Source organism: Grampus griseus (assembly GCF_964374135.1).
Source record: "Grampus griseus genome assembly, chromosome: 9".
NCBI lineage: Eukaryota > Metazoa > Chordata > Mammalia > Artiodactyla > Delphinidae > Grampus > Grampus griseus.
In genome coordinates, this window is record NC_139003.1 from 96185734 (window position 1) to 96325970 (window position 140237).

The 140237-nt window shown below is 49.1% G+C and overlaps 4 protein-coding genes across 14 annotated transcripts in view; 3 read left to right on the forward strand and 1 right to left on the reverse strand.

Moving 5' to 3' along the window:
- The first annotated feature begins 7053 nt into the window (after positions 1–7053).
- On the forward strand, positions 7054–83987 carry OGDH (oxoglutarate dehydrogenase). 7 transcript variants are annotated; one of them, XM_082662167.1, is made up of 25 exons: positions 7054–7135; positions 8301–8398; positions 20371–20619; positions 35386–35577; positions 37358–37460; positions 43664–43708; positions 51664–51779; positions 54916–55070; positions 55210–55356; positions 55883–55973; positions 56350–56529; positions 60707–60835; positions 69048–69227; positions 69568–69720; positions 70418–70520; positions 70695–70823; positions 71172–71322; positions 71563–71690; positions 71859–72037; positions 72511–72582; positions 73163–73291; positions 73875–73947; positions 82292–82455; positions 82654–82808; positions 82906–83987. In XM_082662167.1, the coding sequence occupies exons 3-25, from the start codon at positions 20398–20400 to the stop codon at positions 83024–83026; spliced, it is 3117 nt and encodes a 1038-aa protein (XP_082518293.1). In that variant the 5' UTR covers positions 7054–7135; positions 8301–8398; positions 20371–20397; the 3' UTR covers positions 83027–83987. The 7 variants fall into 7 exon arrangements, with proteins under 7 accessions (XP_082518293.1, XP_082518294.1, XP_082518288.1 ...); XM_082662163.1 differs by having other exon boundaries at positions 7069–7135; positions 8296–8498; XM_082662165.1 differs by having other exon boundaries at positions 7069–7135; positions 8296–8398.
- Positions 83988–93926: 9939 nt separating this feature from the next.
- Positions 93927–109806, forward strand: ZMIZ2 (zinc finger MIZ-type containing 2). Of its 4 annotated transcripts, XM_082661606.1 has the most exons (19): positions 93927–94088; positions 100151–100285; positions 100446–100560; positions 100879–101081; positions 101321–101513; positions 101780–102043; positions 102199–102375; positions 103046–103123; positions 103292–103460; positions 104079–104223; positions 104300–104510; positions 105153–105258; positions 105452–105609; positions 106266–106333; positions 106582–106650; positions 106922–107166; positions 107660–107829; positions 107914–108153; positions 108845–109806. In XM_082661606.1, the coding sequence occupies exons 2-19, from the start codon at positions 100236–100238 to the stop codon at positions 108950–108952; spliced, it is 2769 nt and encodes a 922-aa protein (XP_082517732.1). In that variant the 5' UTR covers positions 93927–94088; positions 100151–100235; the 3' UTR covers positions 108953–109806. The 4 variants fall into 4 exon arrangements, with proteins under 4 accessions (XP_082517732.1, XP_082517730.1, XP_082517731.1 ...); XM_082661604.1 differs by lacking the exon at positions 103046–103123; XM_082661605.1 differs by lacking the exon at positions 103046–103123 and having other exon boundaries at positions 107914–108070.
- A 14600-nt stretch (positions 109807–124406) lies between these two features.
- Positions 124407–128341, forward strand: PPIA (peptidylprolyl isomerase A). 2 transcript variants are annotated; one of them, XM_082661622.1, is made up of 5 exons: positions 124407–124490; positions 126584–126614; positions 126703–126791; positions 127156–127328; positions 127848–128341. In XM_082661622.1, the coding sequence occupies exons 1-5, from the start codon at positions 124422–124424 to the stop codon at positions 127978–127980; spliced, it is 495 nt and encodes a 164-aa protein (XP_082517748.1). In that variant the 5' UTR covers positions 124407–124421; the 3' UTR covers positions 127981–128341. The 2 variants fall into 2 exon arrangements, with proteins under 2 accessions (XP_082517748.1, XP_082517747.1); XM_082661621.1 differs by lacking the exon at positions 124407–124490 and adding an exon at positions 125329–125346.
- A 10296-nt stretch (positions 128342–138637) lies between these two features.
- H2AZ2 (H2A.Z variant histone 2) overlaps positions 138638–140237 on the reverse strand; it is an 11850-nt gene continuing 10250 nt past the window's right edge. Inside the window, exon 5 of the mRNA XM_082661623.1 lies at positions 138638–139838. Coding sequence (XP_082517749.1) covers positions 139777–139838 — 62 coding nt within the window. The 3' untranslated portion in view covers positions 138638–139776. The remainder of the gene's footprint in view (positions 139839–140237) is intronic.

Consider the following 140237-nt stretch of genomic DNA (forward strand, 5'->3'; position numbering starts at 1 on the left):
TACTTAAACTCTTCTAACAAATTGAAGACAACACTTCCTAACTCATTCTATGAGGCCAGCATTACACTGATACTAAAGCCAAAGATATCACAAGAAAAGAAAATTCAACCAAAATCCCTTATGAATATAGACGCAAAAGTCCTCAACTAAATACTAGCAAACCAAATCCAACGGTATTTTTTTTTTTCTTTTTGCTGCGCTGGGCCTTCATTGCTGAGCGCAGGCTTTTCTCTAGTTGTGGGGAGCAGCAGGGCGGGGCAGGGGAAGCTACTCTTCGTTGCGGTGCATGGGCTTCTCACTGCAGTGGTTTCTCTTGTTGCGGAGCACGGGCTCTTGGCATGCAGGCGTCAGTAGTTGTGGCTCGTGGGCTCTAGAGCGCAGGCTCAGTAGTTGTGGCGCGTGGGCTTAGTTGCTCTGTGGAATGTGGGATCTTCCTGGACCAGGGCTCGAACCTGTGTCCCCTGCATTGGCAGGCGGATTCTCAACCACTGCGCCACCAGGGAGTTCCCCCAACAGTATGTTATGAGGATTATACATCATGACCAAATGGGATTTATCCCATGAATGCAGGGGTGAGTCAACATAAGAAAATCAATCAATGTAATGTATCACATTAATAGAATGAAGGGGGAAAATAAACATGATTATCTCAATTGATGCAGAAAAGGCACTTAACAAAATCCAACACTGTTTCATCACAAAAAACACTCAGAAAACTAGTTAAAGAAAGTAACTTCTTTCACATGATAAAGGACATCTGTGAAAATCCCACAGCAAACATCATACTTAATGATGAAAGACTGAATGCTTTCCCCCTAAGATCAGGAATAAGACAAGGATGTCAATTTTCACCCTTGCAATTCAAGATTGTACCGGATGTTCTAGCCAGGTCCATTAGACAAGAAAAAGAAACAGAAGGCGTCCAAACTGGAAAGGAAGAAACACTATCTCTATTTACAGATGACACAATCCTAGATATGGAAAGAATCCAAAAGAAAGCTACTAGAGCTAATAAATGAATTCAGTGAAGTTGTAGGACACAATATCAATACACAAAAATCAATACACCAGTAATGAACAATCAGAAAAAAGAAATGAAGAGAGCAATTCTACTTACAAATGCATCCCCCCAAAAATCTAAGAAAAATTTAACCAAGGTAAAAGGCTTGTACACTGAAAACTGAAAACATTGCTGAAAGAAAGTAAAGAAGATAAATAAATGGAAAGACATCCCATGTGCTTGGACGGGAAGACTTACTATTGTTAAGATGTTGTTACTGAACCAAACCAGGTTTGTTTGCTGGACAAGCAGCAAGCCATACTCAGAGACTCGGAGGTTTGCAGCTGAGAAAGTGTTTATTCACAGGGCAGCCAAGTGAGGAGATGGGAGAACAAATCTCAAGTCTACCGTTCCAAAGACATAGGGCTTGGGATATTTATGGTATAAAGCTGAAGCATGGGGCGTGTGGGGAAAGGTGAGTAGAAATAAGAAGGTGAGATAATCATCATTCTGCACAGGTGCAACTAAGCTACAGGCTTCATCATGGGACACATTCAGGAAAAGGCGGTGTTAGCATGTTCTGAGGGTAGAATTTTTGGCCCTCTGACGTCAAAACGTCATCAAGTGGACACTTGCTTGGTAGTCTTAACCAGTCTTAATGAGCTCAAACTGGACATAGCTGACTCCAAGTTCCTGAAAAACAAGTTGGGCAAACATTTTATTGTTTAGGCTGCAGGACACTTGGAGGACATTGATTGATTGATTGATTGATTTGATTTAGGCTGCACCAGGTCTTAGTTGTGGCAGGTGGGATCTTCCTTGAGACATGCGGGATCTTTAGTTGTGGCACGCATGCAGATCTAGTTCCCTGACTAGGGATCGAACCCAGGCCCCCTGCATTGGGAGAACAGAGTCTTACCCCACTGGACCACCAAGGAATTCCCAGAATTTTTTATAGGAACAATTAAAGCAAGCTTGATCAGTGAAGGCAGGTTACAAGTTTAATGGATCTAACTGATGATAACCCTTGGTTTCAGTTTCAATACTACCCAAATAGATCTACAGATTCAACACAATCCCTATCAAAATTTTAACAGTCTTTTTTGCAGCAGTGGAAAAGCCAATCCTCAAATTTATATGGACTTGTAAGGGGCTCCAAATAGCCAAAATAATCTTGAAAAAGAAGAACAAAGCTGGAGAAATCACATTTCTGGATTTCAAAACTTACTACAAAGTTACAGTAATCAAAACAGTGTGGTAATGGCATAAAGAGAGCATACAGACCAATGGAATAGAATTGAGGATACAGAAATAAACCCAACATATGTGATCCATTCATTTTCAAAAGGGTGCCCAGTCCATTCCATGGGGCGAGAATCATCTCTTCAACAGATAGTATGGGGATCACTGGAGTTCCACATGGAAAAAGATGAAGCTGGACTCATACCACATATCATATACAAAAATTAACTCAAAATGGATAAACAACCTAAATATAAAAGCTAAAACCATAAAACTCTTAGAAAAAACATAAGGGGAGGGGCTTCCCTGGTGGCGCAGTGGTTGGGAGTCTGCCTGCTGTTGCAGGGGACACGGGTTTGTGCCCCGGTCTGGGAAGATCCCACATGCCGCAGAGCGGCTGGGCCTGTGAGCCATGGCCGCTGAGCCTGCGTGTCCTGAGCCTGTGCTCCGCAACGGGAGAGGCCACAGCAGTGAGAGGCCCACGTACCGCAGAAACAACAAACAAACAAAAAAAAACATAAGGGAAATCTTCATGATCTTGGATTTAGCAATGGATTCTTGGCTATGACACATAACACATTAAGCAACAACAAACATGGATAAAATGGACTTCAAAATTTAAAACTTTTATTCATTAAAGAACATTATAAAGGGGACTTCACTGGTGGTCCAATGGTTAAGACTCTGTGCTCCCAATGCAGGGGGCCCAGGTTTGATCCCTGGTCAGGGAACTAGATCCCACATGCCACAGCTAAAAGATCCACATTCCGCAATGAACATCTCACGTGCCACAACTAAGACCCAGCACAGCCAAATAAATAAATACTTTTTTTTTTAATGAAGAACATTATAAAGAAAGTAAAAGACAACCTACAGAATGGGAGACAGTATCTGCAACTCACATATCTGATAAGGGATTAATATATAAAGAACTCCTCCAACTCAACAATGAGACAAAAAACCCAATTCAGAAAAGGGCAGGGGACTTCCCTGGTGGCACAGTGGTTAAGAATCCACCTGCCAATGCAGGGGACATGGGTTTGATCCCTGGTCTGGGAAGATCCCACACGCCACGGAGCAACTAAGCCCGTGCACCACAACTACTGAGCCTGCGCTCTAGAGCCCGTGAGCCACAACTACTGAGACTGCATGCCACAGCTACTGAAGCCCACTCTCCTAGAGCCCATGCTCCACAACAAGAGAAGCCACCGCAATGAGAAGCCCGTGCACCGCAATGAAGAGTAGCCCCCGCTCGCCACAACCAGAGAAAGCCCAAGCGCAGCAAGGAAGACCCAATGTAGCCAAAAAATAAATAAATGAATGAATAAAAAAAATTAAAAACAAAAACAAAAAAAGAGCAAATGACTCAAATAAACTTTTCTCCAAAGAAGATACACAAATGGCAAATAAGCACATAAAAAAAATGCTTGAGGGCTTCCCTGGTGGCGCAGTGGTTGAGAGTCCACCTGCCGATGCAGGGGACATGGGTTCGTGCCCCGGTCCGGGAAGATCCCACATGCAGCAGAACGGCTGGGCCAGTGGGCTGTGGCCGCTGAGCCTGCGTGTCCGGAGCCTGTGCTCCGCAACGGGAGAGGCCACAACAGTGAGAGGCCCGCATACCACAAAAAAAAAAAAAAAAAAAAAAAGCTTGACATCATTAGTCACTAAGGAAATGCAAAACAAGACAACAATGAGATCGCCTCACACATACTAAGATGGCTATAATACAATTTTTAAAAGAAAATAATAAGAGGATGTGGAGAAATTGGAAATGTCATGCATTGCTGGTGGGAATGTAAAATGGTGTGGCCACTATGGGAAACAGTTTAGCACTTCCTCAGAAAGCTAGACATAGAATTACCATATGACCAACCACTTACACTCCTAGGAAATACACAAAAGAATTGTAAACAAGTACTCGATGGATACTTGTAAGCCAATGATCATTGTAGTGGAACCATGAAGCACCCTGTGGGACCTTCCCAGGGACAGACCCCAGTGTCCCCTGCCTCTTTTTTTTTTCATATTTAATTTTATTTATTTGGTTGCACCGGGTCTTAGTTGCGGCAGGCAGGCTCCTTTAGTTGCGGCACATGAGCTCCTTAGTTGTGGCATGTGAACTCTTAGTTGCAGCATGCATGTGGGATCTAGTTCCCTGACCAGGGATCGAACCCAGGCTCCCTGCATTGGAAGTGCGGAGTCTTAACCACTGTGCCACCAGGGAAGTCCCTCCCCTGCCTCTTGTTCGTAGAAAAGCTTTAGCCTCCTAGGCCCACCTCATGTTCCAAAGAACAAATTTAATCAGAGAAATGCGAAAATGCAGAAACAAAGGAAAACAGTCAAACAAGACCAAATAATAATAGTTTAGCCATAAAACAAAGGCAAGGAAGGACCTTTAGTTCCTCCTCAAGGGCCACAGATAATACTCTGAACAATCTCCCTGTTTTGCAGATACGAAAGCCCCCACTAGGTGGAAGAAGTTAACTGCATGCTGACCACAAGCACATAGACCTCAGACCAGTTGGAACCAGGTTGATGTTGCTGACTCCCGAAATACCACCTAGTTACTCCACCACCAACCAATCAGAAGAATGTCCACGAGCTGACCAGGCACCCTGCAACCCTCTCCCCTACCGTTGCCCCTGAGTTCTGGTCTTTTGAACATGAGCTGCCTTTTCTCCTTGCTTGCCCTTGCAATAAATGCTGTATTTTCTTTCACCACAACCTGGTGTCAACCCAGTTTCGCTGCCAGTCTGGTGAGCGGACCCAAGTTTGGTTCAGTAACAGTAGCAGTATTCACAAAAGCCAAAAGGGGGAAATGACCCACGCGTCCATCAACAGATGAATGGATAGACAAGGTGCAGTATAGCGCTGTAATGGCATATTATTCAGCCATGAAAAGGAAGGAAATTCTGACCCATGCTACAGCATAGATGAACCTTGAAAACATGCTAAGTGAAATAAGCAAGACATAAAAGGACAGATAAATACTGTATGATTTCACTTATATGAGGTAGGTGGAGTCGTCAAATTTATAGGGACAGAAAGGATAGTAGAGGTTACTAAGAAACAAGAGGGGAGGGGAATGGGACTTTATCACTTAATGGTTACAGAGTTTCTCTTTGGAGTGGTAAAATAGTGGTCATGGTTGCACAACATTGTGAATGTGATTAATGCCACTAAATTGTCCTTTAAAATGACAAATATTATTTCTTTTATATAGTTTACCACAATAAAAAGAGAAAGGAAAAAAAATACTGAAGTTTTTTCCTTGGTTCCTTCACTTTCTGTCTCCAGATCCTTATCCCACATATCAGCCCAATTTTGTTCTTACAAGCACTTATACTTCCTACAGAAAAAACAAAAAAGAAAAAAACACCTCCTACTTTGCCTTTCCCTTTTAGAAATTTAGAAATCGCTCTAAGTCTATCACACCTGTGAGCAGGTGGCAAAGTCCTCAGTTTGAATTTCAGCCCAGATTCAGACACTTGTGTCCTCTATGGAGCTTTCATGGTCAGATCCCTATGGTCAGATTGCTGGCCTTTGTCACCCCAGTATCCCTGGCTATGCCACATGACACAGCCCTTGTCTTCAAGTTTTGGGGAATAAACACCGAAGAACAATTCAAGACAGGGTGGAACAGCGTTTCCCTAACGTCAGTCATTTGGATGCCACCTTCCCATACTACTATCTAGTTAATGTAGTCTTAAAATGGAAAATTTTATTACAAGAGAAAACTTTTTTAATTATATTCTTTTTTTAAGATTTTTTTGATGTGGACCATTTTTATAGTCTTTATTGAATTTGTTACAATACTGCTTCTGTTTTATGTTTTGCTTTTTGCCTGAGGCATGTGGGAATCTTAGCTCCCGAACCAGGGATCGAAGCCGCACCCCCTGCATTGCAAGGCGAAGTCTTAACCACTGGACCACCAGGTAAGTCCCCCAAAAGAAAACTTTTTATTACTGTAAATCAGAAAACCAGTATCACTTGCCATAAATGTCAAAGATAAACTGTCACAAATCAGGAAGACAAAGTAACTTAAGTTCTACCTATATTATTATCCACCAAAAGTTTTCAGCCTAATTTCTTATCTCTCTTTGTCAAAAAAGGGAAAGAAGAAAAAGTGGAGCTAAGGATACACTAGCACGAAATGAGGCTTTCTCCTTGCTGTAATGAAGACAGAAGAACTGCAAGGGCTTTCTCAGTATGTGATTGACTACAATTTACCATAGTTCATCAAATCTGACCGTTTTCCCCCCACATTTTGAAATAGAGCATCTTACGATCGAGGTGTCCTAGTAACACTGTTTTTTCTTTTTCAGCAGTAAGTAAAATAAGCTCTGAAAGCAGATGACCATTTGTATTCGATGAAATGGCATGATACACCGTCCATGCACCACGTGAAGGTCCCCGCGATCCCGCTGCCCACTTTGGGAAACCGTTGTGTCGGCGCTGGGGCTTCCTGGTTCTCACTCCCCCGGGCCACTACCTGCTGCGCCTCGAGCGCGCATTTGCCGATCAAGGTTCCTTTCTGTCTGGCAGCACAGACTAGGTCAGCTCTCCATCAGAGGGCTCCTAACAACCCACTGCAGGAGACACTACTTAGCAACGTGCAGACCCCCTTTTCAGACCCGTCACGCGTCCCGGTAGGGACCGGCCGGACGTCTCCCGGCCGCAGCCTGGGCGTCTGCACTGCTCCCCCAAGAACGCGCCAAGAGCAACGAGGCCGCAACTCTGTGACGTCAAGACCCCGCTCACGAGTTAGGGGCGGCCCCTCTCCTCCCAGGGCGGGGCGGCGTGCTGACGCCACACGCCGGGGCGGGGCCGAGAGTTTGGTGCCCCGGAGTGGGGTGTCGGCGCCTCATTCGGGTGGAGCTGAGTCGGAGACAGGTAGGCTCGGGCTGCAGTCGGGCTCGGCCGGATTTGGGAGGCTCCGCGCCGGTCGGGCAGGAGGCGGGGGTCGCGGCAGGGGGCAAGGCCGCCGCGCCCTCGTTGCGGCCGGTACCCCGGTGACAGGGAGTGAAGCTGGCTGGAGCGGGGCTGACGGGGGGAGGTGGGTGGGACGGGGCCTGACAGACGGGCGTGGCAGCCAATGGCGCGGCGGGCGTCTCCTGGCGGGCGGAGATTGGCGGGTGCGGGCGTGCGCAGAGGTCGCGCGGGGCGCGGAGCGGCGCTCCATTGGCTATAGCAGGCAGGGGGTGGGCCGCACGGCGGATGTGAGGGAATGGGCGCCGCGGCGCGGGTGACCCCCAAGGTCGAGGAGGCGTCACGTGGGAGTCGCCCGGCAGTGTCCTCTCCACACCCGGACGGATGGAAGGGTGGCACGCCCTTGAAGAAACGGCTGCGAATTGTGGGCAGTCCTCCCTTTGCAGAGCGCGGAGACGCTGGTCGGCTTCTGTCCGGGCTGATCCTTTGCTCCTGGGGTGAACCCTTGAGGAACGGATTACCCCGCAGTACCCCCACTTCTTCAGTACCCCACCGTACTAATCCTCCCTGTGTTCCTTGGGGTGACTCCCTTGAGGAGCGGATTACCCCTCAGTATCCTCTGTGTTCAGTACCCGCTATATCCATCCTCCCTGCCCTTTCCTGGGGTGAACCCTTGAGTGGATTACCCCGCAGCATTTACCTTAGGTCAGTATCTCTACCGTACTCAGGACGTACCGTACCCATTCTCTCTGTGCTCCTCAGCGTGACGCCCCTGATGAGTGGATTACTTTGCCGCAGCATACCGTACTCAGTACCTATATACTCAGGATCCCTCCATACTCAGCACCCTCGGTACCCATCCTCTCTGTGAGCTCTTTGGGGTGACACCCTTGATGAGTAGAATACCCTGCGGTACCCTACCGTGCACGGTACGCCACCATACTCCTCTTTCTTCCAGGGGTTTGATAGCTCATGTTGAGATGAAGTGCATTTCCTCGAGGAACACACTAGTGTACCTTTTCCCTTTTACCTGATGTCGGTGTAAGTTGGGTACCGAGACCTAGTAGAAAACCGGTGGCGAGAGACGAGTAGATAAGAAACTGCTTTCTCTGCTTTTCGCCCAGAACAGATGACTCAGGCCTGAGGTGTGAACTCTGTCCTGGGGTTTCTCTGCGCCTTGTTCTGCAGTCCTGCGCCTTGAAGCAGGGACTAGAGGCCCACTTCCAGGTACACTGCTCTGAGCACCTTTAGGATGAATCACCTGGGATGAAGCCTTGTTTGCACTGTGTCAGGATGTGCAGCAGTCCAACCGCACAAGACCTGCGCGGTATGAAAGTATATAATACTATTCTAGCTTTGCATATTAGCTGAGGACTAGCTCTTGAAAGTTGGAGAAATATCAGAGTATCCTGATTATATTTTTGAGAGCAGTTTCCAAGTTTCGAGTATTTTTTTTTTCCTTAACAGCTTTATTGAGATACAATTCATGTATCATACAATTCACTCTTTCAAGTATGCAGTTCAGTGGTTTGTAGTATATTTACAGTATGCAACCATCACCAAATTTCAGCACGCGAGATCCGGGATCCAGCCCCGCGCCCCCTGCAGTGGAAGCACAGTCTTAACCACTGGACTGCTGGGGAAGTCCCAAAATTCAGTTACTTTTAAAGACTAACTTTAATTTCAGAAATATGAATTTCTTTTGATTTCATTTAAATTTGAATGCACAGTTTATTAAATGTGAAATATTTACCGTGTTTATTACCTGTATATCTTGCATATACATCTATGTGTTTCACATCTGCTTTTAATCAGTCTTACTCCTCACTGCCCCATTTGACGGAAGTACTGTATCGTCTCCATTAAAATTTTAGGTCGTTTTATTTTGGGATAATTGTACAATTATTGAGAAATTTATTTTAGAATGGTATAATTTTGAGAAATTGTACATGCAAATCTATTATACGCAGTTATAACAGATGGTACAGAGAGGTCTCAGTGTCCCTTTACCCACTTTTCTCAAATGATAACATTTTACAAAAACTACAGTATTATATCACAACCAGGTATTGACATTGATAACAGTCAAAATGGAGAACATTTCTATCACCACAAGCATCCCTCCTGTTACCTTTTTGTGGCCATACCCACTTCCATCCTGCTTCCAATTCCTTAGCTTCTGGCAACCACTAATCTGTTTTCCATTTCTGTAACTTTGGTGTGTCAGGAGTGTTACATAAGGAGACTCATACAGTAAGTAACCTTTTGGGGTTGGCTTTTTTAATTTAAGTGTAATTCTCTGAAAATGCATGCAGGGTGTTGTCTATGTCAGCATTTTGTTCCTTTTTATGCGTCCAGGCTATTGATGTACCACAGTTGGTTTAACTCTCCAACCATTGAAGGACGTCTGGATTGTTTCCGTTCTTCGGCTATTAAGCTGTTATAAACATTTATATACAGGTTTTTATGTACGCATAAGTTTTCCTTTCTCTGAGGTAAATGTCCAGGAGTGTAATCACTAGGTCATATGGTGGTTGCATGTTTAGTTTTTTTTTTTTTTTAGAAATAGACAAACTGTTTTCCAGAGTGACTACCATTTTATATTCCCACCAGTAATGTATTTGTGACCCAGTTTCTCCATATTCTTGCCAGCGTTTGGTGATGTTACCATTTTCTAAAGTTTTAGCCATTCTAATAGATGTGTAGTGATTGTGGTTTTAATTTGCATTTCCCTGATGTCTAGTGATATTGAATGTCTTTTCATGTGTTTATTTGCCATGGGTATATCTTCTTCAGTGAAAAACTTCTTCATATCTTTTGCCCATTTTGTAATTGGATCATTTGCCTTTTTTAATGTTTCATTTTGAGAATTTCTTACACATTTTAGTCCTCTCCTGGATATGTGGTTTGCAGATATTTTCTCTAGTCTGTAGCTTGTCTTTTCATCATCTTAACAGTATCTTTTGCAGAGCAAAAGCTTTTAATTTTGATCAAGTCCTGTTTATGAATTTTGTCTTTTATGTGTTGTGCTTTTAGCGTCAAGTTAAGAACTCTTTGCCTGGCTCTAGTTCCTCTTACATACTTTTCTAAAAGTTTTATAGTTTTGTGTTGTACATTTAAATCTATAATCCATTTTGAGTTGATTTCTATATAAGGTGTGAAGTCTAGTTCGAGTGGTTTCTTTCTTTTCTTTTCCTTTCATTCTTTCTTTTTTTTTTTTTCCCTCCCCATATGTATCCAACCAGCAGCATTTGTTGAAAAGACTGTTCTTTCTCCGTTGAATTGCTTTTGCTCTTTTGTCAAAAATCAGTTGGTTGTGCTTGTATGGGTCTGTTCTAGAGTTCTCTGTTCTGTTCCATTGGTCTTTTTGTCTATTTCACCATCAGTACCACAAGTCTTGATTATTGCAGCTACATAATAACTCTTGAAATTAAGTAGATTGGTTCTTCCCACTTCATTATCCTTTTTCAAAATTGCTTCAGCTGATCTAATTCCTTCGCCTTCCCATATAAATTTTAGCATAATCTTGCCTATATCTATAAAAATTCTTGCTGGGATTTAGATAGGAATTGTGTTAAAGTTGTTTATCAATTTGGAGATAACTTCTTTACTATGTTCAATCTTCCAATCCTTAAACAAGGTATGTCTATTTATTTAGGTTTTTTCTTTCTTCATCAGTGTTTTCTAGTTTCTAGCATACAAGTCCTGCACACGTTTTGTTAGACTTATACTATTTCCTTTAAAAAAATTTTTGTTTTCATGTGTCTGTTGATAGTTTGTAGAAATAGTTTTTTTTTGTATATTTATCTTGTATCCTGTGACCCTGCTGAATTCACTTATTAGTTCTATAAGTGTTTTTGTAGATGCCTTGAGATTTTGTCATAGATAATCATGTCATCTGCAAATAGTAGTAGTTTTATGTTTTACTCTCTGATACATATGCTTTTTAGTTCCTTTTCTTGCCTTATTTCTCTGGCTGCAACTCCCAGTGCTACACTGAGTAGTAGGGATAAGAGTGGACATCCTTACATTGCTCCCAGTTTTAAAAAGATGCGGTCAGTCTTTCACCATTAAGTACGTGTTTGCTGTAGACTTTTGTGGATGCTTTATATTAAGTTAAAGTTCCCCTTTATTCCTACTTTTATGAGAGTTTTTATCATGGGTGTTGAATTTTATCAAGTGCTTATCTGCATCTATTGATATGAGCATGTGATTTTTCTTCTCTAGCCTGTCAGTATGGTAGATTACATTGTTTTTTGAATATTGAACTAGCTTACATCCCTGGAAAAAACCCCGTTAGGTCATGGTGTATAATTGCATTTATATATTGCTTAATTCTATTCGCTATATTTTGTCAAGGTTATTTATATGCATCTGTATTCATGAGGATATGAGTTTAAAGCTTTTTTTTTCCTTTTTCTTTTTTCTATCTTTGTTTGGATTTCATTTCAGGGACATACTAGCTTCATGAAATGAATTGGTAAGTTCTCCTCCTTGTATTTTCTGGAAGAGATTGTGTAGGTTTGGAGTTAATTAATCTTTAAACATTTGATAGGATTCTGTAGTGAAACCATCAGGGCCTGGAAATAACGTTTTCTTTTTTTTTCTTTCTGCACTGCGTGGCTTGCAGGATCTTAGTTTCCCAACCAGGGATCGAACCCGTGCCCCCTGCAGTGGAAGTGCAGAGTCCTAACAACTGGACTGCCAGGGAATTCCCTGGAAATTACTTTTCCAGGAGCTTTTAAATTACATGTGAAATTTCTTTAATAGTTATTTCAAATTGGGTGAGTTGTGGTAGTTTGTACTTTCGTTGAGTTTCTCTGTATCCTTGCTGACCTCGTGTCTAGCTTTTCCATCTCTTGTTGAAAGGGGGGTTGAAGTTTCCAACTATAATTGTAGGTTTGTCTTTTTCTCCTTTCTCTTTTATTGGTTTGATTCACATATTTTGCAATTATGTTGTTTGGTGCGTACACATTTAGAATTGCTATATCCGTTAGCGGATTAACCGTTTGTCATTAATATCTCTGTGTCTGGTAATTTTCTTTGCTCTGATGTCTACTTTATCTGATAATAATATAGTCCTTCTCCTTTCCTTTGATTAATGTTTTCATGGTATATAGTTTTTCATCCTTTCACTTCCAACCTTCCTGTATTGTTACATTTGAAGTTTCTTCTATTATTGGATCCTGTTGTTTTATCCGTTCTGCCAATCTCTGTTTTCTAATTGGTGTATTTAGGTCATTTACATAACATATCAAGTAATTATTGATATGTTAGGACTTAAGTCTGCCATTTTATCCTTTATTTCCTTTTTCGTTTTTTGTTCTTCTGCTTTCTTTATCTTGACTTCTTGTGGGTTACTTGAACATATTTTTAAATTCTGCTTTTATTTATATGTAGTGTTTTTGAGTATATCTTTGTGTAGCTTTTGTAATGGTTGTCTAGGCATTATATATACATAGTTTATCACAGTATACTGGTGTCATCATCTTATCAGTTTGAAGTATAGAAACCATATCTCTGTTTACATCACTTTATCCTACTCCACTTAAAATTGTCTTTTAACACATTTTTGACTGGAGACGTATTATGGCCACAGGCGTTAGTTTCTGCAAAAATCCCCCAGTCAGTAATGTGTTAAATATTTCCTTTACAGACATATCATTAGAACCACATCAGATGTGTTGAAATTTTTGCTTCATCAATCACACATCATTTAGAAGATTTCTAGAGGAAAAGGAAATTATATTTACCCATACATTGTCTTTCTGTTGTTCTTTCTTTTCTTCATGATGTTGCAAGATTCCTTTTATCATTTACTTTCTGTTTACAGGATTTCCTTAAGCCATTCATTTTGGGTAGGTCTTCTGGCAGCAGATTTTTTTAGTTTTTCTTCATCTAAGAAGATCTTTATTCCCCTTTTGTTCCTGAAGGATACTTTTTCTGGATATAAGATTCTGGATTAACAGTTATTTTCCTTCAACACTTGAAAAGTGTTATGCCACTTTCTCCTGGCCTCCATAGTTTCTGGTGAGAAATATGCTATTCAAGTTGTTTGTAGTTTTCAAAAGCTTGTGATGGGTCTTGGAGTGGATTTCTTTGGGTTTATTTTGTTTGGGGTTCTCTCAGCTTCTTGAATCTATGGGTTTATGTCTTTTTGCCAAATTTGGGAAGTTTTCAGCCATTATTTGTTTGAATACGTTTTCAGCCCCTTCCTCTTTCTGCTCCTCCTGAGGTTCTGATGACATTTTATATTCAGCATTAGGTCTTTTGTTATAGTCCCACGTGTTCCTGAGGTCCTGTTCTTTTTTTTTCCCCCAGTCTGTTTTCTCCGTTCAGATTGCGAAATTCCTTTCGTTCATGTTTGTCCATGTTCATGTTCACTGTTTCTTCTTTCTTCAGTTTAACCTATCCATCAAATTTTTTATTCTGGTTATTGTAATTTTCAGTTCTGAAATTTCCATTTGGTTCTTCTTTATATCTTCTTTTTCTTTACTGAGGCTTTCTACTTTCATTTGTTTCAAGTATGTTTCTAGTTGCTTGTGGAAGCATTTTGATGCTGGCTCTTTGAAAATCTTTGCCAGATAATTCTAACATCTGTGTCATCTTGGTGTTGGTGAGCTTCCTCTGACACTGCTGGGGGGGTAGGAGGTGCTGCCTGGTTATGGAGGTAGAGGCTCCTCACCTGGCCTCCTTGGTATCTGTGGGTAGGGACTCCTTGTTACTGCTGTGTGGGTGTAATTTCCCAATTACACCTTTGGGATTCCACCCTGCCTGGGAAGGGAGAGGTGCTGCCCTGTTACTGCTGGGCGAGAGTAGAATCCAGGCTCCCTCCTAGATTGTTGGGGTGGGGAGGGTGGCTCATTGTCACCTGGTGGGGATGGAAGTCCCTGATCTCCTCTGACACTACCAGGTGGAGTGGGAGTGGGCCACAGTGTTTCTGTGGGGTTGGTTGCAGTAGAGTTGTTATTGTCTAAAAGTATTCTGTCCTGCTAGGCTGCCCCATTCCTGGTCCTTTGGCCAGAGGGCAGGCTTTTACTGCAGCTTTTTTTTGGTCTACATTAGTTGGTATTTCTGGGTTGCCAGCTTCTTCAGCATCTAGCCTGGAATATATGAGGCAAAAGGAAAACCGAGAACTCAGTGCTCAGTCTTTTGGGGCCCCGAGGCCCCTTCCCAGTCTGTCTCCTCTCCACCTTTCAGAGTCTTATGTTTTGTTTTGTGTTAAATGAAGCATCTCATGTTTTTAGCTGCATTTAGTGGAAAACAGAAGTCCTGTATGTGCTTTTTAAATTTTTAATAAATATTGACAAGTGTCCTTGCTTTCCATAAAAATTTAATAATTTCTACTTTAACCAACACCTTTAAAAAGTGCCTATTTACCTATACCATACACCACTGCATTCAGGGCACCTTTGGAAACACAGTGCCGGTCTGGGCAGGATGGATCAGTCTTCAGACCCATGCACTGAAGCTTGTTTGGGGTTCCCACTTCAGAGGTGGAAGTCCCCCCCAGCAATCTGGTCAGCTCCCCACTCCAAATTTACTTCTGTTTAGTTTTACCTCGGGAACTTCAGCTTTTTAAGACATACCATTAGTTGTGGGGTGGGGTTTTTTTTTTTTCTTCTGGTAGATTATAGTTCTTTAGTCATAAAAATACCTAAAAAAAATAAATTTATTTATTTTTGGCTGTGTTGGCTCTTCATTGCTGTGCGCGGGCTTTCTCTAGTTGCAGTGAGCGGGGGTTACTCTTCGTTGCGATGCGCGGGCTTCTCATTGCAGTGGCTTCTCTTGTTGCGGAGCACGGGCTCTAGGTGCGCGGGCTTCAGGAGTTGTGGCACGCAGCTTCAGTAGTTGTGGCTCACAGGCTCTAGAGAGCAGGCTCAGTAGTTGTGGCGCATGGGCTTAGTTGCTACGCGGCATGTGGGATCTTCCCAGACGAGGGCTCGAACCCGTGTCCCCTGCATTGGCAGGCAGATTCTTAACCACTGCGCCACCAGGGAAATCCCATAAAAGTACTTTTAAAGTGTGCAAAGTTCTTTCATGTTTGTATCATAATTACAAAAAACATTGAGGGAACAGAAGTGATTGCATCCTTCACTTTATGGCAAAGGAAACGAACACAGATCAAGTGATACATTTAAGGCTCACACAGCAAGGAAGAGTCACTCTGCCTGTTTGCCCTGAAGGCTCAACCACTGTTTCTGTGTAATAACGGCAAAGTACCTTTGTAGTTTAAGAGTACTCTGCACTACCTCTCAATCCCTCAGTTTATGTTTGATGAGGCATCACAAGTGAAAGACGTTGCATTCTCTTGAGATTCTCAGCCAGTAAAAGAAAATTGGTACTTGTGCTCTCCCTGTACATAATGTCTTTGTATCACTGCTAAAACTAGAATAATGGATTAACAGCGATAGGTATGTAGCAAGCATTGTTTTCTTGATTCATCATGAAAATCTTAATGAGTCCAAAACCAAAAGAAAACAAAAAACAAAAAGTCTCTCAAGGTAAGTTTTTTTAAAATGGTTCTTAGGCAACACACAATGGTAACAATCATTTAATGATGCATGTGCTTTTCCCTAAAAGACTCATGTCCTGAGAAATGCCCAGGCTGTTTTTGCCTCTTTAATTACTCCTCTGCTAGCCAGCATGAGGGTGGTAGACGTCAGGAGTCAGTTTATCTCCTCATCCTGTGAATAGGGAGGTGGCCTTGGGTAAGGTGTGTGCTGCCTGACTGGGGAATGTCCAGGCACAGATAAACTGTTTTATTTTCCTAAGGGCAGAGCACTGAACCCTTAAAAACAAATTTTGCTTTGGTTTTTGGGGTTTTTTTAATGTTATTTTTCTCAAATGTATAGATTTATACTTGCATCTTGAAATTAATGGGTTACAGATAGTGTCACTTTGTGTACTTTATTGATAGGGATAGGCTCGTTTATGTTTCTTCTTAGACTTTTTTAAAAACAACTTTATTGAGGGGCTTCCCTGGTGGTCCAGTGGTTGGGACTCCATGCTTCCACTGCAAAGGGGCACGGGTTCGATCCCTGGTTGGGGAACTAGGATCCCGCATGCCGTGTGGTGTGGCAAAAAAAATAAAGTTTAGGTTTGGGCAAATTTGTTCACAAACATTTAAAAACAAAAAACTTTATTGAGGTATAATTCATATACCATACAATTCACCCATTTAAATTGTACAATTTAACATTTTACAGTATATAGTAAGGTTGTGAAACCATCAGCATTATCTATCAATAGTTTTAGAACATTTTCATTCCCCGCCCCCCCCAAACAAAAAATAAAACCCATACCCATTAGTTGTTATGTCTTATCCTTGCTACCCCCAGTCTTGGGCTTTCTGTCTGTATCAATTTGCCTCTTTTGAACATCTTCACATAAATGAAGTCATACAACATGTGTTTTTTGTGTGTGAATGACTGTTTTCACTTAAAAGTTTCAAAGTTCATCTGTGTTGCAAGAGATATCAACATTTCATTCCTTTACATTGCCTAATATTATTACATGGTATGGCTATACCACACTGTATACCCATTGATCAGTTGATGGACATTTGAGTTGTTTCCACTTTTGGGCTCGTATAATGCTGCAGTGAACATCCGTGTGGACGTATGTTTTTGTTTTTCTTGGTTGTATACCTAGGAGTGGAGTTGCTGAGTCATATGGTAATTCTATGTTTAACTTTTTGAGGAACTGCCAAACTGTTTTCCAAAGTGACTGCACCAGCTTACATTCCCACCAGAATTGTATGAGGGTTCTAAATTCTTCACGTTCTCTCCAACACTTGCTTGTGTTGATTGTATCTAATCTAGTGGGCATGAAGTGGTATCTTGTTGTGGTTTTGATTTGCATTTTTTTCCCTAATGACTAATGATGTTGAGTATCTTTTAATGTGCTTATTGGTCATTTGTGTGTCTTCTTTGGAAAAATGTCTGTTCGTATCCTTTGGCAATTTTTAAAAAATTAATCAATTTATTTATTTGGCTGCGTCGGGTCCTAGTTGTGGCACGAGGGCTCCTGGTTGTGCTGCATGCGGGGTCTTCCCTGTGGCATGCAGGATCTTTAGTTGCGGCACGCAAACTCTTAGTTGCGTCATGTGAGGTCTAGTTCCCTGACCAGGGATCGAACCTGGGCCCCCCTGCATTGGGAGCGTGGAGTCTTAACCACTGCGCCACCAGGGAAGTCACTTTTGGCAGTTTTTTGATTGGGTTATTTTTATTTTCATTATTGAGTTGTAAGAGTTCTTATCAGCTCTATGATTTGCAAATATTCCTTTTACTCTTAGGCTGTCTTCTCTTTGTTGATGTTGTCCTTTGAAGCACGAAGGTTTTTATTTTCTTGAAGTCCAGTTTGTCTATTTTTTTTGTTGTTTGTCCTTCTGGTGTCCTAAGACACGTTGTTTGTCTCAAGGCTATGAAGATTTATTCCATTTTAACTTGGAAGTTATAAAACTTCTAAGAGTCTTACAGTTTTAGCTCTTACATTTAGGTCTTTGATCCATTTTCAGTTAATTTTGTATATGGTGTGAGACAGGGTTCCAAACTTCATTTTTTCACATGTGGATCTCCAGTTGCCCCAGCACTGTCTGTTGAAAAGACTATTCTTTCCCCATTGAGAATTTTTGGCCCCCTTGTCAAGTAGAAATATTGTTCTAAACCACAAGTCAGAACACTTGGACTTCTTGGACAACCCGAAGCTTTCATGAAAGTGTTTGAACAATCCAGTGTTTCTACCAAAAATGGTGCACTATTCGTAATGTTGACTCTGGAATTGGAAGGATGGAATCTGACCCTACCAAAATCTGAAATGTATATATACCTGCTGTCTGCTCTGTGGGTCCATAAGATCGTGGATGGAGAACAGCTAGCTGTTCCTGGTCTTCCCAGGGTGGAGGCCGGGGATGTTGAGCCATCTGCTGAAGGGCAGGTTTTCCGATGAGTCATCTTAAGGGAAGTTTGAAAATTGCTAGTAACAGTGCTCGGCAGCACTGAGCTATTTGTCAGATTCCGTGACTGTAGATAGCTAGGTAACGTGGTTTGTTTATAGTATCATATTGGAAGGACTGCATTGGGAAGAACACATGAAACGAGCAGTTTTGTGCTTGTCAGTGTGGTGCCTGTTAATTGGGTATCGCAGCAACTGAATAATGACAGTTAATGGTGGTGATGATACTAATGGAGGTGATGATACTGCTGTGTTCTAGGAGAAAACCCCAGCTCAGGGGCCATCGAGTGTTTCAAGCTGCCTAGATAATAATGACATTGGAGGAAAAAAATGAGTGTTTTCCTTTGGATCTGAATTTTTAAAAAAATTAACGTGGAAAGCAGCAGTAGTAGTATTTTTGCCATCAGTGTCTTTCTTTGTCTGCCTGTGAGAGAAAATGGGAGTATAGTTGGAGGTAGGAAGAACTACTGAAGTTACTTAAGGTTAAAAAGAAAAGGAGTTAAGATTGCATTCTATAGCAAAATATAGGCTTGTTCATCTTTAAATTTTAAGGAGGAAGTTTTTGTTTGTTGTTCAGTTTGTTTTTAAAGTACCTGTTCTGCTTTTCCCTTTTGCTGACCTGTCTTTTCTGAGCAGGAGAACAGGCCAGAGACTCTGTCAGTGTCCTTTATGCGTATTCTGATCATATTTGGCTTAAGAGGAAGGGTTCGTATAAACTGTGTAGAGGATAGTTTATGTAACATTTATTTCTGGGTAATTCTCAGCATGTCTCAGAGCTTGGATTTCCTTCAGGCAGGAGTGGAGGTGGGGTGTAATTCCAACTTGACAGCCCCGGCACTTGCTTTAAGGCAGATTTAAGGGCAAGCATGTGTTAGGCCAGCAGGCACTGTATCTCAGGGCAGAGGGCTGTGGTGAGCCTCGTCCCTGCCCTGGGGCTCCCTTTCCCTCCCACAGCCTCTTTCGCTTTGACTGGAAGGTGCCGGGATCTTTATGGGGAGAGGAACTGCACAGTGTCCTTATCCCTTCCTGACTGGGTCCCTTCCCGGAGGCATCTGGATTCTGACTCGTGCTTGGAAGTGGTTCAAGACCCCTCTGGGGACAGTCTAAACTCTTTCATGATCTGGTGGGTGCATCAGCTGCTTTTGTAAAATGGCTGGCGTATATAGAGTTACATACTAGATTTAGTAAAATTACAATCCTCAAACTCAAGGTCTATTCAACCTTGGGGGAAAGTTAAACTCAGAAAGGTGACCTGTAAAACAGCAGAGCTAGCGCCTGCCTTCTAGGGAGTTGGTGGGGTTCGTGAAGAATCCTAACATGTCAAGTTGATGACCACAGAGCGCCCCAAGGTAGGTAGACACTTGTGTAGTCACTGCTGCCCGTGCTTCCTCCCACAGAGCCCGCTCCCAGTCCCAGGAAACGGGACTCAGGACCCCTGGCTGTCCAGCCAGTCCACCTCTCCTGCCAGACAAGACGATTCTTGCTCTTCCCCTGTGTTCTGCTCGCCTTTCCATCTCTCTGTCTTTCCTCCTCCTGATTCTTATATTTAGAATGCCTGCCGTTCTGCCTCTCCAGAGCAAAATCCTCCCTGTGTTCCGCCCCTTCCCCAAGCTTTCCCAGCCGCCGGAAAGGAACACCTGGAGGAGCGGCTTCTCCCATGGAGTTGTGTTGGCATTTTCTGTGCCTCTCAAGCGCTCAGTGCTGTCGCTGTAATTTTTAATTTAAAAAATTTTTTTTCTGCTGCTCAAAGATAAATTATTTGAGGGTGAGCAAAATATTTTTCCAATGTCTCCGTGTTCTCCAGAATACCGTGAGTCCAGCGGGTACTCGGTAGTCTCCGAATAGATTAGAAAGTATCTTTCTCATTTTACAATTATATTAATCTAATCATTCATTAATCTTTGTTGCCTTTGCCTATAATTGTTTTATACAACGTATAAACTTACAGGGCGTCACATATTTATCATGATATATCGTATCCCTCAAATTAGATTGAAACTTGCAGGGGAAGACCATACCTCTACAGCTGTGTTCTCTCCTCCCCATGTGGAGCACAGGCCCTGTACATAGGAGGTTGGTCAGTTTGACTACCTCATGCTGTGTCGTGCTCTCTGAAGCAGGGCACGCGGCCACAAATGCATTTACAGGGTCTTTCTCCTCCAGCCACAGTCTGCGAGGTTTTCCCCCAGTAGCCTTGGCTGCTACAATGCTCTTTCTAACTTTTCTTTCTTTTTTTGGTGCAGACGGTCGTGAGAGACTTCAGGACAAGAATGTTTCACTTAAGGACTTGTGCTGCTAAGTTGAGGCCGTTGACGGCTTCCCAGACTGTGAAGACATTTTCACAAAACAGACCAGCAGCAGCTAGGACGTTTGGGCAGGTCCGGTGCTATACTGCCCCCGTTGCTGCGGAGCCCTTCCTCAGCGGGACTAGTTCGAACTATGTGGAGGAAATGTACTATGCTTGGTTGGAAAACCCCAAAAGTGTACACAAGGTAAGGCTCAGAGGAGCAGGTGTCTTCGTGTGTTTGGAGTCTTGGCCGATGGTGGCTGGCCATCCAGGTAAGTGCATGTGTTCTGAGGACCGTCAAGAAGGAAGGCAGGCAGGTGGCTGGAAGCCCCACCGACCCGAGTTCTCTGCGTCAGCCCAGCTCGGCCGTCACACCAGGCCCAACTGGAACCGCCTTCTCTGGAAGGGCGTGTCCCTCTCTCCGTGTGCGGCGCGCTCAAGGCCTTGCTCCCTGGAACAGCCAACGTGTTAACCCGGCAAGGATGTAGAGGGCACTTGCACCACTCCCAGGCTCTCACCAAGGCTGCTGCAGGATGGTGATGCTGCAGAAAGGAAGCCCACGGAAGGAGAGGCCCCGCAGGAAGCTCCTCTGTCCCGCTGTCCTCGGAACACCTGAAAACCATTTCATGTGATTTCTGTATAAATGACATTTTAGATCAGTATGTTCACGTTTTTCTCTTGTATTTGAAAGTAAATTCTGTGAAGACTTCCTTCTAATTTCTCTGTGTTAACCAGTGAGGCTCTTCCTTAGAGCCTCTCTCTTCACACGTTTACTTGATACAGAGCGTGCCTAGTGGGAGAACTTCTTCACAGCATTTTGGCCAGTGATATTTATGGGTTTTGATGACTGTTTCTTGGTTTTCAGGTCAGGCAGCTGGCCCAGCAGAAGCTGGAGGGTAGATCCCCAAGTTGCTCAGACTCCTTGTGCCCCATTGCGGGGTGTGTGAAGGAGACAGTATGTGTGAGGTGCTCAGGGTCTGCGCAGAGAAAGTGCCCACCGGAGGCTGGCTGTTGTCACTGTTGATCTGGCTCTTTCCTTGTGAATTTTGGGGACTTGCTATCTAAAGGCAGCCTGCTTCCATTGGGCCCTTGAGTGTAAGCTTTACCCTTTTACCCTGAAGCACTAGTGACATTTAGATTGGGTACGTTTGACTGTGGGAGCCACCAGTCCCGTTTCATCAGGAATGCCACCTCTTGGTCTGAACCTCCTTGCCCAGCAACGTTTCCATGGCAACCTGGAAGCCGCATTGCTCCATGAGCAAGATGAGACCTGGTTTCCTATGGGAGGAGATCTGCGGTATGTTTCCCAAGACTGTAGACAAATGCACTGCCCGGAAAGAAGTGCCTCTGCCTGTGATGTCAGATATTAGCGGTTTCTGAAGACAGTTACTACGAGGTTATCTCTCAAATAAACTTAGCCCAGAGGTTTCAGAATCAGACTTTCATCTTGTGTCCAGGCTGTCCCTTGCCTTCCTTTTCTCAGACGTAACCTCTTTATGGAACCAACCAAGTCTTCTTAAGTTATATTTGGTTTTAGGGAGAATAGCACATGAGTGAGCTATTGCAAGTTAACAGGGATCTAGGTTGGGGAACGTCCGTGTGTGAATGCCTGGTGTCACGGGAATAGGTTGCAGTGGTGAAGCACACTGTGGCTCTGTGGTTCAGAGCTCTGCAAAGTGAGGCTGAAAGCATCACAGTGGCTGCTACCATTATTAGTATTTGTATTAATATCGTTATCGTTATTGCTCTAAAAAAATTGTTTAGGGCTTCCCTGGTGGCGCAGTAGTTGAGAGTCCACCTGCCGATGCAGGGGACACGGGTTCGTGCCCCAGTCTGGGAAGATCCCACATGCCGCAGAGCGGCTAGGCCCGTGAGCCATGGCCGCGGGGCCTGTGCTCCACAACGGGAGAGGCAACAGCAGTGAGAGGCCCGTGTACCACAAAAAAACAACAACAACAACAAAAATTGTTTAAAAGACTTATTCTGTAGAGCAGTTTTAGGTTTATAGCAAAATTGAGGGGAAGGTACAGAGATTTGCCATGTACCCCCTGCCCCCACATGCAGTCTCCCCGCCATCAACATCCCCCACCAGAGTTACAACATTTGTTATAATTGATGAACCTACACTGACGTGTCATCATCACCCAAAGCCCACAGTCTACATTAGGGTTCACTCTTGGTGGTGTGCGTTCTGTGGTTTTGGACAAATACATAATGCCATGTATCACCATTATAGTATCATAGAGAGTATTTTCACTGCCCTAAAAATGCTCTGTGCTCCACCTATTCTTGAAAAGGATTTTTATCGCATGGTGTCGAGGAAGGTAACACTTGGGGGTTCTCAGGCTGCGTGGGAGGGTCACCGTGTCCATCTGTCCCAGGGATGAGGACAGCACAGTGAGAGGACTACTGACAGGCACAGATAGATGCAGCCTGCTGAGGAAGAATGCAGAGTGAGGATTGGGTCCTTGGGCTCCGCAGGTCAGAGCAAGCACCTCTTTAGCACCTCTTTGAGAGATTCTGCGGGGGATATGGGTAAAGGATCTCAAAAAAGGACTTTTCAGTTTAATAAGAGAATACATGCAGGTTGACATCTTTGGGCCAGATTTTATGTGCTGGTTTCTGTTGTCAGTATTCTCCAGGGGACACAGTGTCTCCTTGAGGGAGAGGGACGGGATGGTGTAAATCAGTGGACATTTACAATGGCAGTGTCCCTCTGCGGCCATCCCAGCAAAGTGGACTTGATCGCCTCTCCAAGTTGAATTAGGCCCAATACCTGTTGTATGCTCATTTTTTGAGGGACAGGATCCAGAGCTTTCATCAGATTTTCAAAGGCATTTGTGACCCACGGAAGGCCTTGGAAATCGTTGGTTTTATTAAGAATGCTTTGTTTGTGCTCTGTGTTAGAAAAAATAGTTTAGGGAGAGATAAAGAAAATTAGGTTTTAAGATTTAGATTGATCAACTTTCTGATCTCTCATTTCTGCATCAGATAAGGGATGTCACATTCCTTGTCCTGAGAGCTGGTTCTTTCATCTTCTCTTCCCTCCCTTTGCAGAGGGCTTATGAGGAACTGCTAGGACTGAATCTTTTTGTGTCCAGCAGAAACAGCACAGATTTAGCATCTTCCCCCCTCCCTGCCCTTCTATGCTCTGCTTTCCTATTATTTTTTAAACTTTTTATGACGTTTTCAAACATACAATAGGAGTGTCAATTACAAATTGACACTTAGCATCTACCTCTACAAGGATCAGATTATGAGCTCTGCAGCTGCTGACCTTCAACACCCCCTGAAAGGAGTTCAGGGGGTGGAGATCAGGAATGAAGCACTCTGTGCTCTGGGGAAAGCTGGGAGAACAGGTCTTCAGATAGATATCTTCAGGAGAAGATTTTATGAGCCCAATTCTGTCATCTCCCTGTATCTAGAGAAGCACTAAAATCCTTCATGGTGCTGTCTGCTCCTCGTGACTAGCAGAAACCTTCTGCAAAAAATGTGTGCTCGATTGCATGGACTCCCCCTTCACGAAAATCACAAATATACTGACCTTCCCCACCACCTCTTTAGAGCAGTTTCTCAGAGCTCTCTGAAATGCTGTCTCCCGGGCTATAGTCCTCATTTTGCCGCAAATAAAACTTAACTCACAACTCTCACGTTGTGCTTTTTTTTTCTTCCCCCAGTTGACAGGAGTGTGAAATGAACCTCCGTGAGGAGACCCATCACGCAACTTCAGTAGCTCTCTGCAGTTTGCCAGTCTTTAAAAATCTATTCCTTCCCCACTTACTTTTCTGTCATAAATGCATCTGAGTGGCTCTATCAAGGGAATGGTTTCTTCACCACACCTAACAAAATTAACAAGATACTTCTCTAATACTATAATCTCATTCTCAGTCTATATTCAGCTCTTTGTGATTATCTTAAAGCTGCCCTTTCACGTTTGACTTTATAATTTACTTCATAATTTTGTCGTATCCCTATCTTTAAAGAAAAATTTTAGGGCTTCCCTGGTGACGCAGTGGTTGAGAGTCCACCTGCCGATGCAGGGGACACGGGTTCGTGCCCCGGTCCGGGAAGATCCCACATGCCGCAGAGCGGCTGGGCCCGTGAGCCACGGCCGCTGAGCCTGCGCATCCGGAGCCTGTGCTCCACAATGGGAGAGGCCACAACAGTGAGAGGCCTGCGTACCGAAAAAAAAAAAAAAAAAGCTTTTATTTCTAAATGTTTAATGGTGAATGTTATGTTTGTGGTAAAGTAATCAAGCAGTTCAGGGGTGCAAGCCCCCGAGCGCTCCCCGTGCCTCTGCGCCCAGTTACCTGGGTCTGCCTTTGCACCCCGTTTCGCCGTCCCTCTGCTCTTCGTCCCTTGGCGTGGTCCTCTCCTAGACAGCCATCTCTTCCCCATCATTTTCTCCAGTTCGGCCTCTGCGCTCCAGTCGTAAACACCTTGTCAAGTGTAGCTCGCCCCTTGCCCCCCTAGGACCCGTCAGCCAGGGCCTGTTCTGTCAGCGTGCAAAGCCCTCCCTCATTAAGGTCTTGGCCATGTTGGGGACAAGTCAGATGGTGGCATCTTATTTTTGTTTATGTCTTAAAAACAGTCAAAGCCAGATTGCCCTTGTTAGTGTTTCACACAGACAGGTAATTGAGAGTTGCTGAGCCCTCACCGAGCCCATCCTGTGCAGCAGAGGCAGGTGCCTGCCCTCACCTCCACCCCCACCACAGTCACAGAGTGGTGTCAGCCCTGCGGGGAGATCCCGGGGTCGGGCCCTGTGCCCTCTCCACCCTGTGGTGCCCTTTGTGCCCCTGCTCACTGAGCCACCACGGCCGTCCTTGGTGCATCGGAGCTCACTTCCCCTGCCTGGGCCTTCTGAGTGACCCCTGCCCACTTCCTAAAAGCCTGTCTTCCTCATCTTGCTGACTGTGTCCATTTCCTCTCCTGCCTTCTGCGGCCCAGCTCCCACGTGTAGTAACAGCTCTCTGGTCCAGTGTGGTCACCACAAGAGCTCTGTGTGGCGCTCGACATGCAGATCCTAGACTCTCGGTCCCACCTCTCTGAGCTCGGCCATGCCACCCTTCTGGGCCAGGCACTTCTGCTTCTTCCTTCCATGCTCGTGAAACACAATGCTGTTATTTTCTGTAATTGAACCAGACAAGCAGAGCAGAAACAGACACACATCGTCCCCAGTATGGGGTGACACCGTTCCTTTTCATTCTGCAGCTTTGAAACTGCCTTGGCTGCACTTTAAAAACTCAGCGGCTGTTCGCCCTAGTTCTTTGCTGGCCTTGGGGAAAAGCACACACGTGGTATACTTCAGGGGCTTTCAGTGATCGAGGCTGTTAAACCTCACTTTGAAGTTCCCCCTCCATGCTCAGCTTCCTAAATCAGGATGAATCTCAACCCTGGTGACTTTTCGTGTTAAATCGACTAAACCAACAAAGAACATCTTCCCTAACTTCAGTATAGTATTTTACTCTTAAAGAATTTGTGTTTATACCGTCAGGGACATAAAATGAACACCTTTGGAAAGTGTAAGGGTCCTGAAGCAGTGCCTTCACCTTATGTGTGTAGCGGTTCACAGCTCGCGACAGTTTTATTGGAGGACTGCGTCGACTGGCTGCCAGGAGGTGCGAGTGTGCAGGGCCCGCTAGCTCGTGGGCCCGTGGGGACTTCAGTAAGCCGAGCACAGTTAGAATACAGAGTAAACCTCACCAGCTTCTGCAGGGAAGCGCCAGTTGTTCTGAGTTTTGAAGGGTAAGGAAGGGGCCTGGCCAGGGACAGGGTGGCTGTACCCAGAAGAGGCACGTGTGAAGGCAGAGGGCTACAGGGGCATGGGAAGGGTCGGGGGGCACTCAGCGAGCACTCACAGAAGCTCCTGGGAGGCTCGGCACCAGGAACCCAAGGCAGCAAAGTGAAGACCAGCAGTTTGAGCTGCGACATACGTGGAGAGGCCCCGAGATCAAGCCGAGGGGTGTTGGCTTAGTTTGTGAAACGCTGTGGGAGTGTGGACCCCTGAGCAGTTGGCAGAAAGTGAGGGTGTCAGACGCTGATGGAGAGCTAACTAAGCCTGCAGTGGCCGGAGGGCGGGCTGGGAGTAAAGGCGTGCTGCATCTTTGGGAGCGTGATTTTTTAATGCCTATCCTTTTATACTGTATTTTAAGCAAGAATCGTGGGTTTTTAAATGTCAGTGATAACTGGAGAGAGAGATCCAGAGCGACCTCAAGGGGAAGGTGGACACCAAGAGCAAGAAAGGAGCGAATCAACCTCGGGGCCGGGGCAGCTCCTTTTTTTTTTGGTCGCACCAGGTTTTAGTTGTGGCAGGTGGACTCTTTAGTTGTGGCATGTGAACTCTTAGCTGTGGCATGCATGTGGGATCTAGTTCCCTGACCAGGGATTGAACCCCGGCCCCCTGCGATGGGATCGCAGAGTCTTATCCACTGCGCCACCAGGGAAGTCCCTGGGGCAGCTCTTGAGAAGGGCGCAGCGAGCTCTGCCTCAGCCGCCTGCCTGGCACCTCCTCTCTGGGGAAGGGAAGAAGGAGCGCGTTGTCAGCCGGAGGCGTTCTTTGGGGCCTTTCCCAGAAAGGGGCTGTGGTGGTGATCACATCGTCAGTCCAGAGCCTCTAGGCCACTCACTCCCCGACTCCGCCTGTGCCAGGCCCCCGCGAGGGGTCTGAAGGTCTGCTGGGCTCTGGGCTCTGCCGTCCATGGGCAGTTTCTGAGTTTAGGGCCTTCTCTCTTAAGTGGTCCCGACTCGCAGAGCCAGAATTCTCTCTCAGCCTGAGGCTTGGCTCCGCTGGGCTAGGTCCTCCAGGTGGGGCCATCCACTAGGCGCGTGGGGACCAGATGCCCACTGTGGTCCCGCACAGCCGCCCTTGAGAGTTGCAATTCTGAGTTGACAGAATGCACTGTTGGGTGCGGACCGCCAGGCAGAGGGCAAGGGCTCTCACTTCCTGAGCAATGCCAGAAAAACTGCGCATGAGAGCCGTCACAGGCGTCCTGCGTATAATATTCTCCTGCAGTAAAAGTCTGGTTTCTACGAGCGTTTGTGTAATAAACCAGCCCAAAACTTGGCAACTCGAAACACCACCAATGAAGTCTTTCTCATGGTTCCCAGCTTCCGTGCAGCTGAGGTTTGGCCAGGCTGCAGCCCCGCAAAGGACCCCCTCACATCTGGTGCTTGGTGCTTGCTATCCACCAGGCCCTGCCATCAGCCAGGGGACCAGAGAGACTCCCTCACAAGTCCTCAGTGTAGCTCCAAGAGGAGAAGAGAGGAGAGAGGAGGAGAGGCTGCAGGCCTTGGATGCCCCACCCAGAACTCACACTGCCACTCCCACCCATGGCCTTGGTCTAAGCAAGTCTCAGGCCAGCCCCCAAGGGCTCACCCCCAGTGGAGGAGCCACATGGCCACTGCAGGGGGCCTTTTGTGGACCTGGGAGGACGTGTGGCCCCTGGGCAGCCTACCACAGTCCTTTCTATAATGATCTGATGGGGCTGCTTCCTTTAGGGCAGAAACCCAGGGAGTATCATTCCTCTATCAGCAGATTCCTTAGAGCAGAGCTGAGGCAGCTTTTCTTTGCTAAACTTGTGTGTTTATTGACATTTTACCTGCACGCCCATACAGAGAGAAGATAGTAGAACTTGTCTGGAGATGTTCTCTTGCCTGTGCTACACTGTGCTTTAAAAATAACAGCATCGCTCTAATCGAGCACAGTTCATTTGGCTTCTGTGGCTGAGGCATCCCCGAGCAGAATGCCCAAGTTTAACTGCTCCCAGTGTAAATAGATCTGTGGTGACAGGTCAGGCAGGCCCTGATCCTGGTGCCTCCTAGACGTGGTGGTGGGCAGTGAGCTGGGTCGGGACATGGCCCCGCCCGTCCTCAGCTGGGGACAGTTTGAGCAAGGCCCTGCCTTGGTGGTTGGAGGGGTCTGCAGCCCAGCACTATGCATGTCTTTCGAGACTGCCTAGCCCTGAAGCAGGAACCTTTTGTGCAGGTCTGTGGCAGTCCACCGCGGGTCTTCTCGCCCCCTCACCCCGGGCATCGTCTCGTCAGGACGTTTGGACAGTCCCACACGGTGTTTTCAGGAAAGGCATGGAGCCCAGCAGTTGGCACAGACAGGGCACAGCAGGAGGGTTGTAGACACTGCCCCATGCAGGCTTTTCATACACAGCACAGACATGAATCGCTCAGCTCCACGCCATAGCTGGGCTGGTGTGCACAGAAAGCTAGGCACTTAGAAAATAATTGCAGAATTTGCCAGCGCACTTTCTAAGCTGGAAGAGCCCCTGTGCAGGGTGGGTAGGGAGACGTGCAGCCTCAGAGCAGTGCCAGCTCCCTCCAGGGCACTAGGGTCCTTGAGGAGCGGCACCTCCTCAAGGACAGCTGGCGCTGTCGGCCAGCGAGTCACAGGTGACCATCCTTGGCTCAGGGAGCTGTTGCCTGTCCATTTATTTGACTGAATTAGCCTGAACCCGCCAAACCCTTGTTTGGCCATGCATGTGTTTTCCTTGGTCACTTGTTCCCTTGAATTTCACGTTTGTGGCAGTTAAAAAGCATTGTCAGTATCAGAACATAATGATATGGTTGTTTGTGACAGTGCTGGCATCTGACGTCCAGACCTGGCAGTCATTAGTTTATCAACTGTGATGGCCTTTGAGCCTGGGGTTTGGTCCATTCAAGAGGTGGCCAGAGGCTGCCCCGCCCGGTCCCCCACGTGGTGTTTACGTCAGGGTCCTTGGCAGGGCGCCCAGCAGAGGGTGGTGGTGGCTAGCAGGTGACATCATGTTCTAGACCAGGGTGCATGATGCGGGTGGGTGGGGTTTGTTCCATAGCTAAGGTGGAGACGAGACAGCAGGGCATCTGAAGGGGACTTTGCACGAGAGAAAGTGGCCTGGCCAATCCAGAACCCAGAGTCATAGAATTGAGCAGCTAGAATAAGCATTAGTAACCCTGGGGTTAAGCTTTGATCATCAGCTTCTTGAACAAATATGAGTATACCTACAGGTGCTTTTTAAGGTGTAAAAAGCTACACAAGTACAGGGCTGTCCTAAGTAAGTGCTCCCTACCTTTATAGGCAAGGAATGGGGCACAGAGAGCTGACGCGACTTCCCTGGCCCTCGCCCAGCCTGTGGGGGTCAGGACTGGGGCTCCCAACGCCCAGGAGCGGGCGGGCAGCAGGCAGGCCCACTCTGGTGGGCTCAGCCTGTGCGTGGCCCCGGTAGGTCACACGGTTGCACTGGCCTACGTATCTGACACACATCGGGGGACTTTGAGACGGGGTGGGGAAGGGCGCTTGGTAGCAGGTTTGTGACCCCTCCAAAGCCAAACCCTTCGTGAGCAAGTCTCTGTCACGACTTCACAGTCAGGAACTTGGCCCTGACACTCTTGCGATCTGCTGACAATCAACAGGGTAAAGTCTGCTTGCCTCACTGAACCACTGACGCCCACGTCCCCTGGTTAGCACTCCCACAGCCACTGAGGTCAGTGCCTTATCTGAGATGAGGACTCTGGACGGTCCATGGTCTTACAGCTGTCACCGCACCCACTGCTGCACCTGACACCCTGCCTAGCACAGCACTTAGCACCACACCTGACACCATCCCTAGGACCACGCCAGACCGAGCACCTGGCATCCACCTCGCATCACACCTAACACTGCATCTGATACCACCCCTAGAACTACAGCTAACACCCCCCAGCACCACATTTGACATCCCAGGGAGCACAGCACCTAGCATCACACCCGATACCAGCCCTACCACTGCACCTGACATTGCATCTGACACCACACCTGTCAAGATGTTCGCTTTTGAAGGAGTCTGACCTGTCTGAACTTAACTCAGCAGGTGTGTTGAGCACTTACTATGTGCAAAGCACCGGACCCGCTTCCTTAGACGTTACAGAGAAGGGATGTGTTTGCAGCTTTGAAGAGCTCCCTCTAACTGGGGAGAAGAGGACTGGCGGCGGGCGGGAAAGCCCGTTGGGGCTGTGAGAAGCCTGGGAGGTGTATGGGGGAGCAGAGGAGCTAATGGCTTTTGAAAGCAGACCTTCATGTACTACAGTTAAATGCTTTTATCTAAAATTAAATGTAAGAATTCTGGTTTCACTTCACCCAGAATGTTATACTTATTTGTACTTGAAATCTATCGTGTTTTGGTATAAGTCATTTCAGCAACAAGTTGATGGCCTTAAACCCATTCATGGGAGGTGGGTGGCCTGCCTACACCTCCGTTGACGGGCCAGGGCTGCTCGCCTCTATGGCACGGAGGCCGCGAAGCTCCACGTGCAGGGGGCATGTGGGACCGCACAGGCGTCCTCTTCTTGAAGTTTTCTCTTCATTTGGGAAAGGGCCCACTGACCGGTCACTTCAGCCTCGTGGTCACCTGTCCCTGCAGCGGGTCTGCAGACACTTGGTTCTGACAACAGGGAAGCCGCTGCTGGGGAGAGAACCGGAACTGGCAGCAGGTAGACATACGGGTAAACAAAGCCTCAAGTTCAGATGTGTGCAAATGAGGGCTGCGATTATCAGAAGGGGAACCCTTTCCAGATAGTGGCAGAGCCACAGGTTGAAGATGACGCGGGTCAGTGTGTGGAGAGGGGATGAGCGCCCCAGGCAGCAGGAGTGGGGGAGGTGCAGGCTACTACCGAACGAAGGTGGAAGCCAGTTCAGGTGTGGGGAGGGGAGGGGTGGAAGAGGCATCTTGGAGAAGATGCTGGAGGGAGAGAAGCTCTGCCTCTGAAGGGCGGTGAAACTTACAAGCCAGAAAAAATGACCTTCACTTTCACAGCTTAAATCAACTTTTTTTTGAGGTCTGACTTACATGAAAATTTACCGGTTTTAAGCTGCGGTGCGAGGGTTTTGCAAAGTGTATGCCGCCAGGAACTTTCTGTCACCCACGTGTGCAAACTGATCGGATCTGGTGGAAGGGGGCTTGCTGTTTGTTGGGGTGGGCTCCTTGGGCGGGCCCTCATCTGAGTGCAGGTACCCACACCTGCCCAGAGCGTGCGGGGGAGGGCCTGCCGGAGCTGCAGGGAAGCGTGCGCAGCGGGGGTGAATTACGGGCCTGGAGGAAGCTGCATTCCTGGCATATTCTTTCCCAGTGTTTCCCAGCTCTCTGCAATACTGGTAGGAACCAGTTTTTTCTGACCGCCTCCAGCTTGAGCAGAATTTCAGTCTGTGTCGCTGTCCTCAGCCAATTGAAAATCACCTGGAGTTTTATCCCAAGCACAAAAGAAGGTCAGAGAGAGGAGGCCCGATGACTGCGATTTCCCTCCCCACCCCACTGCCACCCAGGGGCCTGGCCTGCGCCCTCCGGGTGTCAGCCCTGGAAATCCTTTGATTTTATTGTTTGCTGGCTTTGGCAAGGGTAAGCCAGCCTGAGAGACGCTGTTTATGTAAGGGTTGCTCTGTCTTACTTAACTTGATCAGTATCTCTGCCTGGTGACCACGCTGTCAGTCCTGCCTGCCTGAACCTCTCCCCAGGAGGCTGTAGTTGGCATTCCAGGTGCTTGGAACATCAGTGTGATAACTACTCCTACCTCTGTGGCTGCCACTACTGTTCTTGTTATTCAAAGCTGATTTTTCTAAAGAGAGGTGAACTTGTGTTTTTTGCTATGCCTTTTGGCTCTGGGTCTGTCAGCAGCTGGTGCCCATCAGGGTGAGGGGTCGGCGTGCAGCCAGGGGACCCTCTCCATCCAAGGTCTTGTCGTTGGGCGACTGCCGCTGCATTTCTACACATGTGTTCATGCGTTCTGTGGGGAAGAAGACAGTGTTTAAGGCTTGAAGAAAGTTGGGATCCTGTGTGCTGCTCTCCAGAGGCTACTTGGTTTCAGGGTCATGCCCTGTCCTTCAGCCCCCCTGCAGCCCCAGGGTAAATGTCCAGAGCAGGACTTGGCGTGGACACACGTAAGGGTGGGGACGCCAGTGCTAGAGCCCGCTGGGGGCAAAGCAGAAACTAGATGAGGTTTTACAAGGCAGGAACGGTGTGCTGTTGGTTCTTGCCGTGCAGGGCTGGGCTGACTCCTGCCGCATCCCCTACCCTATCAACGGGGCTCCTTTCAGTCCAGGCCCTCGGTTACTGGAGGTATGGGTGGGGGTCAGGGAGAGCCCTGGGCCAGAGCTGCTCCCAGAATGCGTGGAGCTTGCATGGCCTGCTGTACGAGCTCACAGAGTCAGAAATGTTTGGGGGTGTCCAGCGTGTCTGCTCCTTAGGCCTGTGTAAGGAACCAGGTGGGTGCCGAGCTTGGGGCAGCCTTGCCTTGCCCAAGGCTGCTGATCCTGAGGCATCCTCTCCTTTCTCTCCCAAGAGTTAGTCGGTTGCTTTCTCTGGTGGGCATACTGCTTTTACCCCTGTTAGAGGACTCAGAGGGAGAGAATGGTCTTGGGGTTCCAAGCCCTGGGTGTAGAATGCCCCTGGTTGTCAGGTCACGTGATGCAAGGTGCTCTGCAGTCGGTGTTATGGCCTTTGCCAAAAGAGAACCCCAGAGCTCCCTTCTACCATCAGCTGACATGCTGAAAATTAACCAGAAAGGTAAAAACAGTAAAACCTTGAATAGTGAGATATGTTAAAACATTTAAATATTGTTATTGAGGTAGAATTTGCATGTAAAAATTGTACAATTCTGGTTTTTAGTATATTCACCGTGTTGTACTATCATCCCTAATAGTTTGATTTTTTTTAATTAATCTTTTTGAATACAAAAGGACTGTGTTCTTATTGTAGAATGATATAAACATTCTGGAAAGCTCCCCTCAGAAACACTTGTAGTGAGAGGCCGGGCTGCCTTGTGTGATGCTCCAGGCCTGTGCGCATCCCAGGGGTTTGTGACTGGCAGCAGCATGCAGCCATCTCTCGGACCGTCCAAGTCAGTACGTCTACATGTCATAAAGAGCCTGCCTGAAAAAGCCAGAAGACCTTCAGGCTTCAGGACCAGTCTCAGGGTTTCTGCCCAGACATAGATAGACCCATTCGATACCTGCCCAAGCTCCCAGACGAGCCCATCTGGACAACATCTTGGTAGCACTTAACTGGGAGGGCGAACAAAAGTCTAGTGAAGTTTCTCCTCTCCAGATTTTTCAAGAAGTCTAACCAGAGTTTATTGACAGAAGAATCTTAGAAACTGGAAAATGCATGGCAGAGAAGAAAGACAATGTTTTCATGTTTCTAAACTCTCTGAGTTTTAATATATATTTTTTGGCAATGGAATTTTATTAAGTCTTAGTTTCTCTGACCTCTAAAATTTTATTTTAAGCTTCACGTCTTTGTATGAGATAAACTATTATAGTTCACAATGTCTATGCAGATTATAAATTGAATCAGGGAATTCCCTGGCACTCCAGTGGTTAGGACTCCGAACTTCCACTGCAGGGGGCACAGTTTCGATCCCTGGTCGGGAAACTAAGATCCCACAAGCCGCACAACATGGCCAAAAAAAAAAAGAAAAGAAAAAATTGAATCAAATACAAAATAGCCAAAAATAATAGGAAGAGGAGTTAGTTCACATTAGCACAAAGGAAGTTGAAACCAGTAGTAATACTAGTTACTACCAGTAATGCCAACTGCCTACCAGATTGTGTGCTAAATGCCTTTAGTCTTTACAAAAAAAACCTATGAAGAATATATAGATCTTTTTTGTCCTCATCTTACGGATGAAAGAACTGAGCACAGAAATTTAGGTTATTTGCCAAGATCTCAGAGCTCAGATTTTTTTTTTTTTTTAATAAGTCAATGATTTTTAGTAAATTTATATAGTTGTACAATCATCACCATAATCCAGATCTAAAACATTTCCATCATCCAAAAAATATTTTCTGGGCCCATTTATAGTCAGTCCTCACTATAACCCCAAGCCATGGGGAATCACTGATTTTTTTTTTTTTTAAAGAATGTGTTGGGGGTAGGAGTTTATTAATTAATTTATTTTTGCTGTGTTAGGTCTTCATTTCTGTGCGAGGGCTTTTTCTAGTTGTGGCAAGCGGGGGCCACTCTTCATCGCGGTGCGCGGCAGAGCTCAGATTTAAGGTTCTGCCTCCGACTGCCCACCCTGAGCCCTTAGTGACAAGACTATTTCTGTAGGGGTCGGTGAGGACGCTTCAGGCTTCACAGGTCCAAGCTCCGGTCTGCCTCTTACATAAAGGCCTTGATTCTGTTTGGGATTTTTTTGTTTTTGTTTTTAATATTTATTTGGTTGCGCCGGGTCTTAGTTGCGGCAGGTGGGCTCCTTAGTTGCGGCTCGCCGGCTCCTCAGCCACGGTGCACGGGCTCCTTAGTTGCGGCATGCAAACTCTTAGTTGCAGCATGCGTGTTGGGATCTAGTTCCCCGACCAGGGCTCGAACCTGGGCCCCCTGCGTTGGGGGCGCAGAGTCGTAGCCACTGTGCCACCAGGGAAGTCCCCCTTATTCTGTTTTATGTCCGGCGAGAAAGCACAAGCAAGCAGGCCTGGGCTTCAAAAGCTGTGCCACGCCTCTGGGGTCTGGAAAGAGGATCTAAATGCACTCAGTTCCCCTGAGGAGGCCCAGTTGGGGTTTGAGGACCTGGGGCAGCTGCAGCCCTAGAGGCAGGAGGGCCACGAGCATTGGTCTTCCGGATGACTAGGCAGGGAACAGATGGGGCAGGAAGGCCTCTGTTCACCTGCCTCCTGGGCTGCCTGCCATGGAAGCAGTTGGCACTCACAAGCCGGGCAGAGCTGCTCGGCCTTGGGCCTTGGGGGTTTTGATGGGAGGGCATCTGCGTCGTAGGGTTGGGGTGAGGAGGCGCATCTGAGGGAATGATGGAAGCAGGGGCCCAGCCTCTGAGAGAGCCACCCTCTGGGGGCAGAAGCAGGCTGTCCAGAGTAGGAAGAAGTTGACTCAACCAGGCTACTGGTAGATGGGCATAATCAAGGCTTACCTGCCGAGAACAGTTCTCTTTTTGGCTAAAAATGAGTCCTAGGCCTTAGGGGAGCAACGGAGTGACATGTGTGTTCCTTCTTTGTCTTCAGTCATGGGACATTTTTTTCCGAAACACCAACGCCGGAGCGCCCCCGGGCACCGCCTACCAGAGCCCGCTCCCCCTGAGCCTGGGCTCCCTGTCAGCTGTGGCCAGAGCGCAGCCCCTGGTGGAGGTTCAGCCCAACGTGGACAAGCTGGTGGAGGATCACCTGGCAGTGCAGTCTCTCATCAGGGCCTACCAGGTAAGGTGGCAGCGGCCAGCCATCCGTGACAGAGTGCCCCGCTGACCCCATGAAGGTTGTCGCTTAACTTTCACCCCCACCAAACACTAGGCGCTCTCTCTCCCTGCTCTGGGCTGGAGGGAGGCAAAAATGACATATGACAAGAGAAAAGGAGCCCAGGCGGTCTCACCCTGTTTGAGCAGATCCTCTGCCACCTTTAGCACCTGCCCTTATTTCTTCCCATAGCTTGGCAAGAATGATTTGTGAGCAGGGAAACGCGGTCAGTGCCCGGGTGTCAGGGGAAGTGCCGATGCCGAGGAGGGAGCAGTGACCAGGAGGGGTGTGCTGTTCCCCTTCTCAGTTGCTAGGGCCCAAATGCAATAAGACAAAATGAACCTGTAGGGTTTGGGGACAGAAGCAGAGCCCATGGAAGCAGGGAGAGGCAGGTGAGGGGCAGCTGAGCCTGCAGAGGGGCCACCTCTCCAGGAGCATTCCAGTCAGTGGTCAGCCCCGTTGGAGGAGGCTCATGCAGAACCAAGGGCTTCCATGGCCTTTCTCAGAGCCCAGAAGCCCCTTCCAGGATATCCGCGTGGTGTGGAGAAGAGCCCAGAATTCAGACCTTACCACCTGGTCTGTGAGTAGTTCTCAGGAGGAAAGGAGGAGAAATCGGGCCCGGGGAGGCCCTTCTGGGAGCTCCCAGGACATGGGCTCCCCTGCTGCCTCTTCTGGCATTGCTGCAATGTAGCAGGGGTGTCACACCACAGAGTTCTGTCTCCGATGTTCTCTTTCCTGGAAATGGCCATGTGGACCGTTCCCCTCCGCCCGCCGGGCCAGTTGCCACAGGTGTCAGGACAGGTAGCACAGGGTGGGTCTGTCCTGTTGGAGCCTGGCAAGTCAGGCTCTCTCCCCAGGGCAAATGACGAGACGCACGCCATTCACAGTGGGCGTTTCTGTAGAAGGAGGCACAGTTGGTGTGTGCTGACCACTGCCTGACTTATTCAGCCTCAGTCATTTCTGTTGGTCTTTAAGTGACTTCTCAGCAACTGCTCCCCTTCCCAAATTGTTAGCAAGAAACAGTGGATAAAGTATCCAAGACTTAAATAAACAAAATTGGAAGGGATTTTACGTGTCTTTTTGCTTTTAAATGGTTCAGATCAGGCACTGAGGTCCCTGTTGTAGCTGTCTGCTGTTGTGCCCCCTGTGCCCTGACCCACGCAGCAGGGCCACACCCACCCCTTCCTTAGGGACTTCGTGTTCTAAGCTGAGTGGTCTTCGCACTGGAGCTAAAGTCCCCAGCATATCCCATTTCTGTTTATCCAGGAAAACTGTGAAGGATCCCGAGAAGTGGGTCCTTTTAGACTGCCAGGTTTATCAAAACCTGAGGAGCTTATCCCCTTTTTGTAAAAGTGCATTTATGCACAATAGTGCTTTAAAACAAACTATTGTAAGTCTTTTTACTAACTGACTTTGTTGTTTGGGTTCATTGGCACTCTCAGGGAAAGGTTTGACCAAGTGCAACTTTTACCCCTCGCCACAGCCCACAGGACCTGCTTAATGACTGCTTGTATTATTGCTTCCAGGTCAGGGGTCACCACATTGCAAAACTTGATCCTCTCGGAATTAGTTGTGTAAATTTTGATGATGCTCCAGTAACTGTTTCTTCAAACGTGGGTGAGAATTAATCTGTAAACACTAATTTTAATGTAATTTTACTTTTTTTTTTTTTTTTACCCCTTCCCTCTTTTTTTTCTCCTGTCCTTTTGTGTGTGTCCTTCCCTCTCCATCGCTGGCCCATTCGTAGATACGAGGGCACCATGTAGCACAGCTGGACCCCCTGGGAATTTTGGATGCTGATCTGGACTCCTCCGTGCCCGCTGATATTATCTCATCCACAGACAAACTTGGTGAGGGTCTGAGAGCGGCCAGCGCTGCGTGGCTCCTCTCTCTGTGTCCCAGCCTGTGGCAGCCAGGACGTCCACAGGCGGAAGGGAAAGACTCTTAAGTTTCCTTCGTTCTGATCACTTGACATTTATCAGTCATGTAGCCTTAGTGTGTTTTGGGCAAGTTATTTTTATCTCAGCTTTTCAGCCAGATCGTATGAGCTCAATTATCTAAGTCTCAAAATTGGAAAGTAAAATTTGGGGGCAGAAAAGGTTTGTGGCACAGAGAAAAAGATGACCCACCCAGGCAGGCGGGTCAGAAGATATTCCAGAGACCAGCTCGTCTGGCTTCGGTTTCCAGATCTCAGGGCAGTGCTGCCCCAGACGGGGCACTGCTCAGGGCCGTTGTCACACACTGTCTGCTCTGAAGCACGGTGTGGCCTGCCTTTGACAGGGCGAATTCCAGAGCAGGTGGTGCAGTTTGGGTGTCTCGATTCTCAAATGCCGGTGATCATACTGAGGAAACTTTGGAAGGCGTCCCCGCGGGCGCTTGTAGTCCCGCTCACCGTACCCTCTCTGTCTTGAGCAGAGGGGCGTGGCTGGGCTCACACCTGCGGTTGCTTTCTCAAGTTAACCTGCTCTAAGTCACCGTGCTGCTAACCTGTGCTGCAGAAATGACGACGTGACTAATTTTTAAATGGCCAGGTTGTTTTCGAGAAACACTGTGCATGCTAATAAAACTGATGATTACCTACCTGCCTAACGCTGCTCTTTGGGAGGGGACGAAATTTGCCTCCTGAATAACAGTCACTAACGCTTTGTGGTGCCCGAATGCCCTTAGAGGCGTGTCCGAGTTGTGACGTGAGAGGTCAGGCACTAGTCAGGTAAGGCTGGATTTCAAACAGTGTTGGCCCTGGGATTGCTGTTAGAGGTTCGTCTCTGTTCCGTCTTCATTTCAGAAACACTCCTAGGTAATGCAGGGTTTCCTCTACTTTGTACCTGCACTTTTGGAAGAAAGATTAGAGAAGCCCTCCTGAATATGATTAAATAGGGCCAGTTCAGATTGTCGGCAGGACGTGAGCTTAATCCTGCTACTTTATTGAGTGGTGACAACTGTGCACCCCAGAAGTGAGCTTCTCTTTGCAGTGTCCCCGAGGACACTTGGAGCTCCTTTCCTCTTCCTCACCACTTAGTCCCCGCAGCACCCAGTCCCGACCCAACCTGTGCTCACCAGTGCTGAAGCCCCCTCGGCACCGTGAGTCCCCTCCAGGTCCAGGGCAGAGCACCCCCTCTACGTGAGAGGCCTGCGAGCCCCAGGGCACCAGCTGCCTGATGAGAGCTCAAGGCCCTGTGCCCTGGAGCTGTCTCTCCAGAAAAGGATGACTGCAGAGCCAGCCCGGCACAGGCCACAGAGCCTAGTGTTCCCATGCACAGTCAAGCATTTAAACAAGAAAGGCACAGGGGAGGTGGGGTCTCCTTCTCCCATCCGAAACTGCATCTCCCCTGTTCCTTGTGCCATCCCTGGTTGCTAGTTTCTTGGTATCAAAACGGACCTTTTTCGGTGGTTCCCAGCTCATTAGTACTGCCTGGGGAGCCTGGAGCTCTTCTCTGTCCCACGCAAGACTGGTCAGGGTGGGATGGCGCCCGCCGCAGCCCACAGGCACAGGTGGGGCTTTCTTGGAAGCGCCCCCCAGGCCATCCCAGCCCAGGAGTCTGGGAAGGGTGGGAGCCCCCAGGCCTGTTGATGCTGCCTGGCTCCTCAGTTCACAGCTCTCATCAGGGGCAGGGGCAGAGGCAGGACCTCTGTCCTTCTTCCTAGTTCTTTCTTGGCCATCTCGGCCTTGCCTTACGTTCTACTCTGGAATAGTGCCCCGAGTGTGCCCCTGTGAGGTTCTGCGTCAGCATGGCGAGGGTTATAAGCCAGGACACACAGAGGTGGCCCAGAACTTCCTGAGCTCATTTGAGGAAGACTGGGCATCCTCCAGCTGGGAGCCCTTCAGAAACAGCAGGAGAAAGTTGGGCAGCAGCCCCCTCCTGTGCAGGAGAAAAGGTCACTGCATCCCGAGAATTCAAAATAGTGTGACATAAAAGTCATGATCAATGGGGTTAGTGTAGGAAAGTTAGTCTTAAATTATCTCATCCTTGATGTATGTAGGTCTTTATGAAAACAACTGGTCCAACGTGACCGCTCTGTTCAGGGACACTGGACAGTCCCTAGAGCACTTTCCTGCCCACCATCTTATCCGAACCTCAGGGCCTGGGTTCGAGCCAGCTTCCTATGTGGAAGCCTGGCTCTGCCAGGACTAGCTGTGTGCCTCTGTCTCTGTCTCCTCGTCTGTTAGGTTGTTTCAGAATTAAATAAACTCCTGAGAATAGTGCCTGGAGCTTACTAAGCTCCATGAAGGTGTGAGCCACTGTGATTGTTAATAATCTTTTGAGATAAGTAGCTGCTGGTCTCTCTGGTAAAGATATATATTTAGAAACCAAGAAATGGAGCAAATTACCCAGAGTGGGTCCCACAGGAGTTGGTAGTAGTAAGGACTGGGCTGCACCCTGAGTGACGAGGAGACAGGGTAGCTCCTGGGCAGGGACCTGCCAAAGCGGGGGGTCGGCGTGGCCCACGTGTTGGTCTGGGGTAAGTGAGTGACTGCAGTGGTGTCCTGTGTTGCACAGAAGCCTTCCCCAAGCCTGCGTCCCACTCGTAACACCTCTGAGCTGCCCTTCCTTTCTCCCGGTGGATGCAGCACGATTTCTCCATCCTCTTGTGGGGAAACTGAGGCCCAGGCGGTGATCACCCCTCAGGTATTTGAGCATTGTGCTGTTGCTGGAGCAGCACGAGGGCCAGAGGAACAGCTGCGAGCCTTGGGTGAAGTCAGGAAGCCGTTCCCAAGGGCAGCGCTAGCCAGTGCAGGTCTGCAGGGCGAGCGGGGCTGATGTCCCCTCAAAATTTTTTTAATAAGGTGGAAAATATGAAAAGTTTCCACTGAGTTCTTGCCCTTTTCTGACCAATTCTGAGAAGGTTGGGAAGCGCTGGCCTAGGTTGCCTATGCTAACGTCCTAGAAACACCCATGGCCCCTGCAGTCACTGGTAGAGAGTGTTAACAGGTAGACAGCCGACTTGGCCGACATGCTCCAGCTGCTGGATGGTCCTAGCATGTCAGGGTCACCGTGAGACACGTGCACGCAGAACATACTGTGAATGCAACAGAAATATCATTGAGATGGTGGGGTTATCGATTATTTTGATTAAAATTTAACAACAGTTAAACAGTTTCTCAGTTAGGTGTGGGTTATGGTCTAGAATTGTGCGCTGACTGCTTAGGAAAGGGGGGCCTTTTCCCAGGATGTGTTATGTTAGGAGCCAGCTTCCAGGTGTCCCCCAGAAGAGCATCTTGATTTATGTCGCGTCGGGTGGAGGAGAGTTGAGCTCCAGCCTGAGATGCCTGGGCACATATTCCACATTCCTCCCTAGGGAGAGGTGGGAAGTCTCCAGATGGGATCAGATTTTCTAGCGAGGCCTCTCCTGGTTGGCCCTAAAGAAGGGTCAGCATGCAGCTTTTGACAGCGAGTCCCTTGGGGTCGGGGTTGTTGCCACCTTAAGTAGAAACAAATCAACTCCAGACAGCCTGTGCGCTCTTCCCCCTCCAGGCTGCAGTCCTGCGCTGGCATGCAGTCCTTGCTTCGCTGGGGTGAGGACGGGGCGTGGGGCAGTCTTGTTTCTGGCCTCAGCAGAGCTGCCCTTGGCTGGGTGGGGACATGGTGAAAGTTCTCATTAGCTCTTGCCCTCCATTTCCTCTCCTCTTCCAAGGGCAGCATTTGAGTTAGATTCCAGCTTAAAAGTGCCATCGTCTGTGGTTTCTGTATAAATTCTATAGTGTAAACTATTCGCAGTGACAAAATGATTGAAATTTACTTAAATGTGAGACTTAAACATAATTAAAGGAGAACTCAAAACAAATTCTGTAAATAGAGAGGAAGGCGTGAAACTTCTGTTTACCATTAGTGTTTGCAAATTGTCAGTCTTAGGAAATGAGCTTGAGTTAAATAGTTAAAAGGGCAATTCAAAAGTCCAAATGATGGCAACATTTTAGCTACTTCATGTCCAGCAGCAGGACATGAAGTCTCCCCACCCTTCTGACCTTCCAGAGCGTTCTTTCTGGTTGAGTTTTGCCCCCTTGATGGCTGGGAAGAATGAGCTAAAAATAGAGTTGAATTTTAATCTGCTTTCATAATTTCAGAACAATGGAGGGCAGTTTACTTAGCATTTATTGGCAGCTGTGTGCAGTGTGTGGTGCCACCAGACCACTGAGTGAAGAGTTGGGATCAGGTTCCCCAAGTGACTCAGGAGGGCAGGCCAAGCTAAGGTCATTGTGGGTACCTCCCCCTGCAGGGGTGTCCTCCGTCCTGGATGCCCAGGAACTGGCAGACCAAGGCACATCCCTGCTTCTTGCCGGCTATGCTTCACTTAGGAACAACACGGCCAAATCTCAGCCGTTCTCTGTCTCTCCAGCAGAGCATCTTGTGCTCATCAAGAAGTAATTTTTAAAAATGTTTTAAAGTGCTCAGGTGCTGGGAATCCCTTGCGCTTTCTGTAAATGACAACCAGAATATCTATTCTCTTTCCATTCTCCTTCGGTTTGTGTCTTTTCTTTGTATTTTATTTTAAAAATATCCAAAAAGTGCAGATAAGAATAAAAGCATCCACGTATCCAGTACCCGCGGTGAACAAATGTAAACATTTTACCATATTGCCTTTAGATTTTTTTTTAGTTTTATTTCATTTTTTGGCTGCGTTGGGTCTTTGTTGCTGCGTGCGGGCTACTCTTCATTGCGGTGCGCGGGCTTCTCATTGCGGTGGCTTCTCGTTGCAGAGCACAGGCTCTAGGTGCGCGGGCTTCAGTAGTTGTGGCACATGGGCTCATTAGTTGTGGCTCACGGGTTCTAGAACGCAGGCTCAGTATCGTGGCGCACGGGCTTAGTTGCTCCGCGGCATGTGGGTTCTTCCCGGGCCAGGGCTCGAACCCGTGTCCGGTGCATTGGCAGGCAGATTCTTAACCACTGCGCCACCAGGGAAGTCCCTAGATTTTTTTTAACAGATGCACGTTTGCAGTTCCCTTTGAGGCCGGCGGCGGGTGGGGAGGTGGCAGGGGAGGTGGCAGGGGAGGTGGGGAGATAGTCCCACAGGCAACTCTTATGGCTCCTTGGCATGGTCGTATGTCTTGATTATGAGGATTGAAGGAAAAAAATGAAGAGTCTTCATCCTTGCCTTAAGCAAAGCATCCATGCTTTTGTGTAGGACCTGGACGTTCCATTGTCTTGAGAGCCACTGGCTCTGAGGTCTTTGGTAGGTGCTGCCGTCCTCGAGGGCGAGGAGGAGAGCTTTACCCACTCAGAGCAGGCATCTCCGTCCTCTCTGAGTCAGAGCTCTTGCCATCAGCGTCCAAGGATGCATTGGCTGGCCTTTCTCTCTACTCCCAGGGCAGGGAGCAGCCACAGTGCCAGTGACCATGCTCTGACCCCTCAGTCATCAGGCCCACCCTCCCAGGGAACCAGCGTCAGGAGGCATTTTGTGTGTCCAGATCAACATCTTGATTTTCACTAGCGCCAGGCAAGCTTCCAGGTGTGGGGCAGGAGTGTGTGCAGCTGTGCACGTGTGTGGCTCTCAGCCTGTGTCCTCAGCAGCTGAGTTCCTCCATCCTGGTTCTACCTTCTTGAGAGGGGAGACCAAGGACCTACCTTCTACTCTTTAGAATCCAGCAGGAGCTTGAGGTTTTGGGTCTAGTCTGCTGCCTAGTGCTCCAGTTCTGAGGAATGGGACACAAAAATTAGGCTTTTTCATTTTCTTTTCCCCAGTTTTTTCATCCCAAAGCAGTCTGGACTGGGTGGATTTGACTTCCCAGGAGAGCTCTGTGTCTGCCACTTGTTCAGGATGGGGAAATGAGGAGGCCTCAGCTGCCATCACACGGTGGCTTCTCGGTCTCAGGGAGCGGCCTTGCCCTCCTTCAGATTCACCTTATTCCAGCTGTTCATGAACCGTTTCCATGTTTATCAGACCACATATCCCCCCTCCCTTGTTCTCCTTCAGTGTCTATGTCTGTGTGACAGTGTTTGTGCTACCTGTTCCTGCGGTAATGGTATAGGGTTTTGGATGTTTGGGGTTTTTTTAAACTAACTCGCCTGTCTTTTTCCCTCTGCACTCACCCATGCTATCCCACTCTGCCTCTCAGATCTTGCAGTTTTCAAGGAACGACTTCGAATGCTAACAGTAGGAGGTATGAAAATAACGAGCCTTTCACTTTTCTGGAGCTGAGGACTTCATTTGAGCAGGATGTGCAGCTTTCCCCAGCATGCAATTTGGGGAAAGTTGACACAACTCTGTCGAGTGTTTTGAAGTTTGTTAATTGTCTTGAGATATGTTTTTCCTGTCATATAGCTGTTATCCAACAGGTAGAGCTACTTACCATGTCATATTAGCTTCTGTCCATTTGTGTTCTGAAGAGCATTTTCACCTCCACGTGTCCACCATCGCTTCGCTGGGCTTTCGTCTTTAGCGTAGGCTGTCTCTAGCTCCTGCTGTAGCCAGCGGGGACCTGAGGCCACACTACATTCTGCATGTTGGCACGTCGTTTCCTCCACATCCTGCACTGTGCCTCTGACTGGACTCTGGATTCTTTCAGATTCTGCTTCCTGGGCATTTTTTCCCTTTTGATCTTCCCATGTTTGAAGGACAACTAAAGTACTGATAAAACGTTACTTAATGAAGTAAGGAGTCCTTAATGACCCTTGGTTCTGGGCAGAGCACCTTTGAAGAATCCAGAGTGGGGTGCCGGGGGTCATCTGCCTGCTGTCACTCACCACAGTGGCCAGTCTTCCTTCCATGCCAGGTGTCACTCAAAAGTTCTCTTTTCCTCCATCTTATCATGTCTGTGAGACTCTAGTTTTGATTAAACTTTTCATTTTGAAATAATTGTATGCAGTTATGAAAAATAACAGAGACATTCTCATATGCCTTTCAGCCAGTTCCCTCAGTGGTACCATCTTGTAAACCATAGTACATCACACCAGGATACCGACACTGACAGCAGTCAAGCCACAGAGGTCTACATCACTCCAGCGGTCATTCCTGCTGCCCCTCTGTAGCCACACTTACTCCCCTTCTACCCCACCCCCATGTTTGACCCCTGGCAACCACTGTTCTGTTCTCCATTTCTATAATTTTGTCATTTCAAGAATGTTTTACAAATCACAGTATGTAACATTTTGGAATTGGCATTTTTCAGTCAGCATGCTTTTCTAACACTAATTTTTTCCTTCTTAATTGCTGAGTAGCATTCCTTGCCATAGGTGTCCCAGAATTGTTTTAACCATTTACTCACTGAAGGACCTTTGTGTTGTTTCTTCTGTTCTTCGGCTAATAGGGTCTTTTACAGAGCAAAAGTTTTAAACTCTATAGTCCAGTGTATCAATTTTCCCTTTTATGGATCATGTTTTTGGTATCAAGTTTAAGAACTCTTTTCTTAGCTCTAGATCCTGAAGATTTTCTCCTGTATTTTTCTAAAGGTTTTATAGTTTTGCATTTAACATTTAACTCTGTGATCCATTTTGAGTTCATTTCTGTATAGGATATGAAGTTTAGATCAAGGTTTGTTTATTTTTGGCCTGTGGATGTCAATCACTCCAGCACCATTAACTGAAAAGTTTGTCTTTCTTATCATTGAATTGCTTTTATACACTTTTATCAAAAATCAGTTGGACTTATTCAGTGGGTCTGTTTCTGGGTTCTCTATTCTTTTAATAGGTGTGTCTCTCCACCAGTACCACACTGTCTTGATTACTGTAGCTGCTGAACTTTATTTTCCTTTTCCAGAATTGCCTTGGCTGTTCTAGGGCCTGTCTCTTTCCATGTAAATTTTAGAATAAGCTTGTCTACATTTACAAAAACTCTTGCTGACATTTTGGTAGGAATTGTGTTAAACCTATAGATGAATTTAAGGAGAATTGACATCTTTACTATGTTGCCCTTCAATCCATGAACATAGTATGTCTCACTTATTTAGATCTTTGATTTCTTTCATCAGCTTTTTGTAGTTTTCAGCATACAAATTCTGTACATGTTTTGTTAGATTTACATGTCAGTACTTCCTGTTTTTAAAAAAAATTTAGTGTCCATCTATTCATTACTAATATCTTGAAGTACAATTGATTGTTTTTATGTTGTGTCCTGTGACCTTGCTGAGCTCACTTATTCTAGGACTTTTTTTTTTTTAGTAGATTCTTTAGAATTTTGGGGGTAGACAGTCATCTCACTTGAAAATAGGAACAATTATTTCTTCGTTTCCAATCTGTTTGCCTTTTATTTCCTTTTCTTGCCCAATTGCCCTGGTTGGACCTTCCAGTACCATGTTGACTAAGAGGCATAAGAATGAACATCCTTGCTTTGTTCCTGATCAATGGTGGATTACATCGATTGATTTTCAAGTACTGAACCCAACTTACATGTACTGCTGGAATAAACCTCAATTGGTCATGGTATATAATTCTTTGTGCATATTGCTGCATCTATATATATATGTATTTGTATCTGTATTCGTAGGGAATATTGGTCTGTAATTTTTTTTTCCTGTCTTTGTCTGCTCTTGGTATCAGGGTAATTCTAGCTTTGTAAAATAAGCTGAGAAGTTTTCTTCCTACTCCAATTCCTGAAAGAGACTGTGTAGAGTTGGTGTTAATTCTTCTTTAAACATCCAGTAGAATTCCCCAGCAAAACCATATGGGTTTGGATTTCTTTTTCAGAAGCTTTTTATTTATGAATTTGATTTCTTTAAAAGTTAGAGCTATTCAGATTATCTCTTTCATAGTGGGTGGGTAACAGCAGTTTGTGTTGTTCTAGGAATGGTTTGTTTACATCTGAGTTGTCAAGTGTATGTTGTTCATAGTATTCCCTTAGTATCTTTTTGATATCTGCAGGGTCTGTATTGATATCCCCTTTTATTCCTGATACTGGTAATTTGTGTTTTCTTTTTTTCTGTTAGTCCTTTTAGAAGTTTGTCAATGTTACTGATCTTTCCAAAGAACCAGCTGTTTCATTGATTTTTCTGTTCTGCTGTTTTCAATTTCATTGATTTCTGTTCTTATCTTTATTTCCTTACTTCTGCTTTCTTTGTATTTTTTTTTTCCTTCTTTTTCTAGGTTCTTGTGGTAAGATCTTATAGATTACTGATTAGAGCCTTTTCCTCTTCTCTAATGTTTGCATTTACTGCTATAAATTTCCCTGTCAGAACTGCTTTAGCTGTCCTACAAACTTTGACATACTGTATTTTCGTTTCCATTCAGTTCAGTGTATTTTCTGATACCCCTTAATATTTCTTCTTTGACTCATGGATTATTTAGAGGGTGTTGTTTAGTTTCCAAGAATTTGGAGATTTTCCTTTTATATTTCTCTTATTGATTTCTAGTTTGATTCCATTGTTGTTGGAGAATGTACTCCATATAATTCCAGGTCTGCTAAATTTTTTTGTTTTTGGCTTCGTCGAGCCTTAGTCGCAGCACGCGGGATCTTTTGTTACAGCACGTGGGCTTCTCCAGTTGCATCGCACTGGCTTCTCTCTAGTTGCGACGCACAGGCTTAGTTGCCCCATGGCATGTGGGATCCTAGTTCCGCGACCAGAGATCGAACCCACATCCCCTGAATTGGAAGGCAGATGCTTAACCACTGGACCACCGGGGAAGTCCCTCAGTTCTGCTAAATTTGTTGAGGTGTTTTTATGGCCCACTATATTGTCTGAATTGGCATTTGTTCCATGGACATTTGGAAAGAATGCATACTCTGCTGTTGTTTGGTGAAGTGTTCTATAAATGTCCATTAGATCCTGTCAGTTATAGAGTCTTTCTATATCTTTGGCAACTTTCTATCTACTTTTTTAGTTGATTATTGAGTGAAGGGCTTTGAAGCCTCCAGACGAACTGTGGGTTTGTCTGTTTTTCTTTTCAGTCCTCAGTTTTGGTGTTTTTTTTTTCCACATATTTTGCATCTCTGTTGTTTGGTGCACGCACATTTAGAATTGCTATGTCTTCTGGGTGGATTGATCTTTTTATCATACAGTGTCCCTCTCTGTCTCTAGTAATTTTCTTTGCTCTAATATATACTTTATCTGATGATAATATAGCTACTCCTGCTTTTGTTGGACATGTTTTACATGACATATCTTCTTCCATCCTTTTACTTTCAGTCTGCCTAAATCACTGTATTTGAAGTCAAGCATATAGTTGAGTCCTGTTTTTTTAATCCACTCCGTCAATCTCTGTCATTTAAGTAGTATATTTAAACCATTTATATTTAATGTAACTATTGATATGTTAGGGCTTAAGTCTACCATTTTATCCTTCATTTTGTTTGACCCTATTCATTTCTCTGCTTTCTTTTTCCTGACTTCCTCTAGGTTTTTAAACCTATACTTTAAAATTCCACTTTTATTTATATATAGTCTTTTTGATCATCTCTCTTTGTGTTTTTAGTGGTTTTTAGCCTTTTTAGTGGCTGTTTAGGTGTTATATCACTACATAACTTATCACAATCTAATGGTGTCATCATTTTACCAGTTCAAGTGAAGTGTACTTACCTCCCTTTACATCCCTTCCTTCTCTCCATGTAAAATATATAGTTATCTTAAACATTTCCTCTACATATGTTTAGAACTGCATCAGATAATATTACAAATTTTGCTTCAATCATCAAACATAATTTAGAAGACCCACGAGGAGAAGGAAAGTCTTTTATTTACCTGTATTTTTTAGTTCCATGTTCTTTCTTCCTTCCTCCTGTCTGATTCCTTCTGGTATCATTTCCTTTCTGTTTACAACTTCTTTTAGCCATTCATTTAGGATGACAGATTCTCTTCGTTCTCTTCATCTGAAAATGTTTTGATTTCTCCTTCATTCCTATAGGATATTATCACTCTATATAGGATTCTGGGGAAACAGTTCTTTTCTTTCAGCTCTTGGTAAGTGTGGTGCTACTTCCTTCTGGTCTCCATGGCTTCTGTTGAGAAATCCTCTATTATTTTGTCCTCTGTTGTTTTGTCCTCTGTTGAGAAATCCACTGTTATTTGAGTTGTTTTGCCCTCTAGGCAAAGTGTCACTATATTCTGGCTGCTTTCAAGATTTTTTGTCTTTAAATTCAGAAGTTTAACTGTAACATATTTTGACATGGATTTCTTTGGCTTTATTTTGTGAGTTCCCTGAGTTTCTTGAGTCTGTGGAGTAAGTCTTCTGCCATATTTGGGAAGTTTTGAGCCTCCCGCTTTCTCTTCTCCTTCTGGGATTCATCAACACAACCGTGAAATCTTTTGTTACAGCATCACACGTCCCTAGGACTTTCTTCCGTTTTTTTCCCCCCAATCTGTTTCTCTGTATTCTTCAGGTTGGTTGATTTCTGTTGTTCTCCCTTTAAGTTCACTGATCCTCTGTCCTCTGATAATGCCATTGAGCCCGTTTATTAAGTTTTAATTTGGGTTATTATATTTTGCAGTTTCAAAATTTCCCATTTTGTGCTTCTTTGTATCTTAATTTTTTGCAGAGACTTTCTGTGTGTTTGCTGAGACTTAATTTTTTTTTTCATGTCTCTCTCATGTTTTAATTGCTCACTGAAATCATTTGATAATGGCTTCTTGAGAATCTTAGATAATTCTAACATCTTAGTGTCTATTGATTATCTTTTCTCGTTCAATCTGACATATTCCTGGTTCTTGTTATAAGTGATTTTTCTTTTTTTTTTAATATTGAAACCAGGACGTTTTGGGTATTATGAGATGGGATCTTGTTGAAATCTTTGTTATAGCAAGGCTCCTCTGAACACTGCAGTAGGGAGGGGCCCACCTAGTTACTCCCCGGTGGAGATGGACATTCTGGGCCCCAAAGTCTCTGTTGACATTAGGGTGGGGGAGTGGGCTAGTGCATTACCTCCCAGAGGGAATGAAAGTTTGGGCTTCCTCTTGGGCCTTCTTTGAAACCTTTGGGTGGGGTCAGAGGTCAGAGTGCACTGCAGCCTGACAAGGGTGTTGATGGGGCTGCAGTGTGTTCCGTATGTTTGGGTGGAACAGAGCAGTTACAGTCTAAAAGTTTTCTGTCCTGCGAGGCTGCCTTTCTCCTGGTCCTTTAAAGAGAGCAGCTTTTGTTGGGGCTTTTTCTGTCTACACCTGTAGAAGTTTCCACATTCTTTGCTCCAAGTCTGGGATATGGGAGCCCAAAAGGAAACCTAGGGACCTCCTTGGCTGATTGGCTTTTTTCTCCACCCTTTGGCGTCATCTTACATTTGTTTTATATATGATATCTGGGGTTTTTAGTTGCACTTGGTGGGGGAATAGGTAGGCATATGTCTATACTACCTTCCCAGACGTCTGTAGATTTAAGTTGTCAAATGACTGAAGAACTCAGAAGCAAGGCCAGCAGTTTTGAAGTTCAGTAGTAGAGCCCAAGAATGATCAGTTCACGGTGATGGAAATGAAGAATCACACATGTGGTGAGGCCAAGGGCTCTTCATGCTGAAAGGTCACGACAAGCCCACGTTCTCCTCTGGGACACACAGGTCGTTGGTTAACTCCACAATCAAAATGTTCAAACTGTTCCCAACAGAGTGTGCACTCTTTGGATACCCCGGTTCCCTTAGCCCCCACTGCTGAGTGTTCCCATGAGCTAGGAAAAGTGTCCCCCAAATAACTCTGGTTTTCCTCCATAAACACTGAGAGCTGGGCTGTGAAGGGCCAGAGCCATGCTTTATCAGGCCCACGTGATGGCCCATCCTCATTCTTGATAGAATAACAGCAGGAAACGGGTGCATAGCTTAACCAAGCCACTCTACCATCACCACCACCACCCCAAGGTGAAAAAAAGCCAGGTTGCTTTTGTTTTAATAAAACAAAAAAAGGTTGAAAAACATAGAATTTGCTTTTAAAAGTTAAAAAAAAAAAGTGTCCTAGAGCATTAGATAAATAAAAGCTGTGGTTCCCAAGCCAGCTTGAATAGGATCATCCAGGGATGTTCATGGCCCATCCATGACCAATTGAGTCAAGTCCTGGCATTGGAGCCTGGAAATGTGCATTTTTACAAGTCTCCCAAATTCCCTAGAGATTTGGATACACAGCTGTGTTTGCAAGCGACTGCTTGGGTCCCTTACTGGGCCCTCTGTCTTATTTACACTTAATTAGGCCAGGAAATGGGAGACTGTCTGATCTTGCACAGTCAGGTGTTAGAGACTGTGGGTGCTCGTTTCACATTTCATCCTGGCGTCTGGGATTGTGAACTGCACCTTGCCTCACTCCAGCCAGTGTCTTGTGGGTGGGAGCCTAACCTATAGTGTCACTGGGCAGTTTTCCTCCAAGTCTCTTCCCCTTTGATAATTATTGCAACATGAAACAAGCGCATAATGCCCTGGAAAGAGCCCCTCCGCTCCATCACGTGTTTGTCAGTTTGAAATATGCTTTCAGATGAGGAGGCACCTTGCACGTGGTGCTCAGCAAATAGCGGTGATGAGTCAGTGATAGTCGGTTCCTTAGCAATTAGTCAGTAAATACGTGTCGGTTTGGACTGGGGAGAGCGATAATCAGATCTGTGACTTACGAGCGCTGTCTGGAGGATGGGTCTTTATGTGCAGTTGGAGGTCTTCCAGGAGATGGCGCCGTCCTTCATCAGAGGTGGCTGTGGAAGCCTCTGCCCTGCTGCCTGGCAGCTCTCCCGCAGGCCACTGGGCTTCTTGGTGACTGTCCCTCACTTCTCAGTCTCCTAGCTTCCACTCACCACATACAAATGCCATCACCATTAAGACATATATGACCTAGTCTAGTCCAGTTCCTCATTTTCTACTTGAATTCTCTCCTTAACTGTTTTTCATTTGCTTTCTGATTGACTTACCCAGTGCCTTTTCAAACCTAAATCGCTTTGTGTCTGTGGGGCCTTGAAATACATTTTTCTCTAAATTATGAATAATTGGTGCACTGGACTAATATATGCATCATATGAATTTATTCTCCTTTACCTGTGATGCCAGTAATATACTCAGCTTCTGTTTGTTGCTAAACTTTGTGTTTCTGGCTGTAATATAGTATTTATTTTCATACGTAACAGAGGTTTTTATGATTTTGTTCTTCTTTTTTCTCTCCCCTGGGGAGTCCCTCCCCCTTTTCCTAAACTGTGGCCCCCGTATGGCTGTGCCCATCTCTCCTCACCCCCGTAGGGTTCTACGGCCTGGACGAGTCTGACCTGGACAAGGTCTTCCACCTGCCCACCACCACGTTCATCGGCGGACAGGAGTCGGCCCTTCCGCTGCGGGAGATCATCCGGCGCCTGGAGGTAAGAAAACACAAGTCGTTTCCAGAAAACTCCAGTGGACTTGCTAAAAACTTGTGTTGGCAGGAGGCCTCCAGACTAGGTTGTTTTTCTCTTGATCCTATATATTTTTTTAATGTAAGGGAAGGGGAATTGTTTTGTTCTGTTTTTTGCTATTTTGTTGATGAAATTCCATGTTTTTTTATTTTTACAATCAACCATAACAAAATGTAGACTTTGCTTCCGACTTTAAAAAATGTGTCCTGGGCTTCCCTGGTGGCGCAGTGGTTGGGAGTCCGCCTGCCGATGCAGGGGACACGGGTTCGTGCCCCGGTCCGGGAGGATCCCACATGCCACGGAGCGGCTGGGCCCGTGAGCCATGGCCACTGGGCCTGCGAGTCCGGAGCCTGTGCTCCGCAATGGGAAAGGCCACAACAGTGAGAGGCCCACGTACCAGAAAAAAAAAAAAAAAGTGTCCTAAAGCATTAGGTAAATAAAGGGTGTCATTCCCAAGCCAACTTGAATAGGAACGCCTGGGGAGATTCCTGGCCCACCTATGACCAACTGAGTCAGCTCTGGTTTTGGAGCCTGGAAATGTGCATTTTTACAAATCTCCCAGAGATAGGGATACGCAGCTGTGTTTACAAGCGACTGCTCGAGCCCCAGGTTGTACTGATCCAGCATTTGAAAGGGGCAGAGAGCCATGCACGGCTCTCATTTCATCCAGTGCCAGAACCCAGGAGTTGGGCTGTTGTGGACACTTGGACCTGGACTCCAGGGGTCCCAGCCATAGCACCCCCTGTCCCCAGAGGGCCCCACGTCCAGGGCTCTTCCAAGAGAGCCTACCATTCTGACTTGTCCCAGTTCGGAATACCCCTTCTCGTTGTTTACAGATATTTGTGTACACTCACCCGATGATGGTGGGTTAGGTATGTTTACACGTGACATGTGCGTGCACTGGGCGGCTGTGTGAGCTGACAGAGCTTAAGTATGTTCTTGGTCCTATGACATAATAATCAACTTGCAGCTCTTTGAATATTTAGAGCGAGTGCAATTTCTTGGCTTCCTAACGTCTCACTAGAGAGAGAGAAGCTAAGAATCGGCACCTAAAACTCCCTGCTCTTTTCTCCTGGGGATTGAGCCAAGAACAGGAGAAACAAAATATGATCCAGGGGCCCAGTAACTATGTGTCCAAGTTAATAGCTAAATTCATGCTGATAATAATGGAGACATACTGTTTTTGACCTGATAATTTCCTTTGAGCCTTTAATTGTTCAGTAATGGACATACTGCCCATCAGGCATAAGGAGCACGGGCGTGTTCTCCTGCCTCCATGGGTAAAGGAGGGAGCCCCCTCCCCCTCCCCGCCTCTTCCCTCCCCACTTCCTCCCTCCCCCTCCTCTCCCCCTTTCCCTTCCTTCATTCTCTTCCCCTCTCCCCTTCCCCTCCCCTCTCTCCCCACCCCTTCCTCTCCTCTCTGCTAGGCTTACAACTCAGACTTGGGTCCCAGGGAAGATGCACCCTTTTTTAAGCTGATGGAGGAAGGTTCAAGGTTCATGTTAACAGACGCTGTGGCTGGGCCATGTTTTCTCAAATGTGTTTGTGTAGAAATACACTTTCTTCTGCGACTCAGTAGATCAGGGCACTGTCACTGTACAGCTCCGGTGGAAGTGGTGACTCGCGCTGGCTCTGAAGTCAGGGAAGGCAGGCCAGCACCCCCCATCCCTGGGCTTCTTGTGCATCCAGTTTAAAAGTTCCCAGTTTATCACATGAGGTGTCCTCAGGGAAATATAGTTTTGGAGTTAATGAAAACACCTTAAACACCAAGGTCTTTCCCAGCTCCATTTCCTCTTTTTGTCCCTAGGCAAGATTTTCCTCCTCTTGGCTAGGATGATAGCGAGCGCGTTGTGGTTGGCCATTATTTTGAGTTCAAGCAAATGTCCCTTTGTTTCATTATCATAGAATTAACATGCAGAGGTGCCCACCCCTGCTCTGGTGTCACATCTGGACCCACCACTGGGATCCCAGGCGCATCCTCACCCTGCACTGTGCCAGCCAGTTTCCATGTCTGTTGTGAAAACCAAAGGGGGTCACAGACAGAACCACCAAGCAGAACCCGGCCCTCTAAGTGCTTGGTCAGCATGACTGCTGCGAAGACGTTGAAAGGCATTTGTGGGCTCTAAAACTTATTGTCGGGAGTTCCCTGGTGGCCTAGTGGTTAGGATTCAGCGGTATCACTACCGTGGCCCGGGTTTGATCCCTGGTCAGGGAACTGAGATCCCACAAGATGTGCAGCATGGCCAATATATATATATTAATTAATTTTAAAAAATTATTGTCACACCAGGGCATTGCTTTTTAAATTCCTAAAAGCAGTGGTTAAGAATCCTCCTGCCAATGCAGGGTACATGGGTTTTAGCCCTGGTCCGGGAAGATCCCACATGCCGTGGAGCAGCTAAGCCTGTGCACCACAACTACTGAGCCTGCGCTCTAGAGCCCATGAGCCACAACTACTGAGCCCGCGTGCCGCAACTACTGAAGCCTGCGTGCCGCAACTACTGGAGCCCGCGTGCCTAGAGCCCGTGCTCCGCAACAAGAGAAGCCACCACAACGAGAAGCCCGCACACTGCAACGAAGAGTAGCCCCAGCTTGCCGCAACTAGAGAAAGCCCGCACACAGCAATGAAGACCCAACGCAGCCATAAATAAATAAATAAATAAATTTTAAAAATAAATAAATAAAAGCCTGCTAACTTAAGTGGCCACTGAGCTGTGATATCCACTGGCAGCACAGGGCCTTTCTTTCTCAGGGTGGTGGGCACAGTCTGACCTTGAGGTCAGAGAACCTGTCTTCCCCAGGAGCTTCCCCGTCCCTGGGCTGGTGCTGCTGTCCTCCCGCCATGAGGGGAGCACGTCTCGGCTTAGTGGTTCTCACTGTCCCCTCCCTGCCTATTGGGCTCTGTACTCTGTGGAGGAAGTATTTCATGGCCAGGTTCGGAGTGAGAGGAGGTTGTGGGCCCAAACTTGGTGCCCCAGATCACAGCTGGCTCTGTTGCATTTGAAAGGGAGGCCACCTGTTCCTGCCAGCCTTCTGGCTGAGTGGGCAGTCAGCACACCTGGGGGGACATCCCCTTGATTGTGTGTGTGTGCGTGAAAAACAGATGGCGTACTGCCAGCACATTGGGGTGGAGTTCATGTTCATCAATGACCTGGAGCAGTGCCAGTGGATCCGGCAGAAATTCGAGACGCCTGGGATCATGCAGTTCACCAACGAGGAGAAGCGGACCTTGCTGGCCCGGCTAGTGCGCTCTACCAGGTACGGGGCTGCACTGGTCCCGTCAGTGTGGCACAGCTTGTTGACAGGGGTGGGTGGGTTTGGAGTGTGGCCACAGCCCCACGAGAGCAAGGTTGGCCCTGGTGACTTGGCTCTTCAGAGTGGCTTGGTTCCTGTCCAGGTTTGAGGAGTTCCTGCAGCGGAAATGGTCATCTGAGAAGCGCTTTGGTCTCGAAGGCTGCGAGGTGCTGATTCCTGCCCTCAAGACCATCATTGACAAGTCAAGTGAGAACGGAGTGGACTACGTGATCATGGGGATGCCGCACAGGTACCTGGCTGCCCTTCATGCATCCAGAGCACGGGGTGGGGCACTAGGCAAGCAAGGAGGCTGGCTCGCCTGGAACGCACTTGCACCCCTGTCCTGGGACAGCCATCGCCACAGCATCCCCCTCCCTCAGTAGCCACTGTCACACTCAAGGCCGTAGTGGTTTTAGGCAGGCATCTTGGCCTCATGCCCTTGTCGGGATCACTACTGAGGGAGGTTAACCTAGAGGGAAGGCTGCTCGGTGACGTGGAGCGGAGACCTCAGCTTGAGGCGGCAGCGGAGGCTGAGGGTGGAGCGTTCGCCGCAGGCCGGCAGTGTTTCTCCGTTTTCTACCTTTCTTCCTCCCACCTCGTCGTGGCCCTGGGTGCCGGGCAAGCAGAGGCTGAGTGTCCCACATCAGCTCTGCTCTCAGCTCCTCTCGGGCTGCAAACCGAGGCACTGCCTGTCCATCGGGGGAGGAAGGGGCTAGAACAGCATTGCCTGCTGCCTGGAACACAGCTCAGGCCCTGCTCGCTCCTCTGTGTACCAGAGGGCGGCTGAACGTGCTTGCAAACGTCATCAGGAAGGAGCTGGAGCAGATTTTCTGTCAGTTCGACTCAAAGCTGGAGGCAGCTGATGAGGTGAGACACCTGATTTCTTTTAGAAACTAGCATAGCTCCGACCCACACCAGACCCTGGTTCCACTTGTTTCTCCGGAAGCACCTGGGCCTGGGATCCTCCATACCACTCACAAAGGAGGTGGCCGGTGGCCGACCTCCTGGAGAAAAAAGAGATCAGAGGCTTGGCAGCCCCCGCAGTCCTCCCCGCTGGGGTTTGGGATGTGCGCCTCTGGTTGAGGGACCTTCTCCCTGTGCCCTAGGTAGAGCCGTTCTGGGGAAAGGCTTTCCATCCTTCCAGGAATGGGGGTTCTGGGAGGAGAAGTAACACAGGACAGGGCTGTCGTGAAGAGTAAGCATCTCCACGCCCAGGATGAAGACTGACTGTTTGTACCTTCAGGGTTCTGGAGACGTGAAGTACCACCTGGGCATGTATCACCGGCGGATCAACCGTGTGACCGACAGGAACATCACCCTGTCGCTGGTGGCGAACCCTTCCCACCTGGAGGCTGCCGATCCCGTGGTGATGGGCAAGACCAAAGCTGAGCAGTTTTACTGCGGGGACACCGAGGGAAAGAAGGTAAGGCCACGGGGACTGGCCAGGGGCAGCCCTGAGGCCACATGGTCCAGGACCGGCTCACAGCCTCAGGCACGTCCCAGACCTCATGTTTCTGGAATTTAACAAAATATTCTGAATGGATCTTGAAAGAGTAGCCATAGTATTAATAAATTAATCCGTTACAGTTAATGCTTCCTTCCAAGTTGTGACCACCAGAGCTAGGTGGGGAGTAGATTGCTTTCATTGTCACCACACCTGTGGAGAAGCTAGTCTTGTACAGTATCATGGCGGACAAAGAGCCTTTGTCACTGAACAGGAGGAGAGAGTCTTAAGGAAAAGATGTGGGTGAGCCTAAAGGAGGAACTGTAAAACGGACAGATGGGGGGCTTCCCTGGTGGCGCGGTGGTTGAGAGTCCGCCTGCCGATGCAGGGGACGCAGGTTCGTGCCCCGGTCCGGGAAGATCGCACATGCCGCGGAGCGGCTGGGCCTGTGAGCCGTGGCCGCTGAGCCTGCGCGTCCGGAGCCTGTGCTCCGCAACGGGAGAGGCCACGGCAGTGAGAGGCCCGCGTACCGCAAAAAAAAAAAAAAAAAATACTGACAGATGGGAGGAGAGGTGTTCGAGTTTGTAGCAGGGTGGCACCGTTTAGAGATGGAGAACAGCTCGAGTTCCGGGGGGCCCTGGTACCGGCATTTTCCAGGTGTGTGACGCTGAATGTTTAATGTTGGTTGGACAGCCTACTTAAGTATAGAAATCCTCAGTGGATTTTAACTGTTTGTCCTTGTTTAACCTCAAAGTAGAAGTCTGTCTGTAACAAATTGTACAGTTCTTATTACTTAATGATAACCTCAAAGCCAAGCAATAAGAAAAATCAAGTTTTTGTAATGTCTGCGTGTGCCTTCTGGGGCATGTTCAAAGTCAGCATCACCACCCTACTCTCAAGCATCTCTTGTTCTTCCTAGAAATAGGGTCATATGTGAGGAAGCTAACAGAACATACACAACGTGATGTAAAGCTGCAGGTTCACTGGTAAAGAACTTCAGAAGAGGTATATGGGTGTGGAAGGAAGTGGAATGAAAGGCAGTCAAATCCTCTCATCGATAGAGTAGGTAGTTGTCATATTTAATTAAAGAAACAGCAGGATTTAGGTAGATGGGAAGAAAAGGACATTCTCTGGAGATGAAAGAAGGACAAGGATGGAGGTGGGGTTGTGCTGTGGGCAGAGCAGGGAGGAGCTGGGCAGGGCAGCCCGGCCCAGGGATGCCCTGGAGAGGGGTCAGACTTTTTAGAGGTGGAACCAAGCATTAGTCTACTAGGTTCTATAATTTAAAACACTGTGAGTCTACTCGTACTGTGTTTGGACAGTTAGAGGGTAACGGGATCCCGACTAGAGGTGGCATTGGGAACAGGAAGTGGTTCCTGCACCACAAAGAGTGTGGCCCACGGGGAGGGTGTCGGGACATGAGAGTTACTTTGCTGAGCTTGGGGGCCTGGATGGTGCCTCAGAAACTCCAAGAGGGTAGAAAGTGGCTTCCTGTGCAGCCCCCGAGACCACCAGTGACACTGGCCGGGGACGGATAGGGAGGAAACCAGCATCAGTGACCAGTGCCTCCAGCATTTCCGCTGTCTGTGGCTGGGACCCTTGCCCAGGCATTTGGGGCCAGGGAAGGGAACAGGATTGCAGAAAACTTTGTGACATCCACGTTCATAAATTACAGACGAAAAGCCACTCCAGCATCGCTTGCTTAGAATGCTGGAGACATCCTGAAAAGGAATGAAAGAACTAGGGAGAAGTGGTGGAGGGTGTCTAACATGCTTCAGATGATCACAGCAATCCATCCTGTGAGGCCAGGAGAGGCTGATTAGCCCTGTGTGGTCACCAGGCACTTGTCTGAGGGAGTGCCCTGTCCATGGGAGTGCCCTGCCTGGCGTGGACGGCCCATCCCTCCAGGCCCCTGCCCCCGCCCCTCTATCTGAGCCCACCCTTGCCCGTGCTCAGCGGGCGGGTCCAGACCCCACCAGTCCTTCACACCTGCTCTCCTGGCTACCCTTCCCAAACCCTTAGGCAATTATCTGATTTCTGTTAAACCCAGAATCCAGGGAGCTGGAGTGTTTGTTACATAACCTTCAGTGTTTCAGAAAAAAACTATGTAATTTCTATAAATGTGGCCAAGGTTGTTCTATAACCTGGTGCAAGACTGAGCCTGACCCAGCTTGGCTCAGGGCTGATGTGGCCCTTGGGCCATTCATGTGGGAAAGCAGCTCCCTAGCGCCGCGGGTGGCCTGCCACGGATGGAGGCCCGCTCCTACCTGGGTCCAGATCGGGCCGCCAGGGTGTGTGATTTTAGCAAGCAGCGCTGTGCTGAGGAACACAAGGGACCGAGTGCAGCCTAGCAAGGGGCACAATACAGCTTCTCCAGAAGATCAAGAGAAACAGCGTGAGGAGAGGGGAGGCTGACCCTGAGGTGCCCGACGGCAGAAGGCCGAGGTTGTACAGAGAAGGCTCTGCAGAGAAACGCGCGTCCTGGCGAGCAGCAAGAGGCACCGTGTCCCCCGGTCGTTTGGGCCCTGGCAAGGCTGCAATCCTCTGAGGAGGTCCCTGCGCAGACCCGACACTTGTGTCCACTTCCACCCGTCCCAGACAGTGTCCCTGTGTCCCTCAGGGCAGGACACATGGGGTTCTGCTAAAAAAAAAAATCTAGATTTTTGTCCCTGAAGAGCACGTGGACCTTCTCTTCCTGGCGCTGCGGACCAGGGAGGTGACAGGAGCTGAGTAAACACAGCAAAAGGGCGTCAAGGAGCAGGGGTGGCAGGGCCGTGGGGCTGTACCAAGCAAACAGGTAATGTGCTGCAGACAGTGGGAACAGTGTCTCACGGGGTAGGAGATGTTTATAAACGCGGAAGGAGGAAGGCCCAGAAAAAGGGTTGGAATTGGAGGCATCACAGTTGTGCAGTGTACAGATTTAGAAATCTCTGTGTGCGTGAACCTGTGCTTCTGGTTTTTGGCTCTGTGCTGGAAGAGCCTAGAAGTGTGATGTTTCTAGTGGTGATGAGCACACAAATACTAGTCTTCAGTGCCGTCCTCCACTGAAGGAACCAGGCTCCTTAGAGAAGTGTCTGATTCCAGGGCTGGGCAGGAACAGTGCAGCAGGGGGCTGAAATCTCTGTTGTGCCAGAAAGCACGGAGGCCCCCACGAGCCATGGGGCCTGTCCAGATGGCACGGGACCCCCACGCCAAGTATGGGGCAGTGTGAGCATCCAAATAACTACAGATACTGGTCAGTTACAGCCAGTTGAATAAAACAGGAATCCGGGAGCACATATTAATACAAATAAATAAAAGTCGAGAAGGGAAAGCTTTTATGGAATGCCAGCGCGTGAAGGCAGGAGTGACACCTGGCAGCATCCCGGGGTGCCGCTCAGGCTGCTGGGTGGGTGGAGGTGTGGTAAGGAGCAAGATCTAGAAGTTCTCCTCACTGTTCTCGTTACCGAGGAGAAATGGCAAGTTTAAAGGGAGAAACACAGACTTCCTGGCGGTCCAGTGGTTAAGACTCTGCACTTCCACTGCAGGGGGTGCAGGTTCGATTCCTGATTGAGGAACTAGGATCCCACATGCTGCGCAGCGTGACCAAAAAAAAAAAAAAAAAAAAGGGAGAAACAGACAGCTACCTGTCCATGTGATCCAAGTCAACTTCATCCACGTGGGGTAGGCCAGCTCTGGCGTCCCCTGGTACGGAATGCACCGTTCCTGAGTCTGCTCACACAGGACCATCAGAGCCCAAGGCCTGTCCGCGACGTGGAGACGGGAGACACAATGGGCTGCTCCAGGTCGAGAGGCTAAAGAGGCGTGGCCCTAAGAGCACGTCCACGTGGGGTCTGGGCCAGCATTGCTTTCCTGATGAGAGGGTCCTGCGTGGTGGGTTCAGGGGTGATGGGCATTGGCTCTGCAGCAGATGATGGCAGGGTGGCTGGTGTGCAGACATGGAGGGCACCCTCGTGGAGCACATTCTCAGGGGGAAGGGGGTGCTCGGGGGGCCTGGGGGGTCTTTGTGCCTTCCTGCCATTTTCTTTCTAAGTTCGAAATTATCTCAAAATACATCATTTTTTGAAAAGTGGATTGTGACTGAATCTCCAGTGTGCCTTGTGGACGTGGTGGTCAGGACCATGTCACATTTGGGGTCTCCTTTGCATGTCTGCAGGTCATGTCCATCCTTCTGCACGGGGATGCTGCGTTTGCCGGCCAGGGCATCGTGTACGAGACCTTCCACCTGAGTGACCTGCCGTCCTACACGACTCACGGCACTGTCCACGTGGTCGTCAACAACCAGGTAACCTGGGCTCCAGGCGGGCTCTGGGGTCTTTGCAGCAGAGAAGGCTGTGGAGGCCACAGCATCAATTAGACTTTCTCCTGAGGCTTCTACGCTCACATCAGCCTTACTTAGAATGACATGGTTTCATCATTTAATACATTTGTTGTTTTCTGATTAATAAACTTGGACAAACAGGAAACTTTCTTTAAAGTGGAGAGATTTTAATTACAGTGTTTTAAGATCATGGTGTTATTTCAGAATATTTTCTTCCATATCCACAAGCATATAGATGGCTTTCCTCTTTTAAGAAACTGGGTTCCATACACACAGTTTTATATCCACTTCTTATTTACCACAGTGTTTTCTCATGTGGTATATATTCTTAAAATATTAATTTTAATGGAAATAATTCATTATAGGTTGTTTCATAAAATAGATATTGAAAAGGTGCCAAGGAAAGAGAAAGGTCTAAAAACAACCTCTGAACTGTGTTTTAAACAGATGACCAAACACAGAGAGTCTTTACTGCTTTTTGGGTAGGGGCTGAGATGCTAACAGGAATGGTCTTCAATCTGGAAGAGTACAGCAAAGACCATTCACAGGGATTGGAAGCCCAAGACACAGGGGGATTTTTTTTTTTTAAAGAAAAAAGTTTTTCCATGAGTAGTCTCCAGAGTCAGGTGAATTCCATCCCAGGAGTTTTTCGCTTGGTTGATTGGTTGGGTTTTTTTGGTGCGGTTTTTTTGGGGTTTTTTTGATTATTTATTCTTTTTTTAAAATTAATTTATTTGTTTATTTTTGGCTGCGTTGTGTCTTCATTGCTGCACGTGGGCTTTCTCTAGTTGGGGCTGCTCTTCATTGTGGTGCGCGGGCTTCTCATTGCGGTGGCTGCTCTTGTTGTGGAGCACGGGCTTTAGGCACGTGGGTTTCAGTAGTTGTGGCATGTGGGCTCAGTAGTTGTGGCACGTGGGCTCAGTAGTTGTGGCACACGGGCTTAGTTGCGCCGCGGCATGTGGCATCATCCCAGACCAGGGCTCGAACCTGTGGTCCTTGCATTGGCAGGCGGATTCTTAACCACTGCACCACCAGGGAAGTCCCTCTCCATTTGTTTAGATTGGGTAATTTCTGTTCCATCTTTAAGTTCTCTGAGTCTTTCCTTTCTCCCTTCCATTCTGCTATAGAGCACCTCCATTCAGGTTTGGGGTTTTTTCCCCTGATTTCCACCCCCCCCGGGGGGGGTTTGTTTGTTTGTTTGTTTTTTCAACTCTAAAGTTTCCACTTGGTTCTTCTTGTATCTTCTGTTTCTTTGCTGAGTTTCTATTTTTTCATGTATTTCAGGAATGTTCATAATTTTTATTGAGGTATTTTTATGAAGTTTGCTTTGAATTTTATGAATTTTAATTTTATGGTCTTTGTGAGGTAATTCTAAAATCTGTGTCATCTCAGTGTTGGCTTCTAATGATTGCTTTTTCTCATTCAAGCTAAGATTTTTCTGGTTGTTGGTATAACAAGTGATTTCTTATGAAACCAGACATTTTGAGGATATGTTATGAAACTCAGAATCTTATTTAAATCTCCTGTTATAGGAGGTGTCCTCTGGACATTTCGGGTCGGGGTTGGGGGACACTTGTTACTGCCAGGTGGGGTAGGGGTCCAGGTTCCCCACCCCAGGTCTGTTGATACCCAGGGAAGTGAGGGGACGGAGGTGGGTCAAGGGTGCTTTGTTACTGCTTCCCAAGTAGCCTCCACTAATACCAGGGATGGAGTGGTTGCCTAATTACCAGCAGCCTAGGGGGGCTGCTGGGGACACCGGGCCTTTGCTGGGGCAAGTGGGGGTGGCCACGGTGTTTTCTGTGGGGTTGGCTGCAGCAGGGTGATGATTGTCTAAAAATCTTCTGTACTGCTAGGTGGCCTGTTCCTGGTCTTCTGGCCAGAGAGAGCCACTTTCCTTGAAACGTCTTTTTGCTATGCCTGTTGGCGTCTCTGAGTTGCCTGCTTCCCTAACCCTAAATCTGGACTGTATGAGGCAAAAAGATAGCCCTGGGAATGATCACAAGTCGTTCCTCGGGACCGGAGGTCCCCGGCTGATCTGCTTGCTTCTGTCTGCCTTCAGTGTTTGTCTTATATATATAATGCCTCGGGTTTTTAATTGTACTTATTAGCAGGAGAAGGAGGGAAAGGTACATCTCCTCCATCTTCCAGAAGTGGAAGTCCCTATGAGCACTTTTTTCTAAGTGTAAATTCCATTTCTTTAGTAAATGCAAGACTATTCAGGTTATCTGTTTCTTCTTGAGTGAGCTCTGGTTACTTCTGTCTGGAATTTTTTCATTTCATTTAAGTTGTAAAATTTATGAGCATAAAGTTTCCAATGTTCTCTTATTAGGGCCTGTTGTTTTATCCCTTCTTTCATTCCTAATACTGGTAATTTGTGTGTTTTCTCTTTTTCTCGGTTATATAGATTTGTTGTTGGTTTCAAAGGAACAGCTTTGGTTTCATTGCATTTTCTCTGTTGTTTTCCTGTTTTCTATTTCATTGGTTTCTGCTCTTTGCAATTTCTTTCCTTCTACTTGCTTTGGGTTTAATTTAGTCTTCTCTTTCTAGTTTTTTATTTCTTATTCATTGACTTGAAACCTTCCGTCTTGGCAATATAAACATTTAACAGTATTTCAATTTAAGAATCACATTACATGGGCTTCCCTGGTGGCGCAGTGGTTGAGAGTCTGCCTGCCGATGCAGGGGACACGGGTTCGTGCCCCGGTCTGGAAAGATCCCACATGCCCGGGAGCGGCTGGGCCCTTGAGCCATGGCCACTGAGCCTGCGTGTCTGGAGCCTGTACTCTGCAACGGGAGAGGCCACAACAGTGAGAGGCCGACATACCACAAAAAAAAAAAAAAAAAAAAGAATCACATTACACAAATGCAGTACAGGTAAGCCTTTGGTTTGTCAAACTTCTTATGACAGAAGGTCAAGCATTTTGGTTGAACTTAAGTGAGACTGTGTCCAGAGGAGAGAGTCTTAGGATGGCATAGTGTCTGGAAAATTACCCTAAAAGGAAGCCGTGACCCCGTAGCCCAGAAGATGGAAGACTCCTAGAAGCATAAGAGCTGTTTTCAAATAAATGAATGCTTCACAAAGCAAGGAATATAATGGGCAGAGTCAGCACCAATGCATAGCAGTTACCAGGAAGCAGCAGATTTCAGCTGAATGAAAAGAACTTCCAACAATCAGACCTGTTCCTTTTTTTTTTTTTTTTTTTTGCGGTACGCAGGCCTCTCACTGTTGTGACCTCTCCCGTTGCAGAGCACAGGCTCCAGACACGCAGGCTCAGCAGCCATGGCTCACGGGCCCAGCCATCTGTGGCATGTGGGATCTTCCCAGACCGGGGCACGAACCCATGTCCCATGTCCCCTGCATCGGCAGGCAGACTCCCAACCACTGCGCTGCCAGGGAAGCCCCCTGTTCCTTTTTTTTTTTTTTTTTGCACCGGATAAAATTTAATAGGGTGGGGAAGACACTGAAAACGGGACAGGGAAGAAGGTGCAGAGTCCGGGTTGGGTGAGGGCCTTAGTTAGCCAAATCTGGGGCCTTCAGGCCCACCCAGCTGCATCTGCAGGTTGACGCAGTAGCCCTGAAAGCTGCAGAGCGCCCAGCACATGTGGGAGCAGGGGTAGTGGCGTGGATGGGGGCAGCCAGGGACAGAGCTGCAGGGTTGAAGGAAACAGGGCTCCAACCAGGATAGACCATTTGCCTCTCGCGTCCCCTCTGGCTCTCAAACCCAGCAGTTCCACTTTGTGGGGTTTTCCTACTAGTACACTCACTCCCAAATGTCTTCTTTAAAGATATCACTTGGGGAATTCCCGGGCTGTCCAGTGGTTAGGACTCGGTGCTTTCACTGCCAGGGCCAGGGTTTGATCCCTGGTCAGGGAACTAAGATCCTGCAAGACACACAGTGTGGCCCAAAATATATATATATATATTTATAATATGTACATAATATATATGTCACTGCTGCACAATTAATATCTTAATAAAACTGGAAGAAAAAATAAATGTACAAAACTGAAATAAGTAAATAATATGGAGGGGCATTGTGGGGAAGCTATGACTGCTGCAGCAAGACTAGAAACCAGAGTTTCTACCACTACATCAGTAGGGAGCTGGTTAAGTAGTTTATGATGTATCCATCCATGTGTTACAAGGCTTAAATGAATTAATACATAGAAATTAATATACATAAAGTGCTCAGAATAGTGCCTGGCCCATAAATAAGCACTAATGTAAGTTAACTGCAACTGCAGTGTAATAAAACCATTTGAGAGAGTAGGATCTATATATACTGTCGAAATGAACTATAAGGTACGTTAAGTGGGGAAAAGAAGTGCAGAGCAGAACGTGGAGTATAGCTGCATCTCTGTGTGTGTGTGTGAGTGGGTGGGTATGCGTACACCCACCATATGTGTTTAAAGATGAAGAAGTCAGGGACTTCCTTGATGGTCCAGTGATTAAGACTCCGAGCTCCCAGTGCAGGAGGCCTGGGTTCAATCCCTAGTCAGGGAACTAGATCCCGCATGCCACAACTAAGACCCGGCACAGCCAAATAAATAAATAAATATTTTTAAAAAACAAAATTAAAAGAATGAAGTTGGTAACAGTGGTGGATATTGGGGAGGGCAGCTGGGGGACTGAGGTCTCAAAACTTCGAAGCAGTTCACTTTCTGTGGTGTTCTAGCTGTAATGTTCATATTATGATCACTGTCTTACCTGGTCCCTACCCTCATTTCCCTATGGGGAGACCCAGACCCAGATGGACCCTGGGATTGATCAAGGTTCTCTGTAAATGCTCATCAGAATTCTCCCTGGTACATCTTTTTTTAATGTTCTCATCAGTTTGTGACTATTTCTAATCTTTTCTTTAGTCAGTGTAATAAAGGAGTTTAGTAAAAGCAATTCATCATAAACAAATAAATAAAGAATTCTCAGACTTCTGTAAGAACTACAGTTGTGCTAATGTTTTCTTAAATCTTTTTACTGTTTTTGATAACATCAGTCATGACATGGGGCCAGTAAGATCTGTAGCAGGAAAGGAAAGACGTGCTTTGCTGAGGCTCTTGTTTCTCTAAGGACACATGTAGGATTTCCTATTCTGAATTTTTCTTCTAAGGAAGCCATCAGTTGCTAAATGCTTTTGTATAAGAATGTTTATGGGCGGGGTGGGGGGGCTTCCCTGGTGGTGCAGTGGTTAAGAATCCGCCTGCCAATGCAGGGGACATGGGTTCAAGCCCTGGTCCGGGAAGATTCCCACATGCCGCGGAGTAACTAAGCCTGTGTGCAACAACTGCTGAGCCTGCGCTCTAGAGCCCGTGAGCCACAACTACTGAGCCCGTGTGCCACAACTACCAAAGCCCGTGTGCCTAGAGCCTGTGCTCCACAGCAAGAGAAGCCACTGCAACAAAAAGCCTACGCACCACAATGAAGAGTGGCCCCCACTCACCACAACTAAAGAAAGCCGGGACGCAGCAAAGAATACCCAAAGCGGCCAAAAATAAAAATAAAATAAATTTTAAAAACAAAATCAAAAAAACTTACTAAAAAAAAATGTTTATCGGGCTTTCCTGGTGGCGCAGTAGTTAAGAATCTGCCTGCCAATGCAGGGACACGGGTTCGAGCCCTGGTCAGGGAAGATCTCACATGCCACGGAGCAACTAAGCCCGTGTGCCACAACTACTGAGCCTGCGCTCTAGAGCCCACGGGCCACAACTACTGAAGCCCATGCACCTAGAGCCCATGCTCTGCAAGAAGAGAAGCCGCCACAATGAGAAGCCCGTGCAGTGCAACGAAGAGTAGCCCCTGCTCGACGCAACTAAAGGAAGCCCATGCACAGCAACGAAGACCCGATGCAGCCAAAAATAAATAAATAAATTAATTTTTTTAAGAAAAGATTTTTCAGGGAAAAATTTTAAAAAAAAAACAGAATGTTTATAAAAACCAAAGAGTCTTTGTATAAATTTTGGCAAAGCCGTAGGAAGCAGTATTATATAATCATTAAAATATTTAATATCCTGGGGAAACGGTCACAACATGGTGAGTTTAAATGCAGGTTACTCATGCTGCTAGTAGGAGGGTGAGTGGTACAACCACTTTGGAGAGCACTCGATGGTATTTAGGTGCAATGTTCTGACCCTGTGGCTTAGTTTTCCCTTCTTAGGAGTACTGCAGAGAAACTCAGTGCTTGCTGGAGAAAACCTCCGTAAGAATGTGTACAGTAACAGTGTATTAACCACAAGTTGGAAACAACTAAATGTCCAACAACAGGAGAATGGATAAATGAACTGTGGTATATACTATTCAGTACTTAGATTTCACTAAGCTCTACTACAGGACATAGAGGTACATGTTTCAACCTGGATGAACCATGAATATAAATATTGAACAGAAAGCAAGTTGCAAAGGATTTGCACAGCATATAGAGTATGACACCATATGTAAGGTACATAGACTGTATATCTCTATGGTTTAAAAGACATGGAAATACTCTTCCAAAATGTCAGTGCTATGAAAACCCAACAAAAGCAAGAAGGCTTCAAGATTAAAGGGGACTAGAGAGAGGTGACAACTAATGCAGGGTGATGTGCTGGATTGGATATGGGACTGAGGCAAGAAAGACTGGGTATCGTTAGGACAATTGGTGGAATGTGTCTACTGAGGGTCAGATAACGGTATTCTGTAATATTAAATTGCTTGGGCCGAGAACTGCACTCTGACTGGTAATGAAATGTCCATGTTTTAGGGAATAGGGACGTCTACTACTTACCTGCAAATGGTTTAGGAAAAATGTGTGTGTGTGCGTGCGTGTGTAATGGAAAGAGCATGAATAAGAAAAGGGGCAAAATGGCAACAGTTGGTGAATCTGAGTAAAGACTGTGTGGGAGTTCTCTGTATGCTTTCAACTTTTCCATAAGTCTGAATGATATCAAAATTTTAGTGAACAATAAGCCTAAGAAGATACCATATACTATTTATGGACACATGGAATACATATTGCAACATGTAGAAACTATGTCCTCCACTTTCAGGGCCGTGCTCTCTGTGTGGGGGCCAGCTGTAGCAGAAATGTATAAAAAGTCCTGAAACTGTTAAGATTTGTTCATTTTGGCTTGTGAGTTCATGGGTGATCATTATAGTATTATCATACTTTCTATATGTTTGAAGTAGTCCATAAAAATAAATTTTAGGTATTTGTTTTTATTTTTATTGTTTTGGTTGCATCAGGTCTTAGCTGTGGCATGCGGGAATCTTTTGTTGTGGCATGTGGGCTCTTCATTGTGGCATGTGGGCTCCTCTCTAGTTGTGGCGTGTGGGTTTTCTCTCTCTAGTTGTGGCACGTGGGCTCTGTAGTTTGTGGCACGCAGGCTCTCTCGCTGAGGCGCGCGAGCTCAGTAGTTGTGGCTCGCGGGCTTAGTTGCCCCACAGCACATGGGATCTTAGTTCCCCGACCAGGGAACGAACCTACATCCCCTGCACTGGAAGGCGGATTCTTTACCACTGGACCACCAGGGAAGTCCCCATGAAAATAAATGTTAAATGCAGGTTATAAAATTACAAATATATGATTAAGTTTTAATACATCTAAGTGGTGAGGCCTTTAATTTTCTTTTCAAAGAAAAAAATGCTAATGTTAAGTTACCAAAGTACAAAACTACAGAAATGATAGGATCTGAAATTTTATATTTATATTTCATGTGTATGCATGCAAAGAAAATCATCTGGAAAGGAAAACATCAAAATATTTACACTGAACCTGGTAGAATATAGTGACTTTGTTTAATTTTTTTTTTTTTTTTTTAATTTTTCATTAAACTGTCTTCCAAACTCTGTTGAACATGTATGAATTTTGTTACCAGAATAGGAAAAAAAAAAACAATTAAAAAAAAAAAATAGTCTTTGGGAACTGTCTTAGAGTAGGCCAAGGGCAGCCAAGTGGCCTCCAGCAGGTGACCTTCAGGCTCCATCCACCCTGCCTGCCGTTAGCCCCGCCCTCACCCTCAGACACATACATTCCTGCTCCTGCCCTGCCCTCTTATCCTGCCCTGCCCTCGGCTCCACCCCCTGTCCTGGTTCCACCCTGCCATTGGCCTGGAGGGTGGGCCTGCTCTGCCCCGCCCCACCTCTGCCCCACCCATGCTCAGCAGCATGCCCAAGCCCCCTGGCCAAGCTGCCTGTCTCTTGCAGATCGGCTTCACCACCGACCCACGCATGGCCCGCTCCTCACCCTACCCCACCGATGTGGCCCGAGTCGTGAATGCCCCCATTTTCCACGTGAATGCGGATGACCCGGAGGCAGTCATGTACGTGTGCAAGGTGGCAGCTGAGTGGAGGAGCACCTTCCACAAGGACGTGGTGGTGGACCTGGTGAGTGACCTTAGCCCGTGTCCTGAAGAGAGGGGTCAGGGCTCCCTAGAGCCAGGGCACCTCAGTGCCCCTCCTGAGGGCTCCTGCATCTTCGGCCTGGGTGACCTGACCTGGGGAAGAAGGTAGTTGGAATCCTGTCCCGAGATAGCCCCAGGTCACTCTCGTTTCATCTCATGTGACAGTCAAAGCAATTCTAGCGAGTGAAGGAGTGAGAGACAGGACCCTAATTCTAGAAGAGGTAAACTGAGGTGTCACATAGGAGAAATGAGGGCAGGTCCTCGTGGGTCCCGGGTCCCAGCCAACATGGTCCGTGATGCTGGCGTCTCCTGGCTGTGTTCAGGTGTGTTACCGACGCAATGGCCACAACGAGATGGACGAGCCCATGTTCACACAGCCGCTCATGTACAAGCAGATCCGCAAGCAGAAGCCCGTGCTGCAGAAGTATGCCGAGGTGCTGGTGTCGCAGGGCGTGGTCAACCAGCCTGAGTATGAGGTGCGTCCCCGGCTCTGGTCCCAGTGGGCCTTTCCAGAGCCAGGGAGGGATAGAGAAGGCCCACCACAGGGCAAATGCTCGCTTTCGCAGAGTAATTAGGATCCAAGTGAGAACACGTGAAATATTTACAACTATAGCATTTCGGTGCATAACTTCTTGGAGAGTCCAGGCTACTGAGGCGTTGGGTGAGGGAGGTGGGACCTGAGAGCACTTTGGCACAAGGCAGTGGCCTCCTTGGCTTACAGAGTCCAGTGCACAGGGGTGAGAGGGCGAGAGGCTGATGAGGGATCCAGCTCGTAAAGGGCCTGCTGTGACCTGGTCAGTTCTGGCTGGTTATGAGTGCGAAGGCCCGTGCAGGGTGATGGAGAAATGGAGCAGGGCTGCGTATTCAGGGGCTGTGCTCGGAGCCATGAGAACTCATCCGAAAGAATATGGTGAGAGGGTGGGCGGGGACAGGGCTCCAACTTAGAGCAGGATCTGCAGCCAGCAACTGTGGAGAAGCAGCTACGGGAATGAAAACAATAAAACGGAAGCTTCCCACAGACCTCAGGGGTGATGCGTGTTGGGAGGAGAAGGCCTGGAGGCCAGTGGAGTCTGAGGGACTCTGCACTCAGGAAGTGCAGGCGCGCACTGGCCGTGTGGCTGGCGTGCCCTGTGCAGAGCGGCCCTGACGGCTGTGTCGGGCCCGACCCTCCAGGAGGAGATCTCCAAGTATGACAAGATCTGTGAGGAGGCCTTCACCAGGTCCAAGGACGAGAAGATCTTGCACATCAAGCACTGGCTGGACTCCCCCTGGCCTGGTGAGTGAGGAACGCCACCAGTGAGCCCCCTCCCCGCTCCACAACACCCTGTGGGCCCTGGACTCGGACCCCTGACTTCGGCTCTCGGTCCTGGCCACTGCTGCACAGCATCTCGCGTGTCCACGGCTCCTTGAGGAGTGGCACCTGTGCGTCAGCTTGCCGCTTCTCTGCTAGGCTTCTTCACCCTGGACGGGCAGCCCAGGAGCATGACCTGCCCCTCCACGGGCCTGACGGAGGATATTCTCGCGCACATTGGGAACGTGGCCAGCTCCGTGCCTGTGGAGAACTTCACCATTCACGGAGGTAAGGGCGCCACCTGGACCTTTGGAAGTGTTGGGCCGAGTCCAGTGCCAACTGTGTCCCAGCATGAGACCAGTCCTCGCCCACCTTAGGTCCCTGCTTCGTTCAAGGCCGGGGTGGCTGGATGAGGGAAGCCCTCGCCTCACCTCACCCCTGCCCTGGCGAGGTCCTCAGCCGGCGGAGCAGTGGAGGAAGGGATGGGATGTCACGGCCGCTCTGGCCTGGTCTCCACTCAGCTCCCTTCCCCACTCTCCCGGTGAGTCAGGACTCCCAAAAGCTGGGGCCAAAGGAAGCTCAGCTCTTGTCCCGAGAGGGGGTGCCGGGCGGCTGGTGAGCACCCTGTCTCTGCAGGGCTGAGCCGCATCCTGAAGACCCGTGGGGAGCTGGTGAAGAACAGGACGGTGGACTGGGCTCTGGCGGAGTACATGGCTTTCGGCTCCCTCCTGAAGGAGGGCATCCACATCCGGCTGAGCGGCCAGGACGTGGAGCGGGGCACTTTTAGGTAATGGTCCCGGTGCTCTTGTGGGCCCTTCAAAGCATGGGAGATGGAAAGGAAGGGCTCTGGAGTTCCTCTCCCAGAAGAAAATCCCTGCAAGGAGAAAATCGTTAGATCCCATTGCTCAGACCCAGAAGCACCCTTTCCCTGCTCTGATTAGACGCTTCTGTTAAGAACGGGGCTTTGTGCTCCCCCGGCGGTGCACGGGGCTGGCTTCTGCCGCTAATCTGTGCTGTTCTCCCTCAGCCATCGCCACCACGTGCTGCACGACCAGAATGTGGACAAGAGAACCTGCATCCCCATGAACCACCTCTGGCCCAACCAGGCCCCCTACACCGTGTGCAACAGCTCGCTGTCCGAGTACGGGGTCCTGGGTGAGCACCCCAGCCTGCGAGGCCCTCCTCCCTGCCGCCTCCCCGCTGCTTCCCCTGCCACCCCTTGCCCCTCCTCCCCTCCGCCCCACTCTCCCCTCCTCCCTGCAGCCCCCTTCCCGCCCACCAGCTGACTCCTGTCCGGTCTTCTCCCTCCCTCCTGCCCTGCAGGCTTTGAGCTGGGTTTTGCCATGGCCAGTCCTAACGCCCTGGTCCTCTGGGAGGCCCAGTTTGGTGACTTCCACAACACGGCCCAGTGCATCATCGACCAGTTCATCTGCCCGGGACAAGCCAAGTGGGTGCGGCAGAACGGCATCGTGCTGCTGCTGCCCCACGGCATGGAGGGCATGGTGAGGCCCCCGCCCCTTCCCGGCAGACCTAGAACGTGGGAAGGGCCTGCCTAGGACCCTGACCCCGAAATTGGCACCGTACAGGCTCTGCTGGTGTTCCCCACCTCCCTTGGAAGGCAAGAGGCAGGTCCTGCTCCGTTACTGATGAGAAGTGGCAGTGCGGACGGGGACCTCCCAGGCTCCGGTGTTCCCTGTTCTCTTCCCTCCTCCTCCGCCAGGCCCTGTGGGGGGCTTGCTTAAGAACCGGGTTTGGAAACCAGGAGGAACCAGGAGTGCTGGGCCCTGTCCTGATGTGGAAACGCCCCCTCCACGCTCCATGTGCAGGAGGAGAAGGAATTAAACTGCCAGCAGTAAAGAGACAGTTTGGTGTTTTTCAGACCAAAATGAGCAAGTTGGTTAAGGAAGAGATGTACTGAATGCAACGGTCAGCATGGGGGAAGCTCCTGATCTGTAACTTGTGTGTCTGGTTCCAGGGTCCGGAACATTCCTCCGCCAGGCCGGAGCGGTTCCTGCAGATGTGCAATGACGACCCAGACGTCCTGCCGGTGAGTGGCACACCTGGGCGTCTGTGGGCAACTCTGAAGGCACGACTGCTCTGTGCCTCTCGGGAGTCGCAGGTGGGCCCTGAGCCTGCTGGTCTCCACAAAGTGAGAGGCCTTCTTAGAGCACAGAAAACAGTGCCGGGCTGCCTCCTGTCGTCCCTGCTGCTGTAGAAAGCAGAGGCGCTGAAAGCTACAGCAGAAGCTTCTAGGAGTGACACCGCCTGTATTTTGATTCAGGCAAACAGTTTAGAGGAAAGAACTCTGGGGTGATTCTAGTGAAATTTTAAGAGCTAAAAGGAAATTTGGGGGGTTCTAAGGAACATCAGAATTGGTTTTAGGTAGAACCTGTATCTGTCCCAGACCAGGCAGTAGTTTTCAGAGAAATAGGGATTACATGGGACTGAGAATCCCATTCAGAGCGTGGGGCTGGCTGGCTGAGCTCTCGTCAGTGCCCCCTGTGTGTGCATCTCTGGAGGAGCTGTGGCGCCCTAAGGCTGCGGCCATGAGGCCCTCTGCCTTGATGCCCCCTGCGACGGGGTGCTCAGTGCCGCCTGGCCTCTGGCCCTTTCCCTCCTTGCTCCAGGACCTTAAGGAAGCCAACTTCGACATAAATCAGCTGTACGATTGCAACTGGGTTGTCGTCAACTGCTCCAGCCCTGGCAACTTCTTCCATGTGCTGCGTCGCCAGATTCTCCTGCCCTTCCGGAAGCCGGTCAGTTGGGGGTGTCCCAGCTCAGAGAGGTCTGGCCTGAGAACTCCAGGGCCCCAGCCCAATGGGAGGATGGACTTGTGGGCGGGTGGTCGTAGATGGTGCGTTGAGCTTGGAGGAGAGCTGAGCCCCCAGGAAGCAGTCTCCTTGGTGAGGTGTGGAAGGGTGAGTAGGAGTGTGAGTGAAGGGTCCAAGGGGAGAATGCCCCCTGCTGCTGCCGGCCACAGTGCAGGGCCAGGCAGGCCCATGGGACAGGACAGCCCTGGCCACAGGCAAGGACGTCAGGAAAGGCTCAGGGGTCTTCCCCAGGTATAGGGTAGGGGGCACCCAGGGCTCCGAGCAGGCTGGGACAGACCCTGGAGGAGTGGATGCCCAGTGTCTCAGGGCGGAGGAGAGGGGACGAGGGGAAACCGCATCGTTCTGTTCTCCTTCTCTTCACCTCTACCCTGCGGATCCCGCTGACCTGACCGTAGAGCTGGGAGGGCAGCATTAGATGCCTGTTCTGAAGGCGAGGCCTGGGCAGCCCCTTGCTGTCGGCCCTCCTTCTGGAATCCTTAGAACCTGAGCCTGTGCTGCTGTGTTTCAGTTAATCATCTTCACCCCCAAGTCCCTGCTGCGGCACCCTGAGGCCAGATCCAGCTTTGATGAGATGCTTCCAGGTAGGCTTGAGGGGGGTGAGCATTTGGAGTGGGTCTTCACTGCTACTCTGTGGGGGGCTTATCCTTGTCAGTCTCACTCTGGTCCTTGCCACAGTTTTTGGTTGTTGGGTAAAGACCACTGAACACGACAGCCTGGATGTCAGAGCTCATGTGCAAATTGGTCAAACAGCATGTCTCGCGTCCCACTGGGGTCTGTGACCCCTGCCTGGGTGCACCCCCGCAGGACTCTTTCAGAGGCAGTGAAGTGAGTCTGAGGTTAGAGTTCACGCTGCTGCCCGGGCACTGCTCCTGGGGGGCTGATGGCAGCTCACCGCCAGGAAAAGAGGAGAAGCACCAGTGGGTAGGGGCTGCCACGTAACATGGCAGCTCAGTGGTGTGAGGTGACGCCCACAGCACTGAGATTTCCCCCCGGACAGCAGACATCAGGTGGCTGACAGCACACAGTGGCCCCACACAACCCCGGGCTTACAGGGCCAGGGGAGCCCACTTGCTCCCAGCCATGGAGCCCCCTTTAGTCTTCGGTCAAGGTAAACCCCTTCTTTGGTTTTTTTCCCATTTTTTTTTTATTATGGTGAAATATACATAATATAAAATTTACCATCTTAGCCATTTTTAAGTGTACGGTTCAGCGGCATTAATAAACACATTCACGTCACTGTGCAACCATCAACCCCGTCCATCCCCAGGACTTTTTCATCTTCCCAAACTGAAACTCTGCACCCATTGAAGAACTCCCCCATCACCACCCCTCCCCCAGCCCCTGGCACCCACCATCTGCTTTCTGTCTCTGTGGGTTTGTCTGCTCTAGGAGCTGCATGTGAGTGGGCTCATACAGTATGTGTCTTTATGTGACGGGCTTATTTCACTCAGCACAGTATCCTCAAGTTTCATCCATGTTGTAGCAGGTGTCAGAATTTCCTTCGTTTCTAAGGCTGAATAATGTTCTGTTGTATTTTTATACCACTTTTTGCTTATCTATTCATCTGTCAGTGGACACTTGGGTTACCTCCACATTTTAGCCATTGGGGATAATGGCTAAAATTATTAGCCATTATGGCTAAAATTTTTAGTACACCTATGAACATGGGTGTACAAATCTCTCTTCAAGACCCTGCTTTCAATTCCTTTGGGTATATACCAAGAAGCAGATTGCTGGGTCATATGGTAATTCTTCAGGCATACCATACCGTTTTCCATACTGGTTCACAGCAATACACGAGGATTCCAGTTTCTCTACATTCTTGCCAACACTACTGTTTTCTGTTTTTGTTTTCTTGGTTTTTGTTTTTGTTTCATAATAGCCATCCTTGTGACCATGAAGTAGTATCTCATCGCAGTTTTGATTTTTGTTAACCTAATGATCAGTGATGTTGAGCGTCTTTTCATGTGCTTATTGGCCATCTGTATGTTATCTTTGGAAAAATGTTTAATCAAGTCCTTGCCCATTTTTTAATTGGGTTGTTTGTTTTGTTGTTGGGTTGTAAGATTTCTCTCTGTTTACTGGATACTGATGCCTTATCAGATGTGTGACTTGCAACTATTTTCTTCCATCTGTGTGTAGTCTTTTTTTTTCCAGGCCTGTTTGTGTGTTTGTTTGTTTGTTTATTTGCTGCACCACACAGCATGTGGAATCCTGGTTCCCCAACCAGGGATCAAACCCGTGCCCCTTGCATTGGGAGTGTGGAGTCTTAACCACTGGACCACCAGGGAAGTCCCTGTGTGTTGTCTTTGGATGCACAAAATTTTTAAATTTTCATGAAGTCCACTTTTTCTCTTCTTTTTGTTGTTGTCTGTGCCTTTGGAGTCACATCTAAGAAATCACTGCCAAATTCAATGTCATGAAGCTTTTTTTTTTTAATAAATTGATTTATTTTTGGCTGCCTTGGGTCTTCGTTGCTGCGCGCAGGCTTTCTCTAGTTGCAGTGAGCAGGAGCTACTCTTCATTGTGGTGCGCGGGCTTCTCATTGTGGTGGCTTCTCTTGTTGTGGAGCACAGGCTCTAGGTACATGGGCTTCAGTAGTTGTGGCGCGTGGGCTTAATAGTTGTAGCGCACGAGCTCTAGAGCGCAGGCTCAGTAGTTGTGGCACATGGGCTTAGTTGGTCCGCTGCATGTGGGATCTTCCGGACCAGGGATCGAACCCCTGTCACCTGCATTGGCAGGCGGATTCTTAACCGCTGTGCCACCAGGGAAATCCCAATGTCATGAAGCTTTTGCCGCATGTTTTCTAGTTCTGTAAAACATGCCGTTGGTAATTTGATAGGGATTGCATTGAATCTGTAGATTGCTTTGGGTAGTATGGACATTTTCACAATATTGATTCTTCCAATTCAAGAACATGGTATATCTCTCCATCTTTTTGTGTCCTCTTTGATTTCTTTCATCAGTGTCTTATAGGTTTCTGAGTATAGGTCTTTTGCCTCCTTAGGTAGGTTTATTCCTAGGTATTTTATTCTTTTTGTTGCAGTGGTGAATGGGATTGTTTCCTTAATGTCTCTTTCTGATCTTTCATTGTTAGTGTATAGGAATGCAAGAGATATCTGTGCATTAATTTTGTATCCTGCAACTTTACCAAATTCATTGATTAACTCTAGTAGTTTTCTGGTGGCATCTTTAGGATTCTCTATGTATAGTATCATATCATCTGCAAACAGTGACAGTTTTACTTCTTCGTTTCCAATTTGTATTCCTTTTATTTCTCTTTTTTCTCTGATTGCCGTGGCTAGGACTTCCAAAACCATGTTGAATAGTAGTGGCGAGAGTGGGCAACCTTGTCTTCTTCCTGATCTTAGAGGAAATGCTTTCAGTTTTTCACCATTGAGAATGATGTTAGCTGTGGGTTTGTCGTATATGGTCTTTATTATGTTGAGGTAGGTTCCCTCTATGCCCACTTTCTGGAGAGTTTTTATCATAAGTGGGTGTTGAATTTTGTCAAAAGCTTTTTTCTGCATCTATTGAGATGATCATATGGTTTTTATTCTTCAATTCGTTAATATGGTGTATCACATTGATTGATTTGCGTATATTGAAGAATCCTTGCATCCCTGGGATAAATCCCACTTGATCATGGTATATGATCCTTTTAATGTGTTGGTGGATTCTGTTTGCTAGTATTTTGTTGAGGATTTTTGCATCTATATTCATCAGTGATATTGGTCTGAAATTTTCTTTTTTTGTAGTATATTTGTCTCGTTTTGGTATCAGGGTGATGGTGGCCTCACAGAATGAGTTTGGGAGTGTTACTGTAAGTGTTTGATAGAATTCACCTGTGAAGCCATCTGGTCCTGGACTTTTGTTTGTTGGAAGATTTTCAATCAAGGTTTCAATTTCATTACTTGTGATTGGTCTGTTCATATTTTCTGTTTCTTCCTGGTTCAGTCTTGGAAGGTTATACCTTTCTAAGAGTTTGTCCATTTCTTCCAGGTTGTCCATTTTATTGGCATAGAGTTGCTTGCAGTAGTCTATTATGATGCTTTGTAGTTCTGTGGTGTCCGTTGTAAATTCTCCTTTTTCATTTCTAATTTTATTGATTTGAGTCCTCCCCCTCTTTTTCTTGATGCGTCTGGCTAATGGTTTATCAATTTTGTTTATCTTCTCAAAGAACCAGCTTTTAGTTTTATTGATCTTTGCTATTGTTTTCTTTGTTTCTATTTCATTTATTTCTGCTCTGATCTTTATGATTTCTTTCCTTCTAATAACTTTGGGTTTTGTTTGTTCTTCTTTCTCTAGTTCCTTTAGGTGTAAGGTTAGATTGTTTATTTGAGGTTTTTCTTGTTTCTTGAGGTAGGCTTGTATAGCTATAAACGTTCCTCTCAGAACTGCTTTTGCTGCCTCCCATAGGTTTTGGATTGTCATGTTTTCATTGTAATTTGTCTCTAGGTATTTTTTGGTTTCCTCTTTGATTTCTTCAGTGATCTCTTGGTTATTTAATAATGTATTGTTTAGCCTCCATGTGTTTGTGTTTTTTACATTTTTTTCCCTGTAATTGATTTCTTACCTCATAGCATTGTGGCTGGAAAAGATGCTTGATATGATTTCAGTTTTCCTAAATTTACTGAGGCTTGATTTGTGACCCAAGATGTGATCTGTCCTGGAGAATGTTCCATGTGCACTTGAGAAGAAAGTGTAATCTGCTGTTTTTGGATGGAATGTCCTATAAATATCAATTAAGTCTATCTGGTTTACTGTGTCATTTAAAGCTTGTGTTTCCTTATTAATTTTCTGTCTGGATGATCTTTCCATTGGCGTAACTGAGGTGTTAAAGTCCCCCACTATTATTGTTTACTGTCTATTTCCTCTTTTATAGCTGTTAGCAGTTGCCTTATGTATTGAGGTGCTCCTATGTTGGGTGCATATATATTTATAATTGTTGTATCTTCTTCTTGGATTGATCCCTTGATCATTATGTAGTGTCCTTCCTTGTCTCTTGTAACATTCTTTATTTTAAAGTCTATTTTATCTGATATGAGTATTGCTACTCTGGCTTTCTTTGATTTACCTTTGCATGGAATATCTTTTTCCATCCCCTCACTTTCAGTCTGTATGTGTCCCTGGGTCTGAAGTGGGTCTCTTTTACACAGCATATGTCTAAAAGCCTGTGTCTTTTGGTTGGAGTATTTAATCCATTCATGTGTAAGGTAATTATCGATATGTATGTTCCTATTACCATTTTCTTGTTATGGGTTTATTTTTGTAGGTCCTTTTCTTGTCATGTGTTTCCCACTTAGAGAAGTTCCTTTAGCATTTGTTGTAGAGCTGGTTTGTTTGTGCTGAATTCTCACAGCTTTTGCTTGTCTGTAAAGCTTTTGATTTCTCCATCGAATCTGAATGAGATCCTTGCCGGGTAGAGTAATCTTGGTTGTAAGTTCTTCCCCTTCATCACTTTAAATATATCATGCCACTCCCTTCTGGCTTGTAGAGTGTCTGCTGAGAAATCAGCTGTTAACCTTATGGGAGTTCCCTTGGATGTTTTTTGTCGTTTTCCCTTGTTGCTTTCAATAATTTTTCTTTGTCTTTAATTTTTGTCAGTTTGATTACTATGTGTCTCGACGTGTTTCTCCTTGGGTTTATCCTGCCTGGGCCTCTCTGTGCCTCTTGGACTTGGAAGTTTTTGACTATAATCTCTTCAAATATTTTCTCGGGTCCTTTCTCTCTCTCTTCTCCTTCTGGGACCCCTATAATGTGAATGTTGTTGTGTTTAATGATGTCCCAGAGGTCTCTTAGGCTGTCTTCATTTCTTTTCATTCTTTTTTCTTTCTTCTGTTCCATGGCAGTGAATTCCACCATTCTGTCTTCCAGGTCACTTATCCGTTCTTCTGCCTCAGTTATTCTGCTATTGATTCCTTCTAGTGTATTTTTCATTTCAGTTATTGTATTGTTCATCTCTTTTTGTTTGTTCTTTAATTCTTCTAGGTCTTTGTTAAACAGTTCTTGTATCTTCTCAATCTTTGCCTCCATTCTTTTCCGAGGTCCTGGATCATCTTCACTATCATTATTCTGAATTCTTTTTCTGCAAGGTTGCCTATCTCCAGTTCATTCATTTGTTTTTCTTGGATTTTATCTTGTTCCTTCATCTGGTACAAAGCCCTCTGCCTTTTCATTTTGTCTGTCTTTCTGTGAATGTGGTTTTCGTTCCACAGGCTGCAGGATTGTAGTTCTTGCTCCTGCTGTCTGCCCTCTGGTGGATGAGGCTACTTAAGAGGCTTGTGCAAGTTTCCTGATGGGAGGGACTGGTGGTGGGTAGAGCTGGGTGTTGCTCTGGTGGAAGACTCAGTGAAACTTTAATCCGCTTGTCTGCTGATGGGTGAGGCTGGTATCCCTCCCTGTTGGTTGTTTGGCCTGAGGTGACCCAGCACTGGAGCCTACTGGCCCTTTGGTGGGGCTAATGGCGGCAAGGAGTACTTCCCAGAACTTCTGCCAGTTTTTTTGTCCCCACGGTGAGCCACAGCCACACCCTGCCTCTGCAGGAGACCCTCCAACAGTAGCAGGTAGGTCGGGTTCAGTCTCCTAGGGGTCACTGCTCCTTCCCCTGGGTCCTGATGCACACACTACTTTGTGTGTGCCCTCCAAGAGTGGAGTCTCTGTTTCCCCCAGTCCTGTCGAAGTCCTGCAGTCAAATCCCACTAGCCTTCAAAGTCTGATTCTCTAGGAATTCCTCCTCCCGTTGCCGGACCCCCAGGTTGGGAAGCCTGATGTGGGTCTCAGAACCTTCACTCCAGTGGATGGACTTCTGTGGTATAAGTGTTCTCCAGTTTGTGAGTCACCTACCCAGCGGTTGTGGGATTTGATTTTATTGTGATTGCGCCCCTCCTGCCATCTCTTTGCGGCTTCTCCTTTGTCCTTGGATATGGGCTATCTTTTTTGGTGAGTTCCAGTGTCTTCCTGTTGATGACTGTTCAGCAGTTAGTTGTGATTCTGGTGCTCTCACAAGAGGGAGTGAGCGCACTTCCTTCTACTCTTCCATCTTGAACCAATCTCCGCATGTTTTCTTCTAAGTTTTATAATTTCAGTCTTGTGTTTAGTCTTAATCCATTTTGAGTTAGTGTGTGTGTATGGTGTAAGGGTACAGCTTCCTTTGCATGTGGATATCCAGTTTTCCCAGCACCATTTGTTGAAGAGACTCTCCTTTCCCCATTGAATAGTCTTGGTTCCCTTGTCAAAATCATTTGACCATATACGTGAAGGTTCATTTCTGGTCCCTCTGTTGTCTTCCATTGGTCTATATATGTCTTTATGCCAGTACCACTTTGATCTTGTAGCTTTGTAGTAAGTTTTGAAATCAGGAAGCATGAGTCCTCCAGCTTTGTTTTTCTTTTTTCAAGATAGTTTTGGCTATTCAGGGTCCTTTGGGATTCCATGAATTTTAAGGTGGACTTTTCTATTTCTGAAAAAATGTCATTGGGATTTTTTTTTTAAGACGTATTATTTATTTAGGCTGTGTTGGGTCTTTGTTGCTGCACACGGGTTTTCTCTAATTGCGGCGAGCAGGGGCTACTCTTCGTCGTGCTGAGCAGGCTTCTCATTGCGGTGGCTTCTCTTGTTGCGGAGCACGGGCTCTAAGAGCATGGGCTTCCGTAGTTGCAGCACGCAGGCTCAGTAGTTGTGGCTCACGGGCTTAGTTGCTCCACAGCATGTGGGATCTTCCCAGACCAGGGCTCGAACCCACGTCCCCTGCATTGGCAGGCGGATTCTTAACCACTGCACCACCAGGGAAGTCCCTGTCATTGGGATTTTGATAAGGATTGCGTTGAATCTGTAGATTGCTTTGATAATATTAACGTCATGGCAATATTAAGTCTCCCGATCCATGAACATGGAGGACTTCCCATTTATTGGTATCTTCTTTAATTTCTCTCAGTAATGTTCTATAGTTTTCAGTGTACAAGTCTTTCATTTTCTTGGTTAAGTTTATTCCTAAGTAATTTTATTTATTTGATGCTGTTTTGAACAGGATTTTTTTTTCTTAACTTTTGGATTGTTCATAGAAGTACAACTGAATTCTGAGTGTTGATTTTCTATCCTGTAACTTTGCTGAATTCATTTATTAGTTCTAACAGGGTTTTTTTATATGTGGAATCTTTAGGGTTTTCTACTTGTAAAACAAACAGATAATTTTATTTGTTCCTTTCCAATTTAGATACTTCTTAGTTCTTTTTTCCCCCCCCCCCCCCAATTGCTCTGGCTAGAAATTCCAGTGTTACGCTGAATACAAGTGGTGAGAACGGACATCCTTGCCTTGTTTGTGTCTTAGGAAAATGCTTTCAGTCTTTCACCATTGAGTATGATGTTCGCGGTGGGTCTCTCATATCTGGCCTTTCTCATGTGAAGGTAGTTTCCTTCTAATCCTAGCATTTGCGTGTGTACGTGAATGTGAGCATGTTGTGTGTTGCTTATGTGCCATTAAGGGAACCCCTTATTTTGAATGCAGCTTCCTGAAGTCGGCCTTGTTCGCAGGGGAATGGTCCCGGCCGTGAGCATCTGAGTATTTGCTCTAGTTTCCAGTGTGGCAAGTTTTAGTATTTGTAAACTTATGAGGAGTCTGAGCAGAGTGGTCATGGGATGGTCTTCTAGACCTAGTTGTCCCTGAAGTCTGAGGTAGGTCGTTCTGAAGAATGAACTGATGTCCCTTGCTCCTCAAGGCTGGCCTTGCCTACTGTGCCTGTTAGGCTCTCTCAGTGTGGATTAATGCAAGGGCATCACAGGCTGGCGAGTGGGGGAGAGCCCTAACCCTCAGAAACTAAATGTTCTGGTGTCAGTTGTGGCACAGCCCCACCTCGTGGAGGGAGGGCCCTGGACACCCTCAGCCAAGTCCTGAGCAGACCCCCAGCTGTGGGGATTCTCTTGTAGGTACCCACTTCCAGCGGGTGATCCCAGAAGATGGCCCTGCAGCCCAAAACCCAGAAAACGTCAAGAGACTTCTCTTCTGTACCGGCAAAGTGTACTATGATCTTACCCGAGAGCGCAAAGCACGGGATATGGCAGAGCAAGTGGCCATCACGAGGATCGAGCAGGTGAGGGCAGGTGGTGCCCAGGCCGGTCCTAGCATTCCTCCTCTGGGTATCTGGACCCCAGAGCTTTCCCAGAGTTTCCAGAACATCCTTCAGGGGTCACTGAGCTCCTCACCTGGGATGCCAGCCCCTCTAGGACACCAGCCTCGCCCAGTACTCTGAGCACCTTCTCCTGACAGGAGCTCCTCTCTCTCTCCCCAGCTGTCGCCCTTCCCCTTCGACCTCCTGCTGCAGGAGGTGCAGAAGTACCCCAGCGCCGAGCTGGCCTGGTGCCAGGAGGAGCACAAGAACCAAGGCTACTACGACTACGTGAAGCCCAGGCTGCGGACCACCATCAACCGCGCCAAGCCTGTGTGGTAAGGTCGCGGGCAGTCGGCTGGGGCCTGGGGAGGGCAAGGGGGCGCGGACCCCTCGGGGGCCTTCGCCATCACCGCGCACTGTCGCTCCCCTCAGGTACGCCGGCCGGGACCCAGCAGCGGCTCCAGCCACCGGCAACAAGAAGACCCACCTCACGGAGCTGCAGCGCCTCCTGGACACGGCCTTCGACCTGGACGCCTTCAAGAAGTTCTCATAGATGCTGCCTGGGCTCCGCCTCACGACTGCCCCTTGCTTCTCCACTACAGAATAGTGCTCCGCGCTGCCCGCGCCTCTGCCCGTCCCTGCACCACACACACCCCCTCCTCGCTCACTTAGGAATTAAGCCGCTCCCCCACGTGCTCGGCTGCCCCCAGGCCAGGTGCTCCCCAGGCTCTGTGACTTCTGTCCAGCTGAGCAGCCTTCATGGAGGCAGTGGAGAGCGGGGGGAGGAGAGGCAGCCCCCGCAGGAGTCCTGGGAGGGTCACATCTGCCTTCACCCCCGGATCACCCCCAGGGCCCGCCTCATGTGGCACACCCTTGTGCTGGCGGTCCCTGTCACCCAGCAGGGTGGCTTCCTCTCCTCAGGCTGAGCCCAGACCCCTCAGGGGAGCCACCACGGTCAGAGGCTTTGTGGGGTGGGAGGGCTCTGTCAGGACCCTCGCCGCGCAGTGAGCAGAGGGCACTGACGCGGGCTGGCTGGTGGGAGACGGCCCAAGACTGACCTGCACAGAGAGGGCAGGTCCGCTCTCCTCAGCGTCCACTTCCTCCCCTCGAGAGGGTCCCGGGCCGTGCACAGGGGCCATGCACACTCCACCCGCCTGGAGCTGGGTGGCACCCGGGCCCGTGGGGTGTGCGTGGCGGGAAGCGCCACTCGGGGCTCTCGGGCGCAGGCGCAGGCTGCTCATCTGGGTCCTGCCCTCCCTTAACCTCCAGTTCCACCTCCTTTCCTCTTTCCTTCTACACGATGGAGACTCCGAAGCATCCTTCTCTCTGCTGTGCCAAAGCTGGTCCGAAGGGGAGAGGAGGGCCAGGAGTGAGGGGCAGCACTAGGCCGGGGGCCAGCTCCCCTGACCTGTCACAGGGACAGATCTGATTTATTTATTTTGGTTAAAAAAAAAAATAACGAAAACAACTTTGCATTGCATTTGGCTTGACCCATAAACTAAGTTATCCTTGGGCCTGTGTGGTGTCATTCTTTCTGCTCCGCCCTGCCTGGGAAGCAGCCCCTCCTCACTGCAGGGCCTGCGTGCCTGCGGGGCAGCACAGGGGTGGCGGCGCCACCTCCTCCCTCCGGCCTGGCCTCGCTGTCATCATTGTGGCAGACTGTGTTGGACACACCCTGGTTTCTGAGTGTCCCCTGCTCCCAGGTCCCCCAACACTCCACCTAAAAAAGTACTCTGCAGTCTGTGCTTCAGCCAGCGTGGGTGGTGGGCTCGCCCTGGGACGTTGCTAGCAGTCTCCAGGAGCCCAAGCAGCTCATTGGACCTCTGGAAGGGAGCCGGCCGTGCCAGCTGAGCCCTTATGAGGCCGTGTCCCCTCTTGACAAGAGCCCCACTGCCTTCAGCCCACAGGACGCCAGCCTTGGTTTTCTGGGGGTTGGAGAGGTCCCGGCACTGAAAAAGAGCTCAGGGAAAGGCCTGGGTGTGGACATGGGGGTACCCTCCAGCAGTGGGGCCCCCTGCCGTTCACCCCATCCTTGGGGCCACACCCGGGTCCCTTGTCCTTGAAGGCTTTTCAGAATGTCTTCATTTTGTCCTGTGGCTTGCCCAAGAGTCTTCCGGGCCTGGCATGCCTTGGGCAGGTAGTGGCAGGGGAAAAGCTGTCACCTGCCCCTGTGCTCCTGTGTGTGCTCCAAAACCAGCACCCTGTCCCCGTGTCTGATGCGGTCAGCCAGGCAGATTAGAGCTAATAGGCAAAAAAGGAGTCAGGAGCCCCTTTCCCTGGAGAGAATTCTGGTGCTCTAAGGGGGCAGCTGTCCCCATCCTGCACTCTGTGTGGTGAGTTAGGGTTCCGCTCTTACCCCGAGGCAGAGCACATCGGGGTGAGACATGAGATGGAAGTTCGCCCTCACCTCTTGTTGCTTCTAATCTGGTCGGTGGGTACAGGGGAGCCAAGAGCCCAAGGGGGTCTGGGCACTTCCTGGTGGGGTACCTGAGGGAGTCCAGGGCTCCCAGGAGCCACCACCACTGGCCCATCTGCAGGAGCCGAGGCAAGGGACAGGGCGAGGGACTTGGGTCTCTCCCACTCCTACAGCTCTGCGTGGGTCTGCAGATGAGGGGCAATCAGGCCACGCTGGGCCACCCGCCAGACAAACGCTTCTCTGGTCAGCTCTGTTCTGCTATGGTTCCCAGTCGCCCCTTTCCTAAAACGAAAAGAGCAATGGTGAGAAGGAAGAAGCCTCACAGTCTAGGACAGCAGCCTATATGCTTAGACTTCCAGAGGACCTGGACCAGTGTGTGAGAGCATGCATGTGTGGGCATGTCAGTGTGTGCACGTGCGTGTGTGTGTGTGTGTGTGCACGAGAGTGCCTGGGCCACTTGATGTGGATTCCTGACCTTTCTGGATATTAAAGGCCCATCTGGGCTTCCCTGGTGGCGCAGTGGTTAAGAGTCCACCTGCCGATGCAGGGGACACGGGTTCGTGCCCCAGTCCAGGAAGATCCCACATGCCGCGGAGCGGCTGGGCCCATGAGCCATGGCCGCTGAGCCTGGGCGTGCGGAGCCTGTGCTCCGCAAGGGGAGAGGCCACATCAGAGGCCCGCGTACCGCCAAAAAAAAAAAAAAAAGGCCCATCTGACAGCTGCACCTGTGAAAGTGTAGGAAGAGGGTCAGCCTGCCACGTCCCTGTTCCCGGGAGCGGCCCCCAGGACAGGTGGGCCTGGGGAGTGCTGGGGGGAGAGGAGGGGCTCGGGGTGAGGCACAGGTGGGGCTGAGGCCTTATGCATAGTTCACCCTTGATGTGTCAAGTGTCCACCCACTGGGGTGATTTTATATCCATTGGAAGTGGAGTTGGAATCAGTGTCAAACCTATTTCTGCCCTCAATTAGGTGGGGCAGTGAGCTGCCCGGTAGGGTAGTATTCACCTGGGACCGGACTACAAAGCTAACCACACCTCTCAGATTTCCCCCAGCTCTTGTCCCCTGGGAGTCCCAGCTGCCACACCCAGCTGAAAGGAATGGGGTCCAGGTCCCCTCCACCAGGGCTGCTCTGCCCCTCCCCGCGCGGCCTCACCCCCAGGACTTAACCCTTGCACTGTAGTCTACCCTCCCCCACGCCCTCGCCTCCCCCAGGGCCTCGCTCCCACCAGGGCAGACCCCTTCCCCGCAGCCCCATCACCTCCCCCCAGGACCTCAACTCCCTCTTGACCCTTTTTTTAATTGATATATTTGACATATAACATATTAGTTTCAAGTGTACAACATAACGATTGGAAACCAACAAGGACCTACTGTATAGCACAGGGAACTCTACTCAACATTCTGTGATAACCTATATGACAAAAGAATCTGAAAAAGAATGAGTATATGTATGTGTATAACTGAATCTCTTCGCTGTACACCTGAAACTAACACAGCATTGTAAATCAACTATAATCCAATAAAATTGACGGCATGATGATTCAATATTTGTATATATTGTGAAATGGTCACTACAATAAGTCTAGTTCACGTATGTCAACACGTTTCCTTTTTTTTTTTTCTTGTGATGAGAACATTTAAGAGTTTGCCCTTAAACAGTTCTCAGTAATAATGATCTTAAGGGAAAAAAAGATCAAACTGTTATCAGGCAAGAGAAGTAACAATAGCAAAGATAACAAATCACCTGTTATCCAGACTCCCAGTTCTGCTTCTTTGGTAAAGACTGGCCTGAAGCACTTTCTTGAGCCATTTTGCAGAATTTAAGCCCCCCTCAGGTGCTCAACCACTAGATCAACAGGAACCTAAGGTTAATGATGATGTTGACGTCTTCTGACCCTCGTGACTTCAATCAAGTAAAACTTGGACTCTCTCCAATACCCAAGCTGCTACATGAACATGCATGTACTCTTAGCTTAAAACTTCCCCAGGTTTGCTCTTCGGGGAGAAACTGTGTACGGTCAGGCCACTCAAGGTGGCTGTTCTCTTGCTCTCTGTCCATCCCCTGCTCGACCAGTGCCTGCTTCACCTACATGCTGCTCACAGGACTGACCTTCCTACTTGCTCCAAACCCCAGCTAATGATTCTTCTTATCAAAGGGGCGGTGAGGGGCGTGCCCCTCTGCTGGTTTCCCTGGTAACCGATGAGCCAATCTGACTCATCAATTCCCCCTATAACTGGCAACCTCCCCCGCCCCCCCCCCACCTCCAGAGCGTCGACTTCCGCCAAGTCCAGCACGCCCAGGGGGGAGTCGCTCCAGGACCTTGCTCTAGAACTGTAAGCTCCCCCATCCATTAAACCATTGATGTCTCTGTGGCTGACTCTGGGCTCTTTCTCAGGTCTGGAAGCTGAACAGGTACAGGCCTCGTAGGCCTGTGGGATGTAGCCCCACATATATATTCCTTGAGGAGGAACTAGGACTCTGTTTTTTATCACTGAACTATTGTTTCTTTTTTTTTTTTTTTTTTTGCGGTACGCGGGCCTCTCACTGTTGTGACCTCTCCCGTTGCGGAGCACAGGCTCCGGACGCGCAGGCTCAGCGGCCATGGCTCACGGGCCCAGCCGCTCCGCGGCATGTGGGATCTTCCCGGACCGGGGCACGAACCCGTGTCCCCTGCATCGGCAGGCGGACTCTCAACCACTGCGCCACCAGGGAAGCCCTGAACTATTGTTTCTTGATTGCTTCTCCCTTGTCCCTACAGTCCCTCACTATCCTTAAGATTTTTCATTACTAAGACCTGTTCAAGACCAAGCATTCTGGTCTGGCTTAGATCACAAAATGGCTTAGGCTAAAAACGTCTTCTTTTATGTCAAGAAAGCCATGCCTGGTTCTCTTTCTCTGGGACACCCTAACCTATCTGCTTACGTGGAGAGTCTGACATATCTCGTGGCTGTGGTCCCCCCTCACCCGATGAGTCAGAACTCTCAAAACACGGTATTGGGGCTTCCCTGGGGGCGCAGTGGTTGAGAGTCCGCCTGCCGATGCAGGGGACGAGGGTTCATGCCCCGGTCCGGGAAGATCCCACATGCTGCGGAGCGACTGGGCCCGTGAACCATGGCCGCTGAGCCTGTGCGTCCGGAGCCTGTGCTCCGCAATGCGAGAGGCCACAACAGTGAGAGGCCCGCGTACCGCAAAAAAACAAAAACAAACAAACAAAAAACAACCACGATATTGGTACTCTACCCTGTTTGATTGGTTTCAGTTTCCTATTGCCTATAAGGAAAATCATGAAGCACCTATCAAATAAATTAGGCAGTCATCAAGAGTATTTTAAAGAATTTTAAATAGTTTTTACAAAATCTACAAATAATGCATCCATCCTTACAGTTTGGCTCATTCCTTCCTATCATTTTTTAATGCCTTTAAAAATACTTTTTTTAGATTTCCCAGCTAACGCTGGGAAATCTAATTTGACACATTCCTTTATTTCTATCTACACACACTTAGTTGTTTTGGTTTAATCATGTGAGCTTAGTTGCTGACCTCATGACCCTTCACCTTAAATACTTCTCCTTGACAGTCTCCTAAGAAGAAAGGCATTTTCCAAGCCCACAATGCAGCCATCACTCTCGGGGAATTTCACATCCATTCAATGCTATTATCTCATCTCTGGCCCTTATTCAAATTTCCCTAAGTGTCCCAATAATGTCTTTTTTTTTTTTACCCTTTTCTCTCTTTTTAAAAATTTATTTATTTATTTATTTTTGGCTGTGTTGGGTCTTCGTTGCTGCGCACGGGCCTTCTCTAGTTGCAGAGAGCAGGGGCTACTCTTCGTTGCGGTGCGCAGGCTTCTCGTTGCGGTGGCTTCTCTTGTTGTGGAGCACGGGCTCTAGGTGCGCAGGCTCCAGTAGTTGTGGCTCGCGGGGTTTAGAGCACAGGTTCAGTAGTTGTGGCGCACGGGCTTAGTTGCTCTGCTGCATGTGGGATCTTGCCAGACCAGGGCTTGAACCCACGTCCCCTGCATTAGCAAGTGGATTCTTAACCACTGCACCACCAGGGAAGCCCCCCCAATAATGTCTTTTTCCTCCATCCAGAGTCCAATCAAGGATCATGGCACTGCATTTACTTCTTGGTCTTTCTGGTGTCCTTGAAATAGAGCAGGACCCTGTGGGGCCCTCTAGGGTACAAAAGCCTTTGCATGTCCCCCGTTTCTTATTTATAGGAAAAAGGCTTCAGCCTCCTAGACCTTCCCTGAGTTCCAAAGGGCAGATTCAAACAGTTACTAATTACGGGAGTGAATGAATGCAGAAACAAAGGAAAGGCAGTCGAGAATTTCTCATGATTCGATTCAGGTTGAACCTTTCTGGCTGGAACTTCCAAATGCAGTTTTCTGTGTCAACACTGAGCATCACACCAAGGGCATAGGATGTCAGCTGGTCCCACACTTGGTGATGCTGACTTGGTTAAGGTAGTGTCTGATCCATGTCTTTATTGTAAAGGTACCTATCTCTACTCATAATGATTAGTGGCTTGTGGAAGATTGTCTGCTCCATAAATGTTTTTTACCAGCTAGCATCATACAACTTTGTATCCTATTTTTCTTTTCTTTTCTTTCTTTCTTTCTTTCTTTCTTTCTTTCTTTCTTTCTTTCTTTCTTTCTTTCTTTCTTTCTTTCTCTCTTTCTTTCTTTCTTTCCTTCTTTCCTTCTTTCTTTCTTTTCTTTCTTTCTTTCGGCCATGATCCCAAGGCATGTGGGATCTTAGTTCCCCGACCAGGGATAGAACCCATGCCCCCTGCAGTGAAAGTGTGGAGTCTTAACCACCGGACCACCAGGGAAGTCCCTCTCATACCTTTAAATATTTCAAAAACATGATTTTGGGTGCTGCATAAATTCCAGCCTATGGGGGTGTTTTACTAAACTATTACCTAGGAGAATTGAACTATTGGCTTACTAATGAATGCTCCACAACAGTGGGATTTTTGTCTGTTTTACTAGCTGCCACATTTCCTGCACTGAGAACAGTGTCTGGCAAATAGAAGCTCAACAAAAGTTTGTTGAATGAATGAATACAGCTTGTGTCTAATTTTTCAGTATCATCGATAATGCCACAGCAAGCATCCTTTTATATAAATCTTTGCAGCGTTTATTTTATGAGGATCACAGATAATGATAATAAGAAGGGAAATGTTTGTTAATAGAGTGAAAAAATAAGGATGCAAAACCACATAAAGGCTATAATCTCCAAACCACACAGATATGCAGAGAGAACCATCAGAGATAAAATAGACCAAAATAACAAGGATTCTCTCTCAACATTTGTGGGGTTTTTTGCGGTACGCGGGCCTTCCAACGCTGCGGCCCCTCCCGCCGCAGAGAACAGGCTCCGGACGCGCAGGCCCAGCAGCCATGGCTCACGGGCCCAGCCGCACCGCAGCATGTGGGATCTTCCTGGACCGGGGCACGAACCCGCGTCCACCCGCATCGGCAGGCGGACCCCCAACCACTGCGCCACCAGGGAAGCCCTCTCTCAACATTTGGACAGTGGAAGGTTTTGATTTGTTATGAACATTTTTCTGTATTCTCTACAATTAGAATATGTTGCAAAAAAAGTAGCAGTTTTTTCTTTTAAAAGTTAGTTTTGCAAGCCGAGATCACGTCAAATTATTGTGCTTAAGAGCCATTCATAATAACTGAAGGTCCTGGTTAAAAACCAAATTCTGGTTTAGGCCACATTAACTGCAGGAAAGAGCAGACCCACAGAAGCCCCCATGCTGTGCTAGGCGGGCCACATTTAGAATATTGTGTCCCGTTCTTGGTGTCACTTTTTTTTTTTAAATTTTTACTTTTTAAAATTATTTTTAGCTGCATTAGGTCTTAGTTGCGGCACGCGGGACCTTCATTGCAGCATGCGGGCTCTTTCGTTGTAGCATGTGGGCTCTTCGTTGTGGTGTGTGGGCTTCTCTCTACTTGTGGCGTGTGGGTTTTTCTCTCTCTAGTTGTAACGGGCGGGCTCCAGAGTGCTTGGGCTCAGCAGTTGTGGCACGCCGGCTTAGTTGCCTCATGGCACGCGGGATCTTAGTTCCCCGACCAGGGTTCCAACCTGCGTCCCCTGCATTGGAAGGTGGATTCTTTTTTTTTTAATTTAATTTATGTATTTATTTGGCTGTGCCGGGTCTTAGTTGCGGCATGCGAACTCTTAGTTGCAGCATGTGGGATCTAGTTCCCTGACCAGGGATCGAACCCAGGCCCCCTGCATTGGGAGCACGGAGTCTTAGCCACTGGACCACCAGGGAAGTCCTGGAAGGTGGATTCTTTACCACTGGACCACAGGGTATGTCCCTCAGTGTCACTTTTAAAAGGATACTGTCTAACTGTCGTGCATTTGAAGGAGAGTGGTCAATCCGTATGGGGTCTGGAAATCCTGTGGCTGTTAACACTTAAAGAACTGGGCGTGTTTGTCTTCCAACAGCAGATTCCAAGGGAGTAAGTTTCTTCTAATACCTGAAGAGCTGTCAAATACCAAAATGAGGATTCTCATTTTATACAGTTGTAGAAGGGAGATTTTAGGGAGGCAGATTTTTTTCCAGTAAATAAGGGAGACTTTTTTTTTTTTTTTTTGGCTGCATGGCTTTCAGGATCTTAGTTCCCTGACCAGGGATTGAACCTGCGACCCCTGCAGTGGAAGAGCAGAGTCTTTTATATTTATTTATTTATTTGTTATTTTTTTTTGGCTGCATTGGGTCTTCGTTGCTACATGCAGGCTTTCTCTAGTTGCGGCCAGCAGGAGCTACTCTTCATTGCGGTGTGAGGGCTTCTCATTGCAGTGGCTTCTCTTGTTGCAGAGCATGGGCTCTAGGTGCGCGGGCTTCAGTCGTTGTGGTACGTGGGCTCAGTAGTCGTGGCACACGGGCTCTAGAGCGCAGGCTCAGTAGTTGTGGCGCACGGGGTGAGTTGCTCCGCGGATCTTCCCGGCCCAGGGATCGAATCCATGTCCCCTGCATTGTCAGGCAGATTCTAACCACTGCGCCACAGGGAAGTCCCAGAAGAGCAGTCTTAACCACTGGACCTCCAGCGAAGTCCCCTAAGGGAGACTCTTCTAACAATCCACATAATCAAAGATGGGATTGGGCACCAAACAGCATCTCCCAGTGGCATTGGGAGGAGGTAACAGAGCTGCCTGCAGAGTTCAAATGCAGCACCCTGGTGTGGCCACTTCTGGCCTCTTCCAGGAACCTGCCTGCAACTCCCCCAAACTCACAGCCTCTTGGAGGCAGAAGACGGTCAGGTTCCATGGGGTCTGCCTCCCCCTTCACGCTGTCTCTTCTCGGGGCCAGGTCTCTAGAGAATTCCCCCCTCCCATTTCCCAGCATTCCCATCCTCCGGTCTTGCTTTATTTTTCTTCCTAACCCTTGCCCTGATGGAAACATTGTTACCTGGTGAGTCATTTCCTTCTCTTTGTCCCTTCTAGTGGGGCCAGAGAGGACTTTCAAACGTGGTCACTGGGGCGTTCAGAGCACAGACCAGTGACTGGCACACAGCAGGCCGGCCATATTTGTTCAATGAAGTAATGGTTCTCAAAGGATACAGAGCACAGGGTTCAGATAACCTTGAGGGAAGAAATTTCAACAATATTAAAAGTTAATTGTGGGACAAGCCACAACTACGGAGCCCGCATACCACAACTACTGAAGCTTACGTGCCTAGAGCCCATGCTCCGCAACAAGAGAAGCCCCCACTGGCCGCAACTAGAGAAAGCCCCCACTCAGCAACAAAGACCCAACGCAGCCAAATTAAATAAAAATAAATAAATAAATGAAGAATTGTTTAAAAAAAAAGTTAATTGTGGGACTTCCCTGGTGGTTCAGTAACTAAGGTTCTGCACTCCCAATGCAGGAGGCCGGGTTGGATCCCTGGTCAGGGAACTAGATCCCACATGCCACAACTAAAGTTCCCGCACGGCACAACAAAGACCCCATATGCCACAACTAAGACGCGGTGCAGCCAAATAAATAAAAATTTAAAAAACAGTTAATTGTGAGACATCCATTGATAGAGGAATGGATAAACGAAATGTGGTATACACACACAATGAAATATTATTCAGCCTTCAAAAGGAAGGAAATTATGCCAGCTGCAACAGGGATGAAACTTCAGGGCATATGCCAGTCACAAACAAATATTGTATGATTCCACTTCTAACGGGTCCCTAGAGTAGTCAAATTCAGAGACAGAAAGTAAAATTGTGGGTGGGAGGGGGATGAGGAATTATTGTTTGATGAGTACAGAGTGTCAGTTTTAGGAGATGAAAAAGCTATGGAGGCGGATGGTGGTGATGGATACACAACAGTGGGAAATGTGCTTAATGCCACTGTACACTTAAAACTGGTTAAGATGGTAAACTTTGATATTGTATTTTACCACAATAAAAAAATTGTGGGTAATCGGGTGAACGTGGTCTTCCTAAAGGAAGGGTAGAAAATAGTTGCAAATAAAGGCTGCTAATAGCATATGAAGATGCCAACTGATCAGAGGTTGCTTCATCTGGCTAGAACTCGAATGACTTTAAGAATGCTTCAACAGGGCCGCCCTCTGGGAAGAGGGAAGAACAGCGAGGAAAGCGACTTGTTTGGTTCCGCGTGGTTTTCCTTACAAGACCCCTCCCAGAAGTGGCCGGTTGACACCGGGTCACCTCCGTAGGCCCCGCCCTCTTCTAGGCCCCGCCCCGTCTCACCCCTCCTCCTGGACCCGCCCTCTTTCTGGACCCGCCTCCTCCGCCCCGCCCCGGCGGAGAGCGAAGAGGAAGCGCGGGTGACTCTGCAGACGCCGCGTTTGGAAAGGTGTGAAGGGGGCGGGGAGCACAGGTCGCCCCCAACCCGCCCTCCCTCCCCGCCCCGCCCCCGCCCCGCCCCCGCCCGGCCCGCCGCCCGGCCCGCCGCCCTGGCCTGCGCAGGCCCGCGGCCACTCGCTCCTGAGCGCCGGCTCGGGGCTCCACTGCTCTGGCCTGGGGGCGGGGCCGGCGCGCGGCGTCATGCATATGCATGAGCAGCGCGGCGGCTCCATTGTGCCCTCGGAGCGGGCGGCGGCGAGATGGCGCGGATCGCGGCGGCCCCGGGGCGGCGGGCGGCGCTGAGGGCGGGCTGAGCGCATGGAGCGGCGCGGACCGTGGGCCGCGGCGGCGAGGGGCCTAGCCGGGCCGCTTGGAGGTGAGCGGACCGGGCGGGCAGGTGCGGGCGGCGGGGGCGGCAGGGGCGGCAGGTGCGGCAGGTGCGGGCGGCGGCAGGTGCGGGCCCGGCTCTGCAGCGCCTCGGCGGGGCCCCGGCGGGGCTGGAGCCGGCCCTGCCGCCCACCTGCCGCACCTGCCGCGCGTGCGTCGTGGTCCTGGGCCGACTGGCCCCGTGCGCGCCGAGGCGACCCTTCACCTGAGCCTTTGTTGGGGCTGGCCGGAATCCGGCCGAGCACCCGAGGGGTCTGGGACAAGAGGCTGACCCGGGCCCTCGCCCAAGCTGGTCCCGCTGCCTCTTCTCCGCGGTGTGGCCTGAAAGCTCACCTTTCGGGCCCCTCCGGGCCGTGCGCGCCGCCGGCACGCGGATGTAAGGTCCGCGGAGATAGGCTCTGGGGCTGGCGACCCTGACCTTCCAGCCCCCAGCCGTGCTTTTGGTGGAGATACCCTGTTCCCAACAGGACATATGGAAGTCAGGCGGGAGGGTGTCCTGCCCCCCGGCGTGTCTTGCCTTAGCCTCCCGCATCTGTTCCCCGCTGCCCTGTACCCCCCACCGCGCTACCCTGCTACCCCTGCCCTGCTCTTCCGGACCTTCCCCACCTCCCCCCTGACCTGCTCTCCTACAGCCTGCTCCCCATACGCTCTTCGCGGTAGTTGCAGAATATCCATGGTGATGTCTTTAAGTCCTTCGTATAATATTATCTCAAGATTTCACAGGGAAATACACAGAACATGTGACTCGATCTGTAAGACAGTTGATAGGGCGAACACAGACTCACCCACCAAATCCTGTCATACTAGAACCAGAGAGCTTCCGTTGAAGAAGCTTGAGAGAGGTAACAGGATAAGTGAAGGAATCTCAGCCTCACCCCGTGAGTACTGGCCTTGGGGACTTGTCACACCCAGAGGGTGGCTCTTGGCTGGGAAGAGAAAGGTGAGATGATGAATGACAGATTCAGAGCCACTCGTGAAAGACTGGTAGGGTATGCCCGGGGAGGATTCCTGATCATTGGATTGATCGCCAAGGGCAGCCAGGCCTCCCCATGGAGTGTCCACTAGCGCTTGGGTCCAGGATGGGATCGGGGGCTGATGACTTAAAGGTGGTCACGTGTTCTTCCTTTTCCTAGTCCTAGAGTGGCCACCACGTACCTATTTTACACATTGTAAACTGAGGCCCAGAAGAGTGCAACCCTTCAACTGTTCTCTGAAATGACCCACACCTGGGACATTCAGAAATGCTCATTCCTGGGCATTTTGGATGAACTCTTTTTTTAAATTTATTTATTTTATTTATTTTGGCTGTGTTGGGTCTTCGTTGCTGAGTGTGGGCTTTCTCTAGTTGTAGCAAGCGGGGGCTACTCTTCATTGCAGTATGCGGGCTTCTCATTGCGGTGGCTTCTCTCGCTGTGCAGCACGGGCTCTAGGCGCGCCAGCTTCAGTAGTTGCAGCACGCGGGCTCAGTAGTTGTGGCGCACGGGCTTCGTTGCTCTGCGGCATGTGGGATCTTCCCGGACCAGGGCTCGACCCGTGTCCCCTGCATTGGCAGGAGGATTCGCAACCACTGTGCCACCAGGGAAGCCCCTGGATGAACTCTTAACACTTATGCTAGTCAGTGTGTGGTCTCCCAAGTAGAGGGGCAGGACTTTGAGCCACTGGAGCATGTGAGCCCCCCACATGGTGTCCTGCGATGCTCGAGCTATCATTCTCCGTTCTCTGAGCGTTTCTGGTGTTCCTCTGGCTGGGGCCCGTCACTGGAACCTTGGGAACTGTGGGCCCCCTGCTGCGGGGGGAGGCAGCGAGTCCCTGCCCTCCTGGGGTCGGGTGGTGTGTCGCGGGGCCTGCTGCTCCTGGATGACTAGGCCGGGGTAACGGAGCGGAGGTAGAAGAGGGCGGACCCATGTTAATTAATGTCTGCCTTTGGAGACTGTGGTGCAGGCGCTGTGAGGTCCTGGGGAAGAAGGGTCTGGGTAGTGAGCTGTCTGTAGCTCTTTTTCGGGAAGAAGATGTAATCTGACCCCCAGAAAACCCTGTGGCCTTCTAGACTGACCTCAAGCCAGGACGTTCTGCCGAGGTCCTGGCTTCCAGCGAGTGTCTGTGTACAGGGAGAGCCCCCAGCCGGCAGGAAGCACACACACCCAAGCTCTTTCTTACCTCTGCCTCTGAGGCCAGGAGGTGGGAGGAGGGTCTGTGCTCACAGCACGCCTCTCCCTTTGTCAGGAGCAGAGGGTCATGGGGTCCCTGACCTGGAGAGTTTGGGGCTTCTCAGGGAGGAGACCAGACTTGGTTCAGGAGCTTGGCAGGAAGTCAGGAAGTCACTGCCCCTGCACAGAGAGCTCAGGGGGAACTGGAAATGTCTGTGGTCTCGTCCACAGCCGTGGGGCTGGAATTCCCCAGAGTCACGTGATGTAGGAAGCTGCCCTGGGCCCCAGGCCAGCACCCTCCACGGGGCCCCCCCCCCCGCCCTGCACCTGCCCTGTCCCCCTCCTCCCCAGCTCCCCTGGGCTCTCAGATTGTGGTCCGAGTACCAGCAGCGGCAGCACCTGCAGACTTGTTAGAAATGCACGTCTTAGGCCCCACCCCACCCTGCGAACTCAGAGTGGGGCTGAGCAGTCCTAGATTCCGGCGTACTCCACCTGCCCTGAGGCTCTGACCCAGGCCGGGGTGGGGGGGGTGGGCTGTCTTCCCGTCTTCCTCCTGCTTTTCCCTGTCCTTTGCTTCTGGGACAGCAGAGTGGGCCTGGCCAATCCAACCAGCTTTGGGAAAGGATTGCCCTGGGCATCTCTGTGGGGAGAGAGAGCTAGTCGCGGTTGTACATTAAGTAAATTTTTATTTTGAGAGAATTATAGATTTATAAGCAGTTATAAGAAATAACACAAAGAGCTCTGTATCCTTTACTGGCTTTCCCTAGTGGTAACATCTTGCAAAACTGTAGCACAGTATCACAGGAGGGTACTAACTCCATCAATACAGTTGAGATACATGTATTTCCATCCCCACCTTCTTATATTCCCACTCGCTTCCCTTCTCCCCACGTTTAACCCCTGGCAACCACCAGTGTGCTCTCCATTTCTATAATTTCGTCATTTCGAGGATGTTATATAAAGGGAATCATACAGTGTGTAACCTTTGGGGACTGGCTTTTTCCACACATCATGATTCTCTGGAGATTCCTGCAGGTTGGTGCCTGTATCAGTAGCTCTTCCTTTTTATGCCTCCAGGCTCACAGTTGGTTAACTCTTCACCGCTAAGGGACATCTGGGTTTCCATTCTTTGGCTATTAGGAATAAAACTGCTGTAAACATTCACGTCCAGATTTTTATGTGAACATAAGTTTACACTTCTCTGAGATACATGTTCAGGAGTGCAGTTGCTGGGTTGTATAGTGGCTGCATGCTTAGTTTTATAAGAAACTACCGAATCGTTTTTCAGAGTGGTTGTACCATTTTATATTCCCACCAGCCATGCACGAGAGATCCAGTTTCTCCTAGCCAGCATTTGGTGGTATCACTATTTCTTATTTTAGCCATGGTGATAGGTGTGTAGTGATACCTCGATGTGGTTTTAATTTGCATTTCTCTGATGGCCAGTGATGTTGAACATCTTTTCATGTGCTTATTTGCCGTCTGTATTTCTTCTTTGGTGAAATGTCTTTTCGTGTCTTTTGCCTGTTTTCTCATTTTTTTTAGCTTTCGCATTTTGAGAATTCTTTATGTACTCTAGATACTAGTCTTTTGTCAGATACGTGGCTTGCAGATACTTCTTCCAGTCTATAGCTTGTGTTTTCATCCTCTTAGCAGGGTCTTTCACAGAACAAAAGTTTCCAGTTTTTCCTTTTATGGATCATGCTTTTGGTGTCAAATCTAAGAAAGTTCTTACGGTTTTGTGCCGTACATTTAAATCTGTGACCCACTTCGAGTTAGTTTCTGTATAAGATGTGAAGTTTAGGGGTTTTTTGTTTTGTTTTGTTTTTGTCTTTTGCTTGTGAATGTCCAATAGCTCCAGCACATTTGTTGAAAATGCTGTCCTTCCCCCAGTGCATACTTTTTGCACCTTTGTCAGAAACTCTGTCTGGGTCTGTCTTGGGCTCTCTAGTTTGTCCCGTTGACCTGTGTGTCTGTCCCTCTGCCAATACCACAGTCTAGAGCAGCCCGCCTATATTCTAAGTCCTGAAAGCGCTGCGTGTTGCTCCAGGCCCCGCTCAGCAGGTTTAGGGGGCGTTTCTGGCTGTCAGCAGCGCTCCCCACCCCCAGCCTCCCACTGCAGTGTCACCAACCTGGGGGTTGTCCTCGCTGGGGACAGCCAGCCTTCCCTTGCCTGGCTCAGTGATTCTGGCTCCGAGGGCTGAGTCCAGGGGCCCCTGAGCCCTCTGGAGCCACCAGCCTCCTGCTTTCTTGGCCTTTGCTTCCTGGTTGGCATGTGGTCTGGGGCCCGACTCCTCTGGGAGGGGCGTCAGGAAGGAGAGCAGGGCCAGGCGTGAGGTGGGCAGGCACGCCAGCTGCCTCACTCCTCTTGTCTGACCGGTCCATCACCTTCCCTCCCAGCCCTGGCTCTGCTGCGATTCTGGGAACCACTCACCCCAGTGCTCTGTGGGAGGCCTTGGGCCCAAGTCACAGCCCCCACTGTATCCCCCACCTGCGCTGGGGCCCTGGTCAGGGACTCGGCCCCCGCGTGCCGCCTTCAGGACTGTATTTGCAGAGGACATGACGATATAATCCTGCCTCGCTTGGGCTGCCCTGACGGTGAGGTCCTGGTCAGCGCTCAGGAATGCGAGCCTTGGGGTTGGGTGGGTGGCACTGTGAGTGCTGAGGCGGTGGGATTGAGCCACCAGAAGTTAGCTTGCCCAGGTGGTGTGTGCGTGCGCGTGAGGCCTTGCAGCCCCTAGAAGGCAGTGGTGCTCTAGGTTGGAACCTCGACCCAGAGAAGACTGACAGGGGCGTCCCCGGAGACCCCCAGACAGCCACAGCCAGCATGCCTCTGTGGTTAGGCTGGGTGGAGGTGCGCGTGAGAGGTGGCCCTGGCGGTGCCAGCAAGGGCCCTCGGCCTGGTTGGTGGAGGGTTTGCTTGTGGACGTGTCGGAGGCGTTGGCAGCCAGGAGGAGCAGCCGGCTGCAGCCTTGCTCGTTTTCTGAGGTGCTAAGGGGAAGAGAGCCAGCCCACAGAGTGGGAGGAAGCGGTGCCCCATCCCGGCACGGGCTCACAGGTTCCATGCGTGTCCCCCGGCCATGGCTGCTGTGTCCCCACTGGCCCCTTGCCATGTCTGTTGGGTGCCCACCAACCCTCCGCCCTTTGCGCTGTGTGTGCGTCCCCACCTTGTTGGGAGCTCACCGTGCGGGTCACCGCGATCTGTGGGGGTCAGTCTTCCCGCCTTGCCCCTGTGTGCACGCCGCCCTTCTGCTGCTCTGGGGAGAAGCCCTGGGGCTGAGGGGCTGCCAGCCAGGGATGGGCTGCTGGCTCCACACCTAGTTCCGGCCCCTGCCTGGCCCCAGGCTGCAGGTTAGCTGACCTGGTGCCGCACCCCCACCCCCACCCCCACCTCCGGCATGCAGAGGCCCCTCCCCATAGTGGGCAGGCCCCAGACCCTGAGCAGGTGATGCCTGCTGTCTGGCACTCCTAGGCCTCTGGCCTTGTCCTCCCCGCCCCCCCCTCGGGTGGGGTGGAGGCAGGGGATTCTGGCAGCTGGGTTCTGCATGTCCCCTGGCTTTTATGCGTATCCAGGCTTTCGTGTGGGGGAGGGAGAACGTGGAAAGTTTGGGGGATCAGAAAGTCTGCTTCCAGAACCATTCCGGGGGCTCCAGGTGGCAGGGCCCGGTCAGAAAGGGTCAGTGCTGGCTTCCGGGCTGGGGCTGGGGAGGGCAGAGATCTGCCAGGGTGGGCAGCGCGGGTAGGGCCAATGCTGGGCTTCCCTGAGCCCCCTGAGCGGGCCCCCGGGTCCCCGTCTCACCTGCCCTACCCTTCATCGGTTGGAGCAGAGGAAGGACGGGGCTTGGTGCTGATAGGGGTCTCCCGGCAGCATCTCCACTGACTTCCTTCCCTCCTGTCCCAGCAGCCAGAGCATCTGAGTCGCACGTAAGCACCAGTGAGGGCTGCTTCCTGCCACCCACAGACCTGGCCTTTAGGCTGCTCCCAAGCCAATGAACCCCATGAACCCCATGAAACCCGCCCTGCCCCCCGCGCCACACGGGTGAGTGGGGTCTCCTGCTGCCCTCCCCGCTCGGGCCCCAGGACACGGGTGGGTGGTAGAGCGGGACCCCTCTGCTCCCAACCTTCGCTTCTTCCCAGGCGGGGTTCTAGGCACCTGCGGCCTCCTGACCGAGCCTCCCCGCCTGCCCCTCTCCCTATAGTGATGGTCCATTCGCCTATGAGGCGGTGCCTTGGCAACAGAGTGCCACTCAGCCAGCAGGATCGCTGTCCGTGGTCACAACCGTGTGGGGAGTCGGCAACGCGGCGCAGAGCCAGGTGAGCCCACACCTGGGCCCCGCCCCGAGGGGCGCCAGAGCCCCCCTCAGATCTCGGAGAAGTGGAGCCAGGGTTTCCTCAGTCTCCCACGTCCTCAGAGACCAGTTCTTCCACACGTGGCGTGGGATCTCCTCCTCCTGTCTTCACCTGGCCTCCACACCCCACCTGTGAGCAGCTGCCCCCCCACTGGACCACCCTCCCCTCTGCCCCCACCTCCACCTCCTCACCTGCCCAGCCTCTCCTTTCCAGCACTTTAGAACCACGGCATGAAGCAACTTGTTTGGATGGTGTCCTTTGGTGATTCTTGCTTCCTTGTAGGTTTTGGGGAACCCTATGGGCCCCGCAGGGAGCCCCCCCGGCAGCTCCATGATGCCCGGCATGGCAGGCGGCAGCTCTGCCCTGAACTCCCCGCAGTGCCTGGGACAGCAGGCGTTCGGTGAGGGCGGTGCCAACAAGGGCTACGTGCAGCAAGGGGTGTATGGCCGCGGGGGCTACCCCGGGGGCCCCGGCTTCACCGCTGGGTAAGCAGGACCGCTCCCCTGGCAGGCGTGCTAGGAGCCCTCTGGGGGCGACGCTGCTAACTTGCTGGGCGCCTGGGAGCTGTGTGACACTGATGTGTTGAACGTTGCATCTCTGCGGCTCCTGCCGGCTCCCAAGCTAACGAGAGGGGTGTGTGGGAAAGAATGGGGCTCCCCTCGGGTGCCGTGTACCCCCCGGGAGATGGCAGGGGAGCGCCTCTGAGCTGAGCCGTCTATTACAGGTATGCGGGCGGCCCGGGGGGGCCGGGGGGCCTGGGCCTTCCCTCACACGCCGCACGGCCCTCCACCGACTTCACTCAAGCAGCGGCGGCTGCTGCCGTGGCTGCTGCTGCCGCCACGGCCACGGCCACGGCCACGGCCACCGTGGCCGCCCTCCAGGAGAAGCAGAGCCAGGAGCTGAGCCAGTACGGAGCGGTGAGGCCCCACAGCTCCTCCTGTGCGGCCCGTGTGCGTTGGTGCAGAAGGCAGGGTCTTGTCAGGCAGCCAGGATTGAGGCCCTGGGGACACGCACGCTGTGTGCCGGGGCCGATGAAGATGAGGCGGGAAAGGAGTAGGGAGCTGAGGGGAGAGAACCCAGGCCGGGGGTGGGGCGAGGGGGAGCCCGCCTGCAGGGGGTGGGCACAAGGCTGGCGCCCACAGCGGTGGGTAAGGCCTGGATGGTTCCTCTCTTCTTTTCCCAGATGGGGGCCGGACAGTCTTTTAACAGCCAGTTCCTGCAGCACGGCGGTCCCCGGGGGCCCAGTGTCCCCAGCAGCATGAACCCTGCCAGCGTGGGAGGGCTAATGGGCCCCTCCGGCATGAGCCCCATTGGCATGAACCCCACCCGGGCAGCGGGCCTAGCGCCCCTATATGCAGGGCAGCGCCTGCCCCAGCACGGGTACCCTGGGCCCCCCCAGGCCCAGCCCCTGCCCCGACAGGGCGTCAAGAGAGCCTACTCCAGTGAGGTGAGTGGTCAGGCCCCCCACCCCGAGTGCCCTCAGAGCCATTGTGTGGAGGGAGAGTCGGCTGTGCCTGACAGGGTGGGTACCGCCCTCCCTCCCCGGGAACGGGCTTCCCCAGCACCTCTTCTCCTGACCATTTTGCCTCTTTCCTCCTTCAGGTGTATCCTGGGCAGCAGTACCTGCCAGGAGGCCAGTACACGCCCGCCGCCACCCAGTACGCGCCTGGCCCCGGGCAGCCCCCCACCCCGTCCTCCTACCCTGGGCACAGGCTGCCCCTGCAGCAGGGTGCGGGCCAGTCCCTGTCCACCCCCAGCCCCGCGGGACTGCACTACAAGGTAGGGCCGCTTCTCCCGGGCCTCTGCAGCCCCTGCTGGCCCACGCCAAGCCCTGTGGGACACAGGCGGACCTTGAGGCAGCCGGGGCTGGCGAGTGGGCTCGCGTGTGCTTGGGTGGCCGAGCAACCAGGAGCTTCCCGGGGCCCTGATCAGCGTAGGGCAGCTCCCAGGAGGGGAGTCCAGGTACGAAAGGCCCCTCTGTGAGATTCAGTGTATGGAGCAGCAGGCAGGCACCCACGCCACCTGCGTGTCCTTCAGGGACAGTGTCCCCATCCCCTCTGCTTGCTGCAGAGAAGCCCAGCAAGGGGACAGGCCAGAGGGGCCAGGAGCTCTTGAGGGGAGGGGCCCGAGCGATGAGAGTGCCGCTGGAGGGCGGACAGGAGGTGTGTGTGCCTGTGCCTTTCAGCCTGTCTGGCTTCCTCGTAAACCGCTCTGATGCGTGGGGTCAGCTCGTTTTCTGTAGTGGCCATTCTTAACATTGTGAAACCAGCACGTGCTCCCTGTAGATTATTTAGAAGACACAAAAAGTGTATAAAGAAGAAAGAAGCCAACACCCGTGTGTGTGGTGGGCCCCCCTGTCCCCAGCCCTCTCCTAGGGTCAAGTCCAGGACCCTGTGAGCGCTCAGGGGCAGGCGGCAGTCCCAGGCAGACGCGATTTTCTCTCCTGCAGCCCGCAGAGCAGTTCAGCGGGCAGGGTGCCCGCTTCAACGGGGGGAGCGCCAGCTACAGCCAGCCCGGCCTGAGTGGGGTATGGGCGGCGGGAGGCCCATGGCGTGGGTGCCTGGAGAGAGGGCGCCCAGGCAGGAGGAGGCGTGGACTCCCTGCCCGTTCCTGGTCTGACCGTTCCCATTGGGCGCTCCAAGAACAAACTCTACCCCTACACCACTCCACCTTGACTGTTTGCTCAACCCCACAGCCCGCCCGTTCCATCCCCGGCTACCCCAGCTCCCCACTGCCAGGGAGCCCCACGCCGCCCATGACCCCCGGCAGCAGCATCCCCTACATGTCCACCAGCCAGGAGGTCAAGTCGCCCTTCCTGCCTGACCTCAAGCCCGGCGTGAGCAGCTTGCACCCGTCACCACCCGGTGAGTGAGGTCTGCTCTCGGGACAGATGGGCAGGGCTCCAGAGAGTCCTGCAGGGACCTTGGCGGGGGCGGGTGGCCTTCACCTTCATTTTCTATTAATGGACCTCTTTGCAAATCCATTTGAAGCATCCATCTCCTCTGTAGGAAAATAGCCATGTGCACAGTTTTGTGTATGGTTTCAGGGGCCCCCTGAAGCCCACTTCTGGTTAAGAACTCCTGCTTTCCGGGAGACCACTGCAGTAGCAGTTGGGGGTCCTAAAACCCTAGCTTGAGCACTAGGGTGACAGCAGGGGCCCGTTCGCACCTCTTCTGCCTCCTACCCCCTCTGAAAGCACCAGAGGCGCCATTTTTTTGGGTTGGTGGGGCGTGTTCTCTGGTCATGATTCAGGGATCATTCTCGGGGCTCCTACTGGAGCAGGACAGAATGGCGGGACACCAAGATCTGTTCCTGTTGGAGGTGGAGGCCGAGCCCAGGGTCCCGGGAGAGATGCTGCCCAAGCCCCAGCCCCATGGCAGGGGAAGAGGGGCCACAGCCCCCGCGATGGGGTGGGGGCAGGCCGCTCGGCCTGGTGGCCATCCTGTAGGTGGCCTGCTCACACCGGCATGGCCTGCTTCCAGGCAGTGGCCCCTGTGACGAGCTGCGGCTGACTTTCCCCGTGCGGGACGGGGTGGTCCTGGAGCCCTTCCGCCTGCAGCACAACCTGGCCGTGAGCAATCACGCTTTCCAGCTCCGTGACTCCGTCTACAAGACCCTGATGCTGAGGTGAGTGGGCGCCTGCCCCCAGCTTGCAGCCCCTCGCACCGCCCCCTCGCTCTCAGCATCCATCCTTCCTGTGCAGGCCGGACCTGGAGCTGCAGTTCAAGTGCTACCACCACGAGGACCGGCAGATGAACACCAACTGGCCGGCCTCGGTGCAGGTCAGCGTCAACGCCACCCCACTCACCATCGAGCGTGGCGACAACAAGACCTCCCACAAGCCCCTCTACCTGAAGCACGTGTGCCAGCCGGGCCGCAACACCATCCAGATCACCGTCACGGCCTGCTGCTGCGTGAGTGCCCTCCGCGGGGCTGGGTTGGGGGCGTCATGGCTAGAGAAAAAGGCACTGGCTCTCCTCCTTCCCATCCTGGGCCTTGTAAGTAAAGGATCTCAAATAAAAATGCCCTTGCTGCTTTCGGGTTAGGTTCAGTGACTAAATTTGATGCTCATGTTAATTATGTAAGGGAAACTAGCTGAGCCTGCCTCTTTCCTGGAGGAAGCTCACAGGGTCCTGAGTCCCAGCTGACCCTGAGTCTTTGTTAAGGAGTCATTCAGGTTCCAGCAGGCTCCGGATCCAGGACTAGAAGAGGCAGGATGCACTTAGCTGCACAGCACTGATCAGCCTGGGTGGGAGGGGGCAGAGGCGGGCAGCCCTGATGCAGTTCTGGGATGTTTTCACTTGGACCAGCGTGGATAAAGGTGGATGCTGTAGGCAGGGCACATTCAGGGGCCTCTCAGATAATTGTGTTCCGACAGAGAGGCCGTGGTTGGTGCAGACACACAGTGAGCTTTCCAGATAGGTGTGGGCCTGGTCCCCTGGGCTCCCCGGGGAGGGGCAACAGGTGGCCTGCCTGTGCGTTAGCCACAAGAGGAGAACGGGCCTGCGCTGTGCCTCCCCGGGCCACGTCCCGCTGACCGGGTCCTCCTGTTGCAGTCCCACCTCTTCGTGCTGCAGCTGGTGCACCGGCCGTCCGTCCGCTCGGTGCTGCAGGGTCTCCTCAAGAAGCGCCTCCTGCCCGCCGAGCACTGCATCACCAAGAGTGAGTGGCCCTTGTGTTCCTCGGCCCCAGGCAGCCGGCCCCATGACAGACAAGGCTGCCTTCTCTGGGGCGGGGGCTGCGTGCCGAGAGCAGCAGTCAGCCCTGGAACGCCCCTCGGAGGTGCTGAGCCAGCAGTGGCCGGGTCCTGCTTGGCGGCCCTCACCCACGTCCTCCTTTCCCCTGTCGATGTCAGTAAAGCGGAACTTCAGCAGCGGCACCATCCCTGGCACCCCTGGGCCCAACGGAGAGGACGGGGTGGAGCAGACGGCCATCAAGGTGTCTCTCAAGTGCCCCATCACCTTCCGCAGGATCCAGCTCCCTGCCCGAGGCCATGACTGTCGCCACATTCAGGTAGGTGGCCACTGCAGAGCTTTGCCAGAACTTCCGTTGCCCTTTAACTGTCTTCAGCGGGAGTGGCCTCTGAGCACCTCGGCTGGCAGGTGACAGGACAGGCCGGCCAGTGGGCAGGTGGCCTGGCTCCCCTGCCTTCTGCCCTCAGACTGGGCTTTTGTTTCTTCTAACATTATTCTAAGCGTAACAGCCGTTTCACTGCGTTCTTGGGGCTCCGATTTTAAACGGCATCCTGGATGCAGGGCGCTGTCCTCTCCCCGCCCTGCCCCCAGGAGCAGCGCCTTTGTTTGTCTCTGCAGAAACGCTCTGCGTGCAGACAAGTACGTGCACACACACCCTCCACCCCCCCGCCCACCTTTTGGTTACATAAGCGGTAAACATCGCTCTGCATCATGTTTTTCCTCCACAGCACGTCCTGGAAGTCATTCCCTGACTGGGCAAAGCTGCCCAGTTCTTGCTTTGGCCACACGTCATTCCCAGGGAGGGCTGCGTAGGCTGTCCCGTCTCTTACATCTGTTAGGATGATGCCGTGGTAAAAGCCTGGGAGCCGAGCCTCTCACACAGGCAGTAAATAAACCCCAAGTTCCTGAAACCACAGAGCATGGCCGGGTTGCCCCGGCCCCAGTGTGAGGAACTGTCTCGCCCTTTCTCTGCAGTGCTTTGACCTGGAGTCCTATTTACAGCTCAACTGTGAGCGAGGGACCTGGAGGTGCCCCGTGTGCAAGTGAGTGTGTCAGAGACGGTCCCCACGGCTCTGGGGGCGGGTGGCACTTCCTCTGAGGCTGTTAATGGGCGTTTCCTTCCACAAGCCAGGTGTGGGGCTCACAGCACAGGCTAGGAGGGATGGAGTGGCTCAGGGCAGCGACGTCACGCAGGGTTACCTCACACCGGGGGCTGAGACATGACAGGGCCTGTGCCCGGGAAGAGGTTGGGCCAGCCCTCTGAGCTGTGTGTCCCCTTGGTTTTCTACAGCAAGACGGCATTGCTGGAGGGCCTGGAGGTGGACCAGTACATGCTGGGCATCCTCATTTACATTCAGAAGTGAGTCTCCTTTCCTGCAATCCCAGCATCTTTGGTCAGCAGAGGGCAGCCCTGGGACAGGTGGGGAGATACCCCATGCTGATCCAGCGTGGAGTGGGCTCGACTCCAGGCCGTGGACGGAATCCACATCCGACCCAGGCCCGCAGCCCACAAGCACGTGGAATGTGCTGGGTGGCCACAAGCATTTGAGTGGGAGGTCTGCCTAAAAATGGCCCAGGGCCAGGAGAGGCAGCAGGACAGGTGGTGACCAGCCCTGCATGTCCCCGCCCAGCTCTGACTACGAGGAGATCACCATCGACCCCACGTGCAGCTGGAAGCCAGTGCCTGTGAAGCCTGACGTGCACGTCAAGGAGGAGCCGGACGGGCCGGCGTTGAAGCGCTGCCGCACCGTGAGCCCCGCCCACGTGCTCATGCCCAGCGTGATGGAGATGATCGCTGCCCTGGGCCCTGGGGCCGCGCCCTTCGCCCCCCTCCAGCCCCCCTCAGCCCCGGCTGCCGGCGATTACCCCAGCCAGGGTGAGTACAGGGGGCTTGCCCTAGAAACAGACGGCCCTGGGCAAATGATCTGTCCTCTCCCACCAGTCTGCTGCCTGTGGACGTGTCACTCCGAGGGCCGCAAGCCTGGGGGCCTGGTTGGGGACTTGGTGGCATAGGCGCAGCCTCGGCCGAGCCGGCGGGGATGGGCAGCAGGGCCTCCGGCTGCAGCTGCACGTACCTCCCCAGTAGTCTGGAACAAAGGTCTGTGCTGGCACACTTCCATGGACCGGCACCGTCCGACCACGCGTGCGGGAGTGTCTGGGTGCGGTGGGTCCCATTCCTGTCCCCTCGCAGCCTCCTGGCAGTGTCATCAGCCAGCTCCCCCAGCAGCAATGAGAAGAAATGCCCTTTGCCGAATAGCAAGTTCGTAAAGTCAGACGTTCTCTGGGTGAGCTCAGTGAGTCCTGCCCACGCTGTGGCTGGCCTGTTTCCGTGCTCTACCGGCATGAGCCCCCTGGCTCTCCTCTCTCAGCTTCCAGCTTCCTGGGACCCGGGACGTTCCCCGACTCCTTCCCGCCCACCACGCCCAGCACCCCGACCCTTGCTGAGTTCACCCCGGGGCCCCCCCCTGTCTCCTATCAATCCGACATTCCCAGCAGCCTCCTGACACCGGAGAGATCTGCCCCCTGCCTCCCAGGCCAGGTCAGTGCCAAGGCGGGGGGCTGACGAGCTGTCCACCCGGAGAGCCCCTGGGCCATTTTACTAGGTTCTTCTCTCCTCCTTCAGATGGCACCAGCGGGTCACCTGGACCCGGCCCATAACCCTGGGCCTCCGGGGCTGCACGCCCCCAACCTTGGAGGCCCCCCAGGGCCCCAGCTGCACCATCCAAACCCTCCCCCGGCATCCCGGCAGCCCCTGGGCCCGGTGAATTCGGGTCCCATCGGTGAGCTGGCCTTCAGTGCTGCCACAGGCATGATGGGGCCCCCCGTGTCTGGGGCAGGGGAGGCCCCGGAACCGGGCCTGGACGTGAGTACTGGGCCCCGTGCTGGGGAGCACTTGGAGCCGGGGCTGGGGTGTGGCTTATCTGTCATCCCAGGGTCCACATGCTTCATAGAAGGGAGGACAGTGATACCACCGTGACTTCCAGACGCAGGGAGAGCTGGTCGGGTGACGTCAGCGCTTTTGTTGACGAGTGTGAGGTATCCAGAGTAGCCGTGGGTGATTGTGTCCAGACATGTGGCCCTGGGGACCTGGGTGCCACCGTGGCATGGGCAGAGTCCCCGAGAAGACTTGGCTTGTAGCTGGTGACCCTGGCCTTAGGGTCTGATTTGACCTGTCTGACTCACAGGTGGTATGTGAGCCAGACTCAGTGCAAAAAAGACAGGTGACTGTCTCTTGACCATGGTAAATGAATACAAAGTTCAACGTGAAAAAATGTAGAAAGCACAGCTCAAAGCAGAAAATCCCAGGGAGTGGGATCCCACCTTCTGCATTCGCCCTGTTCACGTCAGGGACCCCTCACGGTCCTGGGTGTCCCATGTTGTCCTTGAACAGCTTGTCACAGGTGATTCCTGGTCACAGAGCAGTCTTTCGCTGGAAGAGCCCCTGTGCAGAGCAGGCTGAGGGGCTCCAGTGCCAGCCTGTGTCGGGGTGAGGGGTGTGCCGCATCCCGGCTGGGGACCCAGGCCCAAAGCTGGCGGGTTTGCTTTGTCCTCAGCTGCTCCCAGAACTGACTAACCCTGACGAGCTGCTGTCCTACCTGGGCCCACCCGACCTCCCCACAAACAGCAATGACGACCTGCTCTCTCTCTTCGAGAACAACTGATCCTGTTGACCACCTGGCCGACGGGGACATGCCCACAGATGTCACACACCCTCCTCTCCAGCCCGGCCCCCCCGACACCAGCGGCCCTCCCCACACGTACACCTGGAGCCAGGACGCGCCCCGACGCCTGGCCCTGGAGGCTGGAGGCGGCCCTGCACTGGCTGGGAGGGGACCCCTGGGTGGTGGTGCTCGCTGGCCCAGTTTGCAGCTGCAGAACTGTTTTTGATGAGATCCCCAGCCCCGCCCTTGTCCCTGCCCCATCCGCACCCCACCCATGCTTGTCCAGCCCTGCCTGGTTCATGCACACCTGCCGCCCCTGGCCCCCCGACCCCTGCCTGCTCTCACCGGCCTGCATCTTGTCCACCGTTGACCTTTTTACTTCAATGACCCCTTGGCCCTGGGCCGGTGAGGAGCGGGGCTGCTCTGTCCCGGGGCCCTGTCTCGCCCAGCCTCCTGTGGCAGGGGCTGGGGGTGTCCCTCCTCCCACCAGAGGCTTCAGGCTGACGCTGGGGGTGGGGCCTCTACAGCACAACAGTGTACCTAGCGTAGAAACGCTGACAGATGTAGGGTGGCTGGGCCTCTGTGCAGCCGGGGCTCCTGCCCTGGCCGTGTGCAGACAGCGGTGGGGGGGGGGGGCGGCAAGCTCTCTCCTGCTGGAGGCGGGGCTCGGACTCGGCTCCCCCAAGCTCCCCTTCTCTGTGAAAGTGAAGAATTGGTCTCGCTGTGTTTTTTAAAACCACACCTCTCCCGTGTCCACCCTGGGGCCACGCCAGGTGGGGGAGGAGCCGCCGCACTGCAGGTGCAGGGCCGAGCTGTGTTCCCTGTCCGCCCGTCTCTATTAAAGGACTCCCTCGTGGTGGACCTGGCGAGTCCCTCCTTCCTGCTCCACCTGCGTCCTGTGCCTGGGCGGGGCTCCCTGCTCCAAGCCAAGGCCCAGCTGTTAGCAACCCCGGGTAAATTTCCTTGTCCCTGGAATTTCCCAAGTTGGCTTTGGCAGGAGAGCTGTTTGGTGAAGTGTCACCAGGGCTGGGAGATGCATCTGCCACCACGTCACTGTGTGGGCTTGCCTCAGGCAGGGAGCCAGCTATGGGGCCAGAGGCCTCAGGAGGTGCCGGACCGAGTGCCTTCGTCTGTGTGCTAGCTGCCTGAGCCTCCCCGAGGGCCTTCCTGTCCAGCAGAAAAGGCTTATGTGTCCCTTGGGGGAGGAGGGAGGGCGCCCCCGGACACCTGCCGCGGGGGGAGCGTCCGGTGTGGGCGGGCTCCATGTTGCCCGCTGACATCTTGGAACCCCAGGTGTGGGCCTTCTGTCCCTCTGCAGCCTTGCTTCTGGCTTTTCTGGCTGAGGGAACGGAAGTGGAGAGAGGCTGAGGGAGGAACGGCGCCCCCAGTGCTGCAGAGAGCAAAGAGGCAGGTCCCGGGGTTTGCCCAGAAGCCCAGACCCAGCAGAGCCCACCCCCAGGGGGTGGGGGGCTCCTTTCTGGGGGATGTTAGGCACAGCTGGGAGCGCTGTCCCACTGTGTGGGGCAGCTGTGCACCCTTGGCCTGTGATGTGCTGGGTAGAGTGGAGAGATCGGGAGATGGGCTGCTCGGGCTACACCCACAGAGAGGTCGGGAAAGGTCTGAGCGGCGCCTCAGCCCCGACGTCACCGTGGCCACCTCAAACAGTGAGGGATGAAAGCAAGGTGTGGGAGTTCACGCGGTGTGATGCCCTTTTTATAAAGTGCAACACCAGGTCTGCATTTCATGGGATCCGCACATGTGCAACAGGAAGGAAAGCAAGGCGGTCAACACAGTGCCCCCTGTGGGGACAGCACAGGGGTGCGTCTGGGGAGAGTGACAGTGGCAGTGGTGTTCTGACCCTCAAGGGGAGCGGTGGTTTCACGGGTTTTCACCTTATGCTTTGTGTTATATATCCTTACGAACGTACCAAATATGCAACTTAAAAAGCTACCTAGGCCTGACAGACACACAGAACACCCAACAACAGCAGAATACACGTTATTTTTAAGTGTATGTGGGACGTTCTCCAGGAGAGACTACACGTTAGGCCGCAAAACAAGCCTCAATAAATTACCAAGATTGAAATCATACAAAGTACCTACTCTGACCACAGTGGAATGAAGCTAGATAAGAGAAGGGAAATGAAAACTCACAAATGTGTGTAAATGAACACACTTCAACAGTCAGAGGGTCAAAGGAGAAATCACAAATAAATTACAAGATAAAACACTACACACCAAAATCTAAAACACAATGAAAGCAGTGGTAAAGAGAAATTTATAGCTGTAAACGTCTACATTTAAAAAGAGGGACTTCCCTGGTGGTCCAGTGGCTAGGACTCCATGCTCCCAGTGCAGGGGGCTAAGGTTGGATCCCTGGTCAGGGAACTAGATCCCACCTGCTGTGGCTGGGAGTTCGCATGCCCAAGTAAAGATTCTGCATGCCGCAACTAAGACCCAGCACAGCTGAATGAATGAATGACTACAAAAAAAGAAGTAGCAAAAAAGAACTCAGTTAACCTAACTAGGACTGAAGGCAGTAGAAAAAAGAAACTAAATCCAGAGCTTGCAGAAGGAAATAACTATTAAACAGAGGGAATAGGAAGACAATAGAGAATCAACGTAAGCAAAAGTTGTTTCTTTGAAAAGCAACAGAATGAACAAACCTTTAAGCTAGATTGACTAAAAGAAAAGAAACAAATGACTAAAATCTGAAATGAAACTTGGGGAAATTACTACTGACCTTAAAAGGATAAGAGAATACTATGAACAATCGTGCACCAACAAATTAGATAACTTAGATGAAATGGGCTAATTCCGAGAAATACAAATTACCAAAACTGACCCAACAAGAAACGGAAAATATGAACAGACCTACAAGTAAGGAGATTGAATCAATAATCAAACCTCCCCCAACACAGAAAAGTCTGGGACCAGATGCCTTCATGGGTGAATGCTACCATTTAAAGGCTTATACCAATCTTTATCCCACTCTTGTAAACACTGCAGAGGAGGGAATACTTCCTGAGTGTTTCCTCTCGGCAGCTCCCTGCCAGCAGCACTGCCATGTTCCTGGCCTTCTCTCGCTCCAGGCTCGGTGGCCTGTGTCCTCTCCCTGCAGCAAGGGGCTGCCACCCCTGCCCCCTCAGCTCTACCCCCTGCAGCCCTGTCCTCCTTAACAACCTTTCAAGCTTGGGTGGTCCCTGAGACCATTCATCCTGCCTGCCACGGGTTCTACGAGAGAAGCAAGGACATTGCGGCAATGGCTGGAGGGAGAAGTCTCTAGACAGGATCAAGGGAGTGTTTCATGGGCCCAGGGACTGCTGAAGCCTTTTTTCTTTTCTTTTTCTTACTGTTTAACCTTTTGTGTTGGGAGTCATTGGCCACTGGCCTGATCCACTTTTTTAAGCTGACATACAGAACTGAGTTCTGTAAGGTCATACACCTGTGGAACTGCTGTCCAGGTGAAGACAGATGTTTCCACCATTCCCCCCACCCCCTCAGCTACTGCTGCTCTGGCCTCTGTCACCAGAGGTGAATATGGCCTGGTCTTGAACCTGATATAAGTGAATCATAGGTCTGCACCCCTGGGTTAACTGACCCTTAAAGCTCATGTTTTTATTTTCATTTAACTGTAAGTTGTTCCTAGTTATGACTAGCAGTGATTAACACTGCTCCCCAGCCTCCGACACCCAACTCTTTCTGGCCAGGGTGCTCCTCTGCTGAAACTCTCTCCATGGGGTGTTAGCCACGACCCAGGTTGCAAGTGACCATGACCCACTCGGGACCATCTTGGGGCAAATTATGGACAAAAAGACCCAAAAAAACCCCCAACTGCCACTTCTGAAGAGCCAGGAGCAAAAACGGTGTCAGAAGCAAAAGCAGGGTACTGTGCGTGCCGCCTGCGCACAGCACCACCAAAGGGCTGGGCAGACCACCTAAGCTGGGCCCCTGGACACACCCCTACCCTCACCCCATGTAAGGGACCAGCTTGGCCCCGCCTAGGAGAGCGGGCAGGGGAACCTGTTACTTGTTCTCTCTCCCCGCTGCTGCAGCAGGGGCCCCAGTAAAGCCTTGCTTGAATTTCTTGTCTGGCCTCTGGTCAATTGCTACTGATTGGGGAAGGCCAAGAACCTGGTCAATGTCAGGGACAGCTGGACATGGGCAGGCACACCCCAGGATGGCATTCCTCCCCTTCTGAAAGGTTTGTTCTCCAGACCTGAGCTTCCAAGCCTGGCTCAAGTTGACTCACCACAGAAAGGCACTGACCGTCTGTTTGCTTTCCGGTCTGGCTCTGGTTGGCTCAGCTAGGGGGGCCCCCGTGACTAGAGTGGGATCATGAGCGCTTCCTGAGAGAGGGGTCAGTTTTCAGAAGGGGGTGCAGGTGGCCCCCAGGTGCCCCAGGATGAGGTCCACATTCCTTAGCCCAAAGCCAGCCCAGCCTGGCCTCACCTCCTCCAGCCAGGCTTCCCGGCCACAGAGACCAGCACCTCTGCCTCCCCACTCCCCACCCCGTCTGAAGATTTCCAGGTTTCTCAGTGTCTTACCCTAGCTTAGGCTTTGGTTGAACTGCCCCTTCCCCAGGGAGCTCTGTTTCCAGAATGAGTCGGAGCGTCTTGCTCTGGCCATGGTTCACCTGTGGGTTGCTGTCATGGTCCCCATTGTAGCTGATCAATTACAGACAATTATAGTTTATCTTTGTGAAGTTAAAACATAGTACAGTGAACATCCACACCACCTTTGGATTCACCAACTGTCAATATTTTGCCCTGTTGCTTTACTGTTCCCTCTCACTCCCTCCATATATCTGTATTTTTTAATGCACACACTCGCTTTTTTTGTTGCCAGCTTCAGAAAGTAAGTTGCAGAGAGACACTTCATCCCTACTTTTTTTTTTGGCCGCACCATGCAGGATGCAGGATCTTAGTTCCCCTACTGGGGATCAAACCCACGCCCCCTGCAGTGGAAGCGCAGAGTCCTAACCAGTGGACCGCCAGGGAAGTCCCCACACTTCATCTCTAAATACTTCAGCACACATCTTGGAAAAACAAGAATGTTCTGTTATAAACACGTTACCATTATCACACCTAAGAAAACGAACAGTAATTCCATAGCTTCACCTATTATATTCAAAGGTCCCATTTGTCCTAAAATGCCTTTTATCACTTCTTTTTTTTTTTTTTTGCAATCCATCAAGCTTCCTTGATTCCATCAAGGTTCACTTTTGCAACTGGTTATTAGTCTCATTCAATCTAGAACAGTCTTTGGCCTTTTTTTCCCCCTTACATTGATTTTTTTTTTTTTTTAACAGTTCAGTCAATTCACCTTATAGAATGTCCCACATTCACCTGGTTGTTCCCTCCTGGCATTGTTCACTTTCTCCTTTATCCCCTGTGTGTCCTGTCACTTACAAGGGAAGTCTAGAGCGTGGTTAAACATTCTTGGTCAGAGGAGATCATATAAGTTTTTAATCTGTTTTCCCCATGAGACAGTGAACTCCATGAGGGCAGGGAGCAGATCTCTCCTGCGTCCTGGATTATTCCGGTGCCCAAAACATTTGTCAAAGAGATTAAGGCAGGAACGAATGGGCTGGATGTAAAGCTGTCTTCTGGAGGTACATGCGGCCTGGCCCATTCTCCCCGAGGGCCGCCGCGTCTGCTCACCGCCAAGCGCCTCGCAAGCACGCAGAGCTTCTGCCGGCATCTTCTCCACTCAGCTTGTGACTGTCCCCTGCTAGGGACTGTGCCCTGCAGGGCCACTCTAGGACACTCAGCAGGTGTCCAGGGAGCATTTGCTGGTTTGATTGAGGAAGAGTTCGGCCATCTGCTTCGATGGCTGGTGGCAGAGCTAGATCCAGGCACAGTGACCCTGCTCTCTAGCTGGACCCCTGCCCGCCCCCCCACAGAAGCAGCTCCCTTCCCAGCTCCTCTGCAGCTCCTCGTGGCCCCCTTTGGGTGCTGGGACACTGGCTGACTGCGACGGGGCCACCTTCTCCATACTGCTCTTCCTTCCTGTGGCTGGATGTGGATGGCGGTCAGGATTTGACCACGAGGTGGAGCGGGGTGGTGCAAGCTCTGGTGATGCCAGCAGGACTGGAGAACCGACCCTGCTGATGTCAAAACAGGTCCATGTGGCCGGAGCCAGCGTTGTGTGGTATTTTCTGTCTATAGCCAAAACTCCTCCTGACTGAGCCCGCACAGGACCACAGAGCCCGAGGTTTCTGGCGGCTGGTCTCTGTCTGCTCTTTTCTCCCCCACCCTCTCCGCAGGAGCCCAAGACAGCAGAGGCCTCGGTGGAGCAGCCGTCACCTGCCAACAGTGTCACCGTCTGCTTGATTTCCTTGCAACATGAGCAGGAAACACTGCTTTTGTACAGTAAATACACACTCATGATAAAAAATAAAACACGAAAGCGACAGGAACCCTCATTCATTGCTGGTGCGAATGCAAAATGGTCCATCCACTTTGGAAGACAGTTTGGTGGTTTCTTATAAAACTCAACATACTCTTACCATACAATCCAGCAGCTGGGCTCCCTGTTTATTTTTTTAAATTTTTTTGGCCACATGGCACACGGGATCTTAGTTCCCCAACCAGGGATCGAACCCATGCCCCCTGCAGTGGAAGCACGCAGTCTTAACCGCTGGACTGCCAAGGAAGTCCCCGGGCTCCTTGGTATTTATACAAAGGAGTGGAAAATTTATGTCCACACGAAAACCTGCACACAGATGTTTATAGCAGCTTTATTCATAATTGCCAAAATCTGGAAGCCGCCAAGATGCCCTTCAATAGGTGAAGAGATAAATAAATTGTGGTACAACCAGACAATGGAATCTTATTCAGCACTAAAAAGAAATGAGCTGTCTGTTGTACACCAGTAACTTTTGTTATATTGCACATCAATTATGCTTCAATAAAAAAATTTTAAAAGACATAGAGGAACCTTAAATGCATAGTACTAGGTGAAAGAAGCCAATCTGAAAAGAATACATACTGTATAATTCTAACTATATGACATTCTGGAAAAGGCAAAACTATGGAGACAGTAAAAAGATCAGTGGTTGCCAGGAGTTGGGGGCTGAAAGATAACAGGTGGAGCACAGAGGATTTTTAGGGCAGTGAAAATACTCTGCATGATACTGTAATGGTGGGTACATGTCATTATACATTTGTCAAAACCTATAGAATGTATCGATACAACACTGAGAGAACCCTAATGTAAACGGCAGGTTTGGGTGGCTATAATGCGTCAGTGTAGTTTCATCAGTCGTAACAAATGCACCACTCTGGTGGGGGATGATGATAATGGGGGAGGTTGGCCAGGGGCAGGGGTGGAGAACAGGGGATATATGGGAGATATCTGTACTTTCTCCTCAATTTCCCTATGAGCCTAAAACTGTTCTTTAAAAAGTTTCTTTTTAAAAAGTCTGTTAAACAATTGGTACCTTACATATTATTTGTAAATACGATTCTTAATTATTGTTACTGACTTTAAAAGAAACAAACAGCCTAAACAGGTGGAAAGCAGGAAGGACCCCTATACGGTCTGTCAGAAGTCCTCTGTGTGCATGGAGTCCAGGAAGACATCTGCTGTGTCTAGGGCCCCTCAAGAGTCTGGAGTCCTGCCCAAGCGGCCTCGTTGCATTGTAAGATCAGCTGTCTCATCATTGGCTATTTTCAGTGGTAACCAGCAGCCTCCCTTGGTGAAGGGGCCTCTCCCCTACTGTATTTGTAAGTGGGCTGCAGAGTAAGGACATTCAGCATGATTTCAACATGGTTTTAGCCCCCATTGAGGGTCCTTGACGATGCCCATGATTGCACTGCAAAGTGATTTTCCTCCTTTGATCTTTCCTTCTATATGCATTGCCTGGAATTCTGTGAAGAGCGACCCCACCATACATACACTTGTTATTTAGAATCACTGTGGACTTGGATTTGTTTCTGTCCAATGTCTCGTAACTACTCTCATTATTCTTCTTGATACTTAAATTGACCCGAGTTTGACAGGTGGTACCCTGGCTCCTCGACCCATTTGGACTTGAATACTCTTGCTTTCTGGCCCAAGCTGTTCGGGGCTCACCTTGCCCTTTCCCTGCCTCCGACCTTTGGTCGGGCATTTTCCCAGTGGTCTCTGGTTTCCTTGCATGGGAAAACCACATATTTATTTATTTATTTATTTTTTGCAGTACGCGGGCCTCTCACTGTTGTGGCCTCTCCCTTCGCGGAGCACAGGCTCCGGACGTGCAGGCTCAGCGGCCATGGCTCACAGGCCCAGCCGCTCCGCGGCATGTGGGATCTTCCCGGACCGGGGCACGAACCCACGTCCCCTGCATCGGCAGGCGGACTCTCAACCACTGCGCCGCCAGGGAAGCCCTGGCTCTTCTTTATTGTTTCTATCTCTCTGTTGAAAATCTCACCTATCGTGACATCATCCACCCTTTGCAGTATATCCTGTTACACATTTACCATGGTTAAAGTCTCTTGTCTTATAACACAGGCTATGTCTGGGTCTGGTTCTATTGATTGTTGCCTTTCTAGATGATGGGTCACATTATCTTGGGGTTTGTTTGTTTTTGTTTTTGGTGTCTACATTTAGTCAGAGTTCTCCAGAGAAACAGAACCAATAGGAGATATACATATTTGTTTGTTTGCTTATTATAAGGAATTAGCTCACCTGATTATGGAGGCCGACAAGCCCCAAGATCTGTGGGGTGAGTCAGCAAGCTGGAGACCCAGGAGAACCAACGGTGTAAGTTCCAGTCCAAAGACAGGAAAAAGCCAGTGCCCCAGTTCAAAGGCAGTCAGGCAGGAAGGATTTGTCACTGAATACCAAGCACAATGTGTAAAGAATAGCAGAGGCTGAAGTAAAGAGTTGGATGCCCAGGAAACGGCACATCCTTCTGTGTTGGCTGTTGGTGCTGGGCTCAGCCCATCTGGCCTGGGGGTGAGCTGAGTCCGGACTTTGTTGCTGCTTTAGATTCAGCTCAGCACAGGCAGCAGGATCAGACCTTCCTTTAGCAGCGCTGGCATCTGAGTGTGTGAGGGTCTGTTGCGGCAGGCCCGGTGCCCCAGCACCTTGGCGGGTGGTCTCACCCTGCTCTTTCACCTCCTCAGTGGTCGACGGCCATTGCCTGGCAGTCGGTGTGGCCTGGGGACACCTGTAGTGTTTCTCTTGATCCCCCTGCTCTCAGAGGCCCCATGTGCCTGTCCTTCAGGAGGTCTCAGCTCTCCTGACACACCCCCACTGGTACACGGTGTAGGGCCTGGCATGTCCACCCTCAGCCTCCAGTAGCGCCATGTGCCTGACCCTCGGGCCAGGTCTTACTCATGATCCCCCAGGGCAGACAGTCACTCCCAGGTGCTTACTGCAGAGCCCCTGTCCTTGGAGGGTCTCTCAGGACCCTGCTCCTCCCCCAGAGCCTCAGGGCGTCTTCTCCATCTCCTGGACCAGCCTCCCGTCTTCCTCATGAGCACTTGGTGATGACTCTTGGAAAAGAGCCAGGGGGTGAGTGTAAAGTCCCCTGTGTCTAGGGCTCCCAGGGATTGACGGTTTGCCACCAAAGGCAGTGGCAGGGCCAGCGACGCATGCAGCCACGCAGGGCTCCGTGCTCAGAAGGGCCCTGTGCTTGGTTTAATGCTCTGCCATCCCTGTCTTGGAATCCTTGACCATTTTTTTTTTTCCTTGACCATTTTTGAATAAGGGGCCCCACATTTCATTTTGCTATGGGCTCTATACATGATGTAGCTGCTCTTGGACAGAGGACTGAATGGTCTCTGCCTCAGTTTCCCCTCCTGGTTCTGTCTTCACCTGCTGTAGTTCCACCTTCAGCATTAGAGGAGGAGGCCAGGATGGTCACCACAGGAACTTTGCTGAAATCACCCCAGGAATTTGGAGAACTGAGCTTTGTGAGTAATGTTGACCTTCCCTTGGTGGTCAGACCCACACACACGTCAAAACTGAGTGTGAGTTATCACGCAGCCAAAGTTGAGACCCAGCCAATGGATACCACCTGGGCGCTCAAAAAAAAAAAAAAAATCATGACACTATCAACAGAATGAAAAGGCAACCCACAGAATGGGAGAACATAGTTGCAAATCACATATATGTTAAGGGATTAATATCAAGAATATGTAAAGTATTCCTAAAACTCAACAACAAAAAGCCAAACAACCCAATTGAAAAATAGGTAAGACTTGAATAGATGTTTCTCTGTTCAAAGAAGACGCACAAATGGCCAAAAACACAAGAAAAGATGCTCAGCATCACTAATCCTTAGGGAAATGCAAGTCAAAACCACAATGAAGTACTGCCTCACACCCATTAGGATGGCTATTATAAAAACAAACACACAGAAAATATAACGTGCTGGTGAGGATGTGGAGAAACTGGTATGAATGTAAAATGGTGCAGCTGCTGTGAAAAACAGTATGGCAGGCTTCCCTGGTGGCTCAGTGGTTAAGAATCCGCCTGCCAAGGCAGGGGACACGGGTTCGAGCCCTGGTCCGGGAAGATCCCACATGTCGCGGAGCAACTAAGCCCGTGTAACACAACTACTGAGCCTGTGCTCTAAAGCCCATGAGCCACAACTACTGAGCCCGCGTGCCACAACTACTGAAGCCCGTGTGCCTAGAGCCCATGCTCCTCAACAAGAGAAGCCACCGCAATGAGAAGCCTGTGCACCGCAAAGAAGAGTAGCCCCCACTCACCGCCAACTAGAGAAAGCCCGCACGTAGCAACAAAGACCCAACGCAGCCAAAAATAAATAAATAATTAATTAAAAAAACAGTATGGCAGTTCCTTAAAAAATTAAAACAGTATTATTGTCTGATTCAGCAATTCCACTTCACAGTATATACACAAAAAGATTGAAAGAAAGGATTCACCCATGTTCATAGCAGCATTTGTCACGATAGCCAAAAGATGGAGGCAACCCAAGTGTCCATTGATGGAAGGATGGATAAACAATGGAATATTATTCAGCTACTAAAAGGAAGGAAATTCTGACACATGCTACAACATGCATGGACCTTAAGGACATTAGGCTAAGTGAAATAAGCCAGTCACAAAAGGACAAATATTGTATGATTCCACTCACATGGAGTTCCTAGAACAAGCAAATTCATAGAGACAAGCAGCAGAAGAATGGTGGGTGTCAGGAGCTGGGGGAGGAGATGGGGAGTTAGTGTTCAGTGGGGACAGAGTTTCAGTTTGGGAAGATGAAAAAGTTCTGGAATGGATGGTGGGGATGCTGCACAATAATAGGAATGTACTTAATGCCTGTGAACGGTACACTTAATAGTGAAAATGGTAAACTTTATGTTATGTATATTTTACCATAATTTTTTTAAATTTCAGGATGTGGCATGGTGGTGAGGCGCACAGGGCCCAAAACCAGGTAGAATGGACATCTGGCTCTACCTCTTCGCAGCTGTGTGAGCTTGAGGAAGTTACTCAGCTTCTCTGAGCTTCTGTCTCCTCTTGTGAAAAATAGGAAAAATAGGGAATTCCCTGGTGGTCCAGTGGTTAGGATTCCATGCTTCCACTGCAGGGGGCACGGGTTCCATCCCTGGTCAGGATTCCATCCCTGGTCAGGATTCCTGCATGCCGTGCCATGCAGCGCCGCCAAAAAAAAAAAAAAAATCAAAATAATAGTATCTACTTCAAAGGACTGCTATGAGAATTAAATAATGATCGTAATAATGGCACCCGATATTTTCTGGAATCTTGAATTAACTAACTTAGGCCTCATTTCCCCCTTTTTTGGTTACTGTGCCCCTTTCTGTGTTAGGGAAATTCCCCACCTTATGTGAGAACACCAGACACCACCTTTCCCAGCCTCCGGTGATCTGGGGTGATCCAGGGAGATTGGGAATGATCTGGGCTTCACTAAGCAGATGCAGCCCCACCCCGGTCCCGCCCTGCCCTCAAATCCAACGTTTGGGGGGGTGGTCCTCCCCCAGGCCAGGCTGAGGTGGGTTTCTCCCTGTGTCCTGATGTGCAGGTTTCCTAAGAGCTGAGAACTCCCAGTCTCTCCCAGTCCATCCCTTTTCTGCTGGGTCAGCAATAGTTGTTGCCTCGGATGTCGCCTGCTGTCTCCCCAAAGCAGCCATCTTGCCTTCCTCCTTACTATCAGAAGCCGGGTGGCTCAGGTGGCAATGTGCCCAGATCAAAATATTCATCTTCCTGGATTCCTGCTGCCAAGGGTGAAAGCCGCTGGGTGGGGCTCCTGGGAAAGCTTTGCAAACAAGGCTGTGATGGCTCCACTCCCGAGCCTTCTGCCCTTTTCTTTTTCTCCCCCTTCCTTAGTCTTTGGGGCAGTCAGACGATCTTGAACATGAACTTGGGGGATGCGGGAGGGGAAGGGAGGTGGTGGCACCTGTGAAGCTGTGAAGTGATGGGGCTGGAGCTGAGGACGGGGTGGCGGGGTGAGGAGTAAAGTCCTCTGGGTCCCCTGACGTAAGAATTGGAGCCCTGCATCTTTTCTTATGTAGCAAGACTACTCAGGAGTTATTTTGTTATATTTTAACAACTGATATTTAATGTATTAAACTACAATTTAAAACATAGTTCTTCGGCTTACACATAATATTTGTCTCTTTATAGGTATGGCAGATTTGAACTCTTTTAATATATCTTCAAATATTTAAACTGCATTTATAGATGTAATACATTTGGTTTCCTTTTAAAGTACTTCATTGTCCAAATTAACAATGAAAAAACCTCCCTGGGCATTAAACAATTCTGATAAACTTTTAAATAGGTTGAACCTAAAGTTCTCTTAAATGTTAAAATGCAATATGTAGGGACTTCTCTGGTGGCCCAGTGGTTAAGAATCCGTCTGCCAATGCAGGGGAGATGGGTTGGATCCCTGGTCCGAGAAGATCCCACATGCCGCAGAGCAACTAAGCCTGTGCGCCACAACTACTGAGCCTGCGCTCTAGAACCCATGAGCCACAACTACTGAGCCCTTGTGCCACACTACTGAAGCCCATGCGCCTAGAGCCCATGCTCCGCAACAAGAGAAGCCACCACAATGAGAAGCCCATGCACCACAACGAAGAGTAGCCCCGCTCGCCACAACTAGAGAAAACCTGCGTCCAGCGACGAAGACCCAATGCAGCCAAAAATAAAAGAAAAAAAATGCAATATATAAACTTTAATATTTCCATTTGAAACCACAAGTCTAAATCAATTTTTAACTACACAATTTTAAAAGCAGTTATTGGGTGGAAACAGGGAGTTACTAAAAATGGGCACAAGGTTCTTTCTGGGTGAGGGAAATGTTCTAAAATTAGATTGTGGTGATATCTGCACTGCTCTGAATTTGCTAAAAAGTCACTGAATTGTACGCTTAAAACAAGTGAATTTCATGGTATGTAAACTACATCTCAATAAAGCTTCCATACCATGAAATTCATTTGTTAAAAGCTGTTAAAAAAGAAAATGCAGGGAATTCCCTGGCGGTCCAGTGGTTAAGGGCTCCATGCTTTTACTGCCGAGGGTGAGGGTTCGATCCCTGTTTGGGGAACTAAGATCCCCACACGCCGCACAGTGCAGCAAGAAAAAGAAATGCATACATAAGTCAAAGAGACAGAGAGAGAGAAAAACAAAACAAAACAAAAAACTACTGCACATTTTACCACCTAACTCAGGTCAGTAATGCCCAGGCTGGCCTGGCTGCAGACAGGATCCTTTTGGCCACGCCTGCGTGCCTGCCACAGAGACCCCCGTCTTTGGGGCCTGCAGAGGACATAACCTGGCTTCCCCTCACTGCCTCTAGCCCTCGCAGGTGGAGGGTGCCCCTCTGAGTTCTTGGTAGAAGAAGTGAGTGAGAGACTATGATGATGGTGAAGAGAAGGGAGGGCCCTGAATAGTAATGTGAGGGAAGTCATAAGTGACGACCTTATTATTCATTCATTTATTTCTTAGGAGGGGTTCCTAACTGCTTTAAGGTTCAGAGTGGAGGAGAGAGAAGTTGAGGGAGTTTATGCCTGAGGGCCTCGGGTCATTTTTTCAGTGTCAGATAAGGACAAGCAGCTTCCTCAAGGTCAGAAAGCACCGGTGCTGGGGAATGGGCAAAAAAGCAGTTGCTAGTTCTGGCTTTGCTAATACTCCTAAGCTGGTTACTCTGAGCAAGCTACTTAACATGAAGGATGCTCACTTTCCGCATCTGTAAATGGGGATTCTGGGGTGGTTGTGAGAACAAAACCGCACTCTTATAAATTCTGAGCAGATGCAGGCTCACAATGCCATTATTAATAACGATGGCATGATGCCAGACACTGGATTTCATCTTTCATAAGGACTCTCATTTGCTTCTCACAACCCTATCCTGGTTTTGGAGATACTAAATAACATTCTGAATGTCAAAGGATATATAAATTTTCTTTTCAAGGTTTTCCGAACAAAAGACCAGGGCCATATAAGTGCATTTAGTACTAGTAATAAAAGTATTATTAATATCTTTGCCTAAGGGAGTTCACTTTTCTTTTTTTAAAAAATAAATTTATTTATTTTTGGCTGCGTTGGGTCTTTGTGGCAGCGCGCGGGCTTCTCATTGCGGTGGCTTCTCTTGCTGCGGAGCACAGGCTCTAGGCGCCCGGGCTTCAGTAGTTGTGGCATGTGAGCTCAGTAGTTGTGGCTCGCGGGCTCTAGAGCACAGGCTCAGCAGTTGTGGCGCAAGGGCTCAGGTGCTCGACAGCATGTGGGATCGTCCCGGACCAGGGCTCAAACCCACCTCGCCACATTGGCAGGCGATTCTTAACCACTGCACTATCAGGGAAGTGACAGGCTCTTGTTTTAACGTCTTCCTCCTGGAGAAAATTCAAGCAGAGTGTGCAAGATATTTTCGGAAAGTAGGGTATTTTGGAAGCATTTCATAACCTTTCAGACTAGGGGAGAAAGGGGGAAGGGAGAGAGGGCGGCGGCTGCGCCTCATCCTCATCTGCAGTGGGAAAATGGTGATGCCCAAAGCCACCTGGCCTCCCACAGCGGCATGGGCCCTGGACCCCGAGCGACCTTGGCGGGCGGCGCGACCTTGAGGCCTGCGTTTGCCTCAGTTGCCCCCTCTGCGCGATGGGAAGACGTCCTGGCCGCGGGCCCAGGCAGGTGCATGTCTCTCGGGCTCCCACCGACCCAACCGGCCCACCAGGGCGGTCTCCAAGTCCCGTCCCCAACCCGGTCGCCTCAGCGCGACCCCACACCGCAGCGCGGAGACCGAAGCGGCGGGCGGGAACCTGCCTGCATCTGCCAGCGCGCACGCGCGTCTCCCGTCCCTCCTCTCCGGCGCCATCTCCACCCATAGGCCCAGGCACACCGTCACTTCGACTGACCCACGGTCGCGATTGGCCAGAGACGAGGCGCGCGACCGGCCATGGGCGGGGCCTGAACCGGCTATAAAAGAGGCGGGCGGTGGGGCTCGTGCTGCTTTGCAGACGCCGCCACATCGGAACTTCCCGCGCAGCCCAACCATGGTCAACCCTACCGTGTTCTTTGACATCGCCGTCGACGGCGAGCCCTTGGGCCGCGTCTCCTTCGAGGTTGGGGCGGGCGGCGGCGCGCCGGGTGGGCCTGAGCGGGCGGCGGGGGGGGAGGCCGAGGGGCTGGGTGCGGGCGCCCCGCCTGAGGAACGCGGGCGGCGCGGCGCCATTTCCTGACGAGGGGCCATTTTGGGAGGCCGGGGGCGGCGGGCAGACAAAGGCGGGGCGGGCGGGGCGGGCGGGGGAGGTGCGGCCGCGCCCTTCCGGCCGCGCACGTGCTCGGGCCGCGAGCCGTTGGCCGCCGCGTGGGATCGCGGGGCCCTGAGGGTCGGCAACGCCCCAGACGGAAGGCGGGCGCCGGCCCTGGGCAGCCGCGACCTTCCCGGGGCCGCCCTCGAGGACTCGGAAGCCGCTTCCTTCGAGCCGACGCGGCGGCCGCACCTGAAGGCTGCCTTTTCCCGCGCCGGGCGCGCCAGGGCCGGTGGGGATAGCAGCCCATCCGTTGTCCCGAAGGACGCTTGCTAGTTCAGGGTTGGGTTATAATAAGGGTGTGGGGTCGGCCGGCTCGAGGGCTTCCCCGGGTGTTTTAAAATCGCGAGGTTGATGTAGAAAGAGGCCCCTCCCCGCCCCCACCCCGAGCGGAAATGTGCCGGCCGCCTTCCCTCCGCTGGCGCCGAGGCCCGCCTTCCGCTGCGGTGACGGCGGGTGGGAGGCGCCCGGGCCCCTCCCGGTCGTCCCCGCGCAGAACAGGCTAGTCGAGACCGGCAGAGCGGCAGGCCTTCTACGCTGGTTTCCTAATTAGTTCAGGCGTGTTACGGGTACTTCTTAATGAGTTTGTAATCACAGCAGGGTAGCTAAGTAAGTCGGCGGGCTCTTCAAACGGTAAATGGGATTCCGTTCCAGTTAACCCAGCATGGTAGGTCTTGGGGTGTAGCCCTAAGTGGTTTTATCCTCTTTGACCACTTCTCAAAGAGCCGCCAGTGATCAGGTTGTAGGATCTCCGCCCAAGCTTAGATAGCCCCCCATGCAGATCAGTCTGTAGCCCACTCTCACTGTAGTCAGAGCTAAGAATTGATAAGGGCCCATGTGGAAACTTGCCCTGACGTAAAAACTGGAGAAATATTACATCCAGTAGATGTATACTCCACCTTTATCCGAAGTCAGCTGATAATTGGCCAGGGGCCACGTGGAAACTTGGCCTGAGCCTAACTCTTTGTAGCTTGTGTGTCTCAGGTTAGCCAGAGGGCTTAATGGAAATGAGATAGGCGCTCTGACAGATCCCTTGGTGAGAATGGAGGTGGAACTGCCACTGCGAGCTTTAACTTTAGTAAGGGTCTAAAAGGGAAACGAGTTAGTACGAGGGTTGGAGACACGTTAATACTTAAGAGACCGTATGTTTTATATACAGTACTTAGAAGCTAAATAGTAAGTCTTCTAAGAAACATCCAGGGATTTCAGTAGATGATTTAAGTCACGGATCTGTGGAATAGTTCATTAAGTACTTTAAACTGTCTTTATGCAAGGGCTTGCGTTTTCTATGGTATTTAAGCTTTTTTAGCCAAAATGTTTGATATATGCAGGAAAGGTTCAAAGCAGTTGTACTAGAAACCAATCTTTATTTTTTACCCCACTACTAGGTAAGGGACCTGGAAACCAAGAAGTGACTGCTCATCCAATCCATAAAGCTATGTTAACAGATTGGAGGTAGTAGCATTTTCATTACCAGTGACTAAAATTACAGCTATTTACTCCCTGATCGTGCAGGAGTACTTGCTATTCTTGAAAGTTCTTGTCTTTAGGTTCAAGTTGAAGTTGGGGGAGGTGATGTACCTTTGAGAGACCATCTATCTGTTTAGAAGTAGGTGTGATACACATAAAAGTTTTAAGTCACTTTTTAGAAGCCTCACACTATCTGAGTCATTCCTGGTTCTGGAGTTTTGGCATGTCTTTGGGTGTCATGTTGCTAACCCAACCCCGCAGGACCTTAAGGCTGTCAGGAGCCGTTCTTATTTGGGATTCAAAGTAATTACTGAAGAAGCATTCTCTTCTAGTGAGAAAATGAATTTATGATTCAGAGGCCCCTAAAGACAAGGGTACTAAGCAACAAAATATGTAAGCAGATGTTTTTCATTAACTGTCATTTTCTCTTACAGCTGTTTGCAGACAAAGTTCCAAAGACAGCAGGTTAGTTTTATTTCTTTTTTAAATGTTTAACAAAGGTATTCTGATTTTAACTGTTGTGTCTATATACATATACACTTTATTTTAACAGAAAACTTCCGTGCTCTGAGCACTGGGGAGAAAGGCTTTGGTTATAAAGGTTCCTGCTTTCACAGAATAATTCCGGGATTTATGTGCCAGGTATGAAATTTACTGATACTGATTTGGGTTCTCTTAATTTGGGATTGAGCCAGAACATTTCAGGATGTGCACATATGGTCTGTCTGCATTGGTGCCAGTCTACTTTTATACTTTGTTTTCTGTTACATTTGTCTATTTGACAATTTTGCACTGATACCATGCCATCTAAATTGCTGTGGTCTGTAATAAACAAATGTTTTTTTTTTTTAAGTGCATATATGAACTAAAATGTTAATTCTACCATTTTGGTTCCACTTGACCCTTTTAATTAGTTTAAACTTGAGTTTCCGTTTGAACCTTGCAGACTTGGCATGTTTTCCAGCTGTGTTGCCAAAAGTGACAGCTTCCTCTTTTATGTTCACAGGGTGGTGACTTCACACGCCATAATGGCACTGGTGGCAAGTCCATTTATGGGGAGAAATTTGATGATGAGAATTTCCTCCTGAAGCATACGGGTCCTGGCATCTTGTCCATGGCAAATGCTGGCCCCAACACAAACGGTTCCCAGTTTTTCATCTGCACTGCCAAGACTGAGTGGTAAGAGCAGAACATAGCAAAGGCAACCTTTCCCTGCTGTTCCTGCTCTAAAGTAGTAGAAGGGCATGAACAGTCACAAGTTTAGATAGTGCACTATAGAAAGTGAGGCACTCTAATAGCAAGACAGGGCACCTTGTTGAGTAGTTGAATTTAAGAGTGGTGCTTTCATCTAATTAGCATGTGATTTGTTGGCTCTTTTTTAGGGGTCCATTCTAAAATTAGGATTAACAGTGATTAGAGACTCTTGGAGACCACCTTTTTTAGACTGGCTTAAAGTAATCTGGTGTTGACACTTTTTTTTAGGTAAAAGGATAAAATGTTTCCAGTATTTAACTAGTCGGCGTTAGCTAGTGCTAAAAGCTGGATAAACCACTCTTCTGGTCTTCTCTTGCTTGGGTATGCTATATTGATTTGTGGGACACTGTTCTTATCTCAGTGCACAATGCAGGCTGCTTATTTCTCTCTATTTCATTACTACCTGCAGATCGGAGGTAGTAATGTTCATTCTTCTGTTTCCAGGTTGGATGGCAAGCATGTGGTCTTTGGCAAGGTGAAAGAGGGCATGAATATTGTGGAAGCCATGGAGCGCTTTGGTTCCAGGAATGGCAAGACCAGCAAGAAGATCACCATTGCTGACTGTGGACAAATCTAATAATAAATTTGACTTGTGTTTTATCTTAACCACCAGACCATTCCTTCTGTAGCTCAGGAGAGCACCCCTTCATCCCCATCTGCTCCAAATATACTATAATCTTTGTGCTCTCATTGCACTTCTTTGGGTTCCATATTTTCCTTATTCCCCTCCAAGTTTAGCTGAATTGCAAAGTTAAGTTTATGGTTATGAAATAAAGACTAAACAACCGTTGTCTGTCCTTGTTTGGTTAGGGTATTGATGTAGATTTCATTTTTAAGCAGCAACACGTTACTTCTAAGACAACAGTTGCTGTGTTTGTTTAAAAGTATCTTGTTTTTTTGCTTCCCTGATCCAAGAATAAAGTTTTGCTGATCGAGTATCCCAAGGGCAAGCTGTGAGTGGAATACGGAAGATGTAGGCTCAGGCAGGGGAAAAAGGTGGAACTTCAAGATTGTGACCATGTTGGAACAGTACTCCTTTAAGGATGACAGTGGAAAATTCTCACTTGGCACATTTAGGGTTATCCATCAAAATTACTATAACAAATTGAAAATCAGCTAATTTTAACAAAGCTTAATTTGAGCGTATTCTGTGGTGGCCCTCCTTGAGGGAAATATGTCAAGCTTTAGCCTCTGTGGGGAGGGGTCTTTGGACCATGTTCTTGGGATATCTAGCTGTTTGAGAATGTAGATGCGGAGTACAGGGTTTATGACAGCTCAATTGTGAAGTTCAGTCCGCTAGAGAAAGGCAGGCAGACCTGGTGTGGTACAGTCTACCTGCAGAAGGCATCTGGCTCTGCCTTGCTCCAGACCAACTGGTGACCAGGTAACTGTCTATAGATGAGGGAACTTCTCCCTGGCTAGTTGTAGAGGCCGTCATGGTCATTTGAGGTCTTCTCATTCCATTGTGCAGACCTGGTAATCTGAGCCATAATCTGGTCCAGTTGAGGTCTTTATGTTCGTGAACATGGTTTCCTTTAAGATCAAGAACTCCCCTTGGGAGGCCTCCCCAGTTGCATACTCTGTCCCTCCCAAGAGGCCCATTTTTTTTTTTTTGAGGTCACTGATTTTGTGTTTATCACTATCACCTATGTGTGTCCCTAAAAACAGACTGTTTAGGTTTTTTTTGTTGTTTTTTTGCAGTACGCGGGCTTCTCTGCTGTGGCCTCTCCGGTTGCGGAGCGCAGGCTCCGGACGTGCAGGCTCAGCGGCCATGGCTCATGGGCCCAGCTGCTCCGTGGCATGTAGGATTCTCCCGGACCGGGACATGAACCTGTGTCCCCTGCATTGGCAGGCGGACTTGCAACCACTGCGCCACCAGGGAAGCCCCATACTATTTAGTTTTGAAAGGGTAAGTGGCTGCTACGTTATGAAGGCCTCCAGGACAAGGCAAGGTGAGCAGAATCGATTACAGTGTGGCCTCAGCTTCCCTGAGCACGAGAGCTGCTGCTTCCAGAGAGGGCCAGCCATGTATCCAATAAGGTAGGGCTCACCCAGTTGCTTTAGCACACCTCAGAAAATAAGCAAAATCCATACAACCTGCAGTGTACGGTCCTTATTCAGATTTCCCCCACTGGTTCCGGAGGTGGTTTTATTTTTGGCTGTGTTGGGTCTTTCTTGCGGTGTGCGGAGTTCTCATTGCCGTGGCTTCTTTTGTGGAGCATGGGCTCTAGGTGCCCGGGCTCGGTAGTTGTGGTGCACGGGCTTAGTTGCTCCGCGGCATGTGGGATCTTACCGGCCCAGGGCTTGGACCCGTGGCCCTCTGCATTGGCAGGCAGATTCTTAACCACTGTGCCACCAGGGAAGTCCCTAGAGGTGTTTTTAAAATCAGCTTTATTAAGGTATGATTTACATACAATCAATGTATTTAATAATGTGCTCTCCCGCCCACACACCCCCCCCACTGCCCCCAAGGATCCAACCTAGGTTCACACACTATTTGATTGTTAGGTCTCTTTTGTCTCAATCTAGAACAGTCCTTCCACTTTTTAACATATTGTAATTTCTATTAATGTTAAAAAAGGCCTATTGAGATAATTTATACACCATAAAATTCAACCATTTTAAGAGTACAATAATTTTAGTGAATTTACTGAGTTGTGCAACCATCACCGTAATCCACCACACCAGGAAGACCCTGTGCCCATTTGCAGTCCCTTCTGCTTTCACTCCCAGTCCCTGGCAACTACAAGTTGGCTTTCTGTCTCTAGATTTACCTTTTCTGGACATTTCATATAAATTGAGTCCTACACTGTGTGGTCTTGGCCTCTTGCCTTTTTTTTTTTTTTTTTTTTTTTTGACATCAACTCCTTAAACAGTCCAGGACATTGACTTCGTCGAATGTCCCTGATTTTGGAGCTACCTAAGGTCTCCATTTCGTGTTACTTGCTTGTTCCTCTGGCTCTTGTATTTTCTGTAAACTGGAAATTAGGCAGAGAAGCTTGAATGGACACATGTTCAACATTTTATGCAGGAAGGCGTTGTAGGTGATGCTATATGCACTTAATCCTGTTGTCAGATAGCATATGATCTCATGCTGACTCAACAGGAGGTCTGACTGCTCCACTGGAAAGGTACTTTATATTCTTTCTGCTGAGTAGGTAACCTGTGGGATGTGTGAAGACCCTGCTCCCAGACCTTTCACCTCATTATTTTCTTTTAGCATCAGTTAATGATCTTCACCTGAATCAATTTGTAAAAAATAATTTTGGCCATGCCACGTGGCTTACAAGGTCCAAGTTCCCTGATCGAGGACTGAACCTGTGAGTGAGGAGTCCTAACCACTGGACCACCAGGGAATTCCCCTGAGTCAATTACTCTGTAGTTGCGAAAAATTGAGTAATCTTCTAATCTCTCTCTCCCTCCTCCTACCACTGTGGATTTTCATTAAACGTGTTACGAACAATTGCACTCATTATTTTTTATATTTATTTATTTGGCTGTGCTGGGACTTGGTTGCGGCATGTGGGATCTACCTCCCTGACCAGGGATCAAACCCTGGCCCCCTGCATTGGGAGCTTGTAGTCTTAACCTCTGGACCACCAGGGAAGTCCCTGCACTCATTGTTTTTGATGCTCAAATCATCCCAAATTTGGCTAGTACAAGCCCCTCTAAGTTGACCTCTGTGGCTCTTTGACATGATTCCAGTAGCCTTTAAGCCCTTCTGAAGTTTATGCTTCCCTTCAATTACACAGCATCCCTTCCATTACACAGCAGTTGGAGGCCTCTGAAGTGCCACGGATATTCAGATTTTTCAGCAGCCCGAAACCAAACCCTTCATGTTAATATGTAAAATGGACTTTAGACTTACATAATTATAAATGAGTTTTTCGCATACACTAACATCTGGCCAGACGTTTGGAAGTCAGTGGGGCAGTCTCAGGCATTATAACATGTCCAGCATTGCCCCCATCCACTGTCAGAGGCCCACAGATTTCCAAAGTGCCTCCTGGCTAAAAATCACTGACGTAATGAGTTAGGATGCAGCTGTTAAAAGAACAAAGTAGGGACTTCCCTGGTGGTGCAGTGGGAAGAAATTAAATGAGTTGCTGAGGCAGCTATAAAACATCTGGCAGAAGGTAGGTAGTATTCTGCATTATATGAAAGGCAACTCAGACATGAAGGAGACATGGCCTTACAAGAAAACAATAAACAAATCGGAGAGTCTTTTGTAAGGAAAAATAATATGCTTAAGATATATATGTGTCAATTATTTTTTAAATATTTATTTATTTTGGCTGTGCCGGGTCTTAGTTGCAGCACTCGGGATCTTAGTTGAAGCATGGGGACTTCTTAGTTGCAGCATGTGGACTCAGTTGCAGCATGCATGTGGGATCTAGTTCCCAGACCAGGGATTGAACCTGGGGCCCCCCCACAACTACTGAGCCTGCGTGCCACAACTACTGAAGTCTGTGAGCCTAGAGCCTGTGCTCTGCAAAAAGAGAAGCCACGGCAATGAGAAGCCCACGCACCGCAACAAAGAGTGGCCCCCACTCAGCGCAGCTAGAGAAAGCCCACGCGCAGCAACGAAGACCCAATGCAGCCAAAAATAAATAAATAAATTTAAAAGAACAAGGTAGTGCATCTCCAAAATAGCCTCAGCTAGACTTTTATTTGAAAACAACAAAGAGCAGTAGAACACAATATAACACATGCTACAGTTTTTGTAAAAAGCAGAATGAAGTGTATCTTTGTGCTTGTACATACCCTTGGGAGGATACAGAGAAATGTTTCCCAGTGGGTGTGTCTGGGTAGAGGGGTGAAGGCCTGTGGGCAGAGAGGACTTTGTCACCACACATCCCTTTTACTTGTATTAAATATTTAAAATTTCAAAAACATACATTCTAAAATGAATCAATAGTACAGTTGGTCTTCCATATCCACAGGTTCTGCCTCCACAGATTCAGCCAACCATGGATCAAAAATACTGGGGAAAAAAAATTCCAGAAAGCAAAACTTGAATTTGCCATGCACTGGCAACTATTCACACAGCATTTACATTGTTTCTGCAACTATATACATAGCATTTACATTGTATTATGTATCATAAGTAATCTAGAGATGGGTTAAAGTATCTGGGAGTGTGTTCCAATGTTGTGTGCAAATGCTACACCATTTTGTATAAAGGACTTGAGCATCCTGTGGATTTGGATATCCAAGGGGTCCTGGAACAAATCCCCCGTGGATTCTGAGGGATGACTGTATTTGGCTCACTTCAAAATGCTTAATATAAGAAAGATATTACTGGGACGTCCCTGGTGGTCCAGTGGTTAAGACTCCACGCTCCCAATGCAGGGTGCGTGGGTTCGATCCCTGGTCAGGGAACTAAGGTCCTGCATGCTGCACGGTGCGGCCAAAAAAATGAATAAATAAAATAAAACAATTTACTTTAAAAGAAAAAAGATATTACCTAAGTGTCCATCGACAGGTTAATATATAAAGAAGATGTGGTATATATACACAGTAGAATACTACTCAGCCATAAAAAGAATGAAATAATGCCATTTGCAGCAACATGGGTGGATTATCATACTGAGTGAAGTAAGTCAGACAAAGACAGATATCACATGACATCACTTATATGTAGAATGTAAAAAATGATACAAATGAACTTATTTATAAAACAGAAATAGACTCACATAGAAAACAAACTTCCGGTTACCAAAGGGGAAAGGGTGGGAGAGGGATAAATTAGGAGTTTGGGATTATAATATACACACTACTATATATGGAGTAGATAACCAACAAGGACTTACTGTTTTCAATATCTTGTAATAACCTATAATGGAAAAGAATCTAAAAAAGTATATATATATATATATATATATATATATGACAGTCTCTTTGCTGTAAACCTGAAACTGACACAAAATTGTAAATCAGCAATATTTCAATAAAAATTTAAAATATAAAATTTAGAGAATAACAAAAAACAATAAAAAATAACGATATTGCTCAAAAAATTAGACTTTTTCTAAAACAAAAACTAGAAATCATTCCTGATTATATGGGTAAAATAAGACATACTTTATTTTTGGCAACGCTGCGTGGCTTGCAGGATTCAGATTGAACGCGTGCCCACTGCAGTAGAAGCCCAGAGTCCTAACCACTGGATTGCCAGGCAATTCCCTTCTTGTTCATGTTGGTCAACCTTTCAATCAGATGTTAAGTTGTCTGCAGAGGGGTGACTGTCCACCCGTTTATACAGCAGAAGTCTCTCCTGGCAGTCAGGACTGAAGGTGATGAATTGAAAAGTATTGGTTAAAAATAATTTGGGAGACTTCCCTGGTGGTCCAGTGGGTAAGACTCTGTGCCCCCCGACCCCTGGTCTGGGAATTAGATCCCTCATGCATGCTGCAACCGAGTTCGCATGCTGCAACTAAGAAGTCCCCATGCTTCACCTAAGATCCCGAGTGCTACAACGAAGACCTGGCACAGCCTAAATAAATAAGTAAATAAATAGAAATAAAAATAAATATTAAAAAAACAATTCTGACACATATCTATCTTAAGCATATTATTTTCCCTTAGAAAAGACTCTCCGATTTGTCTATTGTTTTCTTGTAAGGCCATGTCTCCTTCATGTCTGGGTTGCCTTTCATATAATGCAGAATACTAACTACCTTCTGCCAGATGTTTTATAGCTGCGTCAGCAACTCATTTCTCAAAAAGGAATTTGTGGGCTTCCCTGGTGGCGCAGTGGTTAAGAATCTGCCTGCCAATGCAGGGGACACAGGTTCGAGCCCTGGTCCGGGAAGATCCCACATGCTGTGGAGCTACTAAGCCCGTGAGCCACAACTACTGATGAAACATTTTGGATGTGAATTGGGCCTCTGAAATCCCACACTAGTTGGTGGGGCGGTATTGCTGGTGTTAGAAGCACACAGGATTCGAGGGAGACCTGTTCTGAAACCTCAGCTTACCTGGGTTTGCCACCTACATCTACTTTGAGCCGAAGTTGCTGGCTGCTTACTGTGACTCTGCTGCCACACTGGCCCCCAACCCACCCCTCACCACCCCCTCGAGTCCATCAGGCGTTCCTGGCCATTTCCAGCGCTGGCCTGAGGCGCCCCCAGTCTGGACGGGCCTGAAATCAGTGGTGTTCTGGGAGGAGAGCAAAGGTGGGTGATTGGGGACCTCTGTTCTGGGCCCCAAAGGGAGGGAGGAGGGCAGAGGACCAGCCCTGGGGGCTCAGATCCAGGTGAGCCTGCAACCCAAGGGTGGGGCTGCACCAGGGGTCCAGAAACCAGCCCCAGCGATGGTTAGTGATGCAAAAGAATGAAGAATCAGTCTCACTGTGTAAGAGCCAACTGCACTCAGTATGTGAACAGCTTCAGTTTATTAGTTACTTCCCATGATGCACATGAAACATGTCGAGAGGAAGTAGTGCACACATACCGGTCACAGGACTAACTCCCGTTTAGGTACCCCCGGATATTAAAGTTTGACATTTTATGGAAGAACACTCCTCGCCACTCCTGCAGAGGGCTGGCTGGAAGAGTCAAAGAGGCAGCAGAGGAAGCAAATGTGCTGGAGAGGCTGGCGTCAAAAGCCCTCTCGTTGTACATTTGTTTGGGTTAATAAATATTAGAAAAGGTAGAGCCGTGAAAGCTGCACAGGGTTTTGATGCTACACCAGCTCCGGAACCAGCTCCCCGTGAGAGCAGAGGAGTGCTTTCCCACAGCACAGCCTCTGGCATCAACTGGGAGGAAGCTGAGCACCAGGTGTGCTGGTGTAGTCAGCCGCTTGGGAGAGGATGGATCAGTGACCTTGCAGAGGACGGATCAATAACCTTACGGAATTCAGACCAATGAGCTTTTAGAAGAACAGATCGATGACCTTGTAGAAAGGCAGATAAATGTGAGTGACCATCTCGGGCTGGGCTGGAGAGACAGGAAGTCTTATTTTCTCCTCTTCACACCTAAGGAAGGATGACGGATAGGGAAGACAGGAACTGACTGGGGTTTATTCCAACAGCTTGTGAATTTTAAATGGCTCCCTTTGCCCTCTGGCAGCAAACTTTTAGACCAAGCCGTGATTCTGGGGACCTCCTCCTGGGTCAAGGCCGCAGGGCCCAGGGTCCTCCCAAAGGCTTGATTGCTCTGGCGGCAGCACTCCTGGTTAAGGCAAACGGTTCTAACGTGCTGCCTTCAAGAGGCTCTTCCGTGAGGCCCTGCCTCTTTGGCTGAGTTGGTGAAGGCCGTCCCCTTTCTCTGGAGTAGAATACGGGGTGTCTATCCAGACCCGGCTCCCTTCATTCTTGGGTTGTCGATCCTAAGCTCTCTTCCCCTTCACCTTGTCCTCCATGTGGCCACCATGCTTTTTTTTAAATTGAACTATAGTTGATTTACAATGTTAATTCCTACCGTACAGCAAAGTGATGCGGTTACACATATATGCACCTTTTAAAAAATATCCTTTTCCATTATGGTTTATCATAGGATACTGAATATAGTTCTCTGTGCTATAGAGTAGGACCTTGCTGCTCATCCATTCTGTATATACCAGTTTACATCTGCCAACCCCCTTCCCTTTGGCAACCACAAGTCTGTTCTCTAGGTACTAAGCTCCTCTTTTTCTTTTAATGCATTTTGCTGAGCATTAAAAAAAAATAAATTTATTTATTTTTGGCTGCATTGGGTCTCCGTTGCTGTGCGCAGGCTTTTCTAGTTGTGGTGAGCAGGGGGTACTCTTCGTGGCGGTGCACAGGCTTCTCATTGCGGTGGCTTCTCGTTGTGGAGCATGGGCTCTAGGTGTGCGGGCTTCAGTAGTTGTGGCGCATGGGCTTAGCTGCTCCGCAGATCTTCCTGGACCAGGGCTAAAACCCGTGTCCCCTGTATTGACAGGCGGAGTCTTAACCGCTGCGCCACCAAAGAAGCCCCACTCAGAAACTTCTGTGTCCACCTCTGTCCCCCCACTTAGGCTATGAGCCTCCCGAGTGGAGACCGCAATTTATTTTTTAATTAAAAAATAATCATTAATGAATTTTGGCTGCATTTAGGTCTTCATTGCAGTGTGTGGGCTTCTCACTGCGGTGGCTTCTCTTGTTGCGGAGCACGGGCTCTAGGCGTGAGGGCTCAGTAGTTACGGCACACGGGCTTAGATGCTCCGCGGCATGTGGGATCTTCCCGGACCAGGGCTCATACCCGTGTCCCCTGCATTGGCAGGCAGATTCTTATCCACTGTGCCACCAGTGAAGTCCCTCAATCAACTAATATAATGAACAACATGATCTGGTCTAAGAACTTCTCTAACAAGAAATAACTGGACAAGCAGAGAATAAAAACTGCAGGCAAATGAGGGCCATCTCACAGACGAATAGTTGTTATAAAACAAATATAGTAAAATATTAATTGTAGAATCTAGGTGGTAGATGTTAAGAATTATTCACTGTATAGTTAACTTTTCTGCATATTAAAATTTTTTCATAATAAAATGTCAAAAAAAGACCATCGTACTATCAAAAGAATAAAAAGGCAACCTACGGGGACTTCCCTGATGGTCCAGGGGTTAGAAGTCTGACTTCCAATGCAGGGGACACAGGTTCGATTCCTGGTTGGGGAACTAGGATCCCACATGCCGCGGGGCAACTAGGCCTGTGGGATCTAGAGCCTGTGTGCCACAACTAGAGAGCCCCGTGTGCCGCAACTACTGAGCCCACACACCACAACTACAGAGACGCCCACGCGCTGCAACAAAAGAGCCTGTGTGCTGCAAATAAGACCTGATGCAGCCAAACAAATAACTAAAAAAGAAGAAAAAAAGGCAACCTACGGAGTGGGAGAAAATATTTGAAAATCATGTATCTCATAGAGGGTTAATACCCAAAATATATAAAAATAACTCAGTAGCAAAAAAAAAAAAAATCCAATTAAAAATGGACAGAGGGCTTCCCTGGTGGCGCAGTGGTTAAGAATCCGCCTGCCAACGCAGGGGACATGGGTTCGAGCCCTGGTCCAGGAAGATTCCACATGCTGTGGAGCAACTAAGCCCGTGCACCACAACTACTGAAGCCTGAGTGCCTAGAGCACGTGCTCCGCAACAAGAGAAGCCACCGCAATGAGAAGCCCGTGCACTGCAGAGAAGAGTAGCACCCCACTCACCGTAACTAGAGAAAGCCCGCGCGCAGCAACAAAGACCCAACGCAGCCAAAAATAAGTAAATAAATTTATAAAAAAAAAATGGACAGAGGATCTGAAATAGACATTTGTCCTAGGACATACAGATGGACAACAGGTACATGGGATGATGCTCAGCATCACTAATCATCAGGGAAATGCAAATCAAAACCACAATGAGGTACTGTCTTGTTTAAATATAAAAAGCCTTCTTTTTAAAGCTTTCTTTTAGAGTTACCTATTAAAGTATTACAGGTGCAATATGATGGCTGGGACACGCTTTAAAAAAAGCCAGTGGGAGGAAGGGGTGTATAGGTGAAGCAAGATGGACCAAATGTGGGGGTGAGGCCCCAGAGCACATGGCTCAGTTGTTCTATTTTTTTTCCATCAGAAAACAAAAATACAATCCTGGGAACACAGTAGGAAACAAATAATTACACTACCAAAAGGAAACAGATATTTGAAGCAATTATCTAGAAAACTCTAGTAAAAGACCCTATTCTCTGATAGGTTATTTTGCCTTTTCTATTGCTTCTTTGGTTTCTAAAAACTACTAAAACTTCACACATGGATAATCGTAGATCCTTTCAATATAGAAGCTTCTTCAAAATATGTGCCAAGATTCAGTAAAATCCACACTTAGAGACAATCCTATAGGACAAACAACTCAGTTTCTTCAAAAATTATAATAATAAAAAAGAAACCTACAGATTAAAAAGAAATTTAAGAGCTATCAGTAAAATGTAAGACATAGTGTCTGGATCCTGATTCAAGCAAACCAACCATAAAATTATGAAACAATCAGAGAACTCTGAATACTGACTGGGTATTTGTTATCATAAAATGTGTTAGCTGTCTTAAGACAATGGTATTGTGGTTATGGTCTAAAAAGTACCCCATCTTTAGAGACACATGCTTAAGTATGTGGACATGAAAATAAATCATGCCTGGAATGGGATTCAAACCAATCAACTGGGATGAGGGTTCAGGTTGGGGATACAAGTAAAACAAAACTGACCACAGGATAACTGCTGAAGTTGCAGGATGAGTACACAGGGGTTCATTATACTATTCTCTTTATTTTTGAAAATTTCCATAATAAAATAAGTTTTTAAAAATGAGAGTTTTGTTTTGATACTGTTGTATTATAAAACATTAAAGAATTTCCATTTTTAATGAAGACTTCCAGACTTCCAGAAAAATATAATTTTCTGATGGACCGTTAACTGATACATTAACTTAAATCTTACAAGTTACTTAGAAACTGACAAACAAAAATAATTTTTAAAATATTGTACAAATTACTGAATGTTACTATATCAATAAAAGATCACTAAAAGCTGGAATTTTAAGCCAAAAGCAGACAACTTTGATCATCTTAACTTCAATTCTAGGTAAGGGTGTGGGCTCTGCAGTCAGCCAAATCTAGGTTTATATCCTAGTTCTGCCCTTTTCTATCTATTAGATAAATGTTTTCTGGCAAGCCATTTAACTTCTGTGAGCCTCAGGTTCTACATCTTTAAAATGGGGGTAATAAAATTTCTTCATCAATAAAGCGCTTAGCACAGGGCTTGCCACATAGTAAGTGCTCATTAAATAATTCAAATAATTCCACTATCCTTCATCAATTCTAAATGCATGTTTTCATACTCTAACATCTCTGAAATTGGGATGCATCTCATAATTGATGGCATATTATGGTTTAATTGGCAGTTTTTTCTTTAGTGGTATGTAAAATAATTGGTGCCTACTACTAACAGGTAGCAGCCAAGATTCAATATAATATGGTATCAATCATGATAGAAGTAGATTCCCAATTTCTGTTTTAAGATTTTTCTGAATATATAACCAATTTGAAATTTAAAAAATTTTGAAGTATGAGCAAAATATTTTCAACACAGCACAAACAGAACGGTTTAGAGACAGATTACTTTTTTAAAAAATGGTTTATCAATTCCATTTTTGTATAAAACACATGGGAGAAACCTAGCCAATCAACACACAACTGTTGCCACATGAAAAGATATTTTTATCAAACTTCGAGTCTAAGAACATACAAATGTTTCTTTTTCATATCTACAGTAATTGTCTATGCTTTTCCACTTAACTGTTTTAAAAATTCCACATATCCCCATTATTTCTTCTGTCCCAGTTACAGTACAATGACGGGGAGGAAGAAGGTTGGTTAGAACAACTCTCTAAGCAGTTTTCTGCTGTCCCTTCTTTCCAATCAGAGACTTGTGGATGTGAGGGATCACACCTAGAATGAAATGAAAAGAAACAGTATTAGTAGAAAAACTTTAAGCTGGCTATATCTTTTTTTTTTTTTTTGGCTGCACTGAGAGGCATGTGGGATCTTTAGTTCCCCAAGCAGGGACTGAACCCGTGCCCCCTGGAAGCATGGAGTCTTAACCACTGGACTGCCAGGGAAGTCCCTAAACTGGCTATATCTTACCACTTTAGGGCTTCAACCCCAAAAAGCAATTATATAAAGAATGAGGACCTCCCTGGTGGCACAGTGGTTAAGCATCCGCCTGCCAATGCAGGGGACATGGGTTCAAGCCCTGATCTGGGAAGATCCCACATGCCGCAGAGCAACTAAGCCCGTGCACCACAACTACTGAGTCTGCACTCTAGAGCCTGCGAGCCACAACTACTG

Bases quoted from the DNA above. Each gene is read 5' to 3' on its own strand.
- OGDH (XM_082662167.1), top strand. From the start codon at position 20,398: ATGTTTCACTTAAGGACTTGTGCTGCTAAGTTGAGGCCGTTGACGGCT. The intron at 71,323-71,562 runs GTAATGGTCCCG...GTTCTCCCTCAG, and splicing joins GTGGAGCGGGGCACTTTTAG to CCATCGCCACCACGTGCTGC. The intron at 82,456-82,653 runs GTGAGGGCAGGT...CTCTCTCCCCAG, and splicing joins CCATCACGAGGATCGAGCAG to CTGTCGCCCTTCCCCTTCGA.
- ZMIZ2 (XM_082661606.1), top strand. From the start codon at position 100,236: ATGAACCCCATGAACCCCATGAAACCCGCCCTGCCCCCCGCGCCACAC. The intron at 100,286-100,445 runs GTGAGTGGGGTC...CTCTCCCTATAG, and splicing joins CTGCCCCCCGCGCCACACGG to TGATGGTCCATTCGCCTATG. The intron at 108,154-108,844 runs GTGAGTACTGGG...CTTTGTCCTCAG, and splicing joins CCCCGGAACCGGGCCTGGAC to CTGCTCCCAGAACTGACTAA.
- PPIA (XM_082661622.1), top strand. From the start codon at position 124,422: ATGGTCAACCCTACCGTGTTCTTTGACATCGCCGTCGACGGCGAGCCC. The intron at 126,792-127,155 runs GTATGAAATTTA...TTATGTTCACAG, and splicing joins TTCCGGGATTTATGTGCCAG to GGTGGTGACTTCACACGCCA. The intron at 127,329-127,847 runs GTAAGAGCAGAA...TTCTGTTTCCAG, and splicing joins TGCACTGCCAAGACTGAGTG to GTTGGATGGCAAGCATGTGG.